Source organism: Rhipicephalus sanguineus, chromosome 1 (assembly GCF_013339695.2).
Source record: "Rhipicephalus sanguineus isolate Rsan-2018 chromosome 1, BIME_Rsan_1.4, whole genome shotgun sequence".
NCBI lineage: Eukaryota > Metazoa > Arthropoda > Arachnida > Ixodida > Ixodidae > Rhipicephalus > Rhipicephalus sanguineus.
In genome coordinates, this window is record NC_051176.1 from 12,163,490 (window position 1) to 12,307,668 (window position 144,179).

General features: G+C 48.4%; 2 protein-coding genes across 2 annotated transcripts; one reads left to right on the forward strand and one right to left on the reverse strand.

Moving 5' to 3' along the window:
• Positions 1–31,217: 31,217 nt before the first annotated feature.
• LOC119379626 (uncharacterized) lies at positions 31,218–94,015 on the reverse strand. Its single transcript, XM_049412050.1, has 7 exons — positions 93,888–94,015; positions 56,492–56,666; positions 52,630–52,746; positions 52,089–52,142; positions 51,103–51,156; positions 50,083–50,136; positions 31,218–31,427 (listed from the first exon to the last, which is right to left on the reverse strand). The coding sequence occupies exons 1-7, from the start codon at positions 94,013–94,015 to the stop codon at positions 31,218–31,220; spliced, it is 792 nt and encodes a 263-aa protein (XP_049268007.1).
• Positions 94,016–96,485: 2,470 nt separating this feature from the next.
• LOC119379628 (uncharacterized) lies at positions 96,486–96,980 on the forward strand. The gene has a single exon (XM_037648934.1). It carries the CDS (start codon positions 96,486–96,488, stop codon positions 96,978–96,980), a length of 495 nt encoding a protein of 164 aa, XP_037504862.1.
• Positions 96,981–144,179: the final 47,199 nt, after the last annotated feature.

Sequence of the window (144,179 nt, forward strand, 5' to 3'; positions counted from 1 at the left end):
GGGCAGAAAATTCGCCCAAATAAAGCGTTCCGCATTTCCCAGCCTTGCTGCAGCCTTCTTCACCGTCATCGCCACGTGAATTCTGGTTGTGGTGCTGTTCGTTCATGTTCCGGACGCCCGCTTCAAGCCGTGAACGCAGCCCAAGCCGCGAAGAAAATATCGACGCTAACCCCAACCAGCGGGCTAGCCGCAGGACACACGGTCTACTGCCAGAGTACGGGCCTCTACCCGACAAGACCCGGAAGACAAAGGTCATGGCCATGACTGCAGCAATGACAGTCACTGGCCACCGCCCGCAACCATCGTGCTACAGCAACCCAGGGAGCCGCCAACCGTGCGCGGATCATCATTCGAAGACCTGGAAAGTTGGCTCGAAGCCTACTACCGCGTCGCTGTTTTCAAGACACGCTATGGCATGTCTACTTCGCCTTGGAAGACGCCCCTCGGACTTCGACAACCAAGAGTGAGATCTGACAAGGTGGGATATTTTTCGCACCAGGTTCTGTATCGATTGTCGATCAGAAACAGGCAGTCACTGCGGCTAGAGACTGTGCCAACCAAAAGAGGGCAGGCGGATTTTTTCGAGCCTCTTTAAAGCTCACGATATGACAGGAGGGAAAGGGAACAGGGGCAGGAGAGACTAAGTGTGGCGTCCACAGTCACACTGATAAAGTGCAATCTGACACATCTTCTCTTGCTGATACAAAAAAAGTCTAGGAACTTGATGAAAATTGTTCTCGTAATGCAACCGTCGAGGTTCCATACGTTGGCTGGTTGACTTTCGTACACTTGAAGATTGACGCCTCATGGTCGGCACCTTGCGTTACGTTGTGGGATCCACCATGCCTTGCCATATCCGTGCGCCTGTTATCCAGGGCTATCCAAGTCCTGGTAGGATATTCCGGAACGGACACCAGCCTCGGCTAGAGCGGAAACCTCTGGAGCTTTTACATTGATTATATAGGCTTTCATTTTCGAAGACTGACGGAATAGCGAATGTATGGGCGCCTATTTGCTAACTCCACCTTCGCTGTTTACGCTGCGGTTCTCACCTCAGTTAACGGGCCGCAGTCACGAAAATTTATTTCCGGAAGAGCCAAGACACAGTGATGGAGGTCAGAGCGGGGTGCGGGTAGGAGTAGTTTGTACAAAGTGTCAGCTGACGTTGCCATTTTAAAGACATTTGCCATATCTCACATATGGGTAATTTCTGAAGGGTATTGGTGCCAGGATTCTAACAACATATCTACCTACAAAACAACTAAAATCTGGACGCCGATTCTGTAACATAAAGTGTTTTTCACGGTTATGTATCAAAACTGTAGACCGCAGGGGTTCCCTCACAAAAAAAGGCTTTCGACAAGTCATGCCTGTCTAGCTGATGAACGTGTACTTATTAAGAAAATAAAAACATTACCACGACGACGGCAATATATAGCCCGCGTGTGGAGACCCCTGGTTTATGCGATGTACGTTGGTCAGGACTTGCCAGAATAACGCGAGCTAGATCATGTTTCGATGGCTGACGGTCAGTTTGTAAATGTTGCATTGAACGGCAGGAATAGTGGTTTCGCCTGCTTGGTTTTCCTTATGTTAAGGTGGTGTAGCGCGAAACAAGACAATGTCGCTCACCTCGCTTGGCGCTGCAACACATTTACAAGCTAGCACTTCTTATAATGAGCACGGCTTTTGTACTGCACGACATCGTGGCGATAAGAACGCAGCGCGTGCAGACGGTCGGCGCGCCGAGGCGCGTACAGGCGGCTGTGCGCTTTTGCGTTAGGTACACGCCATGCTTAAACATGCATCACCACTACGTGCCCCCCTCCTTACCTTAAGCCGCGACCAAAGTAGCAGAAGTGGGTGTACGCACGAATGTGAGTTGCAGTGTTGCTGCCAATCCCGGTAAATACGAGTGGATTAAGACAAGCGAGCACTTGTGAGTGCGAGTACACCTGTCAACGTGAGTGAGTGCGAGTTGACGTGAATGAGCACCTTTCGATATGGCGCGACCTTAGTAGCAGAAGTGGGTGAATGCACGACTGTGAGTTCCAGTTTGTGTTAATGTCGGTGAATATGAGTGGAATAAAGTGAGCGAACACTTGGCAGCGCAAGATGACCTCTCAACATAAGTGAGTGTCAGTTGACGTCAAGGAGCACCTGTTTGATATGCCGCGACATCAGAAGCAGAAGTGGGCGTATGCAAAATGTGAGTTGCAGTGCCTGTGTCAATGCCGGTGAGTACGAGTGGATTAAGGCGAGCGAACACTTGTGAATGCGAGTAGACCTGTAAACGTGAGTGATGCGAGCTGCCGTGAACGAGCGCCTGTGTGATATGACGCGACCTTAGTAGCAGAAGTCGGCGTATGCACGACTATGCGTTCCAGTGTTTTTGTCAGTGCCGGTAAATATCAGTGAATTAAAGCGAGCGAACCCTTGTGAGTACGTGTAGACCTGCCAGCGTGAGTGAGAGAGAGTTGAATGAAGGATCTGCTGCTTGATGTGCCGCGACCTTAGTACATAAGTGGGCATATGCACGAATGTGAGTTGCAGCGTCTGTGTCCATCCCGGTGAATATGAGTGCATTCAGGCGAGCGAACACTTGTGAAAGCGAGTAGACCTGTCAACGCAAGTGAGTGCGGGTTGACGTGAAGGAGTACCTGTTTCATATGCCGCTACCTTAGTAGCAGAAGTGGGTGAATGCACCAATGCGACTTGCAGTGTTTGTGTCAATCCCGGTGAATGAGTGGATTAAGGCAAGCGAACACGTGGGAGTGCGAGTAGACCTGTCAACGTGAGTCAGTGCGAGTGGACGTGAATAAGCACCTGTTTGATATGGCGCGACCTTAGTAGCGGAATTGAGCGTATGCACGAATGTGAGTTGCAGTGCCTGTGTCAATCCCGGTGAGTATGAGTGGATTAAGGCGAGCGAACACTTGTGAATGCGAGTAGACCTGCAAACGTGAGTGAGTGCGAGTTGACGTGGACGAGCGCCTATTTGATATGGCGCGACCTTAGTAGCAGAAGTCGGCGTATGCACGACTATGAGTTCCAGTGTTCCTGTCAGTTCCGGTAAATATGAGTGCATTAAAGCGAGAGAACCCTTGTGAGTGCGTGCAGACCTGTCAACGTGAGTGAGTGTGAGTTCAAGTGAAGGATCACCTGTTTTATATGCCGCGACCTTAGTAGCAGAAGTGGGCGTATGCACGAATGTGAGTTAAAGTCTTTGTGTCAATCCCAGTGAATATGAGTGGATTAGGGCGAGCGAACACTTGTAAATGTGAATAAACGCCAGTAGGTGCGCAGGGTTCTCCATCAGGGGGAGCCCAGTCTCGCCGCAGCATGCAGGCCAAAATGAAAAAAAGTGATGGCGTGCTTCTCGCAACGGCTGCCCTAGGTAAACGTAGGAAGTGAACTGTTCTTCAAGGGTCCTCGGTGGCCATTATTGTCAAAAAACATACGTGGTCATAACGCATTACGGAAGGGCGTGCAAAGCCCGACTGAGCATATGCATGGGGCAGAATGATTAGCTGTCCCCCTCAGGCGCACGCCTGTGGCAGAGTATGAAAACGAATCAGTGTGTAAGTGTGAGCAAACGTATGAACGCAAGTGCCGATAAGTGAATGCGTGCGAGTGCAGCTGTGGGGGGACTTGAACGCCACTTACCGTCTGTGAATGGACGTGAGTGATGGGGAGCTTATGACCGGGAGCATTTTCTTACAGGAATATAGTACACTATTACCGCTTTCAGTGATGCATTGTTTCGCATCTTTAACATCTTTTGTTATTAAACAAACCACGTATTTCAGAATTGTCATGTAATAATTTTGATGTATTGCTTTGCTTTTCTTGACTACTGCTGTTTTTTTTAGTAGTGTCGAAGAGCTACATGTGAAAACTGGAAATGCTTACATATGCACAGTATGTTGATAAGTGCGGCAAGTTGGGCACGTTGGTAGAGATGCATAACTTCGACTGGGTAGCGCATAAAACACGGATACAAAAGATAGAGACGTAGAGAACACAAGCGCTAACTTCAAACCACGTTTATTTCGGAAAATGTCAGAATATTGCCACGCCCACTTCTTGTTTTATTTTGATGTTTTTTTGGGTTTGACCAGCAAGGACGGTTATCAACGTTCCAGGCTGTCCGCGAAGCAGTGTTCGGGAAGCTTCTCGATTGTAGTAGGGTCATTTTGTTAAGATTTCGCGCCGCACGCGAATGTTCCAGCTTTATCGAGAGATAACGCCGCCACCAGCGATATCGCGGGAAAGTTCGATAGCACCTGTATAAAAGCCGACGCACTTGACCGTTTGTCAGTTGATCGACGGTCGACGCTCTGTTCGCCGCTATCAGTGTATTGCTGTAGTTTGACTTTCAGTTTCTCGGCCACAAGTTCGGCCAAATAAAGGTTTCATCTCAGACGTGCTGACTGCTGCCTTCTTCGACGTCACGACCACGTGACATCTGGTGGAGGTGCTGGGTACGTTCATGTTCCGGACGCCCCCGTCAAGTGGTGAACCCAGCCCCGCTCGTGGAAGAAGACACCGGACACCATGAGGGACAGTCGAGCAAGCCGGAGACTCAAAGGACTACCCCCTCAATTTGGACTCCTACCGGACAAGCCAAGAACCACGGCGACGAAGACAACGGCACGATGACAGCCGCAGTGTCCCCTGCAGCTTGTCGTGATGCGCCACCCGAGAGCCGCCTACCTTCCATGGATCGCCAGCGATGACCCCGAAACCTGGCTGGAGACGTTCGAGAGGGTCTCAGCATTCAACACTGGAACACCGAGGACAAGGGGCGCCACGTGTACTTTTACCCGGAAGACGCGACAAGGACTTGGTTCGAGAATTGGGAATCCAATCTTCGAACCTGGGACATCTTTCGCAGCGCTTTCCTGGAAAACGTTCACAAGCGTCGTGCGAAAGGAACGGGCCGCCGCATTACTGGAACTCGGGTGGCAGCTCCCGAATGAAAAGGTGACAATCTTCGCGGAAGAGATGAACCGACTGTTCCGCCATGCTGACCCTGACATGCCCCGAAAGAGAAGAAGGTTCGTTTTCTCATGCGAGGAGTAAAGGAACAGCTCTTCGCTGGACTTATGAGGAATCCACCGAATACCGTCCAGGAATTCGTCTCAGAAGCCACGACCATCGAGAAGACGCTGGAGATGCGCACCCGGCAGTGCAATCGCCGCGCATTTCAGACAGCGCAGCTGTTCATGCCCACGGATCCGACGACTTGCGCAAATGATCCGAGCCATCGTGCGAGAGGAGCTGCGAAAGCTCGCACCTTTTGCCAGCCCGAAGTGACCGTCAATTGCTGACGTTGTACGCGAGAAAATCCCCAGTCACTGGGTGTTCCTCAGCCGACACCACCGCAGCTGCGAGCATGAGCTATGCTGCTGCAGCCCGACGCAACGCCCCACTCCTCGCCCACGTCAAGACTCTGTGCCACCCCAAGCAGTTCCGCCGCCATCACCACCGCCGGCCACCACCAACGTCATACCGCCCGCCAGCCGGCCAGTGATACACGCCGAGGAAGACCGACGTTTGGCGCGCCCCTGACAACCGCCCGCTCTGCTACCACTGCTGGAGGCCGGCCACACGTACCGCCGCTGCCAGTACCGAGAGATGAGGCTACGCGGATTTGCCGTCAACGCGCCGCGATCGCAGCCAGGCGAACGGCCTCGCGACATCCACGACTACCTCAACGGAACACAGTGGCAAGAACGAGGACCTTCCCGCTCGCCGTCGCCTGGCCGCTACATGTCACCGCACCGCCGGCAGTACACTGGCCCAAACCGGGGCCGGTCGCCTAGCCCGTATCCGGGAAACTAAGGGCAGCAACCGATGGAGGTGCGGTTTCTGTACGACGAAATGCCGAAGATCCTCCGCGGCCGCCGACGACGACAACGCGACGAGACCTTCTGAACACGACGCAAACGGGCGGAGCCCTCACGACGAAACTTCGCGGCCCGAAGAAAACCTGACGACGCAACGTCGAAACAGCGAGACATATCGACGAAGCCGTGATCCGACGCCACGACCTAACCGCAACGCAAGACGACGAACTAGCGACCTCGATGTTTTTCGACGGCCACAGTATCACAGCTCTCGTCGACACCGGAGCCGACTATTCCGTCGTAAGTGGGCCATTCGCCACCAAGCTGAAGAAAGTAAAGACCGCTTGGAGTGGACCCGAAATACTGACAGCTGGAGGCCACCAGATAACGCCGATTGGTGTCTGCACGGCGAGAGTCACTATCAATAACCGGACTTTTCCTGCGAGCTTTGTAATCCTACAAAACTGCTCTAGGGATGTGATGTGGAATGGACTTCCTAAGTGACCACGGCGCTGTTATCGACCTGAGGTCTGAGTCGATAACACTAACCTCAGACAAAGCGCTCCCGCCCCACGCGACGCCAGGGAACCATTCACTGAATGTGACAGAAGAGCAGGTGACCGTTCCGCCGCGCTCCAGCGTCATTATTTCCGTCGGCACCGAAAAACCTGCGAACCTTGAAGGCGTATTCGACGGCGATCAGCAACCACTCCTGAACCGTAAAATTGCGTCGCAAGAGGTATCGCCGAGCTCCATGACGGTAAAGCAAAGGTACTGCTGACAAACTTCAGCCACGAATATAGGCACCTCAACATGGGTACGACGCTTGCCTACATCGACGAATGTGTAGTCGCCAGCGATGCTTTCGCCCTCTTCGATGCTGCGGAACCTGCTTCAACGAATAGAAAGCCCGAACCGGATTTAGACGTCAACCCGAGCCTTCCGAAGGTCAAGCAAGACCAGCTCAAAACCCTGCTCCTGCAATACAAGGACTGTTTCTCGTCGTCATCGCGGGTCCGACAAACGCCCCTTGCTAAGCACCGCATTATAACAGAAGAAAATTCTCGACGACTCCGACAGAGCCCCTACAGAGTTTCGACGCGAGAACGTGAGGCCATAAAGAAACAAGTCGACGAAATGCTACGCGACGACGTCATCCAGCCTTCAAAGAGTCCATGGGCGTCACCCGTGGTGTTAGTGAAGAAGAAGGACGGGACACTGCGCTTCTGCGTTGATTATCGGCGCCTGAATAAAATCACGAAGAAGGTCGTGTACCGCCTCCCACGGATAGACGACACCCTGGATCGACTTCACAACGCGGCGTACTTTTCGTCGATGGACCTCAAGACCGGCTATTGAAAGACCGAAGTAGACGAAAGAGACCGAGAAAAGACCGCTTTTATAACACCCGACGGCCTCGTTGAGTTCAAGGTCATGCCTTTCGGTCTTTGCTCGGCACCTGCGACGTTCCAGCGCGTCATGGACACCGTACTGGCCGGATTGAAGTGGCAGACGTGCCTTGTGTATTTGGACGACGTCGTCGTGTTTTCCTCGAGCTTCGACGAGCATCTCCGGCGGCTTAAGGCAGTACTTCAAGCAATCAAGACCTCTGGACTGACTCTGAAGCCAGAAAAGTGCCGATTCGCATACGATGAGCTCCTGTTTCTGGGTCATGTGATCAGCAAGTCTGGAGTGCGCCCAGACCCGCGGAAGACAGCTGCCATCGCCGACTTCTCGCCGCCCACAGACAAGAAGGCCGTGCGCCGAATTCTCGGCTTATGCGCCTATTACAGACGCTTCGTCAAAAACTTTTCACGGATCGCCGAACCACTTACGCTTCTCACGAAGACTAACGTGGAATTCAGGTGGCAAACGGCGCAAGTGCAAGCATTTCAAGAACTTAAACGACGCCTGCAGACGCCACCCTACATGCGCATTTCGACGATTCCGCCGATACGGAAATACACACCGACGCAAGCAGCGTAGGACTCGGTGCCGTCCTTGCTCAAAAGACTGACGGGCTTGAAGACTGACGGGTTAACAGTTATGCTAGCCGGTCACTATCCAAGGCAGAGGCCAACTATTCCACAACAGAAAAGGAATGCCTTGCCATCATCCGGCCTACGTCAAATTTTCGCCCTTACCTCTATGGCAGGCCCTTCAAAGTTGTCAGTGACCATCACGCCTTATGTTGGCTAGCTAAATTGAAGGACCCTTCAGGTCGTCTCGCACGATGGAGTCTGAGGCTTTAAGAATTCGACATTACCGTCGTGTACAAGTCCGGACGAAAACACTCTGACGCCCTGCCTGTCCCGAGCCCCCGTCGACGCGCCGCCGCAAAAGGACGCCGACTGCTTTCTCGGAACTATAAGTGCCGACGACTTCGCCGAAAGGCAACGAGCCGACGCGGAACTGGCGGGCCTTATGGAGTACCTCGAGTGCAAGACCGCTGTTGTTCCGAAGGTATTCAAGCGAGCACTGCCGTCGTTTTTCTTACGGAACGGCGTTCTCATGAAGAAGAAGTTTTCGCCACTTCGAACCGACTACCTTCTTGTCGTGCCCTCATCATTGCGACCAGAGGTCCTCCAGGCCCTACACGACAACCCGACGGCTGGGCACCTTGGTGTTTCCCGCACGCTCGCCAGAATACAGGAAAAATACTACTGGCCACGCCTTGCTGCCGACGTCGCCCACTACGTTAAGACTTGCCGAGATTGCCAGTGATGGAACACACCGCCAACTAGGCCCGCGAGACTTCTGCAGCCAATCGAACCACCTCACCGGCCGTTCCAGCAAATCGGGATGGACCTACTGGGGCCGTTCCCGACGTCGACTTCCGGCAACAAGTGGATCGTCGTAGCAACTGACTACCTCACCCGCTACGTCGAGACAAAGGCCTTGCCCAAAGGCAGTGCCGCCGAAGTAGCCAAGTTCTTCGTGGAGAACATCGTCTTGCGTCATGGCGCCCCAGAGGTCATCATCACAGACAGAGGTATTGCCTTTACCGCGGACCTAACTCAGGCGATCTTATACAGCGAGACGAGCCACCGCCGCACCACCGCCTTCCACCCGCAGACCAATGGCCTCACCGAGCGTCTAAATAAGACCATCGCCGACATGCTGGCCATGTACGTCGACGTTGAGCACAAGACGTGGGACGCCGTCCTTCCGTACGTTACCTTCGCTTACAACACGGCCGTCCAAGAAACGACGCAGATGACGCCGTACAAGTTGGTCTACGGAAGGAGCCCGGCGACGACACTCGACGCCATGCTACCGAACGTCACCGACGAAGAATACCTCGACGCCGCCGCTTACTTACAACGTGCCGAGGAAGCTCAACAGCTCGCCCGCCTGCGCATCAAGACCCAGCAGCACACCGACAGCCGTCGCTACAATCTTCGACGACGCTTCGTGGAATACCAGCCCAGCGACCGTGTCTGGGTCTGGACGCCGATACGCCGACGTGGGCTTAGCGAAAAACTCCTTCGGCGATACTTCGGACTATACAAGGTTCTTCGACGTCTCGGCGCTCTTCACTACGAGGTCATCCCGGACGGCATTACGAACCCCCAGCGACGCCACGCATGACCTGAAGTCGTCCATGTCGTGCGCCTTAAGCCGTTGTTTGCACGTTAGCGAACCTGGGGACTCTACCTTTACCTTTGTTATTGTAATTTATTTATGTATGCACTTTTTTTCTCTTCTTTGTTCTTTCACAAGCATCGGGACGATGCTCTTTCAGAGGGGGCAATGCCGCGTCCACTTCTTGTTTATTTTGATGTTTTTTGGGTTGACCAGCAAGGACGTTTATCAACGCTCGAGGCTGTCCGCGAAGCACTGTTCGAGAAGCTTCTCGATTGTAGGAGATCGTTTGTTAAGATTTCGCGCCGCACGCGAATGTTCCAGCTTTACCGAGAGATAACGCCGCACCAGCGATATCGCTGGAAAGTTCGATAGCACCTGTAAAAACCGACGCACTTCACCGCTTGTCATGTTGATCGACGGTCCGACGCTCTGTTCGCCGCTGTCAGTGTATTGCTGTAGTTCGACTTTCAGTTCCTCGGCCACAAGTTCGGCCAAATAACGAGTTTCATCTCAGATGTGCTGACTGCTGCCTTCTTCGACGTCACGACCACGTGACAATATATACATCACCAATCACAACGATCTCAAGCATCAGGCTCATGATATCAAAATTCTATAGATTACCAAGAAATCAATTCCTACTACTGCGCAGAATACCACCTGCGTTGGACAGAAATAACAACCCCCCAAAATAAACACTAAAAATGGAAACAAAAAATAACCTTTGACAGTACAGTACTCGAGTCATTTATCAAAATAGCGAAATACAAATCTCCATACACCCTTTTCTATTCCACGTGCGACATCAGGTATTTACGCGACCTTATGAAGCTACGCTAAAGAATAATTGCTTATCGTGTAGGTGTACAGACGGCTGGCTTACGCACAAGGTGCCTTGCCTCTGGATGACGCAAGCCTCAGCTATCTCGCGAGTTAATTCTACCCTGTGACGGAATAAAACGGAGGTTAGTTCAAACTGCGGATCGCAACCACACTGACGGCAATGTAAGGCCAAATTCGACGACGGATCACATTTTAAGGAGCTGTTGGTGCTCGCGCGGACAGATGTTCAGGCAGCGGCCAGTCTGGCACACGTAAACTTTTCCACCTGAAAGGGGGATCTGGTACTACAACCCCCGTTGCACAAGAGACAAGCGAAGGCTTTGTGCACCAGGCTTTGTGCAGCAGTGCACCATGCTTCATGGTGCACTGACCTCTTTCTTCTTCGTTTCTTTTTGCCGGTACTGCAGTCTCGGGCAAATCCTCTTTAGCTTATCTGGTGGCTGAAAAAACAACATTAACGTTAAAGCATGCCGCCACTCTCTTGAAGCGGTGGGATACTCGTGAATGTTAGGGATCACCGAGAACGGCCCTGTTTTGCTCACTTCTTCCTTCCGCGGCGCTAACTTGCCATGTGCTGTTACTTCTTTTAGCACAAGTTCAATAGCGGCTGCTATTTTAGCACCAGTGTAACCTGCCTGCTGCAGTTTTTTCGCCTGTTCGTGAACGCTTGGGTTCACCAGGTGCGGGCAGGACTTTGATACCGCAGACCGGATACATGACATCGCAATGCCGTTTTTCACGAGTCGCGAGTGGCCAGACTGATATCTGAGCAAACACTTTTTCGATCTTGGTCTATACTGCCAGCATATCTCCTCAGGGCAAAAACCATCTGAAGGTCGAAATACTGCAACGTATCGTTCTGTGGGCTCTCGTATGTGCACGCGAGTCCCTGCCCTCATTCCCTGAACACCTTCATAAAGTCAACCATTTTTCTGTTGAAATCACGCCTGTCAACAAACACCAATAGTCATCATAACGAACTCCCTTGTTTGCTGGACCACAAAGGTTACTCTCAATGACCCTATCCACCTTCGCTAAAAAGATCGTATTCAGAATCAGCGCCACGCAAGAACCACTGCATACGCCAGATTCTCTGAGCGAAAGCTTTCTCCTTCCAGGTGATAAACGTTGAATTCAGGTAGCGCCTCAGCACCTCAAGGAAACCACCAACCGAAATGCCCGAGCGAGTGGTGAACGCATGTTCGTCATCTTGATCACTTATACACTCATTCACACTTCTGCAGTAACGTAGCTTGCGGTAAAGAGTAATATAGGTCCTCCATGTCAAGGCTGAACGTCCGTAACGCTCCCGAATAATTTTACCTAAGAAATTTTACGACCACGTCGGAACTGGGCACAAGGAAAGGATCATTAACACAAGGGACTCCAAGTTCTTCTGTAGGTATCGAGATACTTAGGGTCCTAGTTTTGTGTTGAACTCTCTCTGCTTCCGGTGGAACTAGTCTCGATGTCAACAACGGGCGGCGCAACGAATGCCAGAGGACAGCAGGACTACGTGTGTGCCAGAGTGCACCGAGGTTCTGCTCAAGCACATACCAAGACGAGTGAAAGGAAATAGCATGTCTCCTATTGTAGGTTCCTGTATTCTTCGGGCTTGACTGCAGTGCTCTCCGATAAGGAACGATTCCTCGTGATCAGAAGAACTTTGAAGCTCATTTGAAACTCAAAAAGCAGGGTATTTGTGTTGGTTCGGCAAGTTGCAGCCCGTACTTAGTGATATTTTCATGTCCCACTTGGATCGAAAGAATTGATCAGAAGCTGCTAGGAACTAAAGTTGTGAAAATCTTCAGGTTCGTGGACGAATACTTAATATTTTGGAATGTGATTGCAAGTGAGTTCATAGTTCTGCTGATGTGACCCTTGAAGTATTTGAGACGGTTGCCAGCCTCTAAACTTACACATGAAATTTCATGTGAAAACACTCTCAGGTTTCTTGATCTTTCATTAAATTTTAGGATGACCATGTGTGTTGGCTTTATGAGCCCAGGAGCAGAGAGCAATTGTAGCCTATCTCATCTGCCACATATTCAAGAGGTCTGCTGCACGTATGTGCCTTTCAATTCCCTTAAGAAATCGTGTTTTCACCTCATACACAAGACCTTCGAGCAACAAGTTTCAAGGCTGCAGGCAGCAGGTTACCCGGGAAACTGGTTATGGCTGTAGCGGAATCACTCTATAGGGACATAAGAATCATAATCGGCCGCGTGATGACACTTCCCGGCAGCAGCGTAAGACGACTGTTGTCCCCTATATCCGTGGCGTGGCACACAATCCTAAAAGATTCGGAAATAAGGTGGGTGTAAAAGTGGTCATGTCTGCTCCAGAGAAGCTGTCGAAAATATGTAGCAAAGCCTGTCCCGTGCTGAAAAAAAGAAGGTTGCAAGATTAAGCATCGTAATATAATATGTTGAGTATGCTCAGTCCGTTGTGTATAGAGTTCCCCTGTCTTGTGGTCGCGCATACGTCGGTCAGACTGAAAGATGTATTAATGAGAGGTAAAAGAACATCACAATAAAGTGCAAAAGCCACAGATGGTCACTTGGCTATTCATTGTAAAGAGTGCGGTTGCGTGCCGTATTTTGGCAACACGTGCATTTATATCGTGGACAGAGATTTGTTAACCGTTGATTGTTGAAGCAGCTGAAAGACATGTGAGGACATTGAATGTGTAAGCGCACCATCTATCTCGCTCACGCGGAAGAACTTTGTTTTTTGGATGGTGTATTTGATAATAATGGATGACTATTGTATGGCCAAGACACGTGGGTTTGGTTGGTTGTTTCTTCGTTCCTGTTTCTTTTCTTTCCCCCCTCCCCCTATATACTCTGACGTTTGCAATAAACGCGTAGTTAAGATAAGCGCTTGTGTTCTTTCGTGTCCTCGCTCGTCTTTTGTGTCTTCTAAGAGTTGTGCGCTTCCTACAAAATGGATCCACACCAACTTGCCCGACATAATTGTTTATTAGGTTACAAAAATCTAAGACGGTAAGTGTAAGCAGCAGTAACGTGTCCATTTATTTAAGTTAATGTTCGCTAAAAGCGAAATGAGCTGCACGAGAGTGCTGCATATGCGCCCTTGTTTCTTCCAGTGAAGATCCGTGCTCCAGGTGGAACGAAAGAAGGCCCACGAAACACGCCTGTCGGAGGCGTGGTGTTCAGTTGGCAAAACGATAGCGCGACAATCAAGCTGACGTCGCTTCACTGTTCCAATGTTGACTGAGTGGCGGCGCAGACGCGTTGCCACGCGGTGTTCCTTTGAAAATCGCCGCAAATGCCGCACATGCTTTGTCACAACATGCTGATTCCTTGTAGCGGTTTTATCAAAGCTGCTATGTGCGCTGACAGCTGTCATCCTATCATGACCGCCGTAGTGTGAGCTCGGATTAAACTCGGGTTCCCGAGGAGCTCGGGCCATCCCGCATAGCACCCCGGTTCTGCCATTTGCGACCTACGCGTAGAACACCGCTACACAAGTCACAACAGAATTGTCCCTTGTCCTTCCCTCTGTACTGTCCCCAGCCGCGCACAGTATCGACACTTTGCTGCCATACGCACTAGATGAATCCGAGTGTATGGCCGTGCCAGACGCCACCCGTCACGCTGAAGAATGCCGCCAACTGGCGAGTGGCTTACTACAACAAACGAACAACGCCAGAAAGAGGCCCGCGATGACGACCACCCTCCTGCCGGAATGTTCGCACCTGGAACAGTTGTATGGCTGCGTGTACCATACTGCACAGCTGGCTTGTCTACCAAACTACTTTCAGAATATTATGGAGTCTCTTACAGCACATCACCCATCAATTACGCCATTGAACCCTTACGCAGCTCGGCGACCGTCGTCAGGCGTCGACATAATATGGTCCACGTAGACTGCTTGAAGCCGTACTTTGACCGGCTTGTTTCCACCTGTTAGATCGCGAGGATGGCTTCGTGTTTCTCGACGGGGGCAATTATAATGAAGGTACGAAGACAATGACAGGGGCTCAACGATCATCATGAAGAGTAGAGGCACTACGAGATCTGCGTTCGAACACCAGCATATTCTTTGCAACGTGTTCATTTCGGATCTACCGCCTGTTTGTTAGGCTTGCCCAATAAACCACATTAAACAAGGAATAATGTATTGTCATTATCGTGTGAAACATAACTTAGAAATTGCAGCTTTTGCAGGATGTGACTTGGTAACAAACTTGCAGGACAAGTTTATGTGAACCTCTTTTAAACAAGAAACAATACAAGCTCCTTTCCGTGGGCGCCTTTTCCTCCGTCGTCTTGTCCACCCAAGGTGAGTGAAAGACGGAGTGCCTCGTTGACAGGGCGAACGGCGCTCATGACCCCACGAGTGGCGAGAGAGCAGAGCATAGCGCACCTTAGTTTTCTGCTAGTGTGGATGTCAAATGGGCTAAAGAGGCGGGAGAAGCAATCAGGGGATTCTGGGAATATCATCACACGCTGCTGATTATTTGGACTTGGAACCACTCTTGTTGCAACGCACCGTAGCTATATACCTATGGCACGAGTGTGCTGCTTTAAATCATTTCTCAACAAAACAAGCTTTAACGAAATAGAAGGAGAAACCTGTGTTGTAATAGACACAGGCTTTGCGCGAATGAAAGCCTAATGAAAAATCACTTCACAATTTGCTCGCGTAGTAAGCCCGTCTTCGCGTCGGCATATTCCGGCGCCCAAGAGCATCCTTCGGCTGCCAGGGGTACGCCGTGAGGAGTTATTGCCCGCGTGGTTGACAAATCTAATCCATCGTTAAAGACACAGATAAACACATGCGAGTGCGAGCGTAAGAATGACACCGAATGCGCGTAGACGCCGTCTGTGTTGAGATCAGCCATGTAATATGTAATAGAATTACCGTAAATAGCTGCCACGGAGCCACGTAGAGTCACTGTGTTCTATTATGACTTTGTGACGGCTTTCGACCCTTGCGCATATCGTGGAGGGCGTATTTCCCATGATCTAATCTGGGTTTGCTTTAAAGACGATAGTCTTTCTTGGGGAACTTAAACGCAGAAATTTTGGTCTGTCGTCGTCTGTCTGTCTGTCTGTCTGTCTGTCTGTCTGTCTGTCTGTCTGTCTGTCTGTCACCCGATTCAGCAACCCGGCCAAAGTTGAACCACTTGCTTACCACCCACCCATCTTGAACTGGTACGGCTGTTCATACTTGTGAACTTTGTCGATCAAAAAGTAAATATTACGCATATCTGAGGCGGAACACTAGGTAAGCATTAGGCGGTGTGCTCCTTTAATAGAAAATACATAGATACGTAATACTAATGACCCTGGTTTCTTACGCTGCGCTGAAAATGCGACGCGCCGACGAAAGCCCTCTGCCACGGACGAAGGAAAGAACTTTCCTCCTCCGTGCCCTCTGCACAAACTCGTTCCCCGAAGCATTGCCAGATGGCGCCCATACCTCACGCAGCATAAATTTACTGCATATGCTACCTTTATGTAGCAGAGTTGCGCATCTGTCTTCCAAATGCCGCTAGCAACCATGCGTTGCGTAGAAGCTGACGCTGCGGCCAATTTTTTGTATTCTCGATGGCGCCGCTGCAGCGAACTGGATTGACACTAGTCATTCACATTAAAGTAAATCACCGGTCTTCGACACGCCAAACATGTCGACCGGTGACCCGGTAGGCATGTCGCCAGCAATAAGGAGTGAGTCTTCGCAACATAGCCGTGGTTACTAGCCAGACCTATGCGCAACTCTGCTACCCAAAGGTAGCATATACAGTTTGCTGAACATATCGTAAGTGGCGCGAAGCTAGGAACATGAAAAAGGGCCGGAGGAAAGAGACAGAAGAGCGCCAAACTACCAACTGTTTATTGCCAGCGCAGGCTGAAAAACAGGTAAACTTCCACACATGCGCAGTGGAGTGGGAGAGTTACCCCAACATGACATCACGTGAGCAGTTCATTAAAGAAGGACAACTCAGACTGAAAGAGAACAATGGATGTGTCACTGACACAAGCGGACCCTTTACTTCTAATATGATACGCCTCTAGTAATTCCCTTGCTGTCTGATCTCTGCTTTTGCCGATAATCCTAGCTTGCGCAAAACGTGGCACACACGAGCATGACCTGACATGCGCGGGAAGGTGCGCACCATCACTCTTACCTATGCTGTTGGCATGCTCCCTGAGGCGGTCGTTGATACACCGACCCGTTTGACCGATGTAGGTCTTGCCACAGCTCAGGGGAATTTCATCTACAACCCCTTCGGCACAACGCCTGAATGGTTTTACGTGCCTCTTTTGGCACCCTTGCTCCTTAGCACGAGAGATTCGTCGGCACAAGTGCGCCAGTTTATTCGGAGCGGAAAACACAACAGGGATCGCGAACCTGGCGGCCACCTTCTTGAGGTTGTGGCTCAACTTGTGCAAGTACGGCACCACCTGTGGTTTGACGCGCTCCTGTTCTCTCGAGTGCTCTTCCTGAGTACTGAAGTTCAGCTTCCGTAGCAGAGATTCGGCAACGGCATACAAGACCGCCCGAGGAAAGCCAGCCTTTTCCAGTCTGCCAATCTGAACACAGGCTGGTCTGCATCATGTGCGGACACGATCTGCGCAGCGCGGATTGAAGGCAATGCTGAGCAATACTACGTTTTACAGTCTTAGAATGCGCGGAATCAAATGGCAAAAGCTCTTTTTTACTGCGAGGCATGTAAGCACAGCAAACATGATCGCTTTTCACGGCCAGGTTAATGTCTAAAAACTGCAAAGCATTGTCGGTAGGAAGCTCATGAGTGAAGGTTAATCCTTAGGAATTTGCGTTAAAGGCATTTAAAATGAAGTCCACCATTTCATGGTAGGGCACTGGGCACGTCTTATATAAAACAATTAAAAAATCGTCAACATATCTAAAAACATAAAAAGGATGTGATGAATTAGAAAACACATTGTAGTGCCTGGTCAATAAGGGATAAAAGATGTCACATAAAATATTTTAGATATGTTGACGATTTTTTAATTGTTTTAGATAAGACGTGCCCAGTGCCCTACCATGAAATGGTGGACTTCATTTAAATGCCTTTAACGCAAATTCCAAAGGATTAACCTTCACTCATGAGCTTCCTACCGACAATGCTTTGCAGTTTTTAGACATTAACCTGGCCGTGAAAAGCGATCATGTTTGCTGTGCTTACATGCCTCGCAGTAAAAAAGAGCTTTTGCCATTTGATTCCGCGCATTCTAAGACTGTAAAACGTAGTATTGCTCAGCATTGCCTTCAATCCGCGCTGCGCAGATCGTGTCCGCACATGATGCAGACCAGCCTGTGTAATCAGATTGGCAGACTGGAAAAGGCTGGCTTTCCTCGGGCGGTCTTGTATGCCGTTGCCGAATCTCTGCTACGGAAGCTGAACTTCAGTACTCAGGAAGAGCACTCGAGAGAACAGGAGCGCGTCAAACCACAGGTGGTGCCGTACTTGCACAAGTTGAGCCACAACCTCAAGAAGGTGGCCGCCAGGTTCGCGATCCCTGTTGTGTTTTCCGCTCCGAATAAACTGGCGCACTTGTGCCGACGAATCTCTCGTGCTAAGGAGCAAGGGTGCCAAAAGAGGCACGTAAAACCATTCAGGCGTTGTGCCGAAGGGGTTGTAGATGAAATTCCCCTGAGCTGTGGCAAGACCTACATCGGTCAAACGGGTCGGTGTATCAACGACCGCCTCAGGGAGCATGCCAACAGCATAGGTAAGAGTGATGGTGCGCACCTTCCCGCGCATGTCAGGTCATGCTCGTGTGTGCCACGTTTTGCGCAAGCTAGGATTATCGGCAAAAGCAGAGATCAGACAGCAAGGGAATTACTAGAGGCGTATCATATTAGAAGTAAAGGGTCCGCTTGTGTCAGTGACACATCCATTGTTCTCTTTCAGTCTGAGTTGTCCTTCTTAATGAACTGCTCACGTGATGTCATGTTTGGGGTAACTCCCCACTCCACTGCGCATGTGTGGAAGTTACCTGTTTTTCAGCCTGCGCTGGCAAAAACAGTTGGTAGTTTGGCGCTCTTCTGTCTCTTTCCTCCGGCCCTTTTTCATGTTCCTAGCTTCGCGCCACTTACGATATATTCAGCAAACTAAGGCACCAACTCGCCCAAAAACAAGTTCTTTTGTAGCATATACAGTAACTCTAACGCAGCGTTCCTCTATCGTCTTTCGACATTTGCAGCGAAGCACGCAGATACGCGGCCAATTTTTTAGTAATTAGTCTTCGACATAGACGAAGGAAAAAGATTGGAGGGAGCGTGACGTGGCATTCTAACAGCGTATTCAAAAGCTTTAGGAGAGAAATAGGCCTTATTCAAGTTAAAGGCTGTTATCGGTCGGATCTTTTTAAGGCACCGTGCACTAGACCATGGAGAGCAGGAGGGACGACGTCACAGGAGGTTGCCTACGATGCTACGGGAATCGCCTGACGCTCCCTCCTTTCCATTTCTACATGGACTTAAAGGGCTCGAAGATGCTTGCATGGTATGCTCCTCGTGATTTTTCCCCGTCCATGTTCGGTGCTCTCGTTAAGTGATAACAATGGAAAATATGCATATAAGGCGTCCAAGAGCGATAGATAATGGCGGACCGGTACATCTGTATATACGGACTTTGTTTTATAAAATAAGACACAAAGAAATTCAGTGTGCCGGCCAACTGTAAATTGGCCGTGTTGCGTTTAGGGGTGCAGTTGGGCTCTCGCAAGCACTGTGCAGAAATGTTTCACGCAAGCTGAAGAACCTTTCGAGCCTTTCGTATCAGGCATTCGAACAGCACAACATCAGAAGACCGAGCTTCATTCCGAGTGGCGAAGAACGCACGTACGCACCCGCTCACCCAGGCAAAAGTGCAATCGCGACTCCCGCATGCATGCATATAAACAAATAATTTTGAAACATATATTTTAGGGCACTCTTGTCCTTAAACAAAATATTCGCAGCATTGCGAAGATAGTGCGCTGTACTCGGTTACGTCACCTTTAGAGACATGGGAAAATGACTTTTTTTATAGACGTAATCTTTCAATTGCTTCGTGCTTCTAATGCCTGTGCATATTATTCTGGATTAGCTTGTTACGAGGCTATCTCAATGTTTTATATGTTCAACTTACGAGAAAAGGAGATCGATTGATGATTTGCAATTATCTACGAAAATGTTTCTAAATTTAGGTTTATATTTTATGGTGTGCTCATTTACATACATAACTTGTTCTTATGTAATCGTTGTGTTGCATTAAATGTGTTTTTTACTAGTACGTTCACTATTCACTCACGTTGGATTGTGTGATTGTAACATGCTGTAATGATTAATCATTACAATGTTATTGTTACCCGAGGGTCCCACTGCATTCACTCGACTTTGGGTCCCTCGTCTGCATGCTAATAATCATGTATCTTTGTATTTGAAAGAAATAATAAACTGAAACATAAACTGATCGGTGTGCCACTGGTTCTTTTGATTTGTTGAGTGAGACCGCTTTGGTAAACTGGTGACGTTGAGTCCCACCAAGCCTGTCTGGCACATCTGAATCTGGTGAGCCAGAGTCTGAGTGAGTTCGCCTGAGAAAAAAAAAAAGCTCTGGCGATTTAAGTCCACGTGAGTCCGGCTTAGGAAACCTCGTGTGTCTGAATCCAAGAGCAGCATATTTTTTGCGTGAACGAGTGAGTGAGTGCCATGAACTTTGCTGACCATTGACTCGCATTCCTTGTTGCACTTGACTTATCTTCATAGCCACCTCAGCTCCTGGGAACTACTGGGTACTTAAACACACATTCAGTCATACGGACTACCACTCAAAGGTACACACAGTAGCGCCTCACTCACTCACTCACTCACTCACTCACTCACTCACTCACTCACTCACTCACTCACTCACTCACTCAGTCACTCAGTTTTATTCACTTACTCACGCCAACAGATACGTTCACAGTCAGGTCTACTAAAAATAATAGGCACTCACGTTCATACTCACATTCGTAGACATCCATTCCCATTCATATTCACAGATGTTATCACTCAGAGGCTGTGTTCACAATCAATTCTCGCACTCACAGGAACTCACGTTCACACTCGCATCTACTCAGAGTCTCAGGCACCCACTGACGTTCATGCTGACGTCTCACTCGCACTCATGTTGACGCCTACGACAACTTACGCACACATGTATTACCTGATGTTCGCAGTAATGTCTGCTCACTTGTCACGTTCATATTCACGTTTCCTTACACTTAAAGCACTCACTCATATTCATACATCTCAATCTCATCCGTGCTCACTCATCAAAATCACACTCACGCCTACTCATACTCATCGGCACTCACTCATGCTCAAATCCACGTCCTCCCACACTCATCGACACTCACTAACGTTCCACTCATGCCTACTTGCACTCGTCGGTAGTTACCCACTGTCATACTCACTTCTACTCACACTCATCATTACTCACTCACGTTCACATTCACGTTCATACTAACCTGTACTCGCATCGCTCTCACTCGCTCATACTCACACTCACGCCGTTCACATGAGTGTGAGTGAGTGCACTCATGAGTGAGTATGCCGAGCTATGTGGAGATGATCTCTACCGCATGGATGTCGATGCCATTTGGTGCACTCGACGACTGCGATGGCACTGATGCACGCGAAAACACGTTCGCTAGAACCAAGCACAAACTACACAGTGGTTATATTAAAACTGCACAGTGGTTATTACAAGAGCCTGACGAAAAATCGCTGTCATCGTGGTACCATGTCTCCAATGCCCTTTTCAGAAATGGACTATCGACAAATTCGATCTGTACCTTTCGACCATAAACAAAACGATGAAACTTCTCGCATGCGAACACTATGCCAAGCGTTTCCTTTTCGATTTGCGAATAACGGGTTTCACAACCAGTTAATGTCCTTGATGTCACTGGGCGCCAGCCACTGCCATGTCGCTGCAGCCGTGCAGCACCTAGCCCAATCTCCGAAGCATCTGCAGTGGTCTTAGTGTCCTTCGCATAGTCAATGGATATGACGCCCTCCCACCTAGAGACGAGCTGTTGCATTCTTGTAGTTTCCTTTCATCTACCGCATTGGAAGCGAACCTACCGCTTCCAATGCGGGAGGTACCGGGTTCGATTCCCAGTGCCGAACGGGAACCCACCGGTTTTCCCAAAGGGGTAGAGTAGTACGCCTATCTGGTGCTCGGTTGTTAATTGCTAGTCATCTCGAAAGATGCCCGATAAGGTTCCGTAAAAGTTCCTGGGCGCACATTAACCCCACAGCCTTGGTGAAATAGTTTACCATCCGCTGCTGTGGGAGGCAGATAATTGCTGCCGCCGGGTATCTACCGGTAAAAGAGGTACATGCGCACTTCCGGCCTGGTGCTCTCCAGAACGAAGTTCATATTAGCTTGGGAGGGCACCCACCCTAGAGAAATTGGTGGCAAGGGACCGCCAGACCTAAAAATAATGTCATCCTCTTTTTTGTTCTTGCTGATTCCCGAAGTGCCGCCCTCGTCGGAGGATCTTCGGCATTTCGTCGTACAGCAACCGCACCTCCATCGGTTGCTGTCCTTAGTTTTTCGGATAAGAACTCACGGATCGGTCCCTAGTAGTACCGCTGTACTGGCGGCGCTGCTGTGACTTTTACCGGCGTGGCGACGGCGAACGGGAAGGCTGTCTGGGTGTCCACTGCGCTCCTGCTAGGTACACTCTAACGCAAAATTACCCGAAAGAGGAGTAACGGAGCCAAATAGGCGCCCACGGTGAACGGATATATTGTTGCGGAGCAACCGCAGGGGGATGCGTGCCGTGTGCATAGCAAAGGGATCAACCGCACGGGAGGCCGTGTGCGGAGATACGTTCTGTGTGCAAACTTTTGTCAAGGGAACTAACCGTCCTCCTCGCTCTTGGGTCAGTCATCCCACTTGTTTTCGTGGTGGCACGTTGGCGGTTGTTTTGCGCTCGGAGAGTTCGACAACCTAGAAACAACGCCGCCGTGCCTTCGATATACACGTATGCGTGTATGAGCGTGTGGTGCTCCTTTTAGGTTTCGCAGTACCCATGACGTCTGAAGCTGGTCTCGACACGTCGCGAGGCCGCGCTGTATATCTGCGACGCCACCGGCTGAGAATGGCGACCGAGAGGACAGTAGGCTATCGGATCCATGATTTCAATATGACTGTGGGCACAAATAGGCGCTGGATTCCTTCACAAGTAAGTGATCGCTCTTTATTCTGGCGTACCGGTCGCGTGCGCGAAATTGATCGCAGTTACCGGTAACAGACTCGATCGTGTTGAATATCACGCGCACGAAAAATACCGCGAGGGCGGGCTTGGGCGTCAGCTCGCCTGTGCTTTGTGACCACCTGGATATTGGCCGCCGTTGTCGTCGGCCGCCCGGACGCTCTCTCACACAGGATTCGCCGTGGTGATGAGCTGCGAGCTCGCGATATTGGGCAGAGGCCTCACCGCTTCTCTGTGACTCGTCCTGAACGTATTGCGGTCGCCGGCAACGAGCTCGATCGTATGTCACGCGCTTGAAATGCACCGGCATAGGTTAGTGGGTCCTTTAGCTAGCCGACTTTAGCTGCGCTTCGGAACTCTGTGGAAAGTGGTTGCCATTACCGTCGGCTTCCTCGACGCTCGCTCGCTAGCAGTTCGCCGCCGCTCGTGGCTGCGACCCCGCTTTCGCTCGCTGTGCTGCCGCCGTCTGCGCGCATTCGGTGTCGTTCTGGCGCTCGCAGTCGCATGTGTTTACCTGTGTATTTAACGATCGATTACGTTTGTAAACCACGCGGGCAATAACTCCTCACGGCGTACCCCTGGCAGCCGAAGGATGCTCTTGGGCGCCGGAATATGCCGACAGATATATGCGGAATATGCCGACAGATAGACAGACAGACCAAAATTTCTGCGTTTAAGTTCCCCAAGAAAGACTATCGTCTGTAAGACAAACCCAGATTGGATCATGGAAAATACGCCATCTCCACGATATGCGCAAGGGTCGAAAGCCGTCAGAAAGTCATAATAGAACACAGTGACTGTACGTGGCTCCGTGGCAGCTATTTACGGTAATTCTATTACATATTACATGGCTGATCTCAACACAGACGGCGTCTACGCGCATTCAGTGTCATTCTTAGGCTCGCACTCGCATGTGTTTATCTGTGTCTTTAACGATGGATTAGATTTGTCAACCACGCGGGCAATAACTACTCACGGCGTACCCCTGGCAGCCGAAGGATGCTCTCGGGCGCCGGAATATGCCGACGCGAAGACGGGCTTACTACGCGAGCAAATTGTGAAGTGATTTTTCAAAAGTGCTTTCATTCGCGCAAAGCCTTTGTCTATTACAAAACAAGGTTTCCTCCTTCTATTTCGTTAAAGCTTTTTTTGTTGAGAAATGATTTAAAGCAGCACACTCGTGCCATAGGTATATATAGCTACGGTGCGTTGCAACAAGAGTGGTTCCATGTCCAAATAATCAGCCTGCGTGTGATGATTATTCCCAGAATCCCTGATTGCTTCTCCCGCCTCTTTAGCCCATTTGACATCCACACTCGCAGAAACTAAGGTGCCGCTATGCTCTGCTCTCTCGCCACTCGTGGGGTCATGAGCGCCGTTCGCCCTGTCAACGAGGTACTCCGTCTTTCACTCCCCTTGGGTGGACAAGACGACGGAGGAAAAGGACGCCCACGGAAAGGAGCTTGTATCGTTTCTTGTTTAAAAGAGGTTCACATAAACTTGTCCTGCAAGTTTGTTACCAAGTCACATCTGCAAAAGCTGCAATTTGCAAATTATGTTTCACACGATAATGACAATACAGGTTCCTGTTTAGTGGTTTATTGGCCATGCCTAACAAGCAGGCGGTAGATCAGAAATGCACACGTTGCAAAGAATATGGTGGTGTTCGAACGCAGATCTAGTGGCTCTACTCTTCATGATGATCGTTGAGCCCCTGTCATTTCCCCCGTGGAGAAAAACGAATCCATCCTGGCGATCTAACAGGTGGAAAGAAGCCGGAGGAAGTACGGCTTCAAGCAGTCTACATCAACAATATCATGTCCACGCCGACGACGGTCGTGGAGCTGCGTAAGCGGTTCAATGAGTAATTGACGGCTGATGTGCGGTAGGGTCCATGCTATATTGAAAGTAGTTGGTAGACAAACCAGGTGCGCGCAGTATGGTACACGCAGTCATACAAGTGTTCCAGGTGCGAACTTACCGGCAGGAGGGCGGTCGTCATCGCAGGCCTCTTTCTGGCGTTGTTCGTGTGTTGTAGTAAGCCGCTTGGCTAGTTGGCGGCATTCTTCAGCGTGACGGGTGGCGTCTGACACGGCCATACACTCGGATGCATCGTGCGTATGGCAGCAAAGTGCAATACTGTGCGTAGGCTGGGGACAGTACAGAAGGAAGACTGGCGCGATTCGGTTGTGACTGGTGTGGCGGCGTTCTACGCGTAGGTCGCAAATGGAAGAACCTGGGGTGCTATGCGGGATGGCCCGGGCTTCTCGGGAACACGAGTTTGCTCCGAGCCCACACTACGGCGGGCATGATAGGAAGACAGTGCTGAGCGCACAATAGCAGCTTTGATAAAACCGACTGCAAGAATGAGCATGGTGTCACAAACGCATGTGCGGCATTTGCGGCGATTTTCAAAGGATCACCGCCTGTGAACGCGTCTCCGCCGCCACTCAGTCAACATTGGAACAGTGCAGCGACGTCAGCATGAGTGGCGCGCTATCTTTTTGCCAACTGAACACCACGCCTCCCACAGGCGTGTTTGTGGGCGTTTGCCTCCTTTCGGGCAAGTTATTTCCTTCCACCTCGTTCTTGTTCTGCGCTAAAAAATGTAACAGGGGACTACACGGGAAGACAGACCTGCGCACGTCTGTGTTCCCGTGTCGTCCCCCTGTTACATTTTTTAGCGCAGAACAAGAACGATGCAGTACCAACTAGCCCCCATTGAATCCTTCTTGATCGTTCCACCTGCAGCATGGAGATCTCCACTCGAATGCAACAAGTGCACACACGCAGCACTCTCCTGCAGCTCATTTCGCTTTTATCGAACATTCCACATAAATAAATGGACACGTTACTGCTACTTACATTACACGTCTTAAGATTTTTCTCCAGTAACGAATCGATATAGAGAAAATGACTCCACAAACAAGTAAATAGCAACACTCCTAACTGCAAATGCCACCAGGGGCGCTTGCTTCACTGCTTTGAGTGGTACGTCCTGAGTGCGGTGAAGTTGAGTCCGAGACATCGCAGCCACGTGATGATTAACCTCTCATTCTTCGTACGTGTGTGCATAGTCTGTGCGATTAAGCTCATAGATGAATATGCCACTCGCTGGCGTTGCGGCGTGAACACTGCTCTCCGGCGAGAGCAAACGCGGTGGGCGGACAGAATGTTCGCCGTGGGCGTCTGTCAATCAAATTGATTGACGCGCGAACTCGGGTACAAACTCGTTGATTCTGAAAAGGCCCCAGTTCAACTCCTGACGGTCATAGTGCCGGTGTGCCTGTCAAGTGCTTCATGCGGCAGATGCTAAGCAGAAGCTTCTTGTGTGTAAAATAATTGGTCAGCTTGTACTACTTGTTCAAGGCTGGAGCTATCAGAGGAGCTTGTGATCACCTAGCTTCTTCCAGCTTTTTACGTGGCTCGTCTACTCAGTCTGCTCGGTCTGCTTCGTAGTGAAGATCACGTCAGCTCGGTCTAACTTTTGATGGTATTAGCTAGCTAGGTTTTAGTTTACATGACAATGAATAGTTACATCTTAATTGGTAATATTGTTATGTGCCGCTTAATTAGAGGACGAAGAGGAGGAGGACGTGTTCGTTGCTGCTTTCGCCATCTTGGTTGTCACCCCTATCTCTGTGATTGTGTCAATACTGTAAATACAGCCTTTTCTGTCGTCTCCCCGTAATCTTTGGTGGAGGTGCTGGGTATCGATCCCAGTACCTCTCGCGGAACGGAATTATTCAATAACGGAGAGAGAATGCCTCGCTCTTGTTTGGGCCGTCGGCAAATTTCGTCCTTACCTGTTCACTTACCTGACCCTTCACCGTTGTCAGTGATCACCACGCCCTCTGCTGGGTGTCTTCTCTGAAGGATCCCACTGGTCGCCTTGGTCGTTGGGCATTGCGACTTCAAGAGTACACGTACACTGTCGTCTACAAGTCTGGCCGCTTGCATCAGGACGCCGACTGCCTGTCTCGATATCCCGTAGGCCCACCATAACCTTCGGCAAACGATACCATTCCATCTGTGCTCGCAATCACTGACCTCTTCAACATCTCTGCTGAGCAACGCCGTGACCCAACTCTCCGCAAGATCACTGACCGCCTCAACTCACCGACTCCTGACTCCTCCCTTCGTCTCTTCGTGCTACGCGATGGCACCTTGCTTCGTCGTAGTTTCATACCTCACGGTCCTGACCTCTTGCTTGTGATTCCGGCACACCTTCGTTCGACTGTTCTGGCCCAACTTCATGAAGTGCCGACAGCGGGGCACCTCGGATTATCCCGAACCTACGATCGTGCGCGCCGTCGTTTCTACTGGCCAGGAATGTACAGGTCGGTACGCCGTTACGTGGCCTCGTGCGACCTTTGTCAGCGCCGGAAGAAGTCAACACTCCCGCCTGCTGGCCATCTTCAGTCACTTGACATCCCATATGAGCCGTTTGATCGTGTCGGCCTCGACTTGCTTGGTCCATTTCCTACGTCTGTCTCGGGAAATCGATGGATCGCCGTTGCCACGGACTATGCTACACGGTTTGCAATTACTCGCGCACTTCCAACCAGCTGCGCGACCGACGTAGCAGACTTCTTGCTCCATAACGTCATCCTTGAACACGGGGCACCGCGCCAGCTCTTGACCGACCGTGGCAGACAGTTTCTTTCCAGGGTCATCAATGACATCCTGACGTCTTGCTCGACCAAACATAAGCTAACCGCGGCCTACCATCCACAGACGAATGGCTTGACGGAGCGGATGAACCGGACCATTACCGACATGCTAGCAATGTACGTGTCGGCCGACCACCAACACTGGGACACAACATTGCCTTTTGTCACGTTCGCGTATAACACGTCCCGGCACGAGACGGCTGGTTATTCACTTTTCTGTCTGTTATTCGGCCCAAATCCAGCGTTGCCTATGGACACGATGATGCCTCCTTCCATATGTCCAGCTACCGAGTACGCTCAAAAAGCCATTGCCCGCGCCGACCATGCACGTCAAGTTGTGCGCGTTTGGTTAACCGAATCGCAAGCGGGCCAACAATCTCGCTACGATCGCCGTCACAGAAACGCCCACTTTCTTCCTGGATCTCTTGTCCTCCTTTAGTCTCCAACACGACGTGTTGGGCTTTCTGAAAAGCTCCTCTTCCCGTACACCGGACCATACCGTGCATGCCGCCAAGTGACCGACGTGACGTATTAAATCGAGCCATTGTCTTCGTCCTCGTGGACTCAGCCCCGCACCGACATTGTTCACGTTGTCCGTCTGAAGCCCTATCAACTACCGGAACCCACCGACGCGTGTGTATAGTGACCATCCTCGCAACCGTCTTTGCCTGGGCGCACCGAGTCGGTGCTTTCACCGCCAGCGGGTAATGTTATGTGCCGCTTAACTAGAGGACGAAGAGGAGAGGACGTGTTCGTTGCTGCTTTCGCCATCTTGGTTGTCACCCCTATCTCTGTGATTGTGTCAATACTGTAAATACAGCCTTGTCTCTTGTCTCCCCTAACAATATTTTAATTAATGCGGCATGACTTACGAAGGCTTCATTAGCGAGGCCTTCATCAGTTTGGAGCTAAAAACATTACCCTAATTATCACGATACCAATTAGCATTACATTAGTGAGTAAGGTGCTAATTAATCCGGTTTTAATGAATGTGCCGTAACTACCATGGTGTTAGTTATCACGATCTAATTAGCTCAGTCATGGCTTTACTTTAGCATGGTCATAGCATGTCCTAACTACTTAGGTATACCACGCAGCCATTTAGTTAATAAGCTGGGCGCACGTGCTCCGGGAGCGAGCCGACGATGGGTAAGAGGACGAAGAGGGCGCGCGCCGGCCGAGCAAAGCGCAAGAATGTACAGGCTGATCATGGTGATTAGACACGTGGCCTCGGCGATTAGCTTCGGCCGCGGTGTTGTAAGGCGCTAATCTCAAAGGCGGCGGTGGTGATCATTTTAAAGGATACTTTGTGCAGACATTAAACGCTTGAAATGGGCTTAAACAGCCCGTATCTCTAAAAAACATGGCTCATCCATACGTCATAGGAATCGGTATAACAGGAAAGTGAAGCGTGTCTTCACAGAAGTTTGTGCTTATTGCGTAGTGATATATGAGAGCTTGTACAATGTCTATTCGTGTTTGGTAGCTCTAGCACCGGTTGAAGTGGATGCACCCATGTTGACGCCTAGTGGCATGTCTCCATTGCGACCACTAACGCCATGATTATGATTAAACCGTTGTGGTAGCTGAAGTCGTGAACATCTATTTGGACACAGCGAATCGTGAATCCCGCGTAAAGATGACATCAACAGGCTCATAATCGACACTGGAACCCGATATGCACTTCTTCAAAACGTCGTCAATTAAGGAGCTAAAGGGCACGGTGTGCGCTTTCTAGTAATGGGTACCGACGCCTGTGCTCATGCGTACACTGCCACACTGCGTTTCAGCAACACGGGAGGCAGAGGTTGGTAGCCTGAGCCGCAAATGCGTGCGTCCCGCTGGCCTCTCTCTCGCTTCAGGGCACGACATTCACCCGTCGAAATCGTGTACTTCCTTCAACGCGTATTGCAGCAGTTTTGTTAGTCGGTGCTCTCGCAATCGAAGCAGTCGGCGGCGGATAAATCCCGTTGGTGCATCTGGAAGCTGCACTACTCCGATGAACCGGTGCACGCTAACACGAAGCGAAAGGCAAAGAACGTAACTACGTCTAGGATGCCTCGGCGATGCCAGCGCCGCCACTGTCCCTCGCTCATATCGAGACGCTTGAACCATTACCTCCGATATCACGTGCAATCTCCGAGTAAGCGCTTGTAAGTGTCGATCGTGGCGCATTACTTCTTTTCACCTCTCACAGACGGCGTCACCTCTCCGCTCCGCCCCGCCTACCTACACCGACAACAGAGAGCACCGTGCGAGAGAGAATGTGTGAAATTTATCAGGCGCGTTCGTGAAGTGTCCAGTGCCTGCCAAGGTAGCTTAGTCGGTTGAGCGTTGGGCGCTTACCGTCGCGGCCGCAAGGTCGTGGGTTCGGTTCCCAGCAGCGGATCTTTTTCTTGAGTTTTTCTTTCCGGTTCGTGTCAGTCCAGTGTTACCAGCCAGCCGTTTTGGAGTAAGTGTAGTTTTTTCGTCGCCTAATAAGTTCAATAGGGTTTGTGGGATGGTTGAACGAAAACTTAAGAACCGCGTGTGAGGAGTCGTTAAAGATTTCTGCGGGGTCAAACACGTGACTTCTTTGTACAGTGCAGGAAGGGTATCATGTACCTTTTGCCGTTTTCATGTGGTTTTCATAGGCCAAACGAGTAGATGCATTGGCGTTAGGCTGATGGAACACAGGCGTTCGTTGCAAGGGAACGTATACTCACATGTATCCCAGGATGTTGCGCAGTGCCATTGCGCACCCATCTTTCATGAGGCTGAAGTGCTATCGAAAGACCGAGATCAAACTACACGAGAAATAATTCAAGCTTATAATATCAGAAAAAGGGGAGAACAGTGCATTACCGTGCCTTCTGTTGCCCTACATGATAGCGAGGTTAGGATTTTAGATAGCACATTATCTTAACATTTCTGGTGTTGGAGAGTACATGTGGTCTGCGTGAGGCTCTTTATTGTTCAGGATGGCAGCTGACCTGCCGTTTCATTGGTTTTGTGTGTCACGTGGGTGTGAGGATTGAAGTGTCCTTTTTTTCGTTCATGCCTTCTATTAAATATTCAGTTGCGTGTCAGCGCTGTGGTTTGTCTCCTGTGTCCACGTCGTTGTTGCGATAAGTTAAACATGTTGAGAGTTTCAGTGTCTTCATTGCCGACTTGTTTGTGTGCGGCTTCACGAGTGTGCTTTCAGGGCTGGTCGTAGAACGGCAAAAGTTCATGTTCAGACCTGGAACAATTGATAACAGCATGATGATGCGATAAGAAATCCCTGCCATTTATGATGTCGTGCGAGCAGGATGAAAAGACGATAAACTCAACAATGTAGTGGCTCTTCGCAATGATCAGTCGGGCAGTGCAGGCGGCTATACGTCTCCATTCGCTTTTCGTAAGGACATCTTATCAAGAGGTGTGGTCACTTTTCGAACTTTCCGGCAGTTTGTCGTCTATAACGGAAACGGCAGCACCGCTATCGACAAGCGCATATGCATGAGTGGCTTCAAAAAAATTCGGACAGTATTTGACGGCAAAGTTCGAGGACATGAGCATTTCGACAGTGCAGTTTTTGGCTCCTGAACTGCGGCGGTTAGCTTAACTCATTTTCAGGGGCTGGCCGACGACGTATTGGGGACAAGCAGCGGCCGCAGGGTGACGGTGAGCGACGAGACGTAGCTTGCGGGTGGTCACGTGAGGACGTGCTTGATTGAGGATCTGAAGTTTCCTAACGAGATGGGGGACTCATTACGGAGTTGTGTGAATGGGCGTCTGTGTAACCTGGGACGCGACAACGGCAGTATGCGGCGATATGGCCAGCGTCACCGCATGCGAAACAGATCGGCTGATTATCGCGCATTCGCCAGGCGATGGGAGCAGCCCATGTGGCGGACGACTGAGTCGGAGATATGCGGCACACCATGGAACGGCGATGGCTGGTGTACTAGCTGCCGCTTTACTGCCTCAGCATAGGTGTAAGGCACGGCGACAGGGTGCTGCCGTATGGACACCGGCATGGCCTAGGAATTCTGTTCTTGAAGTACATGTTTGAGCACGGCAGCCAATGGGGCTGGCTGCCGCAGCGGCTGTTGCTGTGAGAGCTCTTGGCTTTCAGCAAAAGGCAGTAGAGAAAGCTGACGAGCCACTTCCTCGCGCACCAAGTATTTCATTTGTGAGAGAAGGTATGACTGGTCAGGCACGACGTTCAGTGCAGTGGCTGGTTGGATCGTCTGGAATGAACGTCGCGCGAGAGCTGCTTGCCTCCCCAATTCGTCATAGCTCTGGCACAAAGTTACGACTTCGGAAACAGTGCTAGGAGACTTCGCGAGGAGCATCTGGAAAACATCGTCGTCGACACCCTTAGTGATGTGTTGTATCTTGGCATATTAGCTCATTGAGACATCGACGCGCCTGTAGAGATCGATGATGTCCTCGATATAGGCGGTGAAAGTTTCACCCGGTTACTGTGCCCGTGTACGCAGACGCTGTTCGGCGCCTAACTTCCACACGGCAGGGCGATATTGCGTCCTTGAAATTGGCCTAGTTCTCGAACTCAGATGATGGTGTTCGAACACAGATCTCGTGGCGCCACCACTCGTGATGATGATCGTTGAGCCCCTGTCATTGTCTTCCTACCTTCAGTATAATTGTCATGTGTGCTTGTATTTGTAGTTTTGTTGCGCCTCTTTATTGTGTCAATGTAGACCCCTTATTTTGAGTGTTGTGGAAACTCTTATTACAGTTCTGTTTCCTCATCACACTATTACGTCCTGTTTTTTAGATGACAATTTCCATGGCTGCTCACGGTGAACAGGAACGGCAACATAGCTAGCCACAAGTCTGACGCCTCAAGCCATCACTACATTTTTATTTATCCATAATCGTAAGAATTAAATATGGAAACATGACGCCGATTTCAGGAGTGTCTTTCGGAGCATATGACACTATTCACATCGCAGTCGCACATTTTAGTTGGCTATGCTCAAGCACACATATTTAAACGAGGCCTATCTTAACTGCTTTATTGTAAATCACAGACAATCTTAACACTTCTGATTTCACTCTGCCGAATCGCTCCGTGAGTTATTTGATAAGTTTTATTGAAATAATGCTAAAATTGAACACGTTTTTTTTTTGTTGTAGTGAGTGGGCACAGTGGAAAGTCTTATTGGACTTGCCTCAAATGAATACTTCACTATTTTAACAGTAGTCGGGCTACAATACGAGACGAGCCAGTCGACTAACTTATAAAGTCACTTGACTTTCCAGTGTGGGTCATTTGACCCACTCAGCAGTTACCGGCCAGAGTCTTCAGAGTCCCTCAGCAGTGGTAATTTCATCCTCCAGATAAGAGTTCTTGCACTCTTCCTAACAATGTCAAGGTACACTCCTGGAGCTCACCGACGCTCAGCCACAAAGAAAGTTGACATATCTCTTGAAAGAGAATCGTATACGTGTCAAGTGAGGAGTCACCGAAAAGAATTATACATACTCATTTTTCATTTCTTTAGGCGTAGCTTCGTCGTGATAACGCATCGCTGGGTCGACGACAATGCTACTATTCTTTTAATGCGATGGTGAATGTGATTACGATTTGCTAATGCCGTCGCCGAAAAGTGCAAACTCGCTGATCTGATTCTCGTGTTGAAAGCGATAGTAGATTAGCGTGCATCTCCTGAGCACTGGCGCTGACGAGCACTGATCCTATTACACTTACGATCAAGGATTCTCATCATGAATGCAGAAGAGCGCAACAGACAGAGACTGATGAAGATAACACACACAGCGCTAGGTATGTTATCTTCGTCAGTCCACGTCTGTTGCGCTATTCTTACATTCATTGTACGCTACCACAATGTCCAGGTCTCGCCACTTCAAGGATCCTCTTTAACGCTGGTCACCAAACTAGCTCTTGTAAGCTTTCGCTGAGAATAACAGAAAGTTGAGATAGTTGGTAGGGGCTCAGCTGAAAAACAAAGCTTTGCTTGGAGACAGGGCCAGAAGAGAAAGTTAAGCACCGTTCGTCTTCAGTTTTTCTGTTTCCCTCTGTTCACACCTAATTTAAGTTATCGCTGGCTCTCACCTCAATGTCCTTGACGGGCACTCACGTGCAACCAGATTTAATTCACCCCTTAATTATCTCATGTGTCACCTGCTGAAGCAGTCACTTGTACTCAGGCTTATAGGCACTTTCCGACGTTGCAATTATCAATCAATCAATCAATCACTCATTTTTCCAATTCACTACCACGTCAGCATCAGCGTCAGCAACATAACGGACACGACAACAAGAACAAGAAGATGCTACCTAGAACCCTGACAAGGTCCTTGCCCAATGCTTGACAGCTAAAAGAACATACTATGCATGACTTCGGCTGGGTAGCGCATAAAACTCAGAGACAAATAATAGAGACGTAGACAGCAGAAGCGCTAACTTCAAACCAGGTTTATTTCGGAACATGTAAGATTATACATCAACAATCAAACGATCTCAAGCATCAGGCTCATGGCATGAAAATTCTTTAGGCTATCAAGAAACCATTTCGTACTACTGCGCAGAATACCACCTGCGTCGGAGAGCAATGACAACACAAAACCAAAAAAAGGAAAACAAAAAATAACACTTAACAGTACAGTACTCGAGTCATTTCGAAAAACAGCGAAATACAAATCTCCATACACGCTTTTCTATTCTACGTGCGACATCAGGTATTCACGCGATTTTATGAAGCTACGCTAAGGAATGATAACTCCTTATCGTGTAGGTGTACAGACGGCTGGCTTATGCACAAGGTGCCTTGCCTCTGGATGACGCAAGCCTCTTCTATCTCGCGAGGTAATTGTACCCTGTGACGGGATAAAACGGAGGTTAGTTCAAGCTGCGGATCGCAACCACACTGACGGCAATGTAAGGCCAAATTCGACGACGGATCACATTTTAAGGAGCTGTGCTGCTCGCTCAGACGAATGTTCAGGCAGCGGCCAGCCTGGCCCACGTAAGCTTTCCCACCTGAAATTGGGATCTGGTACACAACCCCTTTACACAAGACACAAAGCGAAGGCTTTGTGCACCATTCTTCATGGTGCACTGACCTCTTGCTTCTTCGTTTCTTTTTTGCCGGTACTGCAGTCCGGGCAAATCTCCTTTAGCTTATTTGTGGCTGAGAAAACAACACTAACGTTAAAGCGTGCCGCCACTCTCTTGAAGCGGTGGGATAATCCGTGAATGTAAGGGATCACCGAGCACGGCCTGTTTTGCTCACTTCTTCCTTCCGGCGCTGACTTTCCAGGTGCTCTTACTTATTTTAGCACACGTTCACTGGTGGCTGCTATTACAGCATCAGGGTAATCTGCCTGCTGCAATTTTTTCGCCCGTTCGTGAACGCTTTGGACCAGGTGCGGGCAGGACTTTGATATCGCAGACCGGATGCATGACATCGCAATGCCGTTTTTCACAAGTCTCGAGTGGTCAGACTGATAGCTGTGCAAACCATTTTTCGATCTTGGTCTATACTGCCAGCATATCTCCTCAGGGCAAAAAAACCTGAAGGTCGAAGTACTGCAAAGTATCGTTCTGTGGGATCTCGCATGTGAACGCGAGTCCCTGCCCTTGTTCCCTGAACACCTTCATAACGTCAACCATTTTTAAATGCGAAGCATTTCTTAGCGAACTTCTGCGACACTTTGAGCGTATCTATCTATCTATCTATCTATCTATCTATCTATCTATCTATCTATCTATCTATCTATCTATCTATCTCTATATATCTATCTATCTATCTATCTATCTATCTATCATCTATCTATCTCTATCTATCTATCTATCTATTATCTATCTATCTATCTATCTATCTATCTATCTATCTCTATCTATCTGTATGTCTGTCTGTCTGTCTGTCTGTCTGTCTGTATGTCTGTCTATTGACAAGTCTACTCGCATTCACAAGTGGTCGCTCTCTTTAATCCAATCATATTCACCGGGATCGACACAAACACTGGAACTCAAAGTCGTCCATACGCCCATTTCTGCTACTAAGGTCGCGGCATATCAAGCAGGTGCTCATTCGCTTCAACCTGCACTCACTCACGTTGACATGTTTACACACACTCACAAGTGTTCGCTCGCCCTAATCCACTCATATTCACCGGGAATGACACAAACACTGCAACTCACATTCGTACATACGCCTACTTCTACTAAGGTCGCGGCATATCAAGCAGGCGCTCATTCACTTCAACCTGCACTCACTCACATTGATAGGTCTACACGCACTCACAAGGGTTCGCTTGCTTTAATCCCCTCATATTTACCGGCATTGACAAAAACACTGGAACTCATAGTCGTGCATACGCCGACTTCGCTACTAAGGTCGCGCCATATCAACAGGCGCTCGTTCACGTCAACTCGCACTCGCTCACGTTTACAAGTGTACTCGCACTCACAAGTGTTGCTCGACTTAATTCACTCATACTCACCGGATTGACAGAGGCACTGCAACTCACATTCGTTCATACACCCAATTCTGCTACTAAGGCCGCGCCATATCAAACAGGTGGTTATTCACGTCAACTCGCACTCACGTTGACAGGTCTACTCGCACTCCCACGTGTTTGCTTGCCTTAATCCACTCATATTCACCGGGATTGATACAAACACTGCAAGTCACATTGGTGCATACGCCCACTTCTGACTAAGGTAACGGCATATGAAACAGGTACTCCTTCACGTCAACCCGCACTCACTGGCGTTGACAGGTCTACTCGCTTTCACAAGTGTTCGCTCGCCTGAGTGCACTCATATTCACCGGGATGGACACAGACACTGCTACTCACATTTGTGCATATGCCCACTTCTGCTTCTGATGTCGCGGCTTTTAAACAGGTGCTCATTCACGACAACTGGCACTCACTCACGTTGACAGGTCTACTTGCACTCCCAAGAGTTCGCTCACTTTGTTCCACTCATATTCACCGACAGTAACAAAAACACTGGAACTCACAGTCGCGCATTCACCCACTTCTGCTACTATGGTCGCGCCATATCGAACAGGTGCTCATTCACGTAAACTCGCACTCACTCATGCTGACATGTCTACGCGCACTCAGAAGTGTTCTCTCGCCTTAATCCACTCATATTCACCGGGAATGGCAGAAACACTGCAACTCACATTCGTGCATACACCAACTTCTGCTTCTTTGGTCGTGGCATAAGGTTGCGGGGGGGGGGATGCACGTAGTGGCAGTGCATGTTTAAGCATGGCGTGTGCCTAACGCAAAAGCGCAGAGCCGCCGTCAGTCTTCGAAAGTGAACGCCTATATAATCAATGTAAAAGCTCCAGAGGTTTCCGCTCTTGCCGAGGCTGGTGTCCGTTCCGGAATATTCTACCAAAACATAGATAGCCCTGGAGAACAGGCGCACGGAAATTAGCAAGCGATGGTGGATCCCACAACAGTAACGCAAGGTGCCGACCATGAGGCGTCAGCTCTGGAAGTGTACCAAAGTCAACCAGCCAACGTATGGAACCTCGACGGTTGCATTACGAGAACAACTTTCATGAAGTTTCCTAGACTTTTTTTTGTATCAGCAAGAGAAGATGTCTCAGATTACACTTTATAAGTGTGACTGTAGACGCCACACTTTGTTCCCTTTCCCTCCTGTCATATCGTGAGCTTTAAAGGGGCTCGAAAAAATCCGCCTGCCCTCTTTCGGTTGGCACAGCCGCTAGCCGTAGTGACTGGCTGTTTCCGATCGACAATCGATACAGAACCTGGTGCGAAAAATATCCCACGTTGTCAGATATCACTCTTGGTTGTCGAAGCCCGAGGGGCGTCTTCCAAGGCGAAGTAGACATGCTATTGGCCGCGAGGAGTTACGGAGTCGCCCTCTATCGGATGCGCCTCGATTGCGTGCTAGGTAGGATACCGCCAGCGCGCTCCCTATAGGTTTTGCTGTCGGCGCTCTACAAAAACACCTCGCGGAAGCCCTCCAGGGCATTTCTGTAACTACTTTCGAAAGGAACTGTGTTCTTTACTGTCAAAATAATAATTTTCAACGAACTGAAAGCACAAGATATTCTACAGTCGCTGTCTTTTTGCAGAAAACCAGCACCCGCTTCACGCGGTCACCGCGTTGGAGACCCCTGAACCGGCCTCTTGCGTTAACTATGTGAAATATCTCGTTAGAGGAGACTGCCTGTATAACCAAACGGAGCATAACAGAAAGAAGCCTCAAGCCAGCGATCGCACGGGTTCGCGACGACTGACGGTGCCTCTGCATGTATGAGCGTCTGCATGTATGTTCGTACTGGTGGTTTCGCTTTTGCTACGAGCGCGTTTTGGCACCGCGCTGTGAACTTTAGGCCGCAAAATATGAGAATTTGTGAGTACACAAAGAACTACTGTTGCGCGGACGCTATCAGAGCAGTTCAAAAACAATTTCGTTACAACTACGGCTTCGGTGCACATGGCAACTTTGTGATGTGCAGTCCCGACGAATCGGTGTTTTTTTTTCGGTCTAAATTCGTGTACGTTTCAATGTCATTTGACAAGTTGTCTCGTACTGCGTATTGATCGCTGTTCTCAGCGGGAAAATGCCGCTGCTTCTGTTTCTTTGTTCATTGCATTCGTTTCGTTTGGTGATCACACAAAACGTGAGCAAATGCGACGCCTTTTTTTTAATGCTCCTTAATTATCGGCCCCTTCGCATACCCATTGGTAACGATAAAGAGCGGAATTTTCTGCTTAACGAGAAAGGTCTTGCACGTTGTACAAACCCGCGCCACGGTTTCACCCCACTCAGGCGCCGCCACTAAACTCAACGTTTCACGCATGGCACTACTTAGCGGCGTCAAGTCTTTCATGTGCCATAGTCTTTCACACACGTCGCACACGTATCCAAACGGAGTGTTTACGAAGTCCGTGTCGAAAGATCGAGTCGCACTGGCGCTTTCGCTAAGTTTCACAGTATAGGCAGTCGATCGGCGAGCCTTGACGTCATCGACGGCGTCTTGTTGTTGCTGCTGCAGAGATGGTCGGGCACGTCGCTCAGCATCCTGGCGATGCCGGTTTGCTAGACGTTCCTCCCATTCCTCCAGTGCCTCCGCAGCACGTTTAGCCTTCCTCTGTTCATTCTTCGTACGCAGAACCGCTAATTGCGAGGCAACTTCTTCGGGATCCGATGACATAAGCGTCTCGGCTCTTGTGTGCCGTTGAGCAGCATTTGCGCTCTCCTTCTCCATGGCGTTACCCACCTGCAGGAGGAAGGAAAAACTAAGGAGAGGCCCTCGCTATCCGAGCTGCAGCGCAAAACGTGTGGCGGAAGTCACGTGGTTTTTTTCGCAACGGCTGCTGGGATTCCTCGGGCACGCCGCCGGCTCGTGTACTCTGCTCCACCACCACAGAGCCGGCCACAGAGTTGCGAATATGCATTTTATGCGATCGTTTCGTTTCGCGGATGACGCACGGTTTTGGAAGCCTACAGTGAGCGTCGGTCTTCACGATTGCGTGTTCAGTTCATTCAGCATGCAGACTCAAGGGGTTGTTTTCGAAGCCCGCTACAGCTTCTCCGCAAAGGCTTCGCGGCGCAGCTTCCTTGTTAGCCTTTGGCACCGTGCTGTTGTGTCCCTTAGCGGTGAAATGCTACATTTCCGAGAAAAAAAAACGACACCTCTTAATGTGGGAGACGGCGGTGATCCGTTCCCGCGCACGACGGTGACGATTGGAAAGCATTGGCCCGGAGCGCTCAGCGAAGGTTCCAGCGTCAAGAGTAGAAAAGACGTGCCTGACCCAATATTGTTTCACTCAGTCAGGTGATTTGTAAAGCAACTTGGAGCGCTCGGATTTTTTACCTTTTGTGCGCGGTAAGTTTATGTGCGCCAAAGTTTTTTCTATGCGGTCGTAGACGACCGACCCGTGCCACTGTAGGCTCGAGTGCCACGACGTTCGTGCAAACGTTAAGACACACACAGGCCGGGGATAATCTGGAGGCGCCGCATGCCCTACGTATGAAGACCAATTCAGATGTTGCTGTTAGATTACGTCGCGTAGAATTGCTGTATATGCTACCTTCAGGTAGCATATACAGTGACTCTAAAATGTCGCGTGCCCTTAACTTACCGTTTCTCCTGGAAAAAAAAAGCGATCGAGCTGCCCGCGGCGACCATCCTGCCGAAGTGCACCATTGCTTTCTTGCATTCAGCTGAATAAACATGAAGCACAAAGTTGGAAATTTATTGGAAAAGCTCAGCACGCTTGCACACAGTAAAACACAGCAACGGTGATGAACAACAACTGCACGAGTTATTGCCCCTTAAACTGAGTCAATTTTGTGAACATCTGCCGGACCTGGACACTGTGCAGGCCCTCCGTTGCCTGCTTTCCAACATGGAACAACCGCACGTTAGCGTAAGTTTCAGCAACACTCCTAACAAGATGTATGTAGTGGTTGTCCATCGGACGGTTGTCGAACATATGGTCATGTAGCTCAGTGAAAAGCTGTTTGCTGTGAAAAGAATCAAGGACTTCATGCACAATATCTAGTAGCAGTGACTTTGATGCCAACTTGTTCAGGCGCACTGCAGTCCTGATCACAGACTCTGTTTTCTGATTATTTTCAACACACTTTAGATGGGTATGTCAGCCCACCTCTGTTCTTTCGTTCAATAAGCGAGTGCGTGCTTCCTCGTTCTCTAGTAAGCAGTGCACTAGTGCAGTGCTCACAAGTCAATTTTGTGGCCAATTTATGTGCTACATACCCTGCCATGTATGTCACATTACGTCCACCACATTCACCAATGTAGCCAGGAGCTGCGATGTAGTCGTAGTCAGCAGCTGTTATTGCAGACTGCTCAACAGCATTGCTGTCTAGGAGTTGCCTCCTTTCTGCCGATATTCAGCAGTTCGGTAGAAGGAGCCTTGGAAGTGCTGCTGCATGAAAGTATGGCGATGCTGTCTAGGCTCAAACAGTTGCCTGTTGAGACATCAGCCAGTTCATTTTGGACGATGATTTTTTTGAAAGCAGCACGAAACTGTTGTGTGGTCGGGTTGTCGTTATGTCCACCGTGTGCTCGAATCAGGCCAAAAAAACAGTTCTAGGTGGTCCTGGCAAATTTTGTGGGCCGGAATGTACTTTAGCAGTCGTTTTTTAGAGACAACGAAATGAAAAGACTAATCAGGTTGCATGCAGATAATGAAACCTAAGAAACCTGTTTTTCCGCCTGTTTCAATCACTCGTCTCCCAGTTCCAGGCTTCTTCAAGGAGGAGAGATAATGTGTTGTGTTTTGAACATAGCATCAACAGCTTCGATATTCCTTTCACTTACAGGTTTCTTCCAACCTTTTTGATGTCACTTCTCGAATTCAGAACATCGAAGGTGTCATTGATCTTTAAAAAAAGTTTTCTGTTGCCTTTGAGCCACAAAAGCCTTCTATGCGAAGTTCCCTGCACAGCTAATGCTGTCGCTACAGAAGTACTCATTACTTGGGCAGCGAGTCTGACCTTCATGGGCTGTCGTTGCCACTCAATCTGGGCTCTGCGCAGCTTATTCGCCAAGTGTAGGCCTTCTTTCTGCTGGACATTATGAAGACACTCAATATGCCCCCAAGCAACCGTTCCTCCCTGGTGGTCAATGAAGCATTTCTTATGTGCCAGTGCATTTCTGACGAGTTTCAACATGTGGCACGGATCTAAAATGCAGCTACTGGGTCTTGGTTTGCTGGATGGGGAAAGTTGTTTTGAGATCACCCACATGCTGGAAATTGCACCCAAGCTCTTGTAGCATTGTCAGATTTGCAGGTGCGCCATCACAAGTAAGTGAAACCACCATAGCTCCAGCGTCATGTGCCTTATGGAGGCACTGGGTGACCAGGTTCGCTCTTTGTGTTCCAACTAGGCCATCCACGAGAAAGTAACCTAGTGGCAACTTCCACCGTCCATTAATAGCGACAGCCATTATAACAAATGCAGATTTTGCTTGTGGTAGCGAGTCACTGTCAATACCTGTGCAAAGTCAACAAACCCATCAAAATTATGTTTGTCCACTGAATGTTCTGCCGAATTCCATTTCATCTACCATGAGACTGCAGATAGTTCGATGCCCTTTGCTTGCCGACTCTGCACACTTCATTTTAGTGCTTGAAAGCTTCTGTTGCAGCCCTGCTTGCCCATCAACAGTCTCGTATCACTTTCTGAGCGTTCTAGGATGTGGGAGGCACGTATCAAACACTTTCCTTACTACTGATAGACTCTTGGAGAATAGAAGTTTAAAGTTGGTGCAATGTTCTCAGTTCAGGGAGTACTTATTTGGAGTGGTAGTTCGACCATGCTTAGTGGACTGCCTTTCAAGCAGATGCTTATTTGCAGTGCCTAGGCCACCCAGAACGGACACTTGCTCTGAGCAGGTATTCCCTTGGTTATGACAAAACTGATTTAAGCTCAGCGTTCTTCTTTTGTAGTCTCCGCCTTGTTTTCTGCACCTTTTGATACTTTTTCTCGACTGAGCTTGCATTGCAGAAAACCATGCAGCCCTTGCTCGTAATAAGCTTTTTCAGGTGTGTCCTCCTATGAAAAGAAATAAAAAAAATATAGTGCATCATTAGAGTAATGCACAAGCCTCGCATATTGCACTTTGTGCATGTATAAAGCACAATGTACTCCGAGTGTCTCGAAGAAAGCAGAATAAAGCTGCTCGGTTTATGGTATAATTCTACTTGTATATACATGAATTGTGTCATCTCCGATAGAAATGCTCAGCATGCTATTACTCGCAATGACCAGAAAATTTTATCTTTTTCTCCCTCACTGTATAACGCTACCTCACTTGCCCAGTTGCATATTTTACCGCTGCATACCTCACATTGAGTCTTATACACCTACAACATTAACCCTATTTTTTCTTGGAAAAAGTATAAAATTTGTCTTTAACCTTATAAATAAGACAATAGAACGAGTTACTTTCCACAATCCACAATCGATAACACAATCTTTATTTCAACTATCATACTAATATATCTGGATCCCTCGCACTTTCAGTACCTATTCGCATTGTCAGCTGACTGATTGGAGCTGCTGTTTTCTTTACTTTGCTAATTGAGAACATCTGTAAGAATGTTTAGCTTGCATTAGTGTTTCTCAGCTTGTAAAAGCGAGTGCTGCTTTACCAACAGTATAGCTGTTTTGTTTGTCAAATAATTATGGTCTAGTTCACATCCTCCTATGTGATGCCTCCAGTGGTCCCTTGAAGCATTTGTATAACAAGTCAATAAAATTGACTCACCGATTCTCTTCTGGTAGCTGCAAAGGCATCCAAGCAGGAGATTCCATACAGGCTTCTCATCTTGATGTGCAGGCCACTCACACTTAAAAATTCATTGGGTTTATTGATTCATTTGCATACAGAGCACAACGCTAATTAGGCTATTAGTAAAAATCGTTGTTGCAGAATCAAACTAAGTCCACTCACACAGTGTGTGTGCCTGCACATGCTTTGTTAAATGGTAATCTAATACAGTAAAAGCTCATTAAATCGCAATCGAAGGAGATTACAAATTTGTTCGAATTAAGCGGAGTTCAAATTAGCGCGCAGGTGCTAGAATGAACGGATATTGCACCACACTACGCGGGCGGAATTCAAAGAAGCCACCACCGGACTCGTTACTGCGAATTAGCTGCTACCACGCTTTCGCATCAGATGATTTGCAGATTAGGTTGATGGAGCTCTAACAGCGATTAATTATCAGTCAATGATACGCCAGAAACAAGCCCTGACATAGATTCATGTGAGCTGTGAGCCTTAGTGCCAAATATATGATGCTCTTTATGCTTTCAAACAAGTTTATTTACATGGCAGAGTTAGCACAATCATAATTAAAATAATCAGTAATTTACATTTGCTTGCATTTCTTTTGTCAAGCTCCATGATCATCGTTGGCAGCTGGCGCAAGAGCTCCAGCAAGTATCCGAATTCTCAGCTGCTGAGAAATGGTGCCGTTTCATTGCTGTGCATCTCCAATAAATTTGTTCTGGTTTTGCATCACGTTGTGATCACTTGGGGCAGACTACTATGAGGAGCAATAAAAATTAGGGGCTCCTAGTTCGAATTAACCATCGTGTTTGAATTGTCGGAAGTTTTCCCATGGAAATACACAGGGCTGTCCTGGAACAAGGGCGTCAGTTCAAATCAACTGCAAGTTCGAATTAACAAGCTTTTACTGTAGTGCATGCTGTGGGTGGGTTATTCACACTATTATATATATGATATGTACTATCCTCGTCAAATGAAACCTGAACAGCGGCAAGCCTTTGCAACGGTATAGTTCGCGCCGTCCAGTTATCTTCTTTTTTTTTACTATGGACAGGTGCGCATAGCCCAGTGCGGCCAAACCGGATGCGCGCACATTTGAATGGTGATGACTGGACGGCGCGCACTATACCGTTGCGAAGGCTTGCCGCTGTTCGGGTTTCATTTGACGAGGATAGTACTGAGCATATACACAGGGCTATGACATTCATGGTGTTGGATTGTGCTTGCAAAATAGGCACGCTTGGCAGAGCAGGTTACCATTGGTCGTCTCCTTCTCCTTGGTGTCTCAACAAAGGCAGAGGTGGATGGCAATTGGCAGATTGAATGGCAGATTGGATGGAAAAGTTGGTAGTTCCTGCACAGTATAAGCAGTTTGGTGACACAGCCCACTTAAAAAATGCCTGTGGCCCCATTCGTCTTCCCTTCTTTTCATGCCGCACATCATGACATAATTAGAAATGAAGCAGAACAGGAGCCTAATCGCATGACTGCTTGACATGCCCTCAGTTAGACCACAGAGGCAGCTTGTGTGCATTAGATACCAATACCTCGTGACATCATTGGAAAAGAAAGCAAAGTTTACTTATTGTTACAGTCTCTCACACTTGCCCGCATGTTGAGGCAAAATTAAATGTTTACATATTTTATTAACTAATGTGCTGATTTTCATAATCTTGAAGCATTGCACCAACAAAAGCGAGGGGCAAAACAGTGTGGCAGCATGAATCCGCCTCTTTCATTTTCCTGTGCTGCCCTCTGCCGTTTTAGTAGGACTTTGTTAGGGGCCGGCTGGTATTGCCAAAAGCAAAGCCTTCGAGATTAATGTTCCGCGACCTTTCCGCTAGGGGAAGGACGCGTGTGCCAGGCTAACGTGAAAAAGGCGGATTCAGAAACCTTTGAAATTACTGCATGAATTTTGGGTAGTTCATTGCCTTTCATAAGTGCCCACTCTGACATATTTTGAGACCTTGGCATACAGCCACAGAAAAAACACTTACCACTAAATGTTATGAAAATAAATTGAAAAAAATACAGATGGCAATATGATTTTTGAATATAGCACCCATGCATTTAGCACCTGATATCTCTGGCAATGCTGTCACTGAACCTGTTTCAATGCCCTACAAAAAATTTAAGTGTTGATGACTTGTAGCCACTAAATCGCATACTGTAAAGTACCTTAGAATAACAGAGAGCTGAGCTAGTTGGTAAGTATTCATTCTAAAAGACAGGGCGTGCAAACAAGGACACAAGAAAGAAGTCAGGACACCACAAACGCCGACTAACAACTGAAGAGACGCACAACGGCTGAAAAGAAAGAAGGCACGAAAACTTATCTGCGCATGCCCATGCAACAGGCGAACCTATCAATCCGGCACGCGTGGCGGTCTACGTTGAAGATAACTGTTAAGGCATTTGATTTCATCTTTATGCAAGTTAATCGACGGTTGGCTCACGCATGCGTTACCACTATTCTCGATATGCCATGCTTCTATCATCAGGCGCGTTTCTTCATTTCTATGACGGTACAACACTGCGCATTCATCGAATTTTGGCGTGCACTTACAATCTCGACAATGTAAAGATAGATTAGAAGGTGAGCCTCCTGTTAGCGATCTCTTATGTTCTAATAATCTCTGGTTGATGCATCGGCCCGTCTCCTACGTAGAAGCGGCCGCAGCTGAAAGGGATCTTATACACCACACTCGTACGGCAATCAGTGAATTTGTTGGTGTGTTTTACGAAACAAATATCGGTCCGCTTCTTGTCTTTTACTCGCTCATTCTTCCTCTGCACAGCGGCGCAAATCTTACCTAGCTTATTGGCAGCCGTGAAAACAACATTAACGCCGTATCTACTTCCTACTTTCTTTAGCCTGTGAGACACGCAATGAATGTACGGTATACCTACGACACGTTTCTTCTTATCGCTTTCTGCAACCATGCTCGGACTTAACACAATAGACTTCTTTAAACGTTCAGCGACCGTGGCCACTGCATCACGAGGATACCCTACATCTAAAAGACGCTTAACCTGTGCGTTAAAGCTATCACTCATTTTGTGCTCACACGACTTGGTGAGGGCTGATTTAAGGCAAGACATGGCGATACCGTTTTTTACAACCTTCGAGTGCTTCGACGAAAAATTTAACAGCGGTTCGAAGATCTAGGAGAATACTGCCAGCACACGTGGTTCTTCTGGAACGTTAAAGAAATGTCTAGAAATTGTATTCCATTATTCTGAGGCACCTCTTTAGTAAATCTCAGCCCACCTCCATTAATTTCAAATTTTTCGCTCACGGAAGTTACCACCTTTTCAAAGTCCTCACCACTACAAAAGATCAAGTAATCGTCCACATAACGAAAAACCTTAATAACCGAATTACCTAAGGCGCCTTCCAAAAGATTGTCAATCTTGCTAAGGTATAATCACTAAGAACCGGAGCAACCTTAGAACCAATACATATCCCTGATTTCTGCACATAAACGCCTTCCTTCCAACCTACAAGCGTCGACTTTAAATACATGGAAAGGATTTCTAGAAAAGCCCCGGTAGAAACACCACATTTATCGGTGAAAACGGTCTGGTGCGCTTGTTCGTTAATACATTCATTAACACAATTTAACAACTCCTCATGCGGCAAAGAATAATACAGGTCTTCAATATCCATACTAAAAGCCTTACAACAGCCGGGGTTCTCCTCGGAGAGGAACTGCACTAGTGCCTGAGAATTACGCATACGAAAAGGGTCTGAAAAACTCAAAGAGGTTAAGCAGTTCTGCAAATAACTAGATACAGCGACTTGCCAGGTGCCTTGCTCTGAAACGATTGCTCGAAATGGGATCTCGTTCTTATGTGTTTTGGCTGAAAAAAACAATTCTAAAGTAAGTGATTTAGCCTTCTTGACATTACAAGCTATTCTCTCAAGATTATGTCTTAACAAAAGGTCGACAGCACGTTGCCTGACTACCGATGGCTTAAGTTTTACCGTCCTAAAATTCTTTTCTATGGCTGTTAATGCTTTTCTGAGAACAAACTGTCCGGCATAATTACAAAATACCCTTCCTTATCTGAAATTACTGGCCTGAGTTTCTTTTCGACACAGTAATTAACCAAAGGCTGGACAGGATCAGAACACTTGAGATGCATATTTGAACCCTTGATGCTAGCAACGCAGTCTGAAATGCAGTGGGAACGCTCTTCTTCAGGAACAAGTCTAGTGATTGTACGCGGCAAACTTAAAACGTCTATTGGTTTTCAGGTTCGGCTTAAAACAGTATTTAGGACCTAAGGTTAGGTTTTACGGTGACTATCATCTAAGGCAGCTCCTCCAAGGACTAGCAAGTTATTTTGCGATGAAACAGTAGAAATAATCTTCCTCTTACATGGTTGAAGTTCTCGAAGTTTTACCCTCCATATGAATTCCGCATGCTGGTTAGCTACCCGGTTAGCTAACCGGGTAGCTAACCAGCATGCGGAAGGTTAGCTATTGGTGTGTTTCGTAAAACACACCAACAAATTCACTGATTGCCGTACGAGTGTGGTGTATAAGTCCCTTTCAGCTGCGGCCGCTTCTACGTAGGACAGACGGGCCGATGCATCAACCAGAGTTTAGAAATAAGAGATCGCTAACAGGAGGCTCACCTTCTAATCTATCTTTACATTGTCGAGATTGTAAGTGCACGCCAAAATTCGATGAATGCGCAGTGTTGTACCGTCATAGAAATGAAGAAACGCGCCTGATAGAAGAATGGCATATCGAGAATAGTGGTAACGCATGCAGAGCCAACCGTCGATTAACTTGCATAAAGATGAAATCAAATGCCTTAACAGTTATCTTCAACGTAGACCGCCACGCGTGCCGGATTGATAGGTTCGCCTGTTGCATGGGCATGCGCAGATAAGTTTTCGTGCCTTCTTTCTTTTCAGCCGTTGTGCGTCTCTTCAGTTGTTAGTCGGCGTTTGTGGTGTCCTGACTCTTTCTTGTGTCCTTGTTTGCACGCCCTGTCTTTTAGAATGAATACTTACCAACTAGCTCAGCTCTCTGTTATTCTAGCTTCATTTCTAGTACTCTGAGCCCTTTTCCGTGTTCTCCTACTTATCTGAACAATCCTGCCTCTTTGGCTTCTTTAATTGCTATTTGCTTGGTCCGTGCTAGAACTTTTTCATGGTTTTCTAAGAATAGAGTTTGCCCAGTGAAGTTCAACTGTGCGGGTTTCTGCAACCATCTACCGGACATGCCAGGAGGTGCCATATTGACCGCGGAATCATGGCGTCAAGTGAGATTTTACCAGGAATGCCTCAAGGTCCGTTGTTCGACTTCGCGTGACGATCGCCGCCAGAAGCAGATGTACGCCGACTGGATGAGGGTAGCTAACCAGCATGCGGAATTCATATGGAGGGTAAAACTTCGAGAACTTCAACCATGTAAGAGGAAGATTATTTCTACTGTTTCATCGCAAAATAACTTGCTAGTCCTTGGAGGAGCTGCCTTAGATGATAGTCACCGTAAAACCCTAACCTTAGGTCCTAAATACTGTTTTAAGCCGAACCTGAAACCAATAGACGTTTTAAGTTTGCCGCGTAAATCACTAGACTTGTTCCTGAAGAGCGTTCCCACTGCATTTCAGACTGCGTTGCTAGCATCAAGGGTTCAAATATGCATCTCAAGTGTTCTGATCCTGTCCAGCCTTTGGTTAATTACTGTGTCGAAAGAAACTCAGGCCAGTAATTTCAGATAAGGAAGGGTATTTTGTAATTATGCCGGACAGTTTGTTCTCAGAAAAAGCATTAACAGCCATAGAAAAGAATTTTAGGACGGTAAAACTTAAGCCATCGGTAGTCAGGCAACGTGCTGTCGACCTTTTGTTAAGACATAATCTTGAGAGAATAGCTTGTAATGTCAAGAAGGCTAAACACTTACTTTAGAATTGTTTTTTTCAGCCAAAACACATAAGAACGAGATCCCATTTCGAGCAATCGTTCAGAGCAAGGCACCTGGCAGTCGCTGTATCTAGTTATTGCAGAACTGCTAACCTCTTTGAGTTTTTCAGACCCTTTTCGTATGCGTAATTCTCAGGCACTAGTGCAGTTCCTATCCGAGGAGAACCCGGCTGTTGTAAGGCTTTTAGTAGATATTGAAGACCTGTATTATTCTTTGCCGCATGAGGGTTGTAAATTGGTTAATGAATGTAGTAACGAAAAGAGCACCAGACCGTTTCACCGATAAATGTGGTGTTTCTACGGGGCGTTTCTAGAAATCCTTCCAGGTATTTAAAGTCGACGCTTGTAGGTTGGAAGGAAGGCGTTATGTGCAGAAATCAGGGATATGTATTGGTTCTAAGGTTGCTCCGGTTCTTAGTGATTTATACCTTAGCAAGATTGACAATCTTTTGGAAGGCGCCTTAGGTAATTCGGTTATTAAGGTTTTTCGTTATGTGGACGATTACTTGATCTTTTGTAGTGGTGAGGACTTTGAAAGGTGGTAACTTCCGTGAGCGAAAAATTTGAAATTAATGGAGGTGGGCTGAGATTTACTAAAGAGGTGCCTCAGAATAATGGAATACAATTTCTAGACATTTCTTTAACGTTCCAGAAGAACCACGTGTGCTGGCAGTATTCTCCTAGATCTTCGAAACCGCTGTTAAATTTTTCGTCGAAGCACTCGAAGGTTGTAAAAAACGGTATCGCCATGTCTTGCCTTAAATCAGCCCTCACCAAGTCGTGTGAGCACAAAATGAGTGATAGCTTTAACGCACAGGTTAAGCGTCTTTTAGATGTAGGGTATCCTCGTGATGCAGTGGCCACGGTCGCTGAACGTTTAAAGAAGTCTATTGTGTTAAGTCCGAGCATGGTTGCAGAAAGCGATAAGAAGAACGTGTCGTAGGTATACCGTACATTCATTGCGTGTCTCACAGGCTAAAGAAAGTAGGAAGTAGATACGGCGTTAATGTTGTTTTCACGGCTGCCAATAAGCTAGGTAAGATTTGCGCCGCTGTGCAGAGGAAGAATGAGCGAGTAAAAGACAAGAAGCGGACCGATATTTGTTTCGTAAAACACACCAACAAATTCACTGATTGCCGTACGAGTGGTGTATAAGATCCCTTTCAGCTGCGGCCGCTTCTACGTAGGACAGACGGGCCGATGCATCAACCAGAGATTATTAGAACATAAGAGATCGCTAACAGGAGGCTCACCTTCTAATCTATCTTTACATTGTCGAGATTGTAAGTGCACGCCAAAATTCGATGAATGCGCAGTGTTGTACCGTCATAGAAATGAAGAAACGCGCCTGATGATAGAAGCATGGCATATCGAGAATAGTGGTAACGCATGCGTGAGCCAACCGTCGATTAACTTGCATAAAGATGAAATCAAATGCCTTAACAGTTATCTTCAACGTAGACCGCCACGCGTGCCGGATTGATAGGTTCGCCTGTTGCATGGGCATGCGCAGATAAGTTTTCGTGCCTTCTTTCTTTTCAGCCGTTGTGCGTCTCTTCAGTTGTTAGTCGGCGTTTGTGGTGTCCTGACTTCTTTCTTGTGTCCTTGTTTGCACGCCCTGTCTTTTTAGAATGTAAAGTACCTGTTGTGATGGGTCTGGCAGAGTCTCCTGGCTGTCAGCAACATCCATAGGCTCCTGAAAACAATTTTATATTGCAGAAACATGCTTGTATACGAAAGCATGGCTGCTATTTTATTTTAAGCAGCTAATAAAAATGAAGAAGCATAACATTACTAGAGTGCTTTGAGTGCTGCCTGAATGTTTAGCGGTCTCCTGACAACAAAAGTTTTGCTTTCGACTTTTTTACCATAATTTGTAACTTCGTAATGAAGCTCTGGTAATCCAGAAATTGAATCGTAAATGTTATAACACATTATATAATTAATGCTTGCATCGTTAACTGACTACAAATTTGCATCAGTTTGAAACACCCGCCTAAATACCATAATAAACTAGTGGCCCACAGCCAGGGAGCACTTAAGGTCATGTGCACTCAAGCTTCACTGTCGTTGAAAGCTCAGTAGTCAAATCGGTGCCCCGTGCACAATAAAGAATGAAACGATGTGCTTCAATACTGTTCTCTCCCCCTCCCCCCCTCCAAGAAAACAAAGAAAAGCATTCCTGGCTGAAGCAGCCAGAACTGAGCACTACTACGAGACAGCATGATAGGTGACAAACAATAGTCCTTGCCAGATGCCAGTCGGGGTATTGTGTGTGCCCTGCAAGTACTCTCCGATTTCGACAATACTCCCTTTACTCATGTAACATCACATGGGACCTCTGTCTCCGACATACTAGTGGTGACGTTGCGAGGTACTGAAAATTCAGATGAGCACTCACGCTTACATTAAAAACATATTAAATATCTCGAGGGCAATGTTCAATACTCATAATCGGTAAGAAGTCCCACGCATCCAGGATTATAAAACAACACAACCATTTCGAGTTTCCAAACTTGGCGTCAGGGGTCCTTAGGGCAAATTGCTAGAGCGTCAAAACCATTCAGACTAATGTCCTTGTGAGCTGGTGCCAGAAGCAATGCTCTACATAAAATTTATCTGTTGGCTACTCGTAGTCCCAAAATCACATGTTGCGACGTACCTGTTGTGATAGGCTCGGCAGAGACTCCTCGCTGTCAGCGACATCCACAGGTTCCTGAGAAAAAAATCTTGTAATGTAGAAACTTGCTTGTACCCAAACACAACTGGTTGTTTATTTCAAGCAGCTATGAAAAATGGCCGAGAATCATAACACTACTAGAGTGCGTAAAATGCTACCTCAAGGTTTAAGGCAAATTGCTAGAGCACCGAGGCCATTCAGACTAATATTCCTGTGAGCTGTTGCCAGAAGCAATGCTCTACATAAAATTTATCTGTTGGCTACAGGTAGTAACAAAATCATATATTGTAAAGTACCTGTCGTGATGGACCTGGCAGAGACCCCTGGTTGTCAGCGACATCCACAGGTTCCTGGGAAAAAGATTTTAAACTGTAGAAACATGCTTGCACCCAAACACAACTGGTTATTTATTTCAAGCAGCTATGAAAAATGACCGAGAATCATAACACTACTAGAGTGCGTAGAATGCTACCAGAAGGTTTAAGGCAAATTGCTAGAGCACCGAGGCCATTCGGACTAATATTCCTGTGAGCTGGTGCCAGAAGCAATGCTCTACATAAACCTTATCTGTTGGCAACAGGTAGTAACAAAATCACATATTGTAAAGTACCTGTCGTTATGGACCTGGCAGAGACCCCTGGCTGTCAGCGACATCCACAGGTTCCTGGGAAAAAGATTTTAAACTGTAGAAACATGCTTGTACCCAGACACAACTGGTTATTTTTTTCAAGCAGCTATTAAAAATGACGGAGAAGCATAACACAACTAGAGTGCATTGATTGCTGCCTGAAGTTTTAGGGCAAATTTCCAGTGCGCCAAGATGATTCTGACTAATATTACTGTAAGCTTGTACCAAATGCAATGTCTTACAGAAAAATTAATCTGTTAGCGACTCCTTGAGTGACATAAGTACAGCCACTCTAACGCCTCATGTAGTTGTAGTCACAAAATGGCATATTGTAATATACCTGTTGTGATAGGCCTGGCGGGGTCTCTGGGATTTCACTTAAATCCATAGGTCCCTGGAAATAAAGATTTCTTTTGCAGAAACATGCTTGTACCAGAACATCACTGGTATTTTATTTTAAGCAGCTATTAAAATTGAAGAATAAGCATCACATGACTGGAGTGTTTCGAGTACTGCCTGGAGGATTAAGGAAAATTTCATATGAATTCTATAGAATCCCGCAAGGTGGCTGAAGGGTTAAGAAATGTAAGATACACAACCACCTGTTGATAGCACGAAGCCACAAGAAAATCCTCACGGACTTCTCAGTGCCCGAAGCATCTATGAAAAGCAACTATTTATGAAAACGAAGCTTCCTTAACGAATAAGAAAGATTGCTGGTGTGTCAACACAATTTGGACAGAAGTCCTGTCAACAGATACAGGAAGGAATGCCTTAAATAAAAATTTATCTGGCTGTGACTCCCGCTGCGACTCAAATACAGCCACTGTCCTTGTTCGGATAGCTGTGAGTAATCACGAAACGGCACTGTCATGAGATACCTGTTGCTGCGGAGAGGCTCCAGGAGGGCTACTCAGGGCTGTCATTTCTGGCTGGGTATCCTGCTGAGCAGTCGCAGCGGTACCTGCACCACCTCCTCGCTGCTGTGAAAGGGGTGTCTGTTGCAAATGAATAATGAGGTGCATGACAGATTTAAAGTGGCACACAAGCCTCCGTTGTAGTTATCAAAACGCAAGTAATTCAATAAACAGGAATTCACAGTATAGCAGTTCTACAATACTATAAAGGAGAGTAGAGGGGTTCACTTTGCTCAGGCTTGCCAAGCTGTCACATGGAGCTCTCCATTAAAAGTTAACGTAGAATGTGTACGAAGGACAAAAAATGGAGAACTGCGATCGAAGCTTTCCATCACACAGTGCTTTATGCCGTTATTTTTCCCTTTGTGCTGCCTGTTTTAGTTTCATAGCGTGCAACATTTACTCTGTGCTTCATTTTTCAAATTAATCCGTCAAATAAATCACAGTGCTCTGCAAGCAAAGTATCTATTACTCACAGTTTCCTGGTTCTAAGGCAAGTGCATATGACAACAAAAATGCTGAACCAAATTAACACACCTATGCGTCTCAGTTAACACATTTGCATGCAAGAAATAGCAGCTACACACTATGAATAATCACAGGGATGGCAATGCTGCAACAGAGCACAATACAGTGCTCAAACTTGAATGCACTGTAATTCCTAAAATTTGTGAAGTAGGACTAATTAAATGAAATTTTGACAAGTAAGGTACGGATTGGGCTGGTTGGTTTATGATTAACTTTAGAAACAGCGCTAAAACGGGACAAAGAAAGGACACAAACCACGGCGCTGACTAACAACCAAATGTGTTTTATTCTTCCAGTCTGCCTTATATACTCCGCCACAATCTCAGGGAAACAAAAGCACAGAAACAAAGAAAAAATTGAATAGCCTGCGCAGAGGCTCAAAAATCCTCAATCGGACAGAACGTCAACTCTTTCGGAAGGAGGGAGATCGAGGGGGGCTGACACATGCTTCTCCGCCATTATAGATATGATACGCTTCAGAAATGACACGCGCCCGTTCATCATGGTACTTCGACAGGAAAATGGAATCTTTAAAAGATGGCTGGCACCACATTCCTTACAGTGAAGCGACAACTGACTATCTCTGGCTTGTTTACGGACGTTGTTCGCATGCTCGCGCATACGGTCATTAGCGCACCGTCCCGTTTGTCCAACATAGTAACGGCCGCAAGAAAGAGGTATCTTACACAACACTATCACAACATTCCACGTACTTCTGGCGATGCTTCTTGCTGCATCTTTTCGTCTTGGTCTCTCGATTTACTTGCTGACACAGGCTACCAAGCTTATTTTTGGCTGAAAACAACAGTCTAACGCCTGCCCTGCTGACCACTTTCTTGAGATTATGTGCCACCTTGTGCACATAAGGAATGACCACTACTTTTTTCTGCGGGTGTGTCACTGATTGAACAGTAGGTGAGCACTTGCTTTTAAAACCGGGCACGAGGCTTTCTGCGATACTGGTCAAAAGCGTTCCTGGAAAACCTGCAAGCTTCAGGCGTGCTACTTGAGAACTAAAGCTCGCTTCGACTTGGTGATCACAGGACCTCTCAAGCGCCGCCTTCATGCAAGCCCTTGCAATACCGCGCTTGACAATTTTTGAATGCGCAGAGGAAAAAGGGAGAAGGCTCTTTTGAGACCTGGGCGCATAACACCAACATACATGGCTGTTTGAGAACGAAAGTTCCAAGTCCAAGAAGCGTAGCCTATTGTCTGAAGGATGCTCAGTGGTCAATTCAAATGGACTTAATTCCGCGAGGAACACGTCAAAAATTTCCGCAGCAGGCTGCAGGTCATGAGAGTTAGTGCTATAAAAAATTAAAAAGTCGTTCCGGGCGATCGTTTCTGAGCGCGGAACCTGGCAACGAGAAGTTGGTGTGTTCCTGCAAAGGTTTTTGTGCCTCCTTGACATCGACGACCCTTTCCTCATAAGGACCCCAGGTACCGTTTCTGCCTTTCTCCGGGAAGACTGTCCAGTGGGTGCTTGTGCTTTTTCGGTCGATGTTAAAGACCTATTATTCGTTACCTCAGGATGATGTGTGTGCCGAAGTTGGTAATTGCATTGACAGATACGGTGTTGTTAAGTTTCAGAACGCATGTGGAATCACTGTAGACAAGTTTTTAGAGTTTTTAAAGTTTTACATGCAATCCACCTTCATCAGTTTCGACGATAAGCTTTTTATTCAACGGAAAGGAGTCTGCATAGGCTCATGCATCGCCCCTGTTCTCAGTGACATTCTACTAGCCAGCTATGACCGTAATCTCGAGAGCCAGCTCAGACAGACTAGCACGGTAAAGGTGATGCGATACGTGGACGACTTTTTAATTTTTTATAGCACTAACTCTCATGACCTGCAGCCTGCTGCGGAAATTTTTGACGTGTTCCTCGCGGAATTAAGTCCATTTGAATTGACCACTGAGCATCCTTCAGACAATAGGCTACGCTTCTTGGACTTGGAACTTTCGTTCTCAAACAGCCATGTATGTTGGTGTTATGCGCCCAGGTCTCAAAAGAGCGTTCTCCCTTTTTCCTCTGCGCATTCAAAAATTGTCAAGCGCGGTATTGCAAGGGCTTGCATGAAGGCGGCGCTTGAGAGGTCCTGTGATCACCAAGTCGAAGCGAGCTTTAGTTCTCAAGTAGCACGCCTGAAGCTTGCAGGTTTTCCAGGAACGCTTTTGACCAGTATCGCAGAAAGCCTCGTGCCCGGTTTTAAAAGCAAGTGCTCACCTACTGTTCAATCAGTGACACACCCGCAGAAAAAAAGTGGTCATTCCTTATGTGCACAAGGTGGCACATAATCTCAAGAAAGTGGTCAGCAGGGCAGGCGTTAGACTGTTTTTCAGCCAAAAATAAGCTTGGTAGCCTGTGTCAGCAAGTAAATCGAGAGACCAAGACGAAAAGATGCAGCAAGAAGCATCGCCAGAAGTACGTGGAATGTTGTGATAGTGTTGTGTATAAGATACCTCTTTCTTGCGGCCGTTACTATGTTGGACAAACGGGGCGGTGCGCTAATGACCGTATGCGCGAGCATGCGAACAACGTCCGTAAACAAGCCAGAGATAGTCAGTTGTCGCTTCACTGTAAGGAATGTGGTTGCCAGCCATCTTTTAAAGATTCCATTTTCCTGTCGAAGTACCATGATGAACGGGCGCGTGTCATTTCTGAAGCGTATCATATCTATAATGGCGGAGAAGCATGTGTCAGCCCCCCCTCGATCTCCCTCCTTCCGAAAGAGTAGACGTTTCTGTCCGATTGAGGATTTTTGAGCCTCTGCGCAGGCTATTCAATTTTTTCTTTGTTTCTGTGCTTTTGTTTCCCTGAGATTGTGGCGGAGTATATAGGCAGACTGGAAGAATAAAACACATTTGGTTGTTAGTCAGCGCCGTGGTTTGTGTCCTTTCTTTGTCCCGTCTTTTAGCGCTGTTTCTAAAGTTAATTTTGACAAGTGTAGCTTATTTTTTATCAGTGCTTCAGAGCTTCTTACTTGTTTAAAAATAAAGGGGCGCATTATGTAACAGATAAACCTTTGTCAGCTAGAAGAACATCATCAGAACTTTTCTCATAAATTGCATGCAGTCATATAATTAACTTCATTGTGATCTGCACGACAAGACAGCAAAGACAGCACTGTAGCCTCGCCAGCGTAATGCTTAAAGCAATATATTAATTTTTTTTTCATTTCCTGTACAATCCGCCGAATAAATATGCCGAAGTACGAGCACGCATTCAATTTACGCGTCGCAGCTAATAAAAGTTGAGCATTTAAATCTCCAGGGCGCAGTTATTGCGGTCTCTCACCGGGGCAGGGACGGCATCCTCGTGGAGGCGAACTACCAGCGGCGACGCCCGATTGAAGTGTTCAAGTGCAAAGTGTTTTGAGCACACACAAGCCGACTTCGCCGGTTCCCAGTCGCGTTGACCGGGTTTTATGGCTTCGATCCATAGCCTCCGATGACGGAGATCTTTGGGAAAGCTGTTTGAAAGCATGCAACAATACATACGCGCATTCGCATACATTAATAACAAATGGACAAACAGCCACGAATAAATTGAAACACCGCGCAACCACGACGTGGACAAAGAAGACGAAAAGACAAACACCAGCGCAATGATCGTGTCGTCTGCGTCGTCGTTGCGCTGTGTTTTTATAGTCAAGGAGAGTCACCAACTGGCCCAGCTTTCCATTCCTCTACAGCATGTTCTACAGCCATGAATAAAGCAGAGGAACACTACGCTCACGCATGCAGTATCGTGCATTATGTTCTGAGAGCTAGCGCATGCGTTTACTTTCGATCATGCGTCAAATATAAAGCAAACGCAATACGCTTACGCGTGGAAAGTGACGCCCGGTTCCTTTGTTATCCCGCGCGAGCGGCACCTGGGCACACTGCAAGAAGGCATTGCCGCTCCTTTGTTCTTCCTTCGATACAATCACATGCTTCGTTCTTCGGCTCGTCTGTCAGCTGACGGCGCCCCGACGCTCTGCAGGCGCGACGTGATAGTCTGCTAGCCGCTAACGACGCATGCGTCAGCGAGTCGGCGTGCGCAACCTTGCGAGAAGGAGCCTTCTCTACCCTTCCCTACTTCCGGCTTCAAGAAATGTGACGTAACTGCCTCTCCTTAGTTTATTCCTTCCTCCATGCCCACCTGCAAACGCCAGTCAGAGGCGCTATCGGCGCTATCAAGCGGCACCAGCGCATTGTCAGACGGCGACTGCACAGCGAAGGCGAATAGCTGCGCGCACCATGGCTACGATGTCACCCCTCGCGAATGCGCAGAGCAGCAGCGGCGAGTCGCACTCGCCAGACTGTCTGCCCGGCCGACGCCACTCCTCTCGCTCTCCGCCACCAGCAGCGGCGGTGGCTGAGAGCGCGTGAGATGCCGGCTCCGCACTCATCCTCGCGCATGCGCAGCACGGCTCATGATGACCCACGCGAAACTGGCTCCGGCTAGGCAAGTGTAGCTAACGCTACAAAAAGCACTACTGGCATCACCACATTATCGACGTCAGCCATTACGTAAGGACTTGCCAAGATTCTCAGCGACGGAAGAAACCGCCGACTAGGCCACCCGGGCTTCCGCAGCCTGTCGAACTACCTTGGCAGCCATTCCAGCTAGTTGGGATGAACTTCCTGGGGACGTTCCCGACATCGACTTCCTAAAATAAATGGATCATCTTAGTTAGCGATTACCTAACCCGCTACGCCGAGACGAGAGCCCTGCCCAAAGGCAGTGCCAAATTCTTCATTAAGAACATTCTCCTGCGTCGTGACGCCCCAGAGGTCGTCATCACCGACAGATGTACAGCCTTTACTGCTGACCAAACTCAGGCGATGTTGAGATACAGCTAGACAAGCCACCGCTGGACGACAGCCTACCACCCACAGACCAGTGGCCTCACTGAGCCTCAAAAAGAACATCGCCGACATGCTGGCCATCTACGTGGACGTCGAATAGAAAACGTGGGGTGCCATCCTTCCGTATGTGACCTTCGCATCCAACACGGCTGTGCAAGAAACGACGCAGATGACGTCATACGAGTTGGGTTACGGAAGGATCCCGGCACCGGCGCTCGACACTACGATACCCAACGTGACCGGCAAAGAAAACATTGTCATCATCTTCTACCTTCAGCGCGCCTAAGACCCGACAACTCACCCACCTACGCATGCAGAGCCAGCAGAATGTTGACATTAGTCTTACAGCCTTCGACTACGTCACGTAGAATACCAGCCCGGTATTCTACGGTCGGCGTATCGGTGTCTGGACACCGATACGCCGACGTGGACTCAGTCAAATCTTCTTCGGCGATGCTTCCGCCATACAAGGTGCTTCAACGCCTCAGCCCTTTAGACTACGGGGCTATCTCGGATGGCACTACGAACTATCAGTAGCGCAGCGCACGACCTGATGTCCTTCATGTGGTGCGCCTTAAGTCGTTCTATGCATGTTCAGGAACCTGAGAACTCTGTTTTTTGCTTGATTAGTATTGTTCTTTCTTATTGCATGCATGATTTCAGTTGCATGTTCTGTTTTAAGCATAGGGGCGATGCTCCTTCAGAGGGGGCAATGACACGCGCATTTCTTTTATATTACCATGTAAGTGGTACACTACACCTATAACCACTGCCTTGCGCAAATCGCGCCTGAGTGTCTGGGAACCTTACAGATTGCTTTAGAATCTTCCAGTAAGACTCTGCACCACACGCGAATGATAGAGTTTATTCTGGAACCAACCCGGTCGTCAACGAAAACGCTGGAATCTTCGATGCCGCAGGTACAAAAGGCTGACGCGCTTTGCTGCTGATCAGGACGACGACTGTTCTCATTGCTATCGGTGTACTGCGCGAATTGCTAGTACGTTAAGTTTTCCTTTCCGGGCACAAGTGCACCAATATGAAAAGTGCCAGTCTTGCTGCACCCTTCTTCACCGTAGCAGCCACGTGACATTATATATAGGAAAACAGGTGACCACGTGTTAGAAACGAACAGGCGCACTGGTGTATAGTTATCTAAGGTGCCCCTCTAGATGATAATCTATTTGCCCTTTTTGCACTGTTACCGGTGGTTGCGCGATACATTTGTCCTACGCCTTGTAGATGAAGCATGCTTCTTCAATCTCACGTGCGGTCTTATCAGTAAAACGCAGCAGCACCCTAGCCCTATATAGGTGGGAGTGCACAAAGACGTACGACATGTATTTCAAGACGGCTGCCCTTTGACGCCACCCTCTAGTCCATGAGGCGCTTGTTGAGGCAACGCCCTGTTTCTCCTATATAACATTTGCCACACGAGAGGGACAGTGATAGAGCACCCGCTTCTCCCCACACTGCGCGAACGTATTCGCGCAATGTTTGAGGCGTGCCAAGGAACCGCATCCCAGTAACTCTTCTCTCCAGTGCAGCACAAACCCTTTCAAGCTTGTTCTTGGCCGACAACGAAACCCGACGCTGTAATTGGCGCCAACCTTCCTAAGGCGGTAAGAAAAACCATGCGCATAAGAATCGCCAGCCAGTTGGTTCTTACGCTCTTTGAGAACCTCTTGACCCAACGAACCCTTCGCCTCACCCTTTCCACACAAGCGCGCTAATGTGACCCAGGATAGCCTGCCTCCCTAAGCCTGCCGAGTTGTTTTTGAAAACACACCCTCAAATGCGGGCATGTCTTCTTCAGAGTGGACGTTTGGCAGGAAACACCAATGCCATTTTTCGGAATCTTGAAATGGGCAAACTGAAACTGATAAATCAGTTCACCGAACGCGGGAGTACGCCAACACGTATGAGACCCGCTATAGTTAATAACAAGGTCTAGGAACTGAATAGTGCCATTTCTTGGTTATTCAGACACCCTTCTACTTTAAATGCTTGAGCACATTCACTTTAGCGTCAATACATAGGTACTGATGAAGGAGGACAAGATAATTATCAACATCTCTAAAAGTTTTAATGGCGATATTCTCCTGACCTGACAAAGTTCCCGGTCCACTTTACATAAATAAATATCTCTTAATCATGGCGCTCCCTTCAAGCCTCTGTATACACCAGTCTTCCGTGTATAGACACCATCTTTCCACCCAATTACCGTTGAGGCCAGAACACAAAATAGTTTCAAATACGCCGAAACAGAAACACCACACCTGTTCTGAAACATGCACGCGTCATTATTGTCCTGTAGGCAGTCCCCTACGTAGCTGACTCGACACATGCTGCCAGTTTAAACGTTCGGCAAATGGGCCAGAAAAGAAAAGGTTTGTCTCGTCTGTCTCTCAATGGACAACAGCGACAGACCTTGTTCGAGGATCAAGAGCCAACAAGCTGGGACCTCTTGTGCACCGTATTCCTGAATATCTTGCGCATTATCATCAGCGAAGAATGGGCTGAGAAGCTGCGGGGTACCCGTGTGCAGCTTTCGAACGAGAACGTGCAACGAGGAGCTTGTTTCACCATGCTGACGCTAGCATAGAGAAGGCAGCTCGCTTTATAAGGCGGGGATCGAAGGAAGAACTGTTTGCCAGAAGTACGCCCTGACGGTCAGAAAAATTATTTCGGGGGCCACAATAAACGGAAAGGCGCTTGAAATGCGTAGTTTGCAATAAAACCACCGTACGCCGCCGACGAATTACGAGATAAATAGGCGACAATCCGAGCAGCCCTGTAGCAGCCTGCGCCGCGGCCTCAACTAACCTCACTTGTCGATGTCGTATGCGAAGATATCCAGCATGCACTTGGCAGATAATGCAGCATGAGGCGCATGATATAAGCCGCCCTGCTACAGTCCACCTCAAAGGGACGCTAAAGTGGAACTATGAATTAATTTCAACGAATAAATTATTATTAGAGAACTCTCGAATAATAATTAGTAAAAAATTGGTTTTTAGTAATAAATAGGTTTATTACTAAAAGAGAAAATGAAGGTGAAAGATTCATTTCTGAAAATCCGCGCCAAGATCTCGGCACATGGAGTTGTGAGTGACGCCAGAGATTTTAAAGAGTTCCTTCACCGTTTGGCCACATGGACTAAGTATACAGCGCAGTGGACAACACGGACACCAAGAAGACGGGGACAAGCGCAGACCTCGCAGTATGCTTCGATCATGAATCACCAACTGGCTCAACCTTCCACTTTGATTGGCCAAATGAACTCAACAAAATTTTCTGAAACTTGGTACGGCAAGTCTGTGGCCCACTTAGAAGACACTTTACTTCATTTTTACCGATTAAAAACTGTGTAGGCCCCAGTACATGCCATCCCATTCTGACGTCTCAGCGAGTTGATGTGGCAATTTCAAGGTAGCATCACCAGCTGCATTTAATTTTTGCGCGTCTTCTCGCTTACCAGGCGTCTTCTCGCGGCATGGGTTGTGGCTTTGGCATTGTGAAAGGGTAATGCGCTAATATGAGAAAGATCGCTTAGATGCGAAGCATCCGCACTCACTACGCATGCGCAACTCTCCTCCTTCCCTCTCTCGAACAGCTGCGCGTTACTGTCTCCACTTCTCCACCAGCACCTGCTTGCGCTTCTCCTGAGTTCTCGCTTCTGCTCTCGCGGCGCATGCGCTCTCCTACTCTAGTTCCTCTCCTTCAAGTGGCAGAGCGCTGCGCGCGTTCAGTCCAGCGCTTACTTCGGTTGACTCCTCTGAAATGCGGGCTCGACATGCCGATATTCTCTCCTGCGCAGCGCCGCGATGAGCGCCAGCGCATGCGCGTCCCCTCCCCCTCTTTCTCCTCTCCTACTCTGCCTCCCTCTCACGCGCCTGTCACGATGGCTTCAGCCTTGCACGAGTAGTGTAAGCTGACGAAATTATTTCTTATGCAAAGATGAACCGCTTGACAGGCACACCGGCAGGATGACAGTCACGAGTTGAACTGGGGCCTTTTCAGAATCAACGAGTTTGTGCCCGAGTTCACGCGTCAATCAGTTTGATTGACAGACGCCCGCGGCGAAAATCGTGTCCGCCCACCGCGTTTGCTCTTGCCGAGGATCAGTGCTCATGCCACAACGCCAGCGAGCGGCACGATTCATCTATGAGCATATTCGCACAGACTATGCACACACGCACGAAGAACTAAAGGTTATCTCATCACGTGGCTACGATGTCTCGCATTCAATTTCACCGCGCTCACGACGTACCACTCATGGATGGATGGATGCTATGAGCGTCCCCTTTATAACGGGGCGGTGACATGTCTGCCACCAGGCTCGAAGGAAAAAAAGAAAAAAAAGCTTCCTTGTTTCATGTTGGCCTAATATCTTATCTACGTTGATTAAATCTATGTTATTATACGAAAAAAAATATAAATTCACGGTCCACCTCTCTGCCTCTTAAGGCAAAGTAACCTTATTTTCCCCATTATTTATTTTGTACTTTATCTCTACTTTTCTGCCACCAATACACTAACCGTCTTACTTATTTCTATCGCGGACGTGTTCAGCTTTCCATTGTTGTCCCTAAAACCCAAGGCTTCATATAGACTCGTGCCCACACGTATACCTGGGTGAATATCGCCACATTCAATCAGTACACGTTCCATCGTTTCCTTAGTTCCCCCGCATCATGTACATTGTTCTTCTTTGTTACTGAATCTCGCTTTATAACTACTCGTTCTAAGGCAGTCCGACCTTGCTTTAAACAGTAAAGCGCTTCCCCTTGAATTATCATAAAACCTTTCCCTCCTTATTTTGTTTTTTTCCCTTTCGGTAGTTGCTCAGAACCGGCTTCTTTTCCATCGCTGTCATCCAATAAGTCCCTCCGCATCTCTGACCTTCCGCTTAATGCTCTTTGTTGCCACTCAGAGCCATGAAGCAAGCGCCCTGGTGGCATTTGCGGCGAGAAACGTGACTGTTCACTTGTTTGTGGAGACATTGTTTCTACCGATTCGTACTGCAGAAACATTTTCAGTCGTGTAATGTAAGTTGCAGTAACCTGTATATTTTATCTGTAGTATTCGAGAGAAGCGAAACAAGCTGCATGAGAGTGCTGCGGTGTGCCCTTGTTGCCTTCGAGAATGGAAATTCCCATGCTGAAGGTGGAACGAAAGAACTTGCCCGAAAGAGCACAAATGCCCACGAACACGCCTGTGGGAGGCGCAATGTTCAGTTGGCAAAGAGAGAGCGCGACAATCACTGTGACGGCGCTCTACTGTTGGAATGTTGACTGAGTGGCGGCGTTGACGCGATTGCAAGCGGTGCTCCTTTGAAAACCGTTCGAAATGCCGCACATGCGCTTGTGACGCCGTGCTCGCTCCTGTAGCCGTTTTTATCAACGCTGCTATCGCGCGCTCTGCATGTCTTCCTATCATGATCGCCGCCGTAGGGCGGGCTTGGAGCAAAGCCGTGTGCCCGAGAAGCGCGGGCCATCCTGCATTGCACCCTGAGCAGCGCCGCGATGAGCGTCAACGCATGCGCGCTCTCCCCCTCTCGCGCACCTGTCGACCACGTTCCCGCGCGCCCCTGTGAGAAATAACGGCCAGGCTAGAGGGAAGACAGGACGCGCGTAGTGTTCCTCTTCGCGATCCACGACGTGAGGTGGTAGCATGCCCAACGAACGCCAACGGAACGCGATCGTGCAAGTGCCCCGGCTTCGCATCGTCTCATGGTCCTTTAGCGGGAGATGGTGTGATTTTTTTCTCTTTACTGTCCCTTTAACGTCACCCTTCGCACCCGCCAAGACATCGGGCTGCCGCAATTCTCTCCTGAATCCATGCCGCCTCCGCCGTCCTGTTCATTCGAAAGCTTGCGCTATGTGCGAGGAACGATCGTTGGCACGCAAAACGAGCGTGCATTCTGCCCCACTACGGAGAAGCTACCTACCGCCGAATGCAGCATTGTGAAACTGGACTACCTGCTGTCGATGTGCGCAGCAAGGTGAACGACCCCGCGGTGAACGCTATCGCTTGATACCTCGAAGCCAGAGTGACAACCGCGACAACCTCCATGTTCCCCGTGTGGCCACTACATATCGCCAAATCGCCGGAAGCACACCCGCTAAATCGGCACAGATCTGTCATAACCTATTAAGAAAGGCAATTTAAAAGTATAGAAAGCTTGGCGAGTTGGTATGAATACATTTAAGGAAATTTCCAGCGTGCCCACAACAGGCAAGAACGTCAGGAAAGACGACATACAAGCGCGAACCCACAGCTCAGTTTATTGGTGAAAAGGAAGTACACATAAATAATTTATGCGTACATCCTTTTCACCAATAGATTTAAATATATATATGAATCCAGGCTAGCTCAACAGCGCATGTGCGAGATAATACATAAATTCACATATGTCATGGCAATAAAATTTTTTGTGCAGAGGAGATATTGACAACACGCAGCAGAAAGTAAAAAAATATTAAAAAGTCAAGTAGCACTTAATAAGGTGAATTCCTTGGTGGTTAGTACAAATGAAAGCTGGCTTACGCAATATCTGCACATGTTTTGATGTGAAATGTTTCGTTCTTTTACGCGTGTGTTTATTTCGGTCATTAAACAAGATCTCAGTTCGCACCACACAAGAGGCAATGACAGTTTTCCAAAGATGGGCTAAGTGCGAGCATTACTTTGCCCAATGATTCTGATGTTCTTTAAAACGAGTGTTAATGCAACGACAATCTGACCGATATCAATATGGCTGCAGGTTAAGGGTAACAAAAACAGTGTTCACCGCAAGGGCGAAGTAATCAATGCCAGCAACATATGTCATGGTATACCAAGTAAGGCTGGCAGCTAACACTCTTGGATCGATCTCGCGTACTCCAAAACTATGGTCTAATAGAGTATGGTCGCTCCAGGGAGAGAAGTGTCTTCGCTTTGAGAGTGCAGTACCTAGAAGAGCATACGAGCCGTACGCTGATGGCTGCCGAATTAGCGCGCGCGCCAGTGACCGCACCCTTCGAATCAAAGTTCACAGTTGCTGCGCGAGCGACACTACCCCCCCCCCCCCTTTCTTCTTGCTCGTTCAAGAAAAGCGGGGCGTTTCCTCATGGCTTGAGCAACATTCGACGGCAGGTCTCAAACGCGAGGGGGTGTTATCGCACGTGCCTTCCGAGCGACGGAAATAGGCCGGCTCGTTTGACCTATGCTTCAGCCGCGTTCTTCGCCCCCACCCACTCGTGCGCTTTTACCCGCGAGTATAAGATACGATGCGCGGGGGGATGCTATCAGTTTGGACTTTATACAGGACATGATGCCAAAAACCCATCGAGAGTGTCCTTGTAATGCTAACGCAATAATACACTACTCATATCCTGCACCCACGAACTTAGTGATTTCTTTTGAAAGACAAGTGCACGTACCTTCTCTGTCAGTTTTCTTGTCCACCGCACGCCAGATATGCTGAATCTTGCTGGGAGCACTGACAACAAGATCGACGCCATACCAATTGGCAACGGCATAAGCTCGTGTGAAAAACTATGGATGTACGGTAAAACAGCAAAGCGTTTGCTTTGTGTGTCTATCTTCGCTGTAGCGTTCTCTGGTTCAGCCTTTTACTATCCTACTGATCTTTTCAACCGCTCTACGTAGAACGCTCTGGGAATGCAGCCGATATCAGTGTGTTAATTTGACGCAAATACACGCATTGTATGAATACACGACTTGAACGAGGCTGCCCTTCGGCAAGACACTGCAATTAATTTTAGATGCGAAGTATCTCTTCCTCGGGGGTATGTAACGCGGCATGGTAATCCACACACGGCGTAGTAGCCGCACTCACACTACGCATGCGCGACTCTCCTCCTTCCCTCTCTCCAACAGCTGCGCGTTACTCTCTCCACTTCTCTACCAGCACCTGCTTGCGTTTCTCCTGCGTTCTCGCTTCTGCTCTCACGGCGCATACGCTACTCTCCTCCGCTAGTCTCATCTCCTTCAAGGGTAGAGTGCTGCGCGCGTTCAGTCCAGCGCTTACCTCGGTTGGCTCCTCTGAAATGCGGGCTCGACATGCCGAAATTTTCTCCAGCGCAGCGCCGCGATGAAGGTCAGCGCATGCGTGTCTCCTCTCTCTCCTCTCAACGCTGCCTCTCTCTCGCGCGCCTGTCGACCGCGTTCCCCGCACGCCCTGTGAGAATTAACTTCCAGGCTAGAGGGAAGACACGACGCGCGTAGTGTTCCTCTTCGCGTTCCACAACGCGAGGTCGGTAGCATGCCCAGCGAACGCCAACGGAACGCGATCGTGCAAGTGCTCCGGCTTCGCATCGCCTCATGGTCCCCTTTAGCAGGAGATGGTGTAACTTTTTTACAATTTTCAATGGCGTGAGTTATTGTCGGGAATAGATTTTACTCATCTAGGATTATACATCAAGCAAATATTTCCGGATTTCATGTGCAGTGTCAAGTCAAGAAACTGAAATGACTATTTTGGGCAACATCATGGGTGAACGGTGAATAAACGGCGTCAACGAAACAACCACAAGAAGAGCCAAGGACGTACGCCTACTAACAACTGGTTTTATTCGAGGCACACGGGGACATATATATGCTCAACTCTTGTCAGCTGATCACATGGTAACCATAAAATCGATAAACGTTGTGCGTGATGACGTATGTTTAAAAAAAAAACTGAATAGTGATTTGTGAAACGTGGTGTAAACAACTAAAAGTAAAATGAACACGTGACAAAAGATGTATGACTAACAGAAAATTTCAATGCGCCAACATACTTCAACGAGCCAACATAGGAACACCCATTAACAGGCATTCTTTTGCTTAATCCCGACCATGCGCAGTTGTCTCCAAATAAGGCGGGGGTTAACTAAGCGCTTCTAAAAACGATACCTCGCATTTATACAATGTTTTTGATGGATCACTAACACATTCCAGGTCCCTTTTCTTAATGAAGAAGGCCTCTTGCAGCTCGCGTGCTACGCTGTCATTACTTTTATCCAGCACCAAGGCGTCCTTTAAACGAGGAGAACATCCGCAGGCTTTACAATGGATGGCCAAATTGGACCCGGTCCCTTTATCAAGTGACCGCTCGTGCCTCTCAAACCGTTCGTCAGGCAAGCCCGTTGTCCTATGTAGACCTGTTGCATGTGAGCGGGATTTCATAAAACGACACTTCTTTGACGTCACAAACGGTCTTACATGCGGATTTCCGCAAGTACTCTTACTTTTTTTACCAATTATTAATCCGAGGGCACAGGGAGGCGAGCTTGACGGGGCCGAGAACACAACCGGCACATTGCACTTATTGGCGACTTTTTTAGATTGTGGGCTACGCGGTGAGAGTGGGGTACCACTCCACGGATTAGAGTACACTTTTGAACTCCCAAAGATAATAAACTGCAATTTTTAGACATTCAGCTTTCCTTGGAAAGAAAAGGGGTACAATGGATGTACAACCCTCGAGCGCAAAAAGAACTTTTGTCCTATCAGTCGACGCACTCGAAGACAGTTAAAAGAGGGATTGCCACAGCGGCTTTGGAATCGGCTATCAAGAAATCCTGCGAGCCTTGCATGGGAAGCAGTTTTCGAGACCAGATCAAACGACTAAAGAAGCCAGGCTATCCTCAGACAGTGCTAACAGCAATAGTGAAGTCTCTTCTCCAGAAAATTAAAGGTAAGAAGAAAGGAAAAAGTACACCAGAAGAAACCAGGAAAGTAAGGCCTGTAGTGGTACCCTACTCTCACCGCGTAGCCCACAATCTAAAAAAGTCGCCAATAAGTACAATGTGCCGGTTGTGTTCTCGGCCCCTGTCAAGCTCGCCTCCCTGTGCCCTCGGATTAATAATTGTAGAAAAAGTAAGAGTACTTGCGGAACCCAGCATGTAATACCCCTGACACACGGCCACTCTAAAGTCCTTTAGAAAAGGGGACATCTTCCGGAAAGGCGTTCGAGCGCAGTGACACACGACAAAGGAGTAACTCCCTTCCAGAAACGATCCTTTTCGGAAAGGCAGATCGCGCATCTACTTTTCGGCCAGGAAGGGAGTACTCTCGCACACAGTGTGCAGAATTTATGAATAAAAGAAAACATGTTGCAACACTAAGGTGCCTAGTGACTTTTTTTTTTTGCGAGCGAAAATGTTTAATTTTCAGCAGTAGAACGATTGTCGAAAAGCGAACGTTTATTTATAGCTATACATACTCTCAAACGCCTGCACCACATCACTAGAAAACCGCCATGCCACCATTCGCTGATTCATAACAGAACCACGAGGAAACACGCCTCGCCTTCGCACAGTCAAGAAAAAGTACAGCAAGAGCACGAACAGCAAAACAACTGTTCATAGTTGCCAGACGAAGTTAAGTTGCTGCTAAAAACGGAAAAATGAACGGAAATTGCGAGTATGCGCGTTATAAGCCGCCGACAATAAAAAAAAGTTTTCATGCTTTAATATCGCGAAATATGATGTACATGTGCATTTTTTGAATACATTTCCTATTTTGTTGCTTGCACAAACAGCGCCATTTTTTTCTACAGCGTTTTTCTGAGGAACCACTTAAAGCAGTTGTCCGGTGCCGTGTGTCATCGGCACAACTCCTTTCTGCAAATGGTCCCTTTAGGCGACAAAAGGGGTTTACCTCAAAGTACTTTACTATTGCCCGTGTGTCAGGGGTATAAGACCGTTTGTGACGTGCAAAGAAAGTGTCGTTTATGAAATCCCGCTCACATGCAACAAGGTCTACATAGGACAAACGGGGCGTTGCCTGAACGAACGGTTGAGAGAGCACGAGCGGTCACTTGATAAAGGGACCGGGTCCAATTTGGCCATCCATTGTAAAGCCTGCGGATGTTCTCCTCGTTTAAAGGACGCCTTGGTGCGGATAAAAGTAATGACAGCGTAGCACACAAGCTGCAAGAGGCCTTCTTCATTAAGAAAAGGGACCTGGAATGTGTTAGTGATCCATCTAAAACATTGTATAAATGCGAGGTATCGTTTTTAGAAGCGCTTAGTTAACCCCCGCCTTATTTGGAGACAACTGCGCATGGTGGATTAAGCAAAAGAAATGCCTGTTAATGGGTGTTCCTATGTTGGCTCGTTGAAGTATGTTGGCGCATTGAAATTTTCTGTTAGTCATACATCTTTTGTCACGTGTTCATTTTACTTTAGTTGTTTACACCACGTTTCACAAATCACTATTCAGTTTTTTTTGTTAAACATACGTCATCACGCACAACGTTATCGATTTTATGGTTACCATGTGATCAGAGCTGACAAGAGTTGAGCATATATGTCCCCGCGTGCCTCGAATAAAAACCAGTTGTTAGTAGGCGTACGTCCTTGTCTCTTCTTGTGGTTGTTCGTTGACGCCATTTATTCACCGCTCTAATGCACCAACTAGCCCAACAAAAAGTTTTAGTTGATTATCATGGTGAAATTAAGTGCCATTCCATACTCTCTAAACTCCTCCAAAACTTTAAAACAATGCAGCCTTGTACGTCTTAAGAAATAACAAAATAATCATCCACAAACAAAAAAAAAAACATTTTAGCCAAACCAAGCAATCCATTTCGAATATTTCTGTCAATTCTGGTTAAGATATTATCGCTAAAAACTGCGGCTACTAACCAAAGCCTTTCACATCAAAAGATGTGCAGATAACTGCGTAAGCCAGCCTTCAATTGTACTAACTGCCAAGGAATTCACCTTCTTAAGTGCTACTTTTTTTCTTGTAAATGCTTTTACTTTCTGCTGCATGGCCTACCGGAAAAACAGCGTTTCCAGTGCGTCCCAGTGCCTTTCAGCGCACTGGGTCGCACTGGAAGCGCTGTATATTGTGTCCCAGTGTACTACAGCGCGCTCGGAGGCACTGGGCCAGACTGAACAGGGTGGTCAGTGGCGTCCAGTGCGCTGAACGACAACCCTATCGGAAAAGCCAGTGGTACTGTCCCAGTGCCATACATGATTACTGAACCACTAGGCGCGGGGTACTGGGACGCTGGCACGCTGTACGAGGCACGCTGGACGCCGGCGCGCTGCACACTTGGACACCCCTTACAGGCCAAAATCGGGCTTTGAAATTGTTTTTAAAAATTGTGGTCGTCCCCAGATCCTAAGCAGATCTGAAACAGGAGCGCTGCGACAAAAAAAAATCTCGAAAGAAAAAAAAAAAAACAAGTGTCCGAGCATGAGTCAAACCCACCACCTCGAGGCACCGTATTAGGTGCGAGGCCAACCACTGGTAACGCCGGCGCCACCGTCGGCATGACGTACTTGGCAGGATCACGTGGTATCAGCGGCCACGTCGGCTGCTTGTGGAGCCCTGCCGCGTGCTTTGAAAACGAGTTTCAAGTTCCACCTGCGCTGCGGTCTGTTCAAGTGCGGGGGTTTTTCTCGCATTTTGAAACAATTGAACCCATTCTAATAGAAGTGGCTGCCTCCGAAGGCGATGAACATGCTTACTGCTCGGTGCCGTAGTACCGGACGTACTCAACGGTGCCGGGTGTCAGCCTGTACCAGTGCCCGTGGGACAGAAAGTGCTTGAAGCGTGGGTTGTGAAGCTGAGTACTGGCAAGCAGCCATCGGCTACACTAAGAAAAAAGCGTATACGTGACTCTTTTCGGAGAGTTCTGACTTGCCACGTATACGACGCTCTTTAAAGAGTCACGGTGACTCTCTTGGTGGGTCAGTGCCGGCGGGCTCTAAGAGAGTTCCCTGACCCTCTAGGCAGAGTGGCCGGACTCTTATCCGAAGGATCACGTTACCACTTATAGGGAGTCAGACGACTCTTGCCGGTAACACTCCTAAGGGGACAAGTGACCCACACCGAATCGTCAATCGACTCCACTACTATTTTAAGCTACTCATTTGACACTTGCTCTACTTTTGCGCGACTACTGTTGAAAATAGTGAAGTGTTCATTTTAAGCAAGTCCAATAATACTTGCCGTTCTACCCAGTGATTGAAAAAAAAGAATAGTTCAATTTTAGCATTATTTTAATAAAACTCGTCAAAACAACACACCTTTCGCAGCAAAGTAATAACAAGCGCAAAATGATGGTCTGTGATTTCCATTTAAAAAGATTAGGTATTCCTGATTTACATGCTTGTATGAGTACAGCCAGCTAAAATGTGTGACTGATGTGCATAGTGTCATATGGTGAGAAATAAACTGCAGAAATCGGCATCACGTTTCAATGTTTATTCCTTATGATCAAGAATAAATCAAAAAGTGGTGATAGCTGGAGGCATCAGACTTGTGACTTGCTAGGCTGTCGCTCCTGTTCAGTGTGAGCACCATAAAAGCGGTATCTGAAAAGCAGAAGGTGATATTACGATGAGAAAATGAAATTGCAGTAAAAGTCTGCAAAATCTACACAATAAGTAGTTCACGCGGATATAATAATGAAGGCTCGTAGCAAAACAACAAATGCAAACAGGCATGGTAAGGAACCAAGTTTATTTTTTTTCCGTTATCGTGTAAAACACAACTAGCAAATAGTAGCTTTTGTAACGCGTCACTTGGCGACAAACTTGCAGCAGAAGGTCATGTGAGTGTCTTTTAAACAACAAACGAAATTGGTTTAAGCTCCTTTGCGTGGGTGCCACTCACCTCTTTTCCTACGTCGTCTTGTCCAACCAAACGAAATGTAGGACCGACCGCGTCGTTCGGGTGACAGGGCGAACGCCGCTGTTGATTTTCCCATCACGAGCGGTGAGGCGCAAGACCAAGCGACACCTTCGTTCCCCGAGTGTGGCTGTCAACTGGAGTGAAGAGGGGGAGAAATGATCCGGGATTCTGGAATAACCAAAACATACCACTGCTATTTGTATTTAAAACCACCATTGTTCAACACACCGTTGCTGCACACACATCTGACACGAGTATTTCGTTCGAAATAATTTCCCAACGAAAACAAATTTTCACGTAAAAGGCAGCGGGAACATTGTTTCGCAATAGGCACTGGCTATGCACGAATGAAGCACTTCTTTTCTGAGAAATCACTTCGAAATTTGGCTTCAGAATAAGCACAGCTTTGCGCCAGCATATTCCGACACCCAAGCACATCCTCCGGCAGTCAGGGGCACGCCGTGAGCGGCTACTGACCGCATGTTTCACAAACGTAACCCATCCGTAAATACTCAGCAAACACATTCGAGTACGAGCGCCCGAACGACACCCAGCGCGCGCGGACGCCGTCTACGTCGAGATCAGACATGTAATATGCTAGAATTAGCGCACATAACTCCCACAATCACTTACACTCACTTGATTCTGTTATAGCGTCATCGCAGATGTTGGCAAACCACGAAAACAGCAAACAGAAACGAAGGAAACAAGTGCACGGCAGCGACCGCAAGAACGCGCGCTGTCGAAGTCTCTAGCTTTTTCGCCTTACCGGCGAAGCGTGTCCAACTTAAGTGACTAACGCGTACGTGCTGGAAGCATCCTACTATATCTGCACCTCAACTACCGTCTTTAAGCCAAGAAAAACCATAATACATAGTGCGTCTAAGCGTTCTGTAGACGGGCTTTTTTTTCACGTTCCCACGCGCGGAAGCACGCTGCACACTCAAGTGTGGAAATGTTAGAAAGTAGACTAAAGCAACTGAAGCGCATCTCAAAACGACATCTTGCACCTTAAGCAGTGCAGACACAATGTGCGATCAGCAAAAAATGACCCTTGATAATTGTTTGCATCGCTCACTTTATGGGAGCTTGTACAGCAACGCGCATAACGGTGTCAACCCGTTAACTGACAGCTTTAGTTGGGCATCCGCAACAGCCCCGCGGACGCAGGCTGCTGTTGGAAATGGCTGGCAGATAACTTCCGCAGAGCTGCTGCAGACGGCCAGCTAAAGCTGTATAATTAGTACCTACGAAAGCAGTACACTCACCGTTAACGGGCGCACGTTGTTCGTGTCCGCAGCTCCATGAATATTCCGTCCTCCAAGCGCGACTTCGAGCACGGAGCCTGGCGTCAACGCCACCGAAGATGCGCATTTTTGTTCGAGCACAAACCTGCACGACAGGCAACTGACGCAACCCGCGCGAACAACGCGACGCATTCCAAAAGACCGAGCAGACTGAGAGAGAAGGCCAATGCGCTGCGCCAGCCCGGCTGGCTCCGTCGGCGAGCGGCGAGCGAGGCGAGACGCGCCAGAACGGCGCCGAACGGCAAACGCGCGATACGTATGGCGTATACGACGTCGCCTTCATCACGGAAGCCAATCGAAACGCGCTTCGGAGAGTCCCGTTACTCCAGCTGGAAATGCTATCTCTCTTCTCTTCATCTACCTTTCAAAAGGGGTCAAAAGGACGCCCGAAGAGAGTCACGCGACCGTGACCCTCTTTTGACTCTCTTTTTTTCTTAGAGTGTACGAGTCGTGTGTGCAGCAAGCACTAGCGCGACGAAGTCTTTCGCTACGTCGTCGGGGCTGCGATGTTCGGCGAGTGTCAGAAAGCGCTCACTGAGACGATCGTTCGCTCGCGCTTTCCGCCGGCTAATGGCGCTCATCTCCCGCATGATGGACCCTTCCGGTGCGTCGGCCCCGTGCTCAGCGTCCACATGATCGGCTGCAGATACTTAAATCCTTGTTTTAGATACGTTGGCTTAAAAAACTCACAGGGCCCCTTATGCACTCCCCTAAGATGTCTGGAAGGCGAAAACCATCTTCTTGTCAGTCGATGTATTGATTCTAACCCGCCCCCTTCCAATAGCTTTCTGCACATAACGCGATGCTGGGCATTAAATTTTGCATTTTACTCCTCACGCGTTTTTCTTACCCTGATCTGCAGCTGCATGTTGCTGTAATAGCTTCTCTTCCTTTCACCGCTATTTCAAGTTCATGTGGGTTCACTGCCGGCGTTTGCAGAACAAGTCCGGCGAACGTTACTGTATTTTCTTTCTTTTTCTTGGCGTTGCATGCTACTGCAAGCTTGGCCTCGTAGACCGCTTCTCCTTCCACTAGCAATCTCTAAGTGGTGAAGCTTTTGTCTACGAATTTTTTGATGGCAGAGCGGCAAGTTCACTGGAATGCAAAATGACGATGACTAAAGAGCATATTTAAAAAAAAGGCATCGTATTCGCTCACGCTTTGTGTGAGCACCAAACGAAACGAACAAACTGAAATAAACAGAAGCAGCGGCACTTGCTCTCTGAGACACCCGCCATGGTCGTCTAGTGGTTATGGCGCTTCACTGCTGACGCGTAGGTCGCGGGACCGAATCCCAGCCGCTGTGGATTTCGATGGAGGAAAAAATGCTAGAGGCCCGTGTGCTTAGATTTAGGTGCACGTTAAAGAACTCCAGGTGGTCGAAATTTCCGGAGGTCTCCACACGGCGTCTCTCATAATCACATCGTGGTTTTGGGACGAAACCCCACCAATTATTATATTATTATTATTGCTCTCTGAGAAGACCGGTCAATATACAGGGCGAGGCAAGTTGTCAAATGACATTAAGACGTACACGATTTTAGACCGGAAAGAAATAGAAACACATCCAATCGTCGGGACGGCACATCAAAAGTTGTTATAGGCGTGCCAAAGTCGTAGTTGTGACGAAATTGTTTTCAACTGCACTTACAGCGTCCGCGTACCAATAGTTGTTTGTGAATTCACAAATTCTCATATTTTGCGGCCTAAGGTTCACAGCACGGTGCCAAAACTCACTCGTAGCGAGAGCGAAAGCATGAGTACGAACGTACATGCAGACGCTCATACATACAAAAGCACCGTCGGTCGCCGCGAACCCGTGCGATCGCTGGCCTAGGCTTCTTTCTGGTGTGCTCCATTTGGTTATACAGGCAATCTATGCTCTAGCGAGACATAACAAGACTGACTGCCTTTCACGCAAGAAGCCGGTTCAGGGTCTCCGTCGCGGTAAACGCGTGAAGCGGGCACTCCGTTTTCTGCAGAGACAGCCACTGCAAACTATCTTGTGCATTCCGTTCGTCTAAAATTATTATTTTGACCATATTTAGCTTCGCAAATAATTACTAAATGCCCTGGAAGGCTTCCGCGAGATGTTTTTGTAGAGCGCTGACAGCAAAGCCTATGAGGAGAGCGCCAAGCGTTATTCTACCTAGCACGCAATCGAAGCGCGTCCGATAGAGGGCGCCCCCAATATCCAGATTCCGGCACGTTACTGCTACACCACACCTGGATGACGAGAGTCAATCTCCATTTTCTTCATGTTATAAATACTTCCCGTAGCCAGTATTTTCATTTTTCTCGTTTAGATACGCAGGTTTCAGTCTCTTCGTGCTCGCGGCAACCTAACAGAAGACTGTTAATTTGGTTATGTGCCTACCATCATGACGTCTATCTGGCACGTTTTGCCGCAAGACATATTAGCGTAACCGCAGATGTGTTGCGGTTACGCTAAGCAGTTAGTCATACCTATGTAGAAAACAATGTGCATCTGAACTGCACACTGAACACTAGTTTTCGTCACCCGTTTGGACAAATTTTCTGTGCTTTTTGCTTACGTTCCGCGTACTATACAGCCGCAGTAGTTCCCTCTAGCCGAACCGACCATTACGCTTAGAGCTGTACCCAGTGCGCCACCACGATCGCTGTGATTAACGTGGATATTCAATTACGAAGAATCTAATCACCGTTCAAATGTAGTTTCGATCATACCTGACTCAAGCGTCGCCATATTGTACCTTCGACTGCTCAAATCAGAAGCTAAAAACGCCGAGATTGAGCGTTACATTGGCTTACTGTTGCCGTGACGCGCGGCTTTCAGCGGTACGAGCCCATATGGAAGGACTGACTGCTAGAGACGGTTGATGTTGATTATCATACTAATGCTGATGTCATATTGCGCTGCGAATGATAAGTTCTTTCGATGCAGTTATATGAACTACATTCACGACACTCATCACACTGTTCAGGCAAAGCGCACACGCGCGCTCGATGGGTGATTGCTTTAGCATATACGTACGTCCGCCGCTTAACTAAAACTAACGCTAGATATGTGTAGGACACACAAGAGAATATATTTTTCAAAATACTCCATAAGTTATTCTTTCGACTTCTCGCGATCCAATACCAAATCTTATACGAATTACACCCAGCGCGCCCAGTTTTTTCCAATGTGCCACCAGTTTCCCAGTGCGCGGGCAGACACTTCCAGGCATCGTGTACAATATTCCCTGCGCAGACTGTGACCATGTGTATATCGGCGAGACAGGCGATTTTCAAAGCCGCTTGTAGGAACACTGTTACGACGTCAAAAAAAAGAAAAAGTGTCTTCAAATGCACTCGCCGAGCATTTTGTGTCAAAGGGACATGACAATGACTGGGCCAGTGCGCATGTGCTAGCCACTGAAAGAAATCTAACCTCACGACTTCATCTCGAGTCATTAGTAATCCAAACCACTGATGCCATCGCAATGACGGCACCCTTCTTTCTGTTTAAGCACGCTATTTGCGACATCTATTTCACGTACATATTCAACCCGCGTTCTTTCGCTCTTTCATTGTGAACAGGGCCCCCGACGGGAGCTGAAACGTCTTTGTTATTTTTTAAGTTTTTGTCGGCGTCTTCTTACTTTTGACCATGATTGTTCCCGATCAGACGAGTTTTCGTCGCGAACTCTTGATTTCATTAACCTTCGCTGGGCGTATGGCCAAGTTATCGTGACAGAAATTTGCTGCTGCGTTTCACTCATCACCGCCTTCAAAGGTCATCTCGAGATCAACTTATCCTGCAAGGTCCGTGGTTTTATACCTCGCTCTCTTCACCTCAAACGACCCGTCCTGTCGAGTTTTGGCCTAAGCGTTGTTGCCAAGGCTGAACGCTTGCTTCTCCAGGCAAGAATACTAGAGTGCAGAGAAAAGATAAGAGGACTGGAAAACGAAGCCTTCTTCTTTCGACGTCAATTGGAGCACCGGTACCCCGACGAATGCGCTAACATCTTCCTCACGCGAACTGCCTGGCTGCACGGCAGTCTCATCGGGGAGAAATCACTCACGAGAAGAAGCTTGACCGCCTTCGTCTTTCGCACACGACGTCGACCAGAAATGCACCTACTACCACTGTGCACAACATCTCTTCCTACAGTCCAAGCGCTTCTGAGTTGCCTCTTCTTAAGCTTGGTCTCAACTTCAACACAGGACCAAGAGCGGACGCCAAATGTTTGGTCTGCACACTGGAGAACGCCGTGGCGAATGTAGAGCCTTCACGCCGCGATGAAGCCCGCACACGAGCCGTTAGTGTGTCGTCGAAACTCCGTCCTAGACAATTCGTGTCACCCCTGACTTCAGGAGAGCGCAAGGCGATTCAAAGCCTTCGAGGAACAATGACCTAGTCATCCTCCCAGCTGACAAAGGCAACGCCACAGTTCTTCTCGACCGCAATGACTACGTGAACAGGATGCGATGTTTGCTGCAAGACTAAAGCACCTACTGCCGCCTTGACAAGGACCCAACCAACAAGGTACTCGGAGGTGTTTAAATTCGTCGCCCCAAGGCATAAGCACCCGTACTATCGTTCCTCTGCCGAAATGGCTCCGCTCCGGCTCTCTACGGACTGCCCAAGATACACAAGCCTGGTGTACCGATGAGGCCAATCGTGGATTACAGACGGTCACCACATCTTAGCCTTTCAGAGTACTTGCACCGCATCATATCGCCACTTATGGGATGCGGTCCAACACACTTACGCAACTCGTCCGACTTCGTTAACAAAGTGCGCGATCTCAGCTTGACGATGACGACACTATGGTGCCGTTCGACGTTACGTCCTTGTTTACGTGTGTCCCAATTGACGTCGCCGTCGAAGTATGCTCTACACTGCCCTCCAAAAACGACGCCTCGCTTTCCGAGAAGACACCGTTTGAGGTTCAGGATTGTGCAAGCTCCTGCAGTTCTGCCTCGAAAACACGTACTTCGTTTTGAGCACTGCTTCTATAGGCAACTTCAAGGAACGCCCATGGGTGCGTCCGTCTCGGTCACCGCTCAAACTTAACGATGGAATCAGTCGAACGCCGGGCTAACGCAGCATTCATGCCTCAATCGAGAATTCTTCGGTATGTGGATGACTGTTTCTCCGTGATAAAGAAGGATGTCCTGGATTGCGTTTTCGTCACACCTAAACTCTAATTAAACCGGCCATAAATTTCACAGTTGAACTGGACAAGGATCGTCGCCTTCCATTCCTTGAGGTTTTGGTGCAGCGTGAAGAGAAAGGACTTCGTTTGACGTGTACCGAAAGGCTACACACCAGAGGACGCTAGCTAAACTGCACTTCAATTCATCCTGCTTGCCAAAAAACGCTCCGTCGCCTCCTCACTCATACAACGGGCGCAACAAACCTGTAGCTCTTCAGACGACTTGCAAAAAGAGCTGGAATTGGTGCATGCTGAATGTTCAGGCAACGGCTACCCTGCTTCATTTGTTAATTCTGTGCAGCGCCTAGTTATCCCGCCCGCCTATCAGCGCCTCCTCCGTGCCTGCTCCCTGCAAACGTGCCGCGATGCCGTATGCTCCCGGAACCAGTGAGGCCTTGGCACGCGTGCTCTGTTCCCATGATGTACACGTGTCGCATGTGCCGATGAAAAAGCTGAAAAGTGTGCTGACAAACGTGTAGGACAAGCTTCCTAAAGACAATTTCCCAGGCGTCATGTACAATATTCCCGGTGCAGACTGTGACCATGTGTACATCAGCGAGACAGGCGATTTTCAAAGGCGCCTGAAGGAACACTGTTACGACGTTAAAAAAAGAAAAGTGTCTTCAAATGCACTGCCGAGCATTCGGTGTCAAAGGGACATGACACTGACTGGGCCAGTGCGCATGTGCTAGCCACTGAAAGAATTCAAACCTCGCGACTTTCATCTCGAGTCATTACTAATCCAACCACTGATACCTCTCTAAATCGCAATGATGGCACCTTTCCTTCTGTTTACGCACGCTGTTTGCGCCATCTAATTGCACGTACATAGTCAACCCCGCGTTCTTTCGTTGTTTCAGTTGTGAACAAGGCCCCGTACGGGAGCCGAAAACGCCCTTGTTATTTTTGAAGTTTTTGGTCAGCGTCTTCTTACTTGTGACCATGATTGTTTCCGACCAGACGAGTTTTCGTCGAACTCTTGATTTCAGACACTGCGAAGCGTGGTCAGCGCCTCCCAGTGCACTGTAAGACACTGAGCCACACTGTACAATATTCCCAGCGTCTTTCAGCGGCACGGGGTGGCACTGCCACGCTGTACAGCCTGTCCCAGTCTCTCCCAGCGTGCTGTAGTACACTGGGATACACTGTACAGCGTTTCCAGTGCCAACCAGTGCGCTGAAAGGCACTTGGCGGCACTACAAACGCTGTTTTTTTTCGATAGGCTGTGAATACTGTGCAGTGTGGCCCAGTGCCTTACAGTGCACTGGAGGGCACTGGCCACGCTGTGCAGTGTCTGCCCTCGCACTAGGAACACTAGCGGCCCCTTCGCAAAAACTAGGCGCGCTGGGTGGACTTCGTGTAAGATTTCATACTGGATCGCGATATTTCGAAAGAAAAATTTTTCGAATGTTCCCAAATATTATTCTATTCTGTGCCCTACACATATCACGATTTAGTTTTTTGTTGGGGCGACGGACGTACGTATACGCTAAACACATTCATCTGTCGAGCGAGCGAGCGTGCGCTTCAATAAAGTGTGGTGGTCGAGTGTCCTGAATGTAGTTCATATAACTGCATCGAAAGAACTTATCATTCGCAACAAAATATGACATTAGTAATATTCTGATAATCAACAACAACCTACTCTACCATTCATCCTTCCATATGGGCTCATACCGCTGAAAGACGCACGTCACCGGCAACAGTGAGCAGCTGTAACCCTCAATCTCGGCGTTTTAGCTTCTGATTTGTGTAGTCGAGATGCGAATATCACCTCGCTTGAGTCATTTATGATCGAAAGTACATTTGAACGGTTATTGGATACTATGGAGAGAATTGAGCATGCTCTAAAGAACGGAAGAAGCATCAAAGCTATGAAGACAAACTGTGCATAGGCAAAAATCAGATGTATGCATTAAGGGACAAGGAAGGCAAGGTCACAAACAATATGGATAGAATACTTGAGGTAGCGGAAGAGTTCTACAGAGATCTGTACAGCAGCCGAGGCATTCAGATGATAACGTAAGAAGGAGTAATAGCGCAGAGGAATCTGACATCCCACCAGTATGACAGGAGAAGTAAAGAAAGCCCTAAAGGGAATGCAAAGAGGCAAAGCAGCTGGTGAGGATCAGGTAACATCAGACCTGTTGAAAGACGGTGGAGAGATTATGTTAGAGAAACTGGCCACCCTGTATACGAAGTGCCTCTCGGCGGGAGGATACCAGAATCTTGGAAGAATGCCAACATCATCTTGATCCATAAGAAAGGGGACGTCAAGGACCTGAAAAATTACAGGCCCATAAGCTTACTGTGCGTTGTCTACAAGCTATTTACAAAAGTAATTGCTAACAGAATTAATACGACATTAGAGTTCAATCAACCAAGGGACCAGGCAGGATTTCGTACAGGATTCTCAACAATAGACCATATTCATACTATCAATCAGGTGATAGAGAAATGCGCGGAATACAACCAACCCCTATACATAGCCTTCATAGATTACGAGAAGGCATTTGATTCGGTGGAGACATCACCAGTCATGCAGGCACTGCGGAATCAAGGCATCGACGAAGCCTATATAAACATAATGGAAGAAATCTACAGCGGATCCACAGCCACTATAGTCCTCCATAAAGAAAGCGACAGAATCCCAATAAAGAAGGGCGTACGGCAGGGAGACACGATCTCTCCAATGTTATTCACCGCGTGTTTACAGGAGGTTTTCAGGGCCCTAGATTGGGAAGAGTTAGGGATAAGAGTTAGTGGAGAGTATCTCAGTAACCTACGATTCGCTGATGACATTGCATTGATGAGTAACGCGGGAGAGGAATTACAGCTCATGATTACTGAACTGGATACGGAAAGTAGAAGAGTAGGTCTCAAAATTAATATGCATAAAACTAAAGTAATGTGGAACAATCTTGGCAGAGAACAGCGCTTTGCGATAGGTGGCGAGACACTGGAAGTTGTAAAGGAGTACGTCTACTTAGGACAGGTAGTAACCGCGGAGCCGAACCATGAGAGTGAAATAACTAGAAGAATAAGGATGGGTTGGGGCTCATTCGGCAAGCATTATCAAATCATGAATGGTAATCTACCACTATCCCTCAAGAGGAAGGTATATAACAGCTGCATCTTACCGGTACTTACCTACGGAGCAGAAACCTGGAGACTTACAAAGAGGGTTCAACTTAAACTGAGGACGACGCAGCGAGCGATGAAAAGGAAAATGATAGGTGTAACCTTAAGAGACAGGAAGAGAGCAGAGTGGGTCAGGGAACAAACAGGGGTTAAGGACATCATAGTTGAAATCAAGAAGAAGAAATGGATATGGGCCGGTCACGTAGCACGTCGGCAGGATAACCGGTGGTCATTAAGGGTAACTGAGTGGATTCCAAGAGATGGCAAACGCGTGAGGGGGAGACAGAAAATTAGGTGGGTAGATGAGATTAAGAAGTTTGCAGGTATAACGTGGCAGCAGAAAGCACAGGACCGGGTTGATTGGCGGAACATGGGAGAGGCCTTTGCCCTGCAGTGGGCGTAGACAGGCTGATGATGATGATGATGATGGATTCTTCGTAATTGAGTATCCACGTTCTTCACAGGGATCGTGGCGCACTGAGTACAGCTCTAAGCTTAATGGTCGGTTCAGCTAGAGTGAACTACTGCGGCTGTATAGTGCGCGGAACGTAAATAATATGGACGAAAATATTGCCACGCCCACTTCTTGTCTTGTTTTGATGTATTCGGGTTTGACCGGCAGGGACGGTTATCAACGCTCGACGCTGTCCGCGAAGTAGTGTTCTAGACGCGTCGCGATTGTAGTAGATCGGTTTGTTAAGATTGCGCCCCGCACGCGAATGTTCCAGCTTTGTCTAGAGATAACGCCGCCACCAGCGATATTGCTGGAAAGTTCGATAGCGCCTGTATAAAAGCCGACGCGCGTGACCGCTTGTCAGTTGATCGACGGACGACGCCCTGTTCGCCGCTATCATTGTACAGCGTGTATTGCTGTAGCTCTAGTTCTCATTTTCCGGCCACAAGTTCGGCCAAATAAACAGTTTCATCCTGCAAACGCCGACTGCTGTCTTCGTCGACGTCACGACCACGTGACATCTGGTGGAGGTGCTGCTTCTTCCATGAACCGGACGCCCCCGCGAAGCGCTGACCCAAGTCCAAGCCGCGAGGACGACGACAGCAAAGAATACCTGGATCGTCGAACAAGCCGCAGGCAGAAGGGACTGCAGCCAGAGCACGGGCTCCTTCCCGAACAAACCAGGCAGCCCAAGGTCCCAACACTAACGCAGCTCACGAAGACCGACGTCGAATTCAGGTGGCAAACAGCGCAAGTCGACGCATTTCATGAACTGAAACGACGCCTGCAGACACCTCCGATACTTGCGCATTTCGACGAATACGCCGATACGGAGATTCACACCGATGCAAGCAGCATAGGACTCGGCGCCGTCCTTGTGCAGCGGACGGGCGGACTGGAAAGGGTTATCAGTTATGCTAGCCGGTCGCTGTCTAAAGCAGAGGTGAACTATTCCACAACAGAAAAGGAGTGCCTCGCCATCATCTGGGCTACATCAAAGTTTCGCCCCTACCTCTACGGCAGGCCCTTCAAAGTTGTGAGCGACCATCACGCCTTGTGTTGGCTAGCTAACTTGAAGGACCCTTCAGGTCGCCTCGCACGGTGGAGCCTAAGACTTCAAGAATTGACGTTACTGTCGTGTACAAGTCCGGAAGGAAACACTCCGACGCCGACTGCTTGTCTCGTGCCCCCGTCGACCCACCAACGCCCGACGACCAGGATGATGACAGCTTCTTGGGAGCCATAAGTACCGAAGACTTCGCCGAACGACAGCGAGCCGACCCGGAACTGAAGGGTCTAGTGGAATACCTGGAGGGCAGGACCATCGTTGTCCCAAAAGTATTCAGGCGAGGATTGGCATCATTTTCCATGAAAAACAACGTCCTCGTAAAGAAGAACTTCACTCCGGCCCGAGCCAGCTACCTTATCGTTGTACCTTCGGGACTGCGACCAGAAATTTTGCATGCCCTGCACGACGACCCAACGGCTGGACACCTCGGACTTTCCCGAACGCTCGCACGAGTACAAGAAAAGTACTACTGGCCACGCCTTGCCGCCGACGTCACTCGCTACGTAAGGACGTGCCGAGACTGTCAGCGACGGAAGACACCGCCCACAAGACCAGCAGGCTTCCTTCAGCCGATCGAGCCTCCTCGGCGACCATTCCAGCAGATCGGGATGGACCTCCTGGGGCCGTTCCCAACGTCGACTTGCGGAAATAAATGGATCGTCGTGGCTACCGACTACCTCACCCGCTACGCCGAAACAAAAGCCCTGCCCAAGGCAGTGCCGCTGAGGTAGCCAAGTTCTTCGTTGAGAACATCGTCCTTCGACACGGCGCCCCAGAGGTTCTCATCACCGACAGAGGTACGGCGTTCACGGCTGACCTGACTCAGGCGATCTTGGAATACAGCCACACAAGCCACCGCCGCACCACCGCGTACCACCCACAGACCAACGGCCTCACCGAGCGTCTAAATAAGACCATCGCCGACATGCTGGCCATGTACGTCGACGTCGAACACAAGACGTGGGACGCCATCCTTCCGTACGTGACCTTCGCGTACAACACGGCCGTACAGGAAACGACGCAGATGACGCCATACAAGTTGGTCTACGGACGGAGCCCGGCAACGACGCTCGACGCCATGCTACCAAACGTGACCGACGAGGAAAACATCGACGTGGCCACCTACCTACAGCGCGCCGAAGAAGCACGACAGCTCGCCCGCTTACGGATCAAGAACCAGCAGACGACTGACAGCCGCCGCTACAACCTTCGCCGACGCCACATGGAATACCAACCCGGTGACCGTGTATGGGTATGGACGCCAATACGCCGACGAGGACTTAGTGAGAAGCTTCTTCGACGATACTTCGGACCGTACAGGGTACTTCGACGCCTCGGCGCACTCGACTATGAGGTTGTCCCTGACGGCATTACGAACTCTCAGTGGCGCCGTGCGCGACCTGAAGTCGTCCATGTCGTGCGCCTTAAGCCGTTTTTTGCGCGTTAGCGAGCCTGGGGACTCTATTTTTTTTTCCTTTGTTATAGTAATTTATTTGTGTATGCACTTGTTTTTTTCTTCTCTTCTGTGTTCTTTCACAAGCATCGGGACGATGCTTTTCAGAGGGGGGCAATGCCACGCCCACTTCTTGTCTTGTTTTGATGTATTCGGGTTTGACCGGCAGGGACGGTTATCAACGCTCGACGCTGTCCGCGAAGTAGTGTTCTAGACGCGTCGCGATTGTAGTAGATCGGTTTGTTAAGATTGCGCCCCGCACGCGAATGTTCCAGCTTTGTCTAGAGATAACGCCGCCACCAGCGATATTGCTGGAAAGTTCGATAGCGCCTGTATAAAAGCCGACGCGCGTGACCGCTTGTCAGTTGATCGACGGACGACGCCCTGTTCGCCGCTATCATTGTACAGCGTGTATTGCTGTAGCTCTAGTTCTCATTTTCCGGCCACAAGTTCGGCCAAATAAACAGTTTCATCCTGCAAACGCCGACTGCTGTCTTCGTCGACGTCACGACCACGTGACAATATATCCAAACGGGTGAAGAAAACAAGTGTTCTGTGTGCAGTTCAGATGCACGTAGTTTTCGACATAGGTATGACTAACCAGTTAGCGAGTCAGTGCGATTGCCGCAACACATATACGGTTATGCTAATATATTTTGCGGCAAAACGTGCCAGAAAACCAGAAAGACGTTCAGATCCTACGCAGCACATAAAAACAAATTATCTATCTTGAGTTAGGTTGTCACGAGCGTGGAGAGAGTTGAATCTGCGTTTCTAAACGAGAAAATGAAAATACTGGTACTGGAATTAGTTATAACATGAAGGAAAACGAGATCTAGTCTTGTCTTCCAAGTGTGGATAGAAATAAATGTCAGGCTCGGAATGTACGGTGCGTCGAGGTGGTGGGTTTTTTATTTCAGGTTTTTTTGTCGCTGTGCTCGTGTTCAGCCCGAATTACGATCTTGGCATGTCCACAATTTATAAAAACAATTTAAAAGACCGATTTGGGCCCGTAACGGTTGACCCAGTGTGCAGCGCGCGAGTGTCCAGCATGCCTCGTGCAGCGTGCCAGCGTCCAAGTACGCAGCGCCACACTGGTCCTATAATCAAGTATGCCACTGGGACAGCACCACTGGGTTTTCCAGTAGGGTGTTGTAGATATATTTTCTGCAGAAAACACTTTTTAATGTCATAATACATGTGAATTTTTGTATTATCTCGCACATGCGCTCTTGAGCTAGCCTGGGTTATATATTTATGTGTACTTCCTTTTCCCCAATAAACTGAGTTGCCGGTTCGCTTTTGTGTGTCTCCCTTCCTCACGTCCTTATCTGTTGTGTGCGCGCTGGCAATTTCCCAAAATGTACCCTATTAAGAAAACTAATAGCGGACACCCATTGTGGTACAGTTGCAATTAGTCGCCATACCGATGATGCACCGAAAGGGAAAATAGAAATGAAAAGGTAAACTAGACAACCGCAGAATAAAGGGAAAATAGACGACGTCTGTAGCACGAAGCCACAAGGAAATCCATACGGATTTCTCAGAAAGAAAGCTTCTTAGTGGCCGAAAAACTTGTCCTGGTGCGGGGTGGTTGTCGAACTGGTGGCTCTCCCTCAACCCTTCCGTCACCTTGCGTGATTCCGCAGAACTCACTTGCAATACTACGTGTCCATGTGCTTCGAGTTGTCGATGAATTTGCCCTCGCGCTGCCAATTGCTAGCTTCCTGGTGTTAGGACTCGGATCCCCCGGGTCTCGACTTTGGTAGCTGGCCCCCGTCAACGGACCTATCGTTTAACTTTGCAGAGAGGACAGCACTGGTACGTGAAGACGGAGGTTAATTTATATAGAAGCATGATGAGAAATATCAAGAGAGATAGATTTTCACAAAAAGTCTTCGGCTTCTAAAGCCCCGAGTCTGCGAACACTGAGGGCCTCGACACCGGGGTCCGTAGCTCCAGCCAATCCTGTTACTTGCCGTCCCGGCGTCCGGCCTCCGGATAGGAGCCAGTGTGTCTTAATACACTCGTAGGTCGAGAAGTCCAACTGGGGAACGCACACAATTCACGCGCCACGCCCTGACGACTCCAATCCTGAAGGTCAGCGAGGAGGAAATCCGAAACGGGAGGGGGGTTTCACTGACCTCGGGGAAGATGGAGACAGCTTACGTGAGCGCGTTCAAACAATCATGTCTGCGTTCAAGCTAAAAATGCACTAGTTTTCGGAGAAGTTCCCTCGAGGTGCCATCTCACGCTGAAAACAATGAGCGAGAAAAGGGGTCTGTGAATTCCCCTTCGTTCTGTTAGGAATCGATCGACGGCAGAATTCCTGGATTGCTCGGCGAAGGCCCCCTGCAAGGTAATGTGGTGCTTCGTGCCTCCGTCCATCTACGACAGCATTCCTGCAGACTGAGAGGTTTACGCACAATCGTGCCTGCCATGGTAAATTCGAGAGCTGGTCGTAACACTGGTTAGCTCAATTGGTAGAGCGACCGCCCCGGAAAGTCGTTGGTCCCGGGTCCGAACACAGGACCAGGACGCATCTTTCGGCAGAAGAAAAGCTTTCTTGCTGAGAAATCTGTATGGATTTCCTTGTGGCGCCGTGCTACAAAAAGATGGTTGTCTATTTTCCTTTTCTTACAGACTTGCCTGGTGTCTATTTGGGCACCGATGCTAAAAGTGCATGCCTAAATGCACCGATCTCCCGAAGTAGTCACGATAAAACTAGTACTAAGCGTACTATAGGCACTCATATGAAATCAGAATCAGAATCAAATTTTATTGTTACAATCAAATAAAGTTGTGCACGCATGAAACCAAGAAACAAGCCTCCCGCATGCTCCACTAAACACAGAACCCGCTTCAGTGAATGCACGAGTGATGTGGTTTATCTGATTCCCATGAGTTGTGGAAAAGTTTATATAGGTCAGACTGGACAATGTTTCAACGATCGCGCGCGTCAGCACTGCAATAATGTAAAAAATGGATATGGCAGTCATTCAGTTGACCATTGTAAGAAATGCGCATGTGTTCCCATGTTTGAAAAAACGAAATTTATAGGAAATGGGAAATCTAAGAACGAAAGGGAAATTTTAGAGGCCTTTTGGATCCATAACGAAGGTGATAAGTGTATCAGTTCGCCCTCTCTTCTACTCTCGGAGAGAGAAATAAACTTCTTGAAAGAAAGATTGAGAGTGTGATTAGTTAGTGTTTGTTGTGCGCATGTTCATTCTGAGAATGTATAAAAGGCTGGTTTTTCTTGAAATAAACATTCAGTTGGCAGTCAGCGCTTGTCCCGTGGTCTTCGTTCCTTTGTCGTCCTTGTTTCATTCGCGCTGTTACTTTATTTGTCCAAATAAAGTTATTACAGGCAGTATACAGAAGGAGGTCCAGACAGACAGTACAGTTGGCTCAAGCCCGCTCTCTAGATTCACTTCTGATTGGGTTGAGTGTTTTTGCCGCGGCGTCTCGTATAACCGACCGCTTATGCTATTTGTAGGTATGTAATGCTTTTCGATAAATTGCGAATGAAGGGCACTCAGGCAGTGCCCTTACTAAAGTACTACATTACAACACAAAGTACTACAATAAAACACAAAGCCAGTGCTCACGAGATGCTTTCGTTGTGTCTGAATATTTCAGAATTTTTCTGCACCTGAACTGCCGCATGGAATTCCAAATGTTTCCTACGGACGCCCAGACTTGCCTAATACGCATCGAAACATGTATGTAAACAGATATATCCAGTGCTGTCTTCTGAAGATGCGTTTCGTTTTACTTACCAAATGTTACTCTTCGCCATCGGCTGGAGCGTAAACTGTCGCCTCTTCAGTGTACAGGTCGCCGTGACAAATTGTAAAAAGAATGAGCGGAAAACCATATTGATATTCATGAGATTCGCTGTACCTGGCTTGTGATTGCTAAATGCGATGCTTTGCATGTTTTGGTGTTGCACTGAATTTCTAGTTTCCGGCAGAACAAGAAAGATAGAGAGTACACAGGACTTGAGCAACAAAGTACCGTGGTCATAAAATGAGACTTTCGATCGAAACATCTACGCTATGCCTCCCAAGGTGTCGCCATGGCCATGAGCCGCAGGTGTGGCCGGCGTTGCGCCACGCTTGTGATCCGCAGCGGAGAGGCGTCGCTCGGAGCCTCAACGCTGCGGTACCACGGGACCAGACGAATGCCCGCAGTTCAAAATATATTTTTTCGGCGTCAAAGAAAGATACCTGCGTTCCTCATAGTTTACCTCCCGATGCAACCAAGCGCGCTCACCTTATGTGTTAAAAATGTTGACCAGTCATTCTGAAATTTGCAACTGAAAATGCATAGAGCTGTCCATGCGCGCGCATATGAAAGGGAGAAATGTACGCGTAAGAAAGATTTGTCACATGCCACACGCAATGCCAGAAAACGCTCATCGGATACGCTGAACACCATTTCGAAAGAACACCTGATCAACTAGGTTGCTATAAGATAACCGGAAAATTCACGTATAACGCGACAACTGTTAATGTAGTTGCAAGTGTTGGTCTAACCTGCGATAGCGGTTTTTAGTAATGCCGCACGCACTGCAACATAGGAATGCCTGAGGGGAAGTTCATGCCATGCAATGTCTGTGAGAGTCATATTCTGCAGCATAAGATGTGTATTAAATAAACGCGACTGCCCCGTTTCTACCATTAACGCATGTACTGCTGATATTGTAGTACTAGCTAAAACCGTTCTAACATTCACGACAGTGAAACATTTCCGATGCTTTTCACCAATAAAGTTGGAGTTGCCCCAAAATATGTCCTTCCCAAAACCAGGTGAGGTGTAGATGCCTCCGATCCTGCAGGCAGTGCTGGGTGCCGAAATGTTTTCGAGTCGTCTTAGCAAATGCATAGAAGAGCCTGTGAGTTTTTATACTGCAATGATCGCACCACGCGTTAGGAGTCTAGCATTGAGAGTGATTTACACTCTTTTATTGCAAAGATTTTATAACGACTTTCCTACGCGACAGCTTCGTATTTATCGAAGTTTGTATGATTACTCTAATTCTGTAGAGCATGCTTTCAGACGACCTTGGACGAGTCAGGAAACGTCCATTTATTCACGTGGGGATTAAAATATGTTGCCTAAAAGAACTCCGTACAACATGTCAATGTTTCACACCACCGTCGCGTATCCCCTTTTTCATCGTGCTCTCAACCTATTTATTTTTTGTTACATTTTAAGTACTTAAGGCGCGCTTACACAGCAACTGCTGAAAACGGATTTTTTCGAAGGCTGTTGCTGTAACCATCCCCATGCGCTTAGAACTCCGAACAACGGAACTGAACCGAAGGAGCATGTTTGGCAACCGAATACGCGCAGCGTGCTGAATACATACAGATGCGCAAGCCGACGCCCAAACGCTAAAGTCAGTGATCGAGAACGGGCCCGAAAGTCATTTTGAGTGCGCCACGGTCCTGTAACAGTCACGAAAAGAAATACTCGCCATTCATACACGCCGATGTAGACATTGATGGCTAGCAGACGATACCAGGGCCAATCGACACTTAACGTGCTCCTGACTGCATTCAGTACAAATTGTTTCTTGAACTTGCCCAGTAATGTTTCAATAACTCGAAGAGGACAGACTGGCCTGCAGCGTCGAGCAGCCTTCACGTAGCGAGCGCGCGCGCGAAGAGTGGCACCCGCGATAACGTAGCACTCAGAGATCTCGAGGCGAAAAATAGCGGTATTTTCTGTTGCAGATACCATGTAAAAAGTAACACTGTTTCAGCTACAAACTCATCTAACCTAAATGTAGCTAGGTAGTTAAAGTTACACGTTACTGAATAAAATAATTGCTTACCCACAACACGTTACTAGTAACTGGTTACTGCCCAGAGTGCTTGTATGGCAGTGATTGAGCAACAAGAGTCTGAAAGTTTACATTATGCTATTTATTTATTTATTTACAGACACTGCAGGCCCTCCTCGGGCCCATGCAGGAGTGAAATACAAACAATGCAATCAGACAATAAATAGTAATACACTGGATAGCTGGGTATAATTGAAAGAATACATAAATAACAATACACACCTGGAAAGTCACATCAATGTTGGGACACAACAAGACTGCACTGAACTAAACACATTTTAAATATAAGTAAGCCAGTTGAATTGCACTGAAATCAAGACATTTCCAATATACATCACTTGCATCGGAAAAAGTAGTACTTTCAATGTGTTTCGTAAATGCAGCCGTCTAGGCAGCATTCACTGCCTCCGCAGAGGACGCATTCCAATGGAAAATTGCGCGAGGAAAGAGAGCGAACTTGTGGACATTAATGTGCCTAAATGGCTGCCTGAAAGTTTTATTGTGATTCGTCCTGGCTGAAAGTTTTGAAGGTTGCTGAAGATAACGTTCCCGTGATAATTTGAAGTCCCCGTGATAAAGCTGGTAGATGAATTTTAATCTGGATACTATCCTGCGCTGCTCAAGTTTTTGTAGGTTTGCTCTATTATGTAGATTTGTTACAATACAATGTCGGGAGCAAGCGGAATATGTAAAGCGCAAAGCTAAATTTTGGACTCTCGTTTTTTTTTATCAAGTATTGTTGCCAAGGGCTCCAAATAATGTCGGCATACTCTAATTTTGGTCGCACTAGGGCTTTATATGCTTTCAGTTTCACCGTGGGAGGAGATTACGCAGTTTTCTCTTCAAATAGGCCAATTTCTTCAGTGCACCTGTACACACATTTTAAACATGCATTTCCCAGCTGAGGTTACTGGTAAGTGTGACTCCTAGATATTTAACACGATCAGATCTCGTGATAGTAGCATTTCCTAAAGAATATGTAAAGTGAAGGGACATCGTTGTGTTTCTAAACGTAGTGGAATTTGTTTTGGAAGGATTTATTTTAGTCCCCACCTTGCACACCATTCATTAATTGAGCGTAAAGCATCCTTCAGTTCAAAATGGTCTTCTTGAGTATCTGTGGTTGTGCATACTACGCAGTCGTCTGCAAATAAATTAATTTGGATCGGCGGCTTGACGCAAAGAGGAATAGTGTCGCGCGACGTCAAGAGAGAGGTCGTAACGCACAGATCAAGAGAAGAAGAGCAGGTGCGTCTTTTTAATACCGCGCGCAGCGAGTTGTTCTTCTTTTTTTTTCATTTCTATCTTCTGCACATAGCATATGCCCATTTGTGTTGTCGTCTTTCTTATCGCATGCACGTGGCATTTGCCTCCCTCCGAAAGAGGCATCGTCCCGATGCGCAACCTAGGCGCTCGACTTAGCAAAGCGCACACATATGCACTGGAAGCCACACGATACATGAGAGTTTGCTGGATAGGTACGGTTTCATCCGCACGACGTGGACAACTTCGGGTGAATGTTTCCGGCGACTGGAACTGCAATCACTGTCGGGAACGACCTCGTAGTTTCCGTCGTTCAGGCGTCGGGTGACTCTGTATGGCCCAAAGTATCGTCTCAGCAGTTTTTCACAAAGTCCGCGCCGACGTATTGGAATCCAGACCCATACTTTGTCGCCTGGTGTGTAGCTAACGAATCTGTGTCGTAGGTCGTACCGTTTCGCTTCCTGATGTTGCTGATGACAGATGCGCACGCGGGCAAGCTGTCTGGCTTCCTCGGCGCGCTGAGTAAATTCTTCGGCGTCTGTATGAATGTCGTCACGCTCGTGCAGCAGCATAGCGTCCAACGTTGTCGTGACTTCGCGACCATGGATCACACTGAACGGTGTCATGCCAATAGGTTCTTGTCGAGCGGTATTATAAGCGAAGGTCACGGAAGGCAATATCTGATTCCAATTTTTATGTTCTGTGTCGACGTACATGCACACCATGTCTGTGATGGTCTTATTAAGGCGCTCCGTTAGTCCGTTTGTTTGGGGATGGTATGCAGTTGTTCTACGGTGAGCTGTATCACTGAGTCTAAGAACCGACTCCAAAAGGTCTGCGGTGAAGGCAGTTCCTTTGTCTGTGATCACAACTGTTGGGGCGCCGTGCCGAACGACGACGTTTGCTATGAAGAAATGAATCGCTTCTGCTGCTGTGCCCCGCTGCATAGGTTTAGTCTCCGCGTAGCGGGACAGGTAATCGGTGGCGACGATATTCCATCGGTTTCCCGCAGTACAAGTTGGGAATGGGCCTAGGAAATCCATTCCAATTTGCGCGAATGGCTTTGCTGGTGCTTCGATTGGAAGTAAGCGACCGGCTGGCTTGCCAAGGGGCGCCTTGCGTCTTTGGTAGTCGGCACAACTGTACACGTGATGTTTAACGGCAGCAGGTAGCTTTGGCCAGTAGTACTTGCTTCGCAGTCGGCACAATGTCCGGGTGTAGCCTAGATGACCAGAAGTGGCTTCACCATGGTACGCGTTCAGAATTTCTTTTTTAAGTGATTCAGGCCCGATGAGCAAGTACGTGCTGCCGGTGAGAGAAAAATGTTTCTTGTAGATAACATTGTTCCGCAAGCAAAAAGACGGCAATCCTCTGGCAAATACTCGCGGCGCGTCTTTGCGTCGTCCTTCTAAGAAATCAATGAGCGGTAATAGCTCTGGGTCGCCGCGCTGCTCTTGTGCAATGGCGTCCGTGTTGCCGACTCCCAAGAATGCACCGTCCATGTTTTCATCATCAATAGCGGCAGCTTCGACAGGCGACCGAGAGAGGCAGTCGGCGTCAGTATGCCTTTTGCCGGATTTATAAATAGTGGTCATGTAAAACTCTTGAAGCCTCAGACTCCACCGCGCCAAACATCCAGATGGGTCTTTCAGGTTAGTAAGCCGGTGAAGCGCCGTCGCTCGGGCGGCGCGCAAACCGGCGAGCGCGTGATGGCCGGAGAAGAATATAAAGGTGCTAGGCTGTGGCACGTGAAGCCACGGCTCACGTTCCTGGCTGGCATCGATTATGGTTCAGGCGTGTCTTTCCTTCGCTCCTGTGGCATAAGCCTACAAGTGGTGACCTAGGACGAAGACAATGACTGACTCGAGTATACCCTAAACTGAACAAGCCTCACGTCTGCAGGACGTCTCGGCCGTGCAACTGCGTCTACCATCTTTCTGGCCACAGGACCCGCAAGTTTGGTTTCACCAGGTCGAGGCGCAATTCTCCCTGTACCGCACTGCCTCGGAAACGACACGCTACTACCACGTAGCCTCAGTCCTTCCTCCTGATGTTGCCAGCGAGCTCTCCGACGTCCTCTCCAACCCCGCAGACACTACGCCATAGCAGCACCTTAAAACCAAGGTGCTAGAGCGACTCATACCTTCGGAACGCGTCCACTTACATCAGCTCCTTGCAGAGAGGGACCTTGGCGACAGGCGCCCCTCCCAATTACTGCGCCGAATGCGAGAGCTTGTTGGGGAACACGACGTCTCTCTCTGCCCACTCAGCGTTGCTTCGCGAGCTCTTCCGCCAACGCCTTTCTCAGCCAATCCGTCTCGTTCTCGCGGCGGCCGGCGACGTCAACCTAGACCGCCTGGCGGAGCTCGCCGATCAGGTTCATGAAGCGAACTCCCCATCTGTCAACGCTGTCTTACCACCAGCAGACAGAGCAATTTCGCGCCTTCAGGCCCACATAGAACTCGCCGCCCCCATTGCCGCACTCCGGAGCCCCCTGCAGGAGACTCGTCCACCTCGTTCCGGTCCCAGCCCTCCACCTCTCTGCTGGTACCACCGGCGTTTCCCACACCGAGCCACGAAGTGTACATCTCCATGATCGTGGCAGGGAAACGCCTGCCGGGATCACTGACGGTGGCGTGTCATCTCACTTCTCGTTCCAGCGGCCTTTTCATGGTCACAGACCAGCTATCGGGCGCCAGGTTCCTTACAGATACAGGCACGGAAATTAGCGTTGTGCCCCCGACTAAGGCTGATCGTTCAAAGTCACAGGGGCAAGTGCTTCGTGCTGCTAACACCTCGTCTATAGCGACGTATGGACTCCGATCCCTCACCCTCGACTTCGGCCTTCCCCGCATTTTCCGGTGGGTTTTCGTCATCACAGACGTGGTTCAACCGATCATCGGCACGGACTTCCTCTCATACTTCGATTTGGACGTCAGCGTGCGGTGTCGCTGCCTCATAGACGGTCAGACTCGTCTCTCCATCTCGGGAGTCCTGTCCGACATCGCTCCAATGACCATCTGCATGCTGATACCTTCCTCACCATTCGAAAAAATCTTGGCGAGTTTCCTGGAGTTAACAAAACCGTGCAACCTCACTCAGCCGCCTAAACATACGGTGACACACCACATCGTCACCCGGGGTCCACCGGCAGCCGCTCGACCACGCCACCTGTTTGGAGACCGCCTAGCTATTGCTAAACGGGAGTTTGACCACATGCTGCAGCTCGGCATTATACGCCCGTCGTCAAGCGCTTGGTCCTTGTGGGGACTATCGAGCGTTGAACGCCAAGGCTGTCCACGAAAGCTGTCCCTTACCTCACATCCAGGATTTTACATCGCGCCTCGACGGCTGCACAATTTTCAGCAAAGTGGACCTTGTTAAGGCGTACCACCAGATTCCTGTCGAGCCCGCCGACATACCTAAGACCGCCATCACGACGCCCTTTGGGTTGTTTGAATACGTGTGGATGCCTTTTGGACTCCGCAATTCGGCTCAAACTTTCCAGCGGTTCATTTCTGAGGTCACACGGGGCCTCCCTACTATGTTTGCGTACCTTGACGATGTCCACATCGCCAGCCGCACGCCTGAAGATCATGAGCACCATCTTTGCGCTCTGTTCCAACGTCTACAGCACTACGGCCTCTTTGTGAACGCCTCGAAGTGTACTTTCGGTGCATCTCAGCTCGAGTTCTTGGGCCATCACATATCATCCAAAGGAATACGCCCTCTCCGGTCCCACGTTAAAGCAATCCAGGATTATCCTCAGCCTACACACTGCGCCAATTACGCCAATTCCTGGGGCTTGTGAATTTTTTCAGGCGCTTCATGCCACACTGCGCTTCATACCACACTGCGACGAGCGCTCACTGACCTCCTTCGTTCAACCACCGGCCCGTCCTCCACCATTCCTTGGTCGTCAGAGGCCAAGGCCGCCTTTACTGCTGCCAAGCAAGCGGTCGCTAACGCCGTGCTTCTTATTCATCCGCGTAGCAACACCCCTACTCGGTTGATGGTGGACACATCCAGCGTGGCCGTCGGAGCCGTCTTACAGCAGTGCATTAACTCCGAGTGGAGACCCTTGTCGTTTTACTCTGGGAAGCTACTTCCAGCTGAGACCCGCTACAGCGTCTTCAGCCGGGAATTAATAGCCATCTACGCTGCGATACAGCACTTTCGGCACTTTCTGGAAGGATGCTCGTTTTACGTGTTGACTGATTATAAGCCACTGGCGTATGTTTTCCGCACTAACTCATCCAAGTACGTGCCCCGCGAACTCCGCCATCTTGCATATAGATCGGTGTTGACGACTGATATCCGCCACGTGAAAGGAGCTGACAGCACCGCCGCAGATGCCCTTTCTCGTATAGCCGCGGTTGATTCTCCATCGCCAACCATCGACTGGGCCTCATTCTCCTCCGCACAGCAAGATGATAGAGAGCTTGCCGCATTTCGGGAGAACCCCCGTTCTCTCCGACTAGGCCTGGTGCCTCATCCATTATCATCGAAGCCCTTGTGGTGCGATGTCTCAGCTGACCTTCCCCGCCCTTTCGTCCCGCTTCATTACGACGCACCGTTTCCCATTCCTTACACATCTGTCACCACGGCATTCGGGCTACTCAGCGTCTTCTCACCCAGCGCTATGTCTGGCCCGGAATCAACGGTGATGTGCGCGCTTGGACGCGCATGTGCCTGCCCTGCCAGATGACAAAGGCCTCCCGTCATACTAAGACGCCTCCCCAAGCTTTCCTTCCACCCGGCCGTCATTTCGACCATGTTCATCTAGACATTGTGGGCCCTCTACCAGTGTCTCAGGGGTACCGTTATATACTGACCATGGTCCATCGTTTCACACGCTGGCCAGAGGCTGTTCCAATTCAAGATATCACCGCCAAGACAGTGGCCCGCGCTTTCATTTCTACGTTCGTATCCGGTTTTGGCTGTCCTGGCACCGGGACAACCGACCGTGAACGTCAGTTTGAGTCCTCGCTGTTTACTTGCCTTAATGGCATCCTCGGAGCCAGACATTGCCGTACCACGGCTTATCATCTCTGCGCCAACGGCATGGTGGAACGCCTTCACCGACAACTGAAGACCACCTTGACGACCCGCCTCAACAGAGCCACCTGGGTTGACGGCTTGCCACTGGTGCTCTTAGCTTTACGAACTGTAATCCGGGAAGACCTGCAGTGCTCAACAGCAGAGCTGGTGTATGGCGCTTCTCTACGGCTTCCGGGAGACTTAACGCTAACGAAGCTACCAGATCAGCCACAACAATTCCTACAATGCCTCCTCGACTGCGTTCAAGACCTCCGGCCCACTCCACCCAGACCTTCTGAACACAAGGCAATATTCGTCCGCCCTGATCTGGCCACTGCAACACAAGTTTTCGTGCGCCACGACGCGGTCAGACCACCTTTGACACCAGCCTACGACGGACCATTCCGCGTCCTTAACCGCACCCCCAAAACTGCCACTCTTCAGAACGGCCGTGAAGAGACAGTCAGCTTGAACCGACTTAAGCCGGCGTACCTGCAGACCGCCATAGAAAGCCTCTGATCTACGCCTGACCTTTCGTTGGACTACCACAAACGGCATGCCACACTCCGACTTCCAGTGTACACGGGGGACCCTGTAGCGCCCTCGTTCGGGCAGCGCGCCAACAGGAGAGCGCGCGATGGCGAGAGAAGGAAATAAAGAAGGTGCTAGGCTGTGGCACGTGAAGCCACGGCTCACGTTCCTGGCTGGCATCGATTATCGTTCAGGCGTGTCTTTCTTTCGCTCCTGTGGCATAAACCTACACCAGCAAAGAGAATGGTGATCACTGACAACCTTTAATGAGTGGCCGTACAAATAGGGACGAAATTTAATTACCGCCCACACCACGGCGAGGCACTCCTTACAAGAAAATTCGACGACGCACACCACCGAGGAAAGTAGGCGAAAGGAAAGAGCGTCAACTCGCCACTAATTTTATTCTTGCAAATCCACCGCAATATATACACCATGCCACACATGCGCAATAACACACCATGCGTCCCATCCAACAATCGCCCACTCCCAATGCACGTCCTAGGTTAGAAACCTGTCAAAAAAATCAAATTCAGCTGAACGCAGTACCACCGACGTATCGCTAATACATATATCTTTTTTCTTTCGGATGAGGTATGCTTCTAGCATCTCTCGCTCAATCACCTCCTTGCTTCTACCTAAAATAGTGATATTGGCAAATCTTGCCTCACATCCACACGCGCTGCAGTGCATAGGCAAATGTGCCAAAAGATTATTCTTTATCGAAAGAACATGCTCCCTCGCTCGATCGTTTACGCATCGGCCGGTCTGGCCGATGTAAACCCTTCCACAGGTGAGCGGAATTTCGTAGACCACTCCCGTCGCACAGGTGACGTAGGGCCTCGCATGCCTCTTACCGCAGGGGGCAAGTTCCGCTCACCTGTGGAAGGGTTTACATCGGCCAGACCGGCCGATGCGTAAACGATCGAGCGAGGGAGCATGTTCTTTCGATAAAGAATAATCTTTTGGCACATTTGCCTATGCACTGCAGCGCGTGTGGATGTGAGGCAAGATTTGCCAATATCACTATTTTAGGTAGAAGCAAGGAGGTGATTGAGCGAGAGATGCTAGAAGCATACCTCATCCGAAAGAAAAAAGGTATATGTATTAGCGATACGTCGGTGGTACTGCGTTCAGCTGAATTTGATTTTTTTGACAGGTTTCTAACCTAGGACGTGCATTGGGAGTGGGCGATTGTTAGATGGGACGCATGGTGTGTTATTGCGCATGTGTGGCATGGTGTATATATTGCGGTGGATTTGCAAGAATAAAATTAGTTGCGAGTTGACGCTCTTTCCTTTCGCCTACTTTCCTCGGTGGTGTGCGTCGTCGAATTTTCTTGTAACATGCACCAACTAGCCCAACAACAAGTTTTACTAAGGAGGCACTCCTTCTCGGTGGTCGAGTAGTTCTCCTCCGTGCGAGAGAGAGTTCTCCTGGCGCAGGCTATTACTTTTTCAGAGCCGTCTTGCCACTGCACGAGTATGGCACCCAGACCCACATTGCTGGCGTCGGTGTGAAGTGCTGTAGGGGCTTCCTGGTCGAAGTGCGCAAGAAATGGTGGTGTTCGCAAGCGTTGACGTAGTTCGTTAAATGGCATTTGCTCCTTTTCATCCCAAAGGAAGGGAACTTCCTCTCGGGTCAGTCGTGTCAATGGCGCTGCAATAGAAGAAAAGTCCGGGATGAATCGGCGGTGACAGGTGCACAGCCTTAAGAAGCGCCTCGCTGCTTTTTTGCCATGTGGTGCAGGAAACTTTGCCACAGCGTCTATTTTCTCCGGGTCCGACCGAACATCCTCGTGACTGACGACGTGGCCTAGGAAGCTAACTTCACTGAAACCGAACTGGCATTTTTCCGGCTTTAACATCAGGCCAGCCGAGCGTATAGCTTGGAAAACTGCGCATAGCCGGCTTAGGTGTCCCTCGAATGTTGCTGAAAATACAATAACGTGGTCTAGATAGACCAAGCATGTTTGCCACTTCAGGCCTGAGAGCACGGTGTCCATTAGACACTGAAAAGTGGCTGGCGCTGAGCATAACCCGACTGGAAGCACCTTAAGTTCTTAAAAACCATCGGGTGTCACAAAGGCAGTTTTCTCACGATCTCTCTCGTCGACCTCTATCTGCCAATAGCCGCTTCGCAGGTCCATGGATGAAATGTAGCGCGCATGCCGCAGCCTATCAAGCGAATCGTGTATACGTGGCAGCGGATAGACGTCTTTCTTCGTAACGTTGTTTAACTTGTGGTAATCTATGCAGAAGCGGAAGGTGCCGTCTTTTTTTTCCCCAAAACCATGGGGGATGCCCAAGCACTTTTCAAAGGCTGTATGACGTCATCCTCGAGCATCTTCTCCACTTGTTTTTTAATCTGCTCGCGTTCTTTCGGAGCCACACGGTAGAGATTTTGTCGGATTGGTCGCGTGTTATCTTCAGTAATTATTCGATGATTGGTCAATGGTGTTTGCTTGACCTTCGACGTAGACAAAAAGCAATCTTGAAACTGGTGTATCAATTCCAAGAGGCGTTTCCTATCTCATGGCGACAGCGTAGAGCAGACGTTGACAGATAAAGTAGTCAAGGCAGGGTCAGTCGCGTCGTCCGGTTGCAAAGCTAAACAATGTCTTGCTTGGTCTATGTCATCGTAGTAAGCAATTGCGGTGCCTCTCACATTGCCTCTCACATGACACAGACACAAGGCAGCAGGATCTCGGCGGGAGCGTTACATCGTCGGCTACTCGCAAACGCCCGTGTGATTCGTCAATGGTGGAGTCGACGTATGGATGTGCTGAAAACGTCACCATACGTTCTGGGATGTTGATGACTGCGCCGTGATCTCGCAGAAAATCCATACCAAAAATGAAATTTCTATAACACGCTGGCAAATTGACAAAAGATGCGACGAAGCTAGAATTACCGATGAGGAGCCGAGCGGTGCATTTACCCGTGCGAGTCATTAGGTGTCCCCCTGCACTTATGTGCGGCCCTGTCCACGGTGTATAGACCTTCCGAAGGCGGTTGGCGAGCTCTTGCCGCATAACTGAGAAGTCAGCGCCTGTGTCATCCAGTGCTGTCACGTGGTGTCCGTCTATAAGCATACTGAGATCGGCCCGTACGACATCGTCGGCATTAGTATTCGTCGTTGTCGTCGTCGTCATATCGTCTTCATGCGGCGGTAGGGGGGACTTTTCGGCGTCTCGACGATTGGCAACCTTGCCCCCAGAAGTCGCAGCAGTCAGTTTCCCCGGCGTGGGCTAGGGGAACGGCCTCTGGCGACGTCAGCGTAGCTCTGGCAGCTCGGGGATGTCTGACGCACAGGTGACGGAGATTGCCAGCGACGACGTGGTGAAGTTACTTGGTTGGTCGGCAGACGATCACCATCGTTTGCGCGACAGTCGTCAATGCCAAAAGATGCGGGACGAGAAAAGTTGCCAAACCCAGCATATCGATGATGGCAGTAGCGCAGAATGTGGCCTGGTTCCCCGCAGTGGACACAAAGGGGTCGACGGTCGGCCGTGCGCCACAAGTCGGTTCTGCGAACTGGTGGTCGTCTCACAGAATCCCGTTGCCACCAAGGCACGGCAGCGGACCATGGCTGGAAGGGCCGTGGCTGGAAGGGCGCTGTCTCAGGTGTGGGCGAAAGCCAATTGATCAAATCAGCATATCTCAATGGACGTGGCTCTGGACATGGTGTGGGTGATATGAATGCTTACCTCAACTCCTGGCGCACGATTTCGGCAACAGAAATGACTGGTGGCTCGATGGAAGGAACGCCGAGGGCCCGAAGTTCCTCACGCAGTATTTCCCTGATCATATGTCGTAGGGAACTTTAGCAAACAGCAGCGTTCTGGGCCACAGCGCTTACTGGCGTGTGGTTGGGCAGGCGTTCGTAGTGGCGGCATCGTTGTTGCAGTGCTCGCTTGATGACAGTCGCCTCTTTTATGAATTGGTCTTCTGTAGTTGGTGGATTTCGTACATGGCCCACGAACAGTGGTTCCTTTACTCCCCGCATCAGATGACGCACCTTCTTCGACTCAGGCATGTCAGGGTCGGCTCGGCGGAACTGACGGGCCATATCCTCTGCGAACATGGCGACGGTTTCGTTAGGTTTTTGCACGCGGGATTCAATCAGTTGCTGTGCGTGATTACGCCGGTCTGAGCTCAGGAATGTTTCGAGGAGCTTCTGGCGGAAATTGTCCCAAGTTTGGAAAGTGGCGTCTCTGTTTTCATACCATGTCCGAGCCCTATCTCCAGCGCTAAATAGGCACGGACAAGCTTTTGTTGGTCGCTCCAGCGATTGAGCGCAGCTACCCATTCAAACTGTTCGAGCCAGTCCTCGACATCCTCATACACTTCGGAGTCTCCGGAGTGGGTGTACAGGTCCGAATCAGGCTTTCCTTCATAAGGTTGCAGGCTCCAGCACCTCGACCAGTGTCGCGACGTCAAGAGACAGGTCGTAACACACAGATCAAGAGAACAGCAGGTCGGTCTTTTTAATACCGCGCGCAGCGAGTTCTTCTTTTTTTCCTTTCTATGTTCTGCACACAGCATATGCCCATTTGTGTTGTCGTCTTTCTTATCGCATGCACGTGGCAACATTATTAATATCAACTTTGGAATCCTGTTAATTACTGACGTATAGTCTAAAGCCGCATACTGCTCCTTGGCATTGAATGTGAGGTTCATTTCTTTTTTACTTGACCGCACTAACCCCGCAGGGGCGTCTGCGCGAGCAGGCGTTTGGTGTGTAGCGACACCACGGACCCGAGCTAACGGGGGGGGTTTCGACCCCCTCCCACGCCTAGCCGTGCGTGGCTTTGCCGTGTCCGGGGAAAAGGGGATCCTGGGGGTTGAGCCGACGCCGGGTGATTGGACCTTTAAGGCCCCCCGGCAGACGCAACACACCCCTTTGGCCCCAGCTTCACGTAGACGGCACCCCTGGGCTGACCCACCCAGGGGAAATCGGCAGTCGCCTTTCCTATCCCTCTCTCTCCCCCACGTCTTCGTCTTTCTCTCCCACTTTTTAGCCTTTCCTGTCTTCTCCTCTCTTCAATTTACTTCCGTTTTTCTTGGCGGCGAGGGTTAACCTTGTGTATGTGCCCTCTCTTGGGTACATTATATTTGGTTATAGTAGCTCTGTACAGCTGGCGTTGGCTCGCCTTATAACAATATAAGTGCGGTCGCGTCCCCATGTAGGGCTCCATGGTGGGCGGCTGGCATGGCTGCCGAATTCATCCATTATCTATGGCCTCAACCTCCTTTCCCAAACTCAACAATCGTCCTCTCACAAAGAGGGGACGCACCGAAGACACTATAAACATTTTCATGAAACCTCAAGAAATGTTTCCACGATTCCATGTGATCCACTGCGAAACAGCTGACAAGAATGCCCGAACAATATCCCCTTTTGTTGTGTCGAAATGCCTCACTGAAACACTTGGCAGTGGATATCAGGCATCGAGAATGGCTAGCGGAGATCTTCTCCTGGAAGTTCAAAACAAAGCACAATATGAAAAGCTGTCCAAACTTGTTTCGTTCGGAAACACACCTGTCTCTGTCACACCACATCGTTCCCTGAACAGCTCGCGAGGTGTAGTCTCAGACCAAGACCTGCTTGAATTGACAGAAAGTGAGCTCCTCGAGGGCTGGAGTGAACAGCATGTGACAAATGTACAGAGAATCAAAATTAGGCGCGAAGATAAGGAAATCCTGACTAAACACCTAATCGTCACATTTGGTACAAGCACACTGCCAGAATATATCCAAACAGGCTATTTGAAATTGAAGGTTAGACCATACATCCCTAACCCACGCCGTTGCTTTAAGTGCCAGCGTTTCGGTCACGGCTCTCAGAGCTGCCGTGGCCGCCAAACGTGTGCAAAGTGTAGTTCACATGAACACCCTGCAGACAACTGTGTTGAAGCTCACCATTGTGCGAACTGCGAGGGTGGGCACCCAGCCTACTCTCGCAGTTGTCCCTCATGGAAAAAAGAAAAAGAAATCATAACACTCAAGGTAACTGAAAATATCGCATTTAAGGAGGCGCGCAGACGCCTTTCCTTTCCGCAGGGTCCTACTTTCGCGGACGTGGCACGTCAGGGGGCAGTGCCACAAAAGTTCGCGGTGGCCGCACGTACCACACACAGTGGACGGGCGGCAGCGCCATCCGCCCCCCCCAGCGGAAGCAGCCCGTACTACTCCGCAACCAAACGGCATGCAGGCCTCCGGATCTGCAGGCCCAGGGCCTTCTGTGCCGTCAGAGGGCCCCAAAACTCTGACACCCGTGCGCGTAACCCGCGAGCGGGCATCCAGCGTCTCTGCCGAAGCGATGGACACAACGGCAAGTCTAACGGCGTCACAGGCGCCGAAGGAACGGCGCAGCTCTTTGGAGCGCGCCAGAAAAGAAAAAGCCCGCATCACGGGGCCTGGAAAGGGCTCTGTGACTTAAGCTTACAGTTCTCTCCATACACACAGCACTAATTGAAACTCAAAATGGATACACAAATCTTACAATGGAATGTGAGAGGTCTTCTCAGAAACCTTGATGATATCCAAGAACTCATACACGAACACTCACCAAAAGTGCTGTGTGTACAGGAAACACACCTGAAAACTAAACACACGAACTTCCTTAGACACCACGTCATCTTCCGTAAAGACCGAGATGAAGCTATCGCATCATCTGGTGGCGTCGCCATCATAATAGATAAAAGCGTAGCATGTCAAGGTCTGCAGATACAAACGCCGCTCGAAGCAGTGGCCGTTCGTGCTGTTATTTTAAACAAACTTGTTACCATTTGCTCACTGTACATCGCCCCTCATCATCAGCTGCACAAACATGAATTTCAGTCCTTAATCGATCAATTACCCGAACCCTATATCGTCCTTGGAGATTTTAATGCCCACAGCCCTTTGTGGGGCGACTCTCGTAGCGATGCGCGGGGCCGTTTGATTGAGAATTTTATCTTTTCCACTGACACATGCCTATTAAATAAGAAAGAACCCACGTTTTTTAGCCTGGCGAACAAAACATACTCGTGCATTGATCTTAGCATCGCTTCGCCCACCCTTTTATCCGATTTGAATGGGATGTTATTAAAAACCCTTATGGGAGCGATCACTTTCCCATACTGCTAAGAACGCCAAAAGAAAACGAATATCCACCCCAGGCTCCAACTTGGAAGGTAGACGGAGCAGATTGGGAGAAGTACCAGAGTCTTAGTAGTATCTCGTGGGCCGAGATCTCCCCCTTAGGAATTGATTCCGCTGCTAGTTATTTTACCGCTTTTATTATTGACGCAGCTTCAAAATGTATTCCCCAAACAAGTTGTGGTGCCTGCAGACGTCGTGTCCCGTGGTGGAACGACGACTGCAGGAACGCTCGCAAAAAGCAGAACAAAGCGTGGGGTTTACTACGCGATTCCCCCACTGCAGAGAATCTGATCAATTTCAAACAAGTAAAATCCCAAGGAAGAAGAACGCGCCGACAGGCAAGAAGATACAGTTGGGTGAAGTTTTTATCAGGAATCAATTCCCTACACAGATGAAGCCAAGGTCTGGAACAGGGTAAATAGAATAAGAGGCCGACAGACACACTCACTCCCTTTAGTAGACACAGAGGGCAACAGCCTTGAAGACCAAGCAAACTTCCTGGGCGCTCACTTTGAGCACGTATCCAGCTCATCGCACTATTCAGATACATTCAAACGGTATAAAGAGAGAATAGAAAGACAAAAACTAGAAAGGAAATGTGCAAAACAAGAGCCATACAACGAACCATTCCACTTAGCTGAGCTGCAGGCAGCGCTAAACTGCTGCAGCAAATCTGCGCCAGGCTCTGACCGTGTTATATATCAAATGCTGAAACACTTACCCCATGAAACACAAAAAACTCTCCTGTGCCTGTACAACACTGTATGGTCTTCCGGCGAGATTCCCTCTGCGTGGAAAGAGGCCATAGTAATACCTATCCTGAAACAGGGCAAGGATCCATCCTGTGTTTCAAGTTACAGGCCTATAGCCCTGACTAGCTGCCTCTGCAAACTATTTGAAAAGATGATAAACTGCCGACTACTACATTTCCTTGAATCAAACAAACTCCTCGACCCATACCAGTGCGGATTCCGAGAGGGTCGGTCCACCGCCGACCATCTCATTCGCATAGAGGCACAAATACGCGAGGCTTTTGTTCATAAGCAGTTTTTTCTATCTCTCTTCCTTGACATGGAAAAGGCATACGATACCACGTGGCGGTTCGGAATATTGAGAGACCTCTCACACCTAGGTATACGTGGTAATATGCTAAATGTGATCGAGAGCTACCTGTCCAATCGCACATTCCGTGTCCGAGTGGGCAATGTATTGTCTCGACCATTTGTGCAAGAAACTGGAGTGCCACAGGGCGGTGTCCTCAGTTGCACACTTTTTATTATAAAAATGAATACCCTGCGTTCGTACATACCACGTAATATGTTTTATTCAACATACGTTGACGATTTACAAATAGGTTTTAAATCTTGTAATCTCTCATCATGCGAGCGACAGGTTCAGCTCTGTGTCAACAAAGTCTGCAAATGGGCAGACGAGAACGGTTTCCGTCTGAATCCGCAAAAGAGCTCCTGTGTTCTGTTCTCTAGGAAGAGAGGCCTCCACCCCGATCCCCATATAGATTTGCAGGGTGAGCTTGTAGCTGTTAAAAAAGAACAGAAATTTTTAGGCATAATTCTAGACACGAGGCTCACGTTTGTACCACACATTAAGTACATTAAGGAGAAGTGCATGAAGACAATGAACATACTAAAGGTGCTGTCCCGCACAACTTGGGGCAGCGACAGAAAATGTCTTTTGAGCGTCTATAAAAGCCTGATACGCACGCGTCTAGACTATGGGGCGGTAGCCTTCCAGTCTGCAACACCAACCGCCTTGAAAATGCTAGACCCTGTCCACCATTTAGGCATTCGCCTTTCCACGGGTGCCTTTCGAACAAGCCCCGTAGAAAGCCTTTACGCGGAATCGGACGAATGGTCGCTAAATATACAAAGGGCGTACCTATCTTTTACATATTTTTTGAAGATAAATGCAAGCACGGACCATCCCGCACATCATGTCGTAAATGACATGTCCAACTGCCAGCTCTTTCAAAACCGCCCCAGTGTGAAAAAGCCCTTCTCGCTGCATGTGCGAGCACTAGCTGAGGAAACAGGCGTCCCGTTACTCGATCACCGCTTAATGGCCCCACCTTCACACGCCCCGCCATGGAAATGGCAGGTTATAGACTGTGACACATCTTTCGTACATATCACAAAGCATGCCCCACCTCTGCATATACAGATGTACTTCCGTGAACTGACACACAAATACACCTGTCCCGAATTTTTCACTGACGCGTCCAAGTCTCACGCAGGTGTGTCCTATGCAGCGATAGGCCCATCTTTTTCGGATGCAGGTGTCCTTCACCCAAGCACGAGCATCTTCACAGCGGAGGCTTACGCAATACAGGCGGCAGCAAAGCACATTAAAGAACTAGGAATAAGTAATGCAGTCATATACACGGATTCGCTAAGCGTCGTGAAAACCTTAAAAACTACTAGAAAGTACAAAAACCCAGTCATTGTCTCGCTATACTCCCTCCTGTGCGACATATACATTTCCAAACAGCATGTAATTGTATGCTGGGTGCCAGGACACCGTGAAATCGAGGGAAACGAACAGGCAGATGCGCTTGCAACATCAGTCCATGCAAACGCTCCGCAATCATATCTAGCTGTCCCCGCAATGGACCTGAAACCCCTCCTAAGACAGAAGCTGAGGGATTACTGGCAGCGTACATGGGACCAACAGCTGCATAATAAATTACATGTAATCAAGCCTTACCTCGGTGACTGGCCAACCACATCAAAAACACGCCGCACAGATGTAACACTCTGTCGGCTACGTATCGGTCACACACACAGCACACATGCACATCTTTTGTCCGGTGGTGATCCGCCCAAGTGTGAGAGATGTGGAGAAGCACTTACGGTGCTTCACGTCCTGATTCAATGCAAAGAGTTAGACGTCATGAGAAAGAAGCACTTTTTACTACCCTACCGACAGCAATTTCCACTGCATCCTTCCATGTTCGTCGGTAGGGATCCGCTCTTTAAATATGATTCATTGCTCGCATTTTTTAACGACGTGCGTAGTTTTCATGTGATCTACCCACGCAATCCGCAGCACGACCTCTGATAGAGGTCGCAGCTGCGGTAGCTACACACAAAGCACCGGCCTCGCGGCCCTTGGACTCAAGGGCGTTGACGAGGCACTCGTGCTTATGCCATATATCTTCACCATAGTTTGATCACCACGAGCAGAGCCATGCATTCCATTTACACACATTTCACGTCACCCCCATGATTTTAATACTTTGTTTTACCCACCTTAGAGTGTGGAATTTTAGGCCTCTATACAGCCACGAAACACTATCATAGCTCACATCCCTTATGTAACGTAAAACACGGGTCATTGTGACTTTTTCACCACTGTTCATGGCGCTCTTTGGCCAAGCATGGCCCTTGCGCCATTAAAACCCACATATCATCATCATCATGACCGCACTAAAACATTGGATACTGTACCTCACTGACTTCTTACTTCCAACGCCTGTCCTTTATGTAGATTCACTAACGCTATCTCGGCTTCCTAACTTGTAGTCTTCACGTCGGCAATTTAGAGTAATCGACGATATTTCGTCTAACCTTTGTGACGTGATGTCTGGTGCCCCGAAAGCATTTTCCTAGGTCGATTGTTGTTTTTAATATGCATTAACAGCTTGCCCGACTACATCATCTATCGCAATTTTAAATATTTCGATGATAAATCTATTATCCGAACTGACCTTGGCCTAATCTACAGATGGCGTGCAACTTGGCAGGTGTACTTTGCCTCATCATAATGGAAGATAATTTTGCTTAGTCAGAAGCGCACTAACTTGGTGTTTCACTATTCCATTGGTAATACAGTAGGTTGTACTGCCCGATAATACCGGCGTTTACCTTTCCTCAGATTTATACGGGACAATGCATGTTGGCTAAGCTGTCTGCGTAGCAACTTGTATACCGCTCCTTCCAATGTAGGAAAATTAGCGCATCTTGCTTACGTTCACCCAAAAATTAAATACCCATTATACATTTGTTCACCATGTCAACATTATCTACGTATGTTGGAAGTCGTTCAGAAAAAGGGCAGCCATCACTTGCAACTGCAACCAGCATTATCACATTATTCGAATAAACAAGACCTAGCACTTCAGTCACTGCGATATCGCCACGTTATTTTTCTTATGTCTGTTCTGTAGGCACATTTATAGCAACCAATTTTACTGTTTGCCACTTCATCCTCCTGCCCGCACATCTTCACGGATTCACAAGTCACTCAGTTTCTTGTGCATTCATGGTCAAACGCAGGCATTTGACTCATCAACGCTGCCTATAGACATTGCATCGTCTCTAATGGGGAAACTTTCCTCGAAACGTTGATGTTAATGTTGTATAATGATGTTGCGCTTCAGTATTTGCAACCTTTGTGCTGTTTCTTTTATTTCTTTTTCATTTATGCTTATTTTTTCTGTGATGTAGTTACTGTGTCCCCCCTTTTTATCCTTCGCTGGGCCTGTAAGGTATTGTATTCTGAACATATAAAATAAACAAACAGATGTACTGCCACATAATGTTGCAGTGAAACTTTGATTTGGGCGAGTTGCTTAAATCTCACGAAAAGGCACAGCGCAACTGCGACAAGACAAAAAAGAACATACGAGCACATGACAAGCGTTAACAGCTTATTGTTAATAACAGGTGTCCGTCAACGCTTAAGATGTGATTGAGTGTTAGTGTCCAGCCTCAGTCACGCTATGCCGAGCAATAAGATGCTTTCAGTTGTTGGCCCGGAAATGTTCATGACTGACTAACAAGATCGCCTTGGTCAGTTGTGCCCTTGCTTCACAGGCATTATGCAGTAACAGTGCATAAAGTCACAGACATAGGAAAAAACGAAAGGGTAGATGTATAGGAAGAAATGTGCATAAAATCTGACCCATCGCGGCTGAGGGAAACGTACAAGGCATTATTTTATTATTTTAACTTGTGATGAAAGTTTGCTTTCAAAATGCCCACTTAAATTCAGTAACGAACACAAGCTTGTTGCTCTATAAGGACGTTTAACATTTCACGCAAGCACTTAAACATTTCTTTTTACAAACCACCGTTTGCTGAACTGGTGCAGCAAAAGAGGGCATCCAGAAGACTGGCTTGTAAATTGATGCCGTTAGCCAGTAACGAAAGAGCGTAACGTATGCCTGACAAGTATAACCCGGTACTGATATATCATTCTGATTTCCGAAGTGCAAGAATGAAATGAAATAACCTGGGTTGTATCTTCCTCCACCTGCACGATTTTCAATACCGAGTGGCCAAGTGAGCCTTGCACGTAATGCAAGTCCAAAAAACGGCAGGAAGGGGAAAGTGGAAGCTTGCGATGAGAACATCCGTAAACATCCGTTCCAGCCTTGAAGAAGACACTTGTCGAAGCGTCGCCTCGTGCCCCTGCTTACGGATTTTTTCACTACATGTAGTGCGTGCCTTGAGCAATGAGCAGTGTGGTCTAAGAGAAGCACTACTCACCACCTGAAACTGCTTCCGTGGGCCCCAACTGCAACCACGGAGGAGCTTCTCCGTCTGCTTGTCATAACGAGATAAGGAAAATTTTCAGAAAATTTCCACCAAGTTTGCTGCGTTGTAGCAGCATAAACATGGCGACACACATGCTAAGGATTAACAAACCCCGCAAATTTAAGAAGGGGTTAGACCGTAACATCTGTGTCTTTTGTAACATAGCTGTTGCGAATGTTGTGAAAGCCTGAAGGGTCTCTGAAACGTTGTTTTAAATATGTAAAATAGTTTAAGTTACATCATTATGAAATGATTGATGCGATACATTAAGCGAAGAACCTTGCATAAAGACAGCCACGGCCAGCTCTTAGTCTCCTCTTAACTGAAACGGAGGCCTCGGGTCGTCTTCCTTTTCTGGACGTGTTTGTAAAGGAGAAAATACGGCCGCATTCATTTTTTTGTGTCTTCAAGCAGGCGACGCACACCGGTCGTTACTTGCATTACGAGCCAATCCACCCGGTCCGCCACAAGTGTTCACTTGCCGCCTTCCTGATAGAGAGAGCGCGTAGGGATTTGCTCGAGCGAAGGTGACCATGCCTCTGGCCTGTCCAAGGTGCGCAGTGAACTTTCGGACAAAGGGTACTCGGTTAGTTTTTTTTTTTTTGTTTCGTATGGCGCCACACACGCAACGACGCCGCATAGCGAGCGGTGCAGCCCCAAGCTCGTGCAGCTGTCCTCTATGTGCCGGGTGTTAGCGATGCATCGGCACGGGTTCCGCGGACATTAGCCGTACTACGTGGAGCATGTTCCTCCCCGTGAATTGAAATATGGACTGGTGCGCGTGAAGGACCCCCTCAAGCAAGAAGAGTTCCTATGCATTGTTCATAGGTAGATCTCCATGTTTTCGGATAAATCCGAAAAAGTCCAATAAACAGTCGCCGGTAGAATGTTTGACAATGCGGATTTATCCGATAAGCTCCGATATTAACGGCCAATATGACCCTATTGCGTTCTTTCTCGAAATGGCATGTTAGAGCGGTCATTGATACATAGGCCGGTTTGGCCGATATAATCTTTGCCTCACGTCAACAGTATTTCGTAGACCGCACCTCTTGCACGTTTAACTAAGGGCTTGTCGCGCACAGAACGAAAGACGTTAGCGTACGTAATGTCCCGGGAGCGCGAGACGACATCTTGCTATACGGTCCCCTGGCGGCACCGCGGTGCGCCATACCATATCGATTATACGGAGCTCGCAAATTATGCTTGCGTCTATTACACAAAGCTTAAAGGTTGTAATAAGCACAAACGTAGGAGAGAGAGTAGTCTACCAAAGAGCCACACAAGCACTTGCACATAGACACATAGGCAAAAATACTTGCATATAAAACAAACGTAGCTGTTTTGTACTCATGTACTTATCCTTGTGTGTTTATGTGTTTGTGCGTTCAAACCCTCCAGGTGAGCAAAATATGCTTCGAGTGTTCTGGTGTTATTGTGTTATATATCATTTCATCGAAGATATTGTAGTGTTGAGAATAATGCAGTATTAAACTCTGAATTTAGGAGAATTCGGAATTTTCGATACGTAAACTCCGATAAACGCCGAATTTCCGCCCAAACCATAAACTCCAGAAACACAGATCCCCATATATAGGATTCCCAGTGCAGACTATGAATATCTTTGTATCGTGGACAGCGAAAATTTTGATAGACAGCTGAAAGACCACAAGAATGAGGTCAGAAAGAAGAGCGTCGTGTTCGAAGCACTTGCGCAACATGTGGCTACTTCTAATCACAACATTAACTTGGCCGGGCCACCATAATGGCAAATAAAAGAAATTCGCGTTCCCGTCAATATCTGGAATCTCTACATATCGAGACCACGAAAAAAAGGCTGAATAGGAATGATGGCAATCTCCCGCCAGCGTACGCCAGGTGTCTCGGCCACGTACTAAAACGGACATGTGACCGCCCCGCCGGGTCACTTTTATGCAAACAAGGCTTCCGAACGGTAGCCGAAACGTCGTTGTTTACTGTTTTAAATCTTTTTATTTTGGTCGGCGCTTCTTTTCGTTTTCATATGTATGTGCAATGGAGCTGCTTAATTGTCGTATAACCTCTTGTTGAGTTGTAGTAATATGACGTTCGTCATTTAACTTTAAAGGGCTCCTGAATAACTCCTGGTGTTTGGCGAAAAAACGCATACTGTGAAAGGAGACTCTGTTGTGAGCAGGTCAGCCAAGACTCTTGTAGTCATGCATGACAAGTGGTGAGCGAAGTCCAACTTTGTCAAGCGTCCTCTCTTCATACCGAGGGCCGTCTTCGCTATCTTCGGAGCTGCCGGCACTACCTCTATTTCGTCAAAGAGCAGATTGCTGCTATTGACCGATAGTCGACATAAATCAAGAGGGCCACCAGATGCGCTTGTTGCCACGGTGTACCAGCGCCGCGCTCTACAACGTTCTCAAATTACATAGTAGTAACACTCATTGGAATTGCACCAGAGGTGCGGGATAGTGTTTCATGACACCCGCTCGAGTTGATGACATGCGCTAACGTAGCTTCTTTCTCGCTGCGTAGCTCACAGCGTGCTCTTCGCGCCGAGAGCAGAGAACAATTTCTCAAAAGCTGTGACCAATGCCTATAGTTGCGCTCTTTTTTTTCGGCAATCAATTCGTAAGACAATAAGCTGCTATACTGAGGTCATTCGATTATATCTTGAAAAAGTGTTTCAGAACCCTCTAGACCGAGAATGATTCGATCAGGTCTTGGTGGCTTCGAAAAGTTCAAGCCAAACTTTGCACGCATATGTCCAGTACATGGTCTGCCCCAAAGGTTTCCGCAATTTTTGTTTTATAAATAATTTATTCAATATCATTTTACAATCTTTTCAGAACTTTTCAAAGACCTCTCCTCCTTACTAGCACCGTTGTCACCGCTTCACTCCATCACTGAAGGCACCCTGGCCGCTGTCAACGGGAATCTCCTTCAGTGAGGTCATTGCAGATGATTTTACGTGTCCTACGTACCATGCCGAGTTCCTTTCAGGGTTATTTTGATCGTTGGGGACAAAAACAAGTCCGGTGGTGGCAGATCGAGGCTGTACGGTGGCTAGCGCAGTGTTGCCACACCCATTTTGGCCAGCAACTCGGAGACGATGAACGTGGTTGGCTTCTTCATCTCATTCGGCAGGACTTATGGCACCGTTTTCACACAGACTTTCCTCATTTGAATATCGTCCTTCAAGACACGATGAACGATTGTTTTCAGTATTCCACACTCCTCTGCGATCATTCGAAAACTTAATCGCTGGTCCTTGTCCAAAACATGACGCACTTTTTGCATCGAGTGTCCTTTTGTCATTTTGATGGGCGTCCCGAGCGGTAGTCGTCGTTGAAAGACTTCCCGAAACCTCTAGTGCCACGCCACTCCAGAAACTGTTCCATTTCTTTTCTTGACGACGGTGCAGTAGATACTTCCGCGCAAAGCATGACATGCCAACAACTGCCCGCAGACGACCTAATCTGGACTAGCGTATATCCTCCACTAAATTCTCCGCCTGGAGCGCTGCCCTGGCAGGCGGCGTTGACGACTACAAGAAAAAATTTCGGCATTTTGGGACACACTTGTATGTCAAGTGGTGCTTTTATTTTAAGGTAGCTTTACTTGGGAACTTTGATTGTCAATGTTTAGACTCTTTAAAGGGACACCAGAAAACCACTCAGAACACGAATTTACTTAATTCCACTACAGGAAAATTGCACATTGTCTTGTCTAAAACGAGCCCTGTTTTTTCTTGTTACACGCTGATTTATACCTTTACTTCTTCGCTATAATCTCGCAAGATGACTTTTAGCGCCCCGCTTGGCGAAAAAGCGAAGATGCATAAGAGTCACTTTGCATGACATCTTACTCGTGTGCATGTATATTCATCTCTAATTAGTGTTGAAGCGCAGTACTTTTTTTATTATATTCGATTCTAACCTAAAATGTGCAGATAAGCCTTCGTTTTTAGTGAGTAGAACACTGGCACCGTCTTCGCTTGAAGTATGATCCAATGCTCATGAGCGGCACCTTGAAAGTTGTTAGCTGAGGGACTACCTGTACCTGCGGACGAGATGGAGAAGTACCCGGAGCGCCTGGCTCGAGGGGTGGTAAAGGGACTTCGCATTCCGACAAGCGTTGGGAAAATTTATTCGAACTCCTTTTTATATTAATAAACGGTTTAAAATGTCAAATGAAGGTGGTTAACTGCAGTTGAACTCATTCATGGAAAAGCAGAAAGTTGAGCGTAATGAACAGTTTGCGAGAAGGGCTATCTGCATCGCTATCACTGCTAGAGGAAGGACTCTAACTCTTTTAGTGGCTTCTCAGTTAGAAAAATTCTGCTTACGAAATATCGACAAGCTTGTGGAATTAACCGCTGCCAGTTTAACCACTAACGAGGGCGAGCTCTTCGTTGCACCGCAAAAAAAAATGGCTCGAGAAAAAGCGGTTGTCAGTCCCTTCAAGGCACGTATACGTGATAGCTTCATTTTCATACATGAAATAAAATGAGTTATCGAATCTCAATTTGTGATTCATTCTTAAGAAATGCAAGTGGTGCGGCCTCGATGTGCAACAGTTTTGGAGGTTTCTTCAGCCCCAAAATCCCCCGAGTCAAAGGCAAATGAAGAAAGCCCGAATACAAATTCTTTGATATATCTGCGTGAAGGCATTTCTTTACGCTTTGAGGTAGCACGTACGGCGGTTAAAGATTCTACATGATATATTTTGGACTGTTTCTAACAGTATGCAAGTACCTCCCAGAAAGCGATTCAGCAGAATATTTAGAAGACGAAAAATCCAATGACCTTCTGAACAGTGCTAGAAGACATGTATTTACAAATATTTTAAACTTTATTTTCTTTACAAACGATCTTGCAGTTTTTCATTTTTGTTGCAGTGGATGTGGTGGCTAGTGGAAGTACTACCCTAACCACCCCAGCCTCTTAGCGGTTGATTATGTGCATAATGTGCATTTTGCACAGCCCCAATAAATGTGGTGGCACTTTGTCCATTTGGCTTGTAAGAGACAGACGGAAATGTTGGGTGTGTTTAACGCCTGTTTGAAGTTGTTTATCAATGCCATTGTCAACGATCTTCGGAGAACAGTCAGCCAGAAGGAGGGGACGAGACGAGAGCATTGCACAACCACACTTTTAATATCAGCATTTCGAGAAAAGAACTGCAACCAAACAAAACCAACACACTAAAAATCCAGCACTAAACAAAGCTATAACACAGAAAGCAAATGCGAGAAACAAGTAACCAGTCAGCACGAAGCGTTCGTCACTTACCTCACGGCGTTCTGTGACGATGCAAGACAAGGCGAGGCGTTGCGTGGGCCACGGGCGTTGTCGTCGGCGTTCTAATCGGTGGCGCATTCTCGCTCTGTAGAGGAACCCGAACTGGCATTGGGCTTGACGCTGCGAAGTTTCTGGGTTGAGTCACCTGTGCGTCTCAGGTCCTCGAGGCTACCAGCGTTTCCCAGGAACCTGGATCTAGATCAGGCTAGGACTACGGTGCGGTGCCGTAGGATGGTGCATTCGGAACACAAGCCGACGGGGCTCTTAGGGGACTGCAGGTAGTTGCGGCGGCCATGCGGTTCTGTGGACGTGTCCTCCAAACGCCGGGGACTACGGTGTGGTGACGCAGAACAAAGCAGCATGTGCGCCCAGAACAGAAGCCGGTGACGCTCCTACCAGCTCACACGCTCCGGACCGAAGATCCAGGACTACCCAATGCCCACGCCACCTTCATTTCATTTCCCCTACGGCGGTAAGCCTAGGGTGGTTTGGACGCCCTTCCTGTTGAGGATGTCTACCTTGTCTCTCTCTGCTTTAGTTGTATTTAAGCAAGGGAGAGCGTAGGTGATTGGCTTCTGATGAAGCAGTGGACGAGCCCAAGTAGGTACGCCTCCTCCATCTCCGCATTTTTGCTAGATATCCGTTTAAGAAGCCTGCAAGTTTGGTTGTTCGTGGCTTCTTGTCTGTTTGTTGTTTCGATGTTTCTCCCACTTTCTTGAATCCACATACCCAGTATCCTAATCCTGTCCACCGTTAAGACCGGGGTGCTGCTGACCAGGAGGCGTAAATTGACCCGCTTCTTGTTCATAATTAGCATCTCCGATTTTTCCGGCGAGCATATTAACCCTATGGGTATGAGGTAGCTTTCCGTTTCCCAGATTCCGTTTCCAAGATCATATCCTCTTTAAATGAGAACGGTTTAAATGAGCCTCCCGCCGCCGGAAGCCAACTGGTTCCGGCCGACGTCGAGGGGGCAAGTAGGCAGTGAAAGTGTGAGCTGCGTCTCACCCCTATCACCTATGCTCTCTGACGGGTGCAAATAAAGTGCTTTCTGTCTCTCTCCCCTACGTCATCGTTCTCTTGTCTCACCACTCAACGCCACGTCATGCTTGTCGCATTCCGGAATATTTTATGCGTCCCATCTTCTGTTTGAGCCGCGCGCTGGAAGACTCCAGCTGTGGCAGTTGTTAGTTCGCGCTCACCCTGTGTGTGTCCTTTTCGTGCGTCCTTTTTGCTTGAGCAGCGCGCACCATGTTTCGAGCTGCTTGCTGTTCTTCGTTTGACATTCCAACATGTTGTTATCGCATTTATTGCTTGGTCCTTGCGGCGAAACTATGTCTGTTTTTCTTTTACTGCTGCCTGTTACATTGGCAAAAGCGCTTGTGTTCTGTGTAAGTGCACAATACATGGCATGTGCAGAAGGCAGTGACTGAAATGAATAGGGGGAAGAAGTACGAGAGGCAGGGGTGAACTAGAGTTCACTGAAGGTGCCTGTGTCGGTGTGTCATCGTCAACAATGTTTAATAAGAGTTTTCTGCGCATTTCAAATACAATGTCTCCACCAAGGATTTCACTGGTGGAGTTGTCGTCCGTTCTGTTCATGCGGCTGGTGGTACTACACTAAAACACAGAGTAAAAGTAATTGCAATATTGGCTTAGGATTACAAGAGAACTTCTTTCTTGAGATGCTACACCAAACACCTATACGAATCAGTTGGTATTCGCTAGTATCCCATGCTTTCTTTTCTACTCTTTTAAATATTTAACTGTGTCCTATAAACTTCGTTGTGGAAATGATACTTTGTGATTTATATCAGACACTGTGTATAATGTGACAGGACATCTTTACTATGCTATGTAGCAGATGCATTTTATTAATTTTTAGTTTTATATTCTCATATGGTGATAATGGTGGACGGCGTGGGTGCGCACAGCGCTCACGACGGCCTTTTATTTTCGTTTATCTTTATTTTATTCCTATGAGGCATTAGAACTTGTACAGAAGCGAAAAGATCGCACGATGGTGGGATCGCGTTCTTCTTGCTCTGCTGCCAAACCAGACGTGAGCGTCTGTCAATGGTGACGACTGGACGGTGCGCACTGTACGACTGCTTATCTTGCCGCTGTTCGCGTTTCATTTGGCGCCCATAGTACTATCGTGAGCACTATGACAGGCAAGGAACACAAGAGCGCGTGGTGAACCCCATTTCAAACCCCAGTTCGACCGATACTCGGATGGCGCTGTCAGATATAATCTGGAAAGGGTGACGCGTTTCCTGTTGTCACTCCCATCAAGTGTCTGTTTTTACGACGCGCGAAATATATCACACGAACAATAGCTTTGCATTGTAGCCCCTGTAGCGCTCACGCGCAGCAAAAACCAGTTGAGTTTCTTTTTAATTATGTTTTGCTGTATCTTGCTTTTATGTGTTACACGCACGCACACTCGCGCGATATAGACAGGAAATTGCCGCGTGCTGCTTAGCATACCCGCCGTATACTTGCGAGCGGCCCGTGATACGCAATCAGCAGCAGTTTTCAAGGGCGAAGCACCTTAGGGTCTCGGCGTGTTGGCGTGCATTGTACATCGTCGTCTGCTGTCGGAACGGTCCATTTGCTTGAGCGCAAGAGAGGAGGCCACCGTCTCAGCGCTCCCCGTGTGGCGCGAGTGAGCGAAGGGTGCGCGTTGACTACGGAGACGCTGAACTACCAGCTCGGAAGCAACGAGAACGCGCCCTCGCCCGCGAGAGACACCTCCGACACAGGCAGCGTCTGCTAGCGAGCTTCTTGATTAACAAAACCGGCTGCTCACGCTGCACAACCGTTCACCTGCCACCCCGTATACATAGGCACTGGACCTTGACCTGCAATGTAGTGCCGATGGGAGATTTCTCTTTTGCGTAGCTTAACGACAACGATTCGCAGCGTCCACGTTAACTAAAAGCGGACTGCGGGTATCTGTGTCTAATCCCGCAGGTCTCTGTGTCTAAGCAGTGTTTTCGCTGTGGGAAACACCGGCGCACACTGCGCGCTTCGCCCCTCTACAGGTTTCACGTTAGTGCAGCTCAAACACCCTTCCCCACATGATTCGTCCCTCTCCAATTTTTATATCAGCAATAGCGATGCGGGCCAGGCCCGGGATGTCTCAAGTTCTAGGCATAAAAAAATCGACCACGCCGCTGCTAAAAAACCAGTGCTTCCCGTCAAAATCGTCCCCTCGTGAACACACGACTTTCCACTAGAGGCGTCGTAATAAGCGCACAGAAGAAGAAGAATTTACATGTTGTGGGGAAGCTAAGGAAACGACGCAGCATGTTGTGGTTGAATGTAGAGATGTGCACCCTGGTCTATGCTTGGGCACGAACGTACATGAAGCCTTGGCTTTTAGGACCACAATGGAAACTGAACACGTCCGCGATAGAAATAAGAGACGGTTAGAATACTGGCGGCAGAAAAGTAGAGAGAAAGGACAAAAAAATCACAGTATATCCACGGAGTGAATGATGATGAGTGGGCGAAGCTGCGGAGGTTCATCGGTAAACCGTGAATCTTCCGTGAATTCTGCCCAGTACATCATCACCAACGTGAGATCGGGCGCGTTTATACTAAAGGTTCGATGAGTTATGACGACTTGCAGCTCACTTTAATTTTACATGTACGCTGTGAATTTTCATTGTTTAGAAAACCATTGCTTTAGAAAAATCTGGCGCCTTTCGTTAAGCAGCTGGCGTCTTTTCGTTTTGCTTTAGAAACATCTGGCGTTCTTTCGTTTTGCTTTTACAAAACATCTGGCGTCTTTCGTTGGTTTATTTCATCAATCAACGGCGTTTTGAACAATATTTTTATTGTTTAATCACGCACAGGAGAAATCTCACCAGGCACTACCTTGGAGGTAAACAATGGCTGCTAATGGGAATGAGAGACAGAAGAAGTCGGCTTTTAGCTAACACTTACACTTCTACTTCTACTAACGTTTCCTACTGGAACATGCCAATGGCTGCTAATGGGGAATGAGAGACAGAAGAATTCGGCTTTTAGTTAACGTGCACACTGCGAATTTTTTATTGTTCAACAACGCACAGGAAAAATCTCCCACCGGCACCACCTTGGAGGTCAAAGCGTAAGACTTGTTACGGACTACGACGACTACTACTACTACTACTACTACGACGACGACTACGAGGGACGAACGGGTGCCGCCTTAAGGAGCTTCGCCCCTAAAATGAATACTGGGGAAAATATGCTCATTCTGCCGTAAGGGGCAGAGAGCTGGGCTGCCAATTTATGTTTAGTTTTTTCATATTACCAGCCATTTAATCAAAGTAGACAAGGCACTAGGCCGACCTGAAAGAAAAAGTTCTGTTTCTTTTTGTCGAGCCTGGTGGTGCACATGTCACCGCCCGAATATAAATGCTCATAGCATGCGTCCGTGTACCCACTTTAAAGAAAGAGAATCCTCGTTTTGGCAAAAATCGTTTTCTTACATAGGTAATACTTGAGTGCGTGTTATTGTGAAGAGAACTCTAAATTTCTCGTTTAGCGACTGCGTTACAGCGATGCTCAGCAGACGCTCACACGTTCGGCGTCATTGATCTAAGTAGGATGGAAAACTGGGTGAGTTGGTGTAGATTCATTGCAGCTAACAGCGCGAAACAGGTAGGCGAGGAAGCAAGAAGCGGACACGGCACATGCGCTGACTTTCAACTGAATTTTTATTGAACACGAAAACGTATAAACATCGAAAAGAGAACAACACGTGACTAACCCAGCTTTGGCAATCTATAAACAAGTGACTCAGAAAACCACTATGCGGATCTAAGCAAAGTAAAGGAGACGTCTACAAAGTAAAAATGCGTAACCGAAACGCGACACGCGGTAACAAATATAATTATCCACAATCTAACATGTTAGTTTCGCCATCCAGTAAGGGAATAGATGGCTGTCTGACACACTGACACCCGTTTTTATGTTAAAAAACGACTCCATAATTTCCCTTGACAGCTTTTCGGGGTGCTTGTTTTATCAAAAAGGGGGCGGCACCCACAATCGCGTCCGTGCATGGACAAATGTGAATGCGCAAAGCCTTTCAAAAAACTGCGGTGTTCCCTCAGCCTAATATTTAAACAACGCCCGGTCTGTGCTATGTACTGACGACCGCATCTAAAAAGCAACTGAGTATACTACGTTTTGAATGCACGGAACAAACTTCAGACAATGTTTCATCCCTCATGAAAACGGTGATGCCTGGAAGTGTACTGTATGGTTCCCCGAGGCAGCATGAGGACACAACCTGTATGTCTCCCAGATGTAGCGCTTTAACCGCTGACTTTCTGTCTCCTCCAAGTGTCCGTCCTGTATGTGTCCCATGTGTGACCGTCCTGTATGTATCCGATGTGTAACCGTCCTTTATGTCTCCCAGATGTGATCTTGCCGCTGACTTTCTATCTCCTCAAAGTGTCCATCCTGTATGCGTCCTTATAAGTAGCCACCCTTCACACAGACCAGAAATGAGGCCATTGCATTGCCTGTATGATGCAGCAAAATACGGTTCCTATAATTGGGATGTACATGCATACAAAACTCTACAATATTACTCATTTATTATCATTTACACTGTACAGCTTAGAGCACTTCATAGACAATATTCAAACTGGCAATGTACAGTGCCGTCCACTCTTAGGGTGAACACGGCTCAGCGTGGCCGCGCTCTGCGGAGCGCCAGTGCATCCAGCCAACGCCGGTGCTGGCACGCCCGTGATCGCTTCCCTGTAGTACAGCAAGAGGAGCACGTTCCCAAGCGTCTGCGCCGTTTCGTTTCGATGCGCAGAGCGCGGCCATGCTGATCCGTGTTCACCCTAAGAGTGGACGACACTGTACATCTGTCGGCGGCTGAAGAAAAATAACATTAACAGATCAGCCTTTACCTCATAACGCCTGAACACATCATTAACATTTTAAAAGTTTTAACTTGTTCTGCATCTTTTTTTGGAAATGAAGAGTACATTCATTTCTGGGAAACGCAAAAAGAAATGTTTTAAGAAACTCATCATGACAGCAATTTATGACCAAGAGGCACTTTCCAAGGCATTATAAACACTATGAGCTACTTAGATAAGCTTTGCACTCCTAAGTGTATCAGAGTGACTTGTTGGGCTTCATGGGTTAACTACAAATGTATGCAACCTTCTAGAGCGAAAGGAGGAACAATCATAACTTCACAACAAACTCAGAATAGACTTGCAATAAATATTGCAGATAAATATTGCAATATTTACCTGCAATAATATTGCAATAAATGAGGAATGTGACAAATGTCAGTGCGCAGTCCAGAGCTGCTCACAATAAATGCATGCTAAAATACTTAAATACTGCAATAATTTAGGAATGTGGCAAACACAACATCAGTGCACTACCAGAGATGGGTGGTTGGCACCAAAATGCCATACTTACCATGCATAATTTGAAGAAAGAAACTATAGCCCACACAAGAGTTAGTACACTTTAAGCTTGACTGCTGAACAAAAGGTCACGGGATCAAGATCCCGGCCGTGGTGGCCGCATTTTCGATCGAGGAAGAAATGCTTGAGGCCCATCTACTTAGATTTAGGTGCACCTTATAGAACCCAGCTCGCCGAAATTTCAGGAGCCCTCCACTAGCGGCGACCTCTAAATCAATATTGTGGTTAAATCTAAGCACTTATTATTATTACACTTCGCACAACTAAAGCAAGCAGATAAAACTGCGTAGTTTAAAAAATGTCGTCACCATTCATCTCCCGATGCCCAGACTTAAATTTCAACATTTCAGAATGCCTTCTGTAAGTTATCATTAACAAAGTTGAATATGATTAGGCATCACAGTAGGACATCATATGATTGCACTTACGAAATGAATTTCCAGAAGAGAACGAAAGTATATAAGATTACAAAAGCATATTACAATAAAATATACGGTGAATATTAAAGTGAAAATAAAATAGTGAATTAATGCACTACTGCCTTATCACAACACTGAAAGTTCAATTTTAAAGAATGACTAACTGCACATAAGACATGAATTAAAACATGACACACGAGTCGAGAGAGCCGCTCACATCAATAGGTTTTGAAAATACAAAATACAAAGCTAAGGAAGCAGCATTGACACATTCAGAATTGTGCTTTATGGTTGCATTAAAATTTAGCTCTGGGAAAAACATGAAAACCAACTTTGCAGATAAGTTATGTGTCCATGGGGACACACAGTAAGACATTACCGCTATCAGCCGCCCAATTAACCAAGATTAAATAATGAAATGTTTAGAGACTGCAGCAAGCGGGCATTTTTTTATTGAAAAGTTGGAGGCAGTCGTGTTTCTACACTGTTCCGCTACGGGCCTGATATTATATATATATATATATATATATATATATATATATATATATATATATTATATATATAATATATATTATGTGTGTTGTGTGTGTGTGTGTGTGTGTGTCTGTGTGTGTGTTGTGTGTGTGCTGTGTTATAATGCAAAAATTTTGGGGGTGGGCTTCGGCACCCCCAAACCCCCTCTGGCTACGGCACTGACAAAAAATGTTTTTGTACTACCACATGTTACCCACTCATGAACTCAGGTGCACCTGCAGGTAACATATAGTTCGCTGCCAGGTAACATCCTGCCGTAAACATAAAGGACACATCGTACAGGAGACAACAAGGAATCCATCGATAGGACGAGGAAGGGTTTCGTAAACATAAAGTAGCGTCCTGCAGGTCACAAAAATAAAGAGGAACCATAAAGGTCATGTAGGGCGTCAATGGGAAACAGAAAGCACATTTCCCGGACATCACCATTTTCATACGGGATAGAGCATTGCAGATTGCTTCTATTTTCGTTGTTGTCTATGCGCTTACTTACTGCCTGGCAAATTCCTTTCAGCTTGGATTTATTCGAAAAACTCAGTATTTATTCTGAATTTAGATGCGACTTTCTTTAACCTGTGTGAAAAAGAATGGACATAGGGGATAGAGACAAAACGGCTAAAATCTTCCTTATCGCACTTTCGTGAGGGCTGTCCCTTGATTTCACGAAGCATTTGATCGCAACTTCTTGCTTCCTCGCCTACGTGTTTCGCGCTGTTAGCTGCGATGAGTCATTGATCTGCCAAGTGACTTCTACCCTGGATTATCTGACCTGTGACGAAGCATAAAAGCTGTGCCGCTGCTCTACGCTGGCCGTAGCTAACGTGCAGATACGCAGTTAGCATCCGATGGGTGGCCGAATCCGCTGCTTCGCGTTTTCTTGCAAGCATTTTTTTGTGTAATACGATCATGAGCCACACTGTAGTTGCGGTAGGTAATCGTTGTACTGCTGTATCGTGCCGCAGGAGCTCTGCCATCGGCGAAGGCATCGATTTCTGCAGATTCCCAGACGATGACAGGTAGATTCGTTTCGCTGATGCGTGCATATTTGTTATTTTTGGTCGGTGATTGCATTTTGATGTTAGTTGCCACTGTCAGTGTTGCGTGTTTATGTATGTGCATTTGTACTGATCCTGCACGAGTCCGAATACTTTCGCTTCCGTCAACTTCCGCTACAACGTGATTTCTTTGCGTAAACCACCACCTGCTTGGTGTCTTCAGCTGGACCACAGGATGTTTAATACGTACGTGGGATGTTAATAAAACGTGGGATATTAATCTATGCCCGTCGAAAAGCGAGTGCTGAATTTCGGAGCTGTCCATGTAACTGTAGCAGCTAATGATGATGTTTTACGATTGTTTTGTAATATATGTGTGCGCAGAGGGGGGGGGGGGCAGGGGGGCGTCCGCCCTCTCTAGTCACCTAAGAGGGGGGCGCGAAGTCTTCCCCATACATTGACTTCATAGGGAGGGGGCGCTGCGATGAACATTCGCCCACCCCCCTCCCTTTGAAGGGGAACCCTGCGCCCGCCTATGTTTTGTGATACAAGTTGGTTATTAGATGTGAAGCATCTTATAGCGGAGTTCAATCCGGTGGTGGTGGTGGTGGTGTGCAGCGTGAGCACTCTTACTGCGCATGCGCAAACCTTCTCCACATCCCCTCTCCACTCCCTCTCTCCCCTTTCCCTCTCCACATCACCTCTCCCCTTCCCTTTCCCCTCTCCACTCCTCCTCTCCCCTCACATCTCCCCTCCCCTTTCCCCTCCCCTCCCCTTTCCCTTTCCACTCCCCCTCTCCCCTTTCCCCCTCACCACTCCACCTCTGAAACGCGGGCTCGCCTCATGGTCCGCTTTAGCGGGAGATGGTGTGATTTTTTATGAACGGTACCTGGCGGCGAGATATCCTTTCCTGTTCGTGTTGTCTCTGAATACGAAGGCGAGCTGTTTACGAGCTGCCGATAATGGTTTCAACACGATAATATTATTTCTTGCACTGAAAGAGCATTATTGGTTCGCTGTCACTAAAGAATATTGTTCTCGCTACTCACTCGTAAATTGTTTATACTGGTGCGAGTACATGTCCTTCGGTTTCATGCAAACCTCGTACACACCAGTACAGTGTTCCGAAGGGCGCTGAAGAATGCTGCTGGGTATGTAAACGCTCGTGAAACAAGCGGTCGAAAGAATACGAGGCACACTTTGCCCTACGCGAGTCCCGTCCTCTTCCGCAGCGTCGGCGCATGTGCGCAGAATATGTAAAAAAAAGCAAGAACTCAAAAAAGACGCCATTTTCTTTCTCGCCTTAAAAAATGCACTGCAAATCAGTTTTTGTTTCCGCTTCTTGCTTGCGCAGTGCCATCTCTTTGGTGCCCTGGGTAGTTCCATGCGCTACCGCTGCTCATTTTTGGTACCGTTGTTAAATCTGCAGCTTCCCTTCTCTAAATTTTATTCAAGGGCAGGCGTGCCGCCATTTTATCTGGGCGCCTTTTCTACCTGTTTTCCGACAGCGGCTGCCGTCAATCGCCCTGCGTCGGGGTTGAGGCTATTTGCCACGCGATCACGTGTCCCCTATCACAGTGATAGCGATAGTACACGCCAGGCACGTAGCTAGGATTTTATTCCGGGAGGGGGGGGGGTGCCACATCCTAATTGTTCGAATTATAATGAAGAAAGGAAGACGTTGAAGACACGGGCTCATCTATCATCATCGCGAGAGAAAGGCACGAGATCGGCGTTGGAACACCACCATCTTGTTCTACCTGCGTACTTTTCCGAGCTACCACCCGTTCGTTCGGCTCGCCCAATAAACCTCTTTACATTTGGTGGATCGTGCTGGGTACCCACATCGCCTGCACCCTGGAACTACGATCCCGCACATTGCAGCCGACCATGCAAGTCGACGCTTCCCAACAGGCACCACCTCTCGCGGCCGCCGTTTGCCCGGCTCGGTTCGCCAGCGAGACCCCCCGATATTTGCGGGAACGGAAGATCAGGACGTCGAGGACTGGCTGTCGTCCTTCGAAAAAGTTAGTGGACCCAACAGGTGGGATGACGCTGCTAAATTAGGCATCGTCAACTTTTACCTGGCTAACGTGGCGAAGCTATGGTATACTAACCACGAGTCCGAGTTCGAGAACTGGTCCGCTTTCAAGGGTGCAATATCCGCAGTTTTCGGTCACCCTGCCGTGCGGAAGTTACGCGCAGAACAACGGCTGCGTACTCGGGCACAAGAACCAGGTGAAACGTTTACCGCCTACATCGAAGACATAATCGATCTCTGCAGGCGCGTCGATGCCTCAATGAGCGAAAGTGCGAAGATACAGCACATTATGAAGGGTGTCGACGACGATGTCTTTCAAATGCTCCTTGCGAAGTCTCCTGGTACGGTGTCCGAAGTGGTAACTTTGTGCCAGAGCTACGACGAATTGAGAAGGCAACGAGCTCTCACCCGACGTTCATCTCAGGCTAATCAACCGCTCGCTGCACTGGACGTCGTCCCTGACCACTCATACCTTCTCGCACAAATGAAAGACTTTGTGCGTGAGGAGGTGGCACGTCAGCTTTCACTCCTGCCGTTTGCTCAGCGCCAAGAGTTCCCACAGCAGCAGCAACTGCGGCAACCGACCCCGTTGGCTCCCGTGCTCCGACACGTCATTCAAGAACAGATTTCGGAGGCCCTGCCGGTACCCATTCAGCAGCACCCTGTCGCCGCACCTCTTACTTATGCTGAGGCAGTAAAGCGGCAGCATCTACCACAGCAACAGCCCCCACCATTCCATGGAGTGCCACAAGCCGTAGCCTCGACTCCTCCACCTGTCACATGTGGTGCTCCTATCGCTACAAATCCCTGGCGAACGCGCGATAACCGGCCGATCTGTTTTGCATGCGGTGGCCCTGGCCATGTCGCCCGACACTGCCGACGTCGAGTGCCGGGATACACAGACACCCGTTCACAGAACAACTACATGGATCGTCCCCGCTCTTGCTTTGATAGTTCGGATGCTCACTCAAGCACGTCTTCACGTGAATACCTGGAACCTACGTCTCGTCGGGCACCTTCACCCCGTCGCCGCTCCGTGTCGCCCGTGCGTCGTCGACCAGCACCTGAAAGTGAGGGAAACTAGCCGCCGCAGTTCAGGAGGCAAGAACTGCGCTGTCGAAATGCTCAAGTCCTCGAACTTTGCCGTCGAATATTGTTGAAGTTTTTGTAGAAGGCGCCCATACATATGCTCTGGTCGATACCGGTGCTGCCGTTTCCGTTATAGACGCTAAACTATGTCGCGAGCTTCGAAAAGTGACCACGCCTCTTGATGCGATGTCCTTACGTACCGCGAATGGAGAACCTGTTCGGCCTATAGCCGCCTGCACTGCCCGACTCATCATCGCGGAGGACCCCTACATTGTTGAGTTTATCGTCCTTTCCTCCTGCTCTCACGACATCATACTTGGCTGGGATTTTCTATCGCGCAATCAGGCTGTTATCGATTGTGCCAGATCCGCACTTGAACTCTTCTCGTTGTACGACCAGCCCTACGGCCACGATGATCAAGCCGCACACAAGCTAGTCGTCCAAGAAGACGCCGAAATTCCCCCGACAGCAGCTGTTTTGCTCCCTGTGTTTTTGCAACGGCGTGTGTGATGGAGCTGCATTCTTTGAACCATCGAGCCTCTTGCTTAGTCGGAAACCACTTCTTCTGCCTTATTCGACAATTTCAATTTCGAATGGAACCAGTGTTCTCTGCCTCACTAATCCCCTTCCGTATCCCCTCAACCTGTTTAAGGGTGAATCTCTTGGATGCGTGCAGCCCATTGATAAGGAAGAAATTTTTACTGTGCAGCATGATTCATCTCGTAGGGACCTCGACGCCATCAGTGCCCTTAACACCTATGATGTACCAGCTTCCGAATTATTCGATTCGTCGATCGCAGATGGACTGTCGCCATCTCAACGATCTGATCTTCTCCAGCTACTGCACCGATTCCGCGATTCTTTCGATGTTGCTCAACCTGCCCTTGGCCGAACTTCTACCATTCTTCATTACATCGACACCGGCTCCCACACGCCTGTGCGACAAAGACCATACCGTGTTTCCGCGGCGGAACGCCAAGTTATTAGCGAACAGGTTGACGATATGCTTCAACGCGACGTTATTCGACCATCACAAAGTCCATGGCATCACCTGTCGTTCTAGTTAAGAAAAAGGATGGTTCGATTCGGTTCTGCGTGGATTACCGGCGCCTAAACAAGATCACTCGAAAAGACGTGTACCCTTTGCCCAGGATTGACGATGCCCTTGATAGTTTACAAGGCGCCGAGTTTTTTTCATCGTTAGATTTGCGTTCTGGGTATTGGCAGGTGCCCCTAGCAGATGCTGATCGTCCAAAGACAGCCTTTGTGACACCCGACGGTCTATATGAATTTAATGTGATGCCCTTCGGCCTCTGCAATGCGCCTGCCACCTTCGAGCGCATGATGGACTCGGTTTTACGGGGTTTGAAGTGGCAGATCTGTCTCTGCTACCTCGACGATATTGTTGTCTTTGCGCCAGATTTCGCAACACATCTCGAACGCTTGAAACACGTCCTGACGTGTCTGAAGAATGCGCAGCTCCAACTCAATCTCAAGAAGTGCCGCTTCGCTGCACGGGAACTTACGATTCTCGGTCACGTCGTATCAAAGGACGGTATACTTCCAGACCCGGCCAAACTACGTGCTGTCGCCGACTTCCCCAAACCGACGACTGTGAAGCAGTTACGGAGCTTCGTCGGGTTATGCTCCTACTTTCGCCGGTTTGTGCGCAACTTCGCCTCTATTATTGCGCCTCTGACCCAACTTTTAAGCAGCGCCACCGATATTTCGTCATGGTCTTCCGAGTGTGACCATGCATTCTCCACACTCCGTCGTCTCCTCACATCACCACCTATATTGCGGCACTACGATCCTACAGCGGCTACTGAGGTTCACACTGACGCCAGCGGTGTCGGCCTCGGTGCGGTTCTCGCACAACGGAAGCATGGGTTCGCCGAGTATGTCGTCGCATACGCCAGCAGAGCTCTCACCAAGGCTGAGTCGAACTATAGCGTCACCGAGAAAGAATGCTTGGCGATAGTTTGGGCGCTTGTCAAGTTCCGCCCATACCTTATGGCCGTACGTTTGATGTCGTTACGGACCACCACGCGTTATGCTGGTTGTCTTCGCTAAAGGATCCATCAGGTCGCCTTGCCCGTTGGGCTCTTCGGCTTCAAGAATATGACATCCGCGTTATATACCGTTCCGGCCGCAAGCACGCCGACGCTGATGCACTGTCGCGGTCCCCATTATCCACAGAGTCCTTCATCCATTTCCACTATAGACCCCTCGTTGTCAGCTCTTGACGTGGACACCGTCTCTTCTGCACAACGCAAAGACCCATGGATAGCTTCGCTTCTTGACGTTTTATGTGAGGCACCCACGCTTCGGACCACTCGAACACTGCGACGCCAGGCACCACACTTCAGCATTCGGGATGGCCTTTTGTACCGGCGTAACTACTCACCCGATGGTAGGAAGTGGCTCCTAGTTATTCCCCGAACGCTGCGCTCTACAATGTGCGCGTCCTTTCATTCCGACCCGCAATGTGCTCACGCCGGCGTCTTCAAGACCTACGAACGTCTACGGAAAAGGTACTACTGGCGCGGAATGTTCAGCTTCGTCCGCCAGTTCGTTCGCGGCTGCCACGAGTGTCAGGGGCGGAAAAAACCACCACATCCTGCAGCAGGTTCATTACAGCCACTTCCGTGCCCAGACCGTCCATTTGACCGCGTTGGAATTGACCTTTATGGACCATTGCCATTGACAATGGCAGGCAACCGATGGGCTATCGTTGCCGTGGACCACCTTACACGGTACGCCGAAAACCGCTGCTCTTCCCACAGCGACAGCACAGGACGTCGCATCTTTATTCTCAATCGATTTGTGCTTCGTCACGGTCCTCCTCGCGAACTCCTGAGTGACCGTGGGCGGGTATTTCTCTCCGATGTAATCCAAGCACTTCTCCACCAGTGCCACATTGTACACCGGACGAGTACAGCCTACCACCCTCAGACAAATGGTTTGACTGAGCGGTTTAATCGGACTCTGGGTGACATGCTTGCGACGCATGTTGCATCTGATCAAACAAACTGGGACCTCGTTCTTCCATTTGCGACATACGCGTATAACACCGCTACGCAAGTCACAACTGGGTTTTCCCCATTCTTCCTTCTGTACGGTCGCCAGCCGTCACACACTATCGACACTTTGCTGCCATACTCACCAGACGCCTCCGAGTGCACACCCGTGTCGGACGCCGCCCGTTACGCTGAAGAGTGCCGCAGACTAGCCAAACAGTTTACTACGGCCGACCAACAGCGCCAGAAAGAGACCCGCGATGACAATCATCCTCCTGCCGCAACGTTCGCTCCTGGAGCACTTGTGTGGCTGCATGTACCGCCGTCCGCTCCTGGTTTGTCTCCCAAACTACTCTCAAATTATCATGGTCCCTACCGCGTGGTCGAGCGTACTTCACCCGTCAACTACGCCATTGAACCTCTTACGCCGCCCAGCGACCGTCGTCGGCGTGGACGTGATATCGTTCACGTAGAACGCCTCAAGCCGTACTTCGACCCGCTTGTTCCCACCTGTTAGATCGCCAAGGTGGCTTCATCTTTCTCGACGGGGGAAATTATAATGAAGAAAGGAAGACGTTGAAGACACGGGCTCAGCTATCATCATCGCGAGAGAAAGGCACGAGATCGGCGTTGGAACACCACCATCTTGTTCTACCTGCGTACTTTTCCGAGCTACCACCCGTTCGTTCGGCTCGCCCAATAAACCTCTTTACAGAAAGAAAGTCTTTTTATGGCAAAAATAAAAATCACAGCATATCCACGTGGTGAATGATGATGAGTGGGGCGAAGCGAACTCGCGCTGCAGCACGGCGATGGCATTGGCACGAGCGTGGTCCTTCTTGATGGAAGATATTGTGACTAGATTGTTTGAGAACCACAATCTGTTGCACACACCGCAACTATGGCCGAAACTGTTATCAAGTAAGTCCCGCTTGAAGCGCGCGTCGGCGCTTTCGGGCAGAGCCCGCCTGATGCGCTTTGCAGCCACTTCACGTGCTCGCACAGCCTCGGGCTCTGCCTGCCAGTACGCGCGCTTTCTCGCCGCTTCACGGTCCTTCACATTTTGAAGATCCGATCCGCGCCGCAGCCGTGCAGCTTGTCGAGCAGCTTCGGCCTCGCGGGCTCGAACGGCGGGGTCTTTGCGCCGCAGCCGTGCAGCTTGTCGAGCAGCTTCGGCCTCGCGGGCTCGAACGGCGGGGTCTTCCCGCCGCAGCCCTGCAGCTTGTCGAGCAGCTTCGGCTTCGCGGGCTCGAACGGCGGAATCTGCTTCGCGGCGTCGACGTGCAGCTTCGGCCTCGCAGGCTCTCACCTCAGGATTCTGTCTGCGAGCGCGCGCTGCCGCCGCCTTCCGTGCCCTCCGTTCCGCAGCCTTGTCTTCCACCTGGCGACTCCGAGCTGAAGAGAAAGCGTGCCAAAAGGGAGCCCCATGGCGCGTTACTTCTGAAATGTTGTCTTCGGGTGTCGTTGAAAACACGAGACGTAGTAAAGAAGAAAGAACGCCACACAGGCGAACACGCAACGAGAGTGTCACTCGTCAAAGTCGTCTTCTTCTTCTACTGCATACCAGAACGCGCGCAGTAAAGAAGAAAGAATGCCACACAGGCGAACACGCACGAGAGTGTCACTCGTCAACGTCGTCTTCTTCTTCTACTGCATACCAGGACGCGCGCTTCTCACGAGCTAGAGGTGGCTACTACAACGCTACAAACAAACGGAGGATGGACAAACCCACGGCATAAGGAGCTTGCCCCTAAAAAGAAGTTGCCCAGGAATATAGAAGTCTGGACGAATTTCGGGGGAGGCCCGGGCCCCCCGCCCCTCTCTTGCCTACGTGCCTGGTACGCGCAGAAGAAGCAAGAAATCTCGGAACACGACGACAGCAATGTCTCTTGAAGTCAGTTTACATGAAGGTCCCTGCTCGCATAGACGTTATTTGGGAAAGGCGTTGTTCGGAGACCCTTGCCTCGTTTGCAACCTCAGCGCAATATTACGGACATTGTTGTACTTCATGATGTAAGGTGCAATTGCTTGTATAAACATCGGTATGGTGCTTACCGGTCGTTTCAGCTAGGTCTAAGCCCGCCACAACGGCACTCGAAGCAGCTGTGCACGCGTTCTTTAGACCCTGAGCACTTGCTATGCATGCACAAGCGAAACGAGCAGTTGGCGGAAACTGTCCCACGTAACACATGGATGGACACGCTCATCAACAGTAAATACGAAATGGCCTCGATGAAGCCTGATCTGGGCAGATGGAGGGTGAGGTGGACGTGAAACGATGCAGTGCTGCCATTCGCTGCGACATCAGCCAAGCAGTGGCATACCTAGACTCATGCCCCTTTCATGGTCCCCGTCTGTCATAGGTCAACTAGCATACCACACACAACACATCCAAAATAAGGTACTCCGTGAGCCAGTCCGACGAGGCGTTATGCACACCATTTAAAATCTCCTGCTTCAGAGTTGAAAATATCCGGAACACCAGAGATAACCCGAGCTGCCATTAATGTGTCATATTGATGACTATGTGCTGAGGTGTTGCTAACTCACATGAGCACTTGCACTTATCTAGGCTATGTTAGCCACTAGTACCTGGACAGAGGCACATATGTATGTAGGTAAAGAGCATACAACCATCACAGCTCTAAATTCTTGTGTCAATGATTCTTTGATCTGTATCGACAAAACTTTGCTTTTTTTACTGCATAACTTCTGAAGTGCATGAAGTGTAAATACTCACGTATTAAAAGCCATATATAGCTGAATAAACAAATGGACACATGAATTACGCAATAATCAAATATTCCAACATCTGGACAAAAATTTGCTTGGATATGCAGACTTTGGCAAAATGTGTATCACCATTAAAACATAAAACTACTTTGACAAAGCTGAGCTAGTGCTATGGCTTTATATTGCTGCCAATTTAATGGTGACAGGGTCTGTTACATAAACAGATTGAAAATGATGTTTGAAGGTGCGAAGCGCCTTGTGCAGCATTGATAAACTAATATGGACACAAATGAGTATGCATTGCGTCAGTTTCTAAATAGTAACTGAATTGTAAAAAGTAATTCGAAATAATAACTATATTAAGACAGAAAATTTCATCGGGAGCTGTCAATCAGTGCAGATAACTATTATAGTGAGGGGCTCCTCGTCATGAACACTACGCAAACACAGGCAAACGAATGCAAAGGTTAACTACCCATCGCATGTCAATTACAGGAAATGGAGTGCTGAAACTGAATTGATTGTCTGAACAGGGCATCGCTCAGGACAAATCACTCTCACGGTGTCATTGTCATTCTAATTGTCTTCGTACATTCAGCCTCTGCAGAGATCAATCTTGTACAAAACAGCCTGAAATATGTCGACTTTCCCTTAACATAAAAATTCTGCAGACTTTTGTTTGTCTAGATTGCAATTGCAATCCATGATATTAAATATGCTGCAACCTATGCCCCGAAGAACGTTTAGCTAGTGAGGACTTGCATATCAACATCGAGATTATATTTTCATCATTAATCAATTAAAAAAACAGGTATGTAGTGCGCACGAATAGTACGTTATTGACAAGACCTACAAGTTCTCAGTAAACTTTATGTAGCAGTAGGGTCACCGTTGGCTAGCTGTCTCTTAAAACAAGTGCTTACCAAACATCAAGGTAACCTCAAGTGCAAATTTTTCATTAGTTGATAAAAATTTTAAGTGGTGTTTTGACTTATAATGCGCATCCGAACACTTTTTGAGCCACACTTCATTGGCTGACTGAGCTTCAGCAATAGCTGTACATTTTTTTGCTTGATTGCTAAACGAAGCCGGAAAAGAAACAAATGGGTCACACCTTTCCCTGCAACAAAATGGCATGGTGCAAACTGGCTGGAAGAAAAATTTTTCTTCTGCAATGTTCTTTAAGCTGTCCAATGAGAGTTTCGAGTCGAGAAGCCAAGTCTCATTAGCTCGAAACCAGAGATCACACTATTGTAGCAGTTCTACGAGTAGGTCTGAGGGAACATTGAACGGGGTTTCTTCCTTGACGGGCATACAATTTGAGGGCAGCAAGCTCTGGAACTTGTTCGGTTTTAAAGATGATGTTAGAATGACAGCTTTTACAGAGCTTGTGGTTAAGAAGTACGACACGAGCAACAAACCCAGAAAGACATTGCAGGCTGTCTTCTCCTTCACAGGGCTAACAAACAATATCAAAGCTGTCATCTAGTATGCATTCAATGGACTCTTTCGGGACGGCTTTCTTGCCTCTAAAAGAGAACAGCAAGTTATGCGACTCGTCGACTGCATAAGGGCCATGACGACTGGGTTCCGAGAACTGAGCTAGAAGAATTATTCGGAACTTCAATTTCAATTTTCTTAAACCTAATTGTACTGAAAATGTTAGGTGCGAGGAAACCAGCGAAACTCAAAAACAAGGACGAAGAAGAAGGCACATTCAAGCACACACCATCGTGTGTAGTTCACCTTCTTCCTTGTTTTTCAGTTTCCCTGGTTTCCTCGCACCTAACATGGACCAACCGGCCCAGCTTTTCCCGCTACTGAAAATGTATATTGTTAAATGCACATATGTGAAGCGTTCTTGCTGATGCCAGAAACTTGTGGAACAGTTTGCCAGAGGAAGCTGTACAAACAAATGATGCATCCGATTTTCGAGTAATCTTAGATAGTTATTTGTGATAATAATGATGTTGCTCGTTAGTTGGCCGTTGTTAAATGTATGTATGTGAAGCGGTATTCATTGTGCCCTCCCTGTAACAACCATCAGCCAAGGGTTAACAGTATAACTAAATACATAAATCAATAAAAGGTTCTCAAGTGCTTCTCGACTAAGCCTGCTGAACATCAAAACTGAAAGGTTTCGTTGACACAGTATTATTATCTGAATGGCCAAACTGTTAATTTCCATTGAATGGTGGCCGTCTCTACAGGCATCCCGCATCCCTTGCCTGTTCTGTCAGTAACTGTGAGCTGCGCAGACATCAGTACAAAAACCCGCAAATAAGGTACTCCTTCATCTGCTTTTGCTGCACACAGCTTATAAGCTTACTCAAAGCAGTTTTTCTTGTACGGGACGTCTTAATTGTAAACCAACGGAACACTTCATCAACAAAAAATGCTGCGCTGAGTGCTTCGTTGCGGAGCTCACCCTTGTGTACAAGGTAACTAAGGGCCCCGCAAGGTTATGGTGCGCAGAATATGCGCTGATGCCATTTTCATTTTTTCTTAGTGGAAGGCATCCCAGTGCCGCTGGTTGGGTTGTGGCAAAAGTTTCAGTTTATGACACTCATCGATTTCGCATCCTGCTTGATGTACTGGAGAGTCACCTGAAGTAACTGCCATATATTTAGAGGACCTCCCGGAAGAATTCATACATGCGCTCATTTATGATGCATCATCTTTTCCCGCAAAACTGGTTGTGCAACATGGATGTTTAGGAAAAGCAAACGCCCGCGTACCATCCTGATGGAAGAAGTGTACTAGCAGCATTGGGAGCATACTGTCCAGAAACGAGCACTGATAGCTACTCATTTGTACAATGACAGTTAGCGTATTCGATAGCCCTCTTAGGCATAGTTACAAAAGGTTGTGAATAGCCATTGTTCGTGACGGAGCAGTGCGCGATAGGTCAGTGCAGTGCTCTCTAAAAAGAAATGAACATACTTAGCATTAGAGTGGCATTTCACATAGGGTTACTCATTACGACAGTCCTAATCAAACGAGCGTGTGTTAAAGGCAGGAGTCGCGACAGCTGGACACCGGTTTTACTACGACAGAGGCTAACTAGCAGCACGGGTAGCGATCGCTCGTCGTCGTCTTCTCTCTTGGTCAAGCCGCATATCCATTACCTAAGCCGCATGTCCACTACCTTCATTACAATCACTCCCGCGCAATAAGGGAGCCATCCTGGCGACCTAAGGGCTGGCGCACACAAGGGGATCGTAGTACTTCTTGAGCCTGGAAACGTGCACAATTTCTTGTCCGCGGCGACGCTTGTCTGAAGACACGTCGAGCGGCTCCACGAGGTCATTGACTGCAGACGTTTGTTGCAGTACCCGATAAGGGCCGCAGTACTTCGACAATAGCTTGTGGGAGAGTCCCGCAGGAGTAGATGGAACCCACAACCATACCAGTGTGCCGGGATCAATTATGCCGCAGTAGTCGATTCATCGTGGCGATGTTTCTGACGACTTTGGTCGTGCGATGTGAATGAACGAGCAAGCTGGCGACATTCTTTGGCATATGCGGCTGCTCTTGAAACGTTTGTGAACTTGGAGGAGTCAGGCCGGTACGGAAGAATTGTATCCATTGTGGAAGAAGGTTCATGTCCATAAAGAAGAAAGAAAGGTGAGACTCCAGTGGTGCTTTGTGTTGCCGTGTTGTATGCATACGTGACGAAAGGTAGTATGCTGTCCCAATTGGTGTGGTCCGATGAAGCGTACATGGACAACATATCGCCAAGGGTGCGGTTGAAACGCTCCGTCATCTCATGAGTTTGGGGATGATACGCCGTGGTAGTGCGGTGTATAATGCGACACTCCTTCAGCAAGGCTGTAACAGCATCGGACAGAAAAACACGGCCGCGGTCGCTGAGTAATTCTTTAGGCGCTCCATGCCTTAAGACAATGTTCTGGAGTATGAAGCCCGTGACGTCTTTTGCGGTAGCAGAAATTAGCGCTGATGTTTCAGCATACCGCGTCAAGTGATCGATGGCTACTATAACCCAGCGGTTGCCGCTCGGAGTGTAAGGAAGGGGACCGTATAAATCAATGCCCACGGGATCAAAAGGTCGGGCTGGACACGGTAGCGGTTGTAACGCGCCGGCGATATGTTGAGGTGACTTAGAATAACAGAGAGCTGAGCTAGTTGGTAAGTATTCATTCTAAAAAGAAAGGGCGTGCAAACAAGGACACAAGAAAGAAGTCAGGACATTGTGGTGTCCTGACTTCTTTCTTGTGTCCTTGTTTGCACGCCCTGTCTTTTTAGAATGTTGAGGTGGCGTCTTGCGTCGTCGGCACGTAGGGCACGACCGGATGTACTGGCGAACGAAACGCTGCATACCGCGCCAGTAGTACCGAAGGTACAGGCGTGTGTATATCTTTAAGACACCAGCGTAACCGCATTGTGGATCATCGTGAACCGTGGCGCAGATGTCGGAGCGGAGTTGTCGAGGAATAACAAGCAGCCACTTTCGACCCATCGAGTTGTAGCTGCGGCGGTAGAGCAGGTTATCTCGAACGGCGAAGTGTTGGTCTTGGCGCCGAAGCGTCCGAGAGACAGGAGAAGGCGTCTTTTTCGAGAGGAAGTCGAGAAGCGAGGTGATCCAGGGGTCCTTACGTTGCTCGGAAGGCATGTCGGAAATGTTGATGGCAAAGGCACCGCCCACGAAAATAGATGAGCAGACGGGCTCCGCAAGCAAAGGTGAGCGGGATAGGGCATCCACATCAGAATGCTGCCCACCAGAAAGGTAAATGACACGGATGTCGAATTCTTGCAGGCGCAATGCCCACCGAGCGAGCCGACCATTCGGATTTTTTAGCGAATATAGCCAGCATAGGACATGATGATCGGTCACAATGTCAAAGGGGCGTCCGTACTGGTATGGGCGAAATTTTCCAATGGCCCATATAATGGCGAGAAACTTTTTTTCTGTGACTGAGTAGTTTTTCTCAGTTTTCGTGAGCGTGTGGCTGGCGTAAGCAACGACGTACTCTTCAAAGCCACCTTTGCGTTGGGCAAGTACGGCACCAAGCCCGACGCCACTAGCGTCCGTGTGAAGCTCTGTTGGTGCTGACGGATCGAAATGTCGTAGTATTGGCGGGGCAGTGAGAAGGCGCCGAAGTTGTTGAAATGCATCGTCGCACGCCTGTGATCAGGCTGAGAGATCAGAACTGCCGGCGAGAAGGTTGGTCAAAGGGGCCATGATTGAAGCAAAGTCACGGATGAAGCGTCGGAAATAAGAGCACAAACCGATGAAGCTCGAAGCTCTTTAACGGTGGTCGGTTTTGGGAACGCGGCAACGGCACTAAGTTTCGCAGGGTCCGGAAGGACACCGTCTTTTGAAACTACGTGGCAGAGGATGGTAAGCTTACGGGCAGCGAAGTGGCATTTCTTCAAATTAAGTTGAAGACCCGCCGTGGCGAGCAAGATGGGACGTGAAGTCGGTTGAAAATACCACAATGTCGTCTAAGTAGCAAAGACAGGTGTTCCATTTCAGACCGCGAAGAGTAGCGTCCATCATTCTTTCAAAGGTGGCTGGCGCGTTGCAGAGGCCGAAGGGCATAAAGGTAAATTCGTAGAGCCCGTCGGGTGTGACAAAGGCCGTCTTCGGGCAGTCGGCCTCTGCCACCGGCACCTGCCAATAGCCGGAACGCAAATCCAATAAAGAAAAGAACTCTGCTCCCTGTAGGCAGTCCAATGCGTCGTCAATACGGGGTAGAGGGTACACGTCTTTGCGCGTAATTTTGTTGAGTCTGCGGTAGTCGACGCAGAACCTGATGCACCCGTCTTTTTTACAGCGAAAGCTGTTATGAGATCACAACAAGGGCCGTTTTTGGCGCCGTAGTTTTCCGCCGCCGCCGCCGCCGGTGTCCGTAACCACTATCGCTCGAGATAAGAAAAAAAAACGAAATAAGAAAAAAATTCCAGGATGGAACGAGGTTCGAACCTGGGCCCTCTGCGTGAGAGCCCAGCGTTCTACCTCGGAGCCATGCTTTTTTTTTTCTTTATTATGCCTCGGAGCCATGCCGGTGCTTGAAACATGCCGGTGCTTGAAACTGCGCTGCAAAAAGACCGTATGCAGGCTTCATGTCGCGAAGGGACCACCATACACATGCAATGTAGCGTGGCAGATGAGTAAAATAACAACCAAGCGTCACACAACGCGAATTTTGTAACCAGGCGTCACACAATGCGAATTTCGCAACCAGTGAGTTGTGGGGCTCTTCCATAATTCCATAATAGGGCTCTTTCATCAGCCGTAGCATCAACAAAGTGCACAGAATGCCTTAAAGGTGTTTAGCGGGTACCACGATTCTCCGCAGAATTACGAAAAATGAAATAGTGGCTGTTTCCCTACTTCAAAAAATGATGACCATTTATAGCGTAGTGGGTTCCTCGCAAGTGCACTTCTATAGGTTGCCAAGGAAGCCCATAAGGCTCCCATGATGCATTTCCTCAGGGTCTCAATAAAGCTCTTTCCCTGTCTCTCTCTTTCTCACGTTGACCTATGTTATATAGCGTGGTGGGAGAGTAAAATAACGGCCGGGCGTCACACGATGTGAATTGTGGGTCGTTTAGAGCTTCCAACCCATTACAAATGGCTCAGCCATTATTCTTCATCGTCATCAACCGTCGCATCAACAACCTGTGCGTAATGTCTTACATGTGGTAGCTCGTTTCTCCGAAGAATGACGAATCATGTCGTGGTGGGTGCTTCCCTACTTCACAAAAATTATGATTTGTGGCGTAGTGGGTACGTTGCTATAGTTTACTTGTATTAGTAGCCACAAGAGGGTTTATAACGGGCTCTAGAAATATCGCTCTTCTAGCTTTCGCTGTGACTGTGCTGCGCTTTCCGCGCAGGCCTGGCGTTTTTTCTTAACGAAGACTACCGGCGAAGCCCGGGGACTGTTGGATGGCGCGATGATGCCACGTTGCATCATGTCGTCCACTTGCTGGTTGATGACACGGCGTTCAGCAGACGCCACATGGTAGGGACGCTGTCGTAGTGGGGCTTGCTGGCCGGTGTCAATAGTGTGAATGACTGTTGATATTCGGCCTAAAGATGGCTGATCGCAATCGAATGAAGCGCGAAAACGCTCTAAAAGGTGAATGATTTCTCCGCGTTAGTTGGGCGTGAGCTCAGGATCAATGGCGTTGGCGAAAACTTGGTCAGTGGTCGCAGTAGGGTGGTATGACGGCACAAATGGAGACTGACACCGCAGGGTCGGGCATAGCACAGGAAGAAACTTCGTAGTCTCCGAGACATTCCCCACGGAGTACTAATGAAGCGCTAGCCGAAGGATTACACACGTGCATCTTCCGAATAACCCTTGTCGAATGCAACAATGGCGAATGGAAGCAAGACATTCCGACGGCGCGTGGTACTGGCTGATGGTGTAAACAGAACAGGTACTGTCGGAATAGGGGCACATGAGACCGGAATGAGAGCGGCGAGAACGGTGCAATGGTGACGTCCGAAGCTGCAAACGCTTTACTAGATGGGCGGTCTTCGGGGTCGAAGCACGGCACAGATAATGTTAGTTCAGAAAGGGCGCAGTCCACTAGAGCAGACTTTGACGATAGGAAATTCCATCCAAGAATAACGTCGTGCGAGGAACGGAGCAGGACAATGAATTCGACGACGTACATGACACCTTGGATAACGACTCTCGCGGTGCACAATGCCGACGGCTGAATGTGGTGTGACGTAGCCGTTCGCAAAGAGATATCGGTAAGGGGAGTGGTCACCTTGTTCAAATTGCGGCATAGTTTTTCGCTAATAACAGATAAAGCTGTTCCGATGTCGACAAGGGCACGTACAAGGACGCCATCTACAGCTAGTTCAATTTCGTTCGGAGGACAAAGATTAGGTCTTGAAATGTTCGACAGTGACGCAGCTCTTGCCTCCGGAACTGCGGCTGTCAATTTTGCCCTCGTGGTGGGTTGCGGTGACGTAGCATTGGGGAGATAGATCGCCGATGAGGAGAAGTTGACCGGCGTGCATCGGATAGGTCGGTGACTGGTCGTCGGGTCCGGAGGAGGATCAGCAGGAACGGCATAGGGAGGTTGAGCGTGAACGTAGTTGGAGGCTGCGGCATATGGACGCTCAGGCTGAACGTAGTTTGAGGCCCCTGCACTGTCACGAAGAGGAAAGCTGCGCCGGCGGCAGTGGCAAGCGACGTGACCTGGAATGCCACAGAAGAAACAAATGGGCCGATTATCCTGCGTGCGCCATGGGTTGAGGGCAGGGGCACGGTTTGCCGAATAAGGTACTGAATGTGGACGTGTCTGGTACTGGCTGAGACGTGTAAACTCTGCCAGTAGCTTGGTAGGCGGCAGGGGACGGCGGAGCACATGCTCGAACAGCAACGGCAGCGTAGGTGAGTGGAGCCGCAACAGGCAACGGTGTCGAACTAGAGGGCAATGCTTCGCCAACTTGCGTCTCGATGATTTGACGAAGAGAAGGCGTCAAGGACGCCATCAGCTCCGGTCAGGTCGTGATGATAGAGAGTTGCCGTGCGACTTCCTCAAGAATGAACTGCTTTATCTGTGGAAGCAAAGCCGTGTGGTCGGCGCCGTCACGCCGCATGCCCAGAGATGAAAGGTCTGCGATATCTTTAGCAGCGCCACGTGCGGAAGCGCGCTGCCTGTGCAGCTCATCGTAACTGTGGCAGAGCTGTATGACATCGCCGACCATTTGAGGACTTTTCACAGCAAGTACCTGGAATGCATCGTCATCAATGCCTTTCAGGATGTGCTTGATCTTGCCTGCTTCGTCCAGGGATGAGTCGACAAGCTTGCAAAGCGAGAGCACATCCTCAATGTAGCTCCTGAACGTTTCACCCTGTCTTTAGACTCTGCCACGCAAGCGCTGTTCAGCTCGAAGCCGACGTACAGCAGGGCATCCAAAGACCTCCGTGAACGTTGTCGTGAAATCCGACCAGGTGGTGCAATCGGTTCGGTGATTCTTGTACGAGGGTTTTGCAACGTTGCTCAAGTAGACGTTCAGGTTAGTCAGCTTGTCGCTGGCATCCCATCTATTGCAAGCGGCCACCAGCTCATACTCGGCAAGCCAGGCTTCCACATCGTGCTCATCTGTACCACTGAATATGGGAGGATCACGCTGCCGGAGTGCGCCAGGGCAGAAAAAATCGCAACATATCCACGTGGTGAATGATGATGAGTGGGGCGAAGCTCCGGAGGGAATCATCGGTACACCGTGAATCTTCTGTGTAACGCCCCATCAATCGTCATATAAAGAGTGAGAAACACTGTGTGCATATTACGAACATCAAACTTTTATTTTTCTTAATTAGATGATGCTTGGCTTGCGTTGTCCCTCCATTATCATGGCTTTATGGTCCGTGAAATGAAGGAATAGCGGTTCCTGTACGGGTTGCAATTGCAAATTTGAAAATACCAGATCTATACACGTCCCTCGGATGGCCGTTGGTTTCATATAATCAAAGAACGTGCACGTGAGAGCATATTTGGCTGCCATGTGTTGTATTAATCACTCATTGTTATTTTCGGTAATATCGACATTTAGGTCACCAACTAACACAAACTGGTCTATTCTTGTACTTGTCATAATTACACAATGCCGTGTCAATGAATGTCTTGATATTCCCACTCGACAAATTGGGTGCAAGGTACATGGTCATGATGATGCATCCATCAAAATCAGGGGCGTAGCCAGAAATTCTTTCGGGGGGGGGGGGTTCACCATACGTTATGTATGTTTGTGCAGCGCGTTTGTCTGTGTGCGTGTATATGTACGCAAGCAAAACTGAAAAATTTCGGGGGGGGGGGGGTTGACCCCCCCTCCTTGGCTACGTTCCTCATCAAAATCGATGGCAGCATATTCACCATTGTGGCTCTGTGTCGTTGGTAGTAGTTTCAGATCTTGTGCCTTTTCTGTTTGACGTATACGGCCACACCACCTCCAGGACGCTCTGCATCATCGATGTACACGACTAGAACGTATTCTTTGATATACGATCTTTTGGCGTTCCACGTCTCGGTAAGACAGAGAACGTCCACCGCAGTAAGTATGGGGTCCCGTTCCACATCGTCTACAAGCTTGACATAAAACCAGCTAGGCTTACATGGTAGGCGGGAAACTAGAAGGTGACAACAAGTAAAGAAAACATAAGAGAACGGCAATCTTTTGCCAAGACGTTCGAGCACTTCAAAGTTAACGGCTATCTCGTGGGTGGGTCTGTAGTCTTGTCTTCCATCCGGCGGCTCCGAACGAAAGAGAAAGCGCGCCAAGAAAGAGCCTCATGGCGCGTTACTTCTGAAATGTTGTCTTCGGGCGTCGTTGAAAACACGAGACGTAGTAAAGAAGAAAGAACGCCACACTGGCGAACACGCACGAGAGCCTCACTCGTCAACGTCGTCTTCTTCTTCTACTGCATACCAGAACGCGCGCTTCTCACGAACTAGAGGCGGCTACTACAAACAAACGGAGGATGGACAGACCAACGGCTTAAGGAGCTTCGCCCCTAAAACAGGCGTTGGTGCGGCATCGGGAGCGCCCTGGGACGGTCCCGCATCAGCCATCGTGACGGGTCGCGGTAGTATCCGGCTACGCAGTTCCAGCAGTTCCATGATGAAGACCAGGCGTACCCCGCACCTCCACCAATTCAAACGAGGGTGTGTTAAAGCCAGGAGTCGCGACAACTGGACACCGGTTTTACTACGACAAGGGCTAACTAGCAGCACGGGGAGCGATCGCTCATCGTCGTCCTTATCTTCTCTCTTGGTCAAGCCGCATGTCCACTACCATCATTACACTATGAAAAAGACAGATGCGGTTATTACGATTGTCCATCAGCAACTGTGACAGCACCTGCTTAATTTTAGAAATTATCTGGCGTTTCATGCAAGCACCACAGGAGACAACCAAGAATACTTGCAACTACTTTCAGCTCATTAAAAGGGTTCGGAGGTAATGATATTGTAAACTAGAAAAATGCAGTTGAGACTCGGGAACTGTGTCTTGTAGTAATGCTCATAGATGAAATATAAATGACTCCAATTTCAGGTACAGGTTAAAGGATCTTCTCTGTTGCCTTCTTTACATTTACGTTTCATTCAAATGCGTACTTCAGATGCTATGCGGTAGCCATGAGCTCTAAATAAATTTTCTTGCTGACCTCAATACCGCCTTTCGAGATTACGTGTGCGAAATATTTTAAGCATACCATGCCTGATGGCAAATTGTGCTTTGTCCTGGTGCTCTGGTTTCAAACAATCTGCTGGCCTTGCACAAAGTTGCACCTAAGGTTCTTTAAAATATGTTATTCATCCGCTAAGAAATCGAGCTGCCTTTCTTTGCTGCATGGATGAAGGCCTTATGTCCTTAGCTTCCCATCTTAGTGAACTCTATGTCACACAGCTGCCATATTTCCGTATTTCGAGGCCTGTGTGATTACATCAGAGATTAGTAATGAAACCAACAGACAGATAAGCCAAGGAAAGCATAGGGGATATCATTTGTGGTTTATTTACTTTATTGTAATCATTCTCACTTAAATTGAAATAAATTCAAATGGACAGAAAATCACGCTTTCCGTCGATGGGATCCGAAGCCACAACCTTCGAATTACGGAAACAGAGATTGTGATTCCAAGTGATCGACACGCTAAATAACATAAAAAAGGTCTGGACCTCAAGTACGTCAATAGAGCAAGCTGCAAAGAAAAATGCAATGCCCATAAAAATGCACACAGGGTCCCTTCTACATTCACCTGAGACGACTCGAAGGCGAAAGCCATCTTCTTCACGAGGATGGCTTGGTGGGCCAGTTGGCACCGCATCATGAAAGGTTACAGCGCATATAGACATCAGCGCTATTCTTCCTTCGTCCCCGTCTATGTGCGCCTTTCGTGATTC

Coding starts and splice junctions, on each gene's coding strand:
- LOC119379628 (XM_037648934.1), top strand. CDS start 96,486: ATGGTGGAACGCCTTCACCGACAACTGAAGACCACCTTGACGACCCGC.
- LOC119379626 (XM_049412050.1), bottom strand. CDS start 94,015: ATGGAGATGTACACTTCGTGGCTCGGTGTGGGAAACGCCGGTGGTACC. Junction 52,747..56,491: donor AGGATGCCGTCCCTGCCCCG/GTGAGAGACCGC, acceptor CATTTGCAACAG/ACACCCCTTTCACAGCAGCG. Junction 31,428..50,082: donor TGCCAGACCCATCACAACAG/GTACTTTACATT, acceptor CGTTCATTCCAG/ACGATCCAACCAGCCACTGC.